Below are 132903 nucleotides of genomic sequence, written 5' to 3'. Positions count from 1 at the left end.
GTATCATTAACAATTGAATTGTGATAAAGATCTTAGGTATATATATGCTGAAACTGAAACATGTTTTACACTTTCTCTTCTGAATGCAGCTATACTATTTTTGTAAAAGGGTGTTATTGGAAAGACAAATTATGTAACTGCAAAGACAATTCAATACAAATGTGAAAATACCCAATATATCTGGTAGGTCTTTGTTCATCTAGATTTGCTATGCGCTCATATTAGAACCATTAAGTTTACATTTGAAGTAACAACTGATATTTCCTTAACAATTTGTATGTGTCATATATTTCAACAATAGCTGTTACTTAAAGGACTTATGTTGTTACTGCAAAGACAGTTTAATACAAATTATTTATCTGTTTTTCTTTCCTGATTGATTCGGATGAGCATTAATATATGAGATGAAATTATCTTATGTTTAACAAAGAAATCTGTTCTTGAATTTTGAATGCTTATGTCCATTTCAAAGACTGTTATTTGAAAGACAGCATGCGACTGACGATACTAAATATGACAGCGTAATAATCAGTCTGCAAAACCCCCAAAGTGTTCAACATCTAGTTTCCTAGATAAAGTTAATGGATGATAATCTAATACAAAACATCTGTGAAACATGAAGCAGTCGTTTATGTATCTTTTTCAGAACTGGCAAGATGGGTATGACAAATACAGAGATTAAATTTTTCATTTATTTTTTACTTTGACAACTTGAGGAAGATGATCAAAACTTTGATACTTTTGTTAGTAGCAAGCCTGTTTAACAGTTTGAGGCAGATGATCCAAAGTTGGATTCTTACGTTAGTTGTAATCCTATTTGATAGTTTGAGGATGGTAATCCCAACTTGGATACTTTTGTTACTTGTAAACCTGTTTGACAGTTTGAGGATGGTAATCCCAACTTGGATACTTTTGTTAGTTGTACACCTGTTTGACAGTTTGATAAATTTGACTTTTACTGTCACTTCTGGTTATTTTTTTCTGAGATCCTAAACGAAACAAATTTCAAAATGGTAACTGCAACTTTAATTGTTGTGTATTTAAAGCGCAATGTCTATCATTGTATTTAAATCAGAAATAAATTCTTCTTTGTCTTCCATCAGCTTCTTCTGAAATGTCTTTCCAGTAACGCTGACATGCCTTTATTATAACAAATCGGCAAAGTTCTAAAATATAGACTATATATTAAACACTTCACTACTTTGGAAATTGATTGATATGAACCTAGCTTATCATCAATGCCACTGGCGCATGCTTGTCCTAATTCAAATATAAGACTGAATTGTCTTCTCTGTAACAGAGTCATTGTCAGTCACCTTATTTGGACATAAGGATACAACATGTAACACTTACTATACTTCTGAGGGTATCAGGCAAAGAACCCTTTCTGTCATTAAAGATAGATCAAAGATTTTTGTTACAATCACATAGTTTTTCAAATTTATTTGATATATTTTCTTTCCAATAACATATAGTGTCTTTGGCATAACGATACTGTCTTTCGTATAACAGGACTAGAAAGTAAATGGTTTATGGTCTAAAGAGTAAGACATTGGCAGAAATCAATCAGAAATATCAAAATATTCTTTAAGTATCAATGTATTTTTAAGGAAAATACAAATATTACTGTTGTTACAGGAAAGACATTGTGATTTCGACCTACTTAGTTTAATTAGTCTTCATAACAATATTGAAAATAATTAAGTCTCAAATATTATTGATATGTGAACCTTAACAATGTAGCTTGCCATTTGTGAAAACAGAGACTGATTATTTTGTATCTGAATTACGTTGTTTTTTGTACACCAAATAGCTGCAACTTTCGAGAATGACTCAGCTACGTTTAAAATAAACCATGGTCTTGTAGTGGTGATAATAGAATATATAAAATTGGGTCACAATCACACGACACGTGCTTAAACTCCTAACCTCCGGACTCTAATATATGATTAGAAATCTGCCAGGTGTTCATGTCATTTTAATAACTGCATTTAAATGAAAATCTAGTTTATGACTGACGTCGTTTGAAGTAAATTATGCTTAATGGAGTTTTTAGCTGAATACAGCTACTTTACAATGTTTATAAAATGAGGGTTTCATGCAATTCAAAACCCAGACACGTTTGAGACATGCGATGGGTTAAATAAACAACCCTGTCACCATGACACGTCAGCTCCAAGGTCACCGAAGGTGATTGCTTGACATCTACCCTGAACAGTGTTCATACTCATCAGCGTGCTTAATGAGTCCATCGCGTCTAGGTGGTTGATTGGTTGTCGTCATACCCAAACCAGGTGTTCATACTATTAATTACAGGATTGCTTTATCTTACGATGCTCTTGCTGTTGATCACTTGATTCTCTGGTCTCGATTCTCAATTATTTCTCCGTCGAATCTCCGTCGAATATACATCCCTTCAACAGTTTAGACACACTCAAAATACTCACTATATGCAATGTATATGGTTACATCGAAGATGGATTCTCCACAAACTTGAGCGAACCAACTGGTGAATACAGATGAATTGCACGGGGATCATGCATCCACTTGCTAAGGAGCATGTGCAAATATCGTGTACGTGAGCCGATGCGTTTTGGTGTAGATTTTGGTTAAGATTTCACCAATTTTCACTGATTCATATTCATATGCAGACAGCACCTTAACAGTGTGGAACTTTTCACGAAATATTGTTTAGACCATTTGCATGAAGTAAGCAGATATATATACACTGGTGTGTCTAACCTTTTGATGGGAACTGCACATGGAATATGAGTGCGACCTAAGACAACAAACAAAAGGAAAACACTCTGCCATGATTACTGACAGGAAAAGTTTAACGTTAAATGAAATGAAACTGTGTCTTAAGTGGGACTTTCAATAAGGTTCCGATAGAGAAGTATATGAGACACCATCAGCGATACATTTAAACAACACTAGGTTCAAGTGGGTATGCTGATCACATGAATAAGGTTAATGTAGATTGAAGATTTGGGGATTTCTGCAGCGAGATATGAAAACAATACTTTGCATTTTTTTATTTAATCAGAACAAAGAGAAACAAATACAAAACCACAGGCGCTCGACTCTGTTGCATTTATAAGTATAACCTATATACATAACAAGTGGGAAGGTGTGACAGTAAATCGAAACAAAATTGCGGCCCGGCTCGCCTCGGCTAGGGTTCGGACAACGGGCAAACGGACCAAACAAAACTGCAAGATTTTTACCCTGTTGACCTTTGTAAAGATCACTAACCTGTCTTTTTATTTCCATTAAAAGCTTTCAATAATTTTACCAGCCACTCTCGTATGAAGTCAGGACATATGCCTGGAAGTAAATAAATCTTAGGCAACAGCCCCGCACCGATTAGTAGAGTGAGTCTCTGATTGGATAATATATTTGCACGTTGAAACCAGTGGGAATAATAGAAGACCGAGTCGATCGTCTGTGTATAAAACGTCAAGACCAGAGAGCGATCAGGTTCTATTACACACCGTAATAGATTTCATCGGACTAAAAAGGCAAAACAGTGGTGAATATATATATCAGATGCTAATATATGCAGAGAAATAACAAATGATGCAGTGCTAGTCTTGATGCTGGTGTCTATATCCTTAAGTTTGTGAATCTGAAATATTGACTCTATCTCAACTGATGTAGTATATTTACTTTGTTACTTACCTTCAACATGGTAATTCTTTCTCAAGTTACACCAAATTTATTGTTTTTGTATGGCATTCAACCGCAAGTTGACTCCGATCAATTCTCACATCGAGTTTCATCCAAATACAAGGAAAACCTACATCCTCTACATCACCAATGTACCGTTAGGTAAACCTACTCGAACCTTGAAAACATTCCCGTGGTTCTTGCAATGACAAATTTCCATTGGCCTGTTTCATTGGTTGCTCTACAAGGTCTTAAAGACCAATGAAAATAAGGGTTACAAACCAGCTTTAATGTTCAGTTTGATGTGTCATACAAAATCATGCCCTAAAATTCCTTTGAATATAAAGGGTGTTTAGTTGAGCATTAATAATGGCTGGTATATATACACTTAAATATTATGCCTATCACGACGAAGGGTTGTTTTGTTTTAAACATGTTATATTCATGAGAAAAGGATTGGGTACAAGTTATACAACTTAGACCACCTTCTGCCACGTAGCAAACCAAACATACTAGTAACATTGGTAATACTGCGTAAATTAGCCATCATGGTAGATCTCTGTATATAGTTAACAGTCCAATAGGTAATGATAAGAATTTTCACAAACATATCCAGAAGAACATTTTGGATTATCTATTATACCAGCACAGAACAGATCGTAATTCAGTTGACTACACATGTAACGTAGTTTTGTAAAGGTGATATTAGTGATTCTCGGTCCAAAATCAAAGTATTTGGGAGCTGTGTAAATATTTGATATAAATGAATTCAGGGACACGCTTCTTCTCACTTCAACTGAAAATTCATTCCACATTCTAATTGTCGATGGAAAATACGAGTTATACAAAAACTTTAATCGGGAGAAGGGAAGCGAGATATCGTCAGAGTTACGGAGATTATAGTTACGTTTAGACGCTACCTTCCCAGGAACAAGATCATTAAGGTACGATGGTGCCATATTATGATGTATTTTGTGAAAAAGACAAAGTTTTCGCTTTCTCCTACGCTCTGCTAAAGATTCCCAACCAGTTTCATAATACAGATGTTCATGATGAGTATATTTGGGTAAACCTGTTACAATTCTTGCCGCTTCTAATTGCAGTTGTTCTAATCTATGTGCTCGGTATTGAGCACATACTTCACACGCATATTCGGAATGGGGTCTTATGTACATTGTATAAATTCTATTCAATACACAGCCCGGTAATATAAATTTGAGTTTACGTAGAGAAGACATCTTCTCTACACCGAAGGGTTCGACTCCGCTGGAGGCACCTAGGTTCGGGTTCCCAGCACATCTGCGTAATATTCGAGGACAAGATGCTAAGATCCACATTGTCTCCGTTCACCCAGCTTTAATATAGGTACAGGTGAGGATGTGCTGGTAGTTACTTCACTGCGCCTAACAGGCAGCTTGGCTGTATGATCCCCATGGAGTTGAAAAAGTATCATAAAATACGATAGTATCCTATGATAGGGGACAGTGATGCATGTAGCGCCATGAGCAGGTACTATGACATGTAAGCGGACTATTACTATCATTGATATTATTAACTGTGCTGATATCCATTATGTGACGAAATCACCGTTTTTCATATTTTTACTGCTATGCGATTATACCCTCCACATCCTGAATTTGGTACCCAGCACCTCCATAGTAAATGAGTAAATGTGCGCAAAAGCCTATTGCAGTTACCTCCCTTATGCGTTCACGCATACTGTTCGAACCACGTGGCATAAGTAAGATAGACAGTTTAGTGTGTCTATATCATCATTGGCACACATCTGAATATTATAGAAGTTTATGGGTTTTGTCAAGTTATAACTGAAGAACTAACAACATAATGGTAACTTGAAAATTGCCCTTCTAAAACTGAATTGCCACAGACCACGGTGATCAGGTTTGAAATGCATGAATTTCCTTTACAGTTACAAATAAACCCCATGTTCTAAACCCCTTTTTCAGGACTATCATAAATACACCAAGGTGACACTACTGACGGGGAAAGTAACGATGAAGATTTTTATGAGCGCTTCCTAATCATTATACATGAAGTCGAATGAATACTTAACATTTCTCTCCACCATTACAGTGGTCCGTACATAATCCAGTCTGGACCAGACAATCCAGGGATCAACAGCATGAGCATCGATCTACGCAACTGTGTTACGACGATATTTGTTTAGCAAGTCAGCGATCCTGACCGCCTGATCCCATTAGTCGCCTCTTACGACAAAACATGGGTTGCTTAAGACCAATTCTAATCCGGATCTTCACGGGTCCCCATTACACTACTGTATATATATACTAACAGAAAAATTATCTCTGCATAATATAGAGGGCGGTCACGATGTCTCGTGTCAACTCATACAGATTTCGATACAATCCCGTCAAACAGTTAAACAGTGATTAAAACCAACACACCGCAAATCATGAATGTTAGTTTCGGTTTGGCATTAAAACACGGTACAACACTAAACAATGCACATTTACATCATTCCAGAAGTATTCATCGTTTGGCAAAGACCTGTGCGGCCCACAAAGGCATATCAAATACCAACCATATTTTATTTTTAATTAACAATTGGAATGAGCCTCGATTGGTGCCCCTAATTATCTTTTTCAGCCAAAGTATTTGCTACTTAGAAATTATTCCTCGTCTGCTTATGGTTATCAAACTGACAGGAACAAACATAAGGATCAGAGTGAATGAGTTTAGTTTTACACCGCTTTTAGCAATATTCCGAGAATATCACGGCGAGGGACATGATTAATGGACTTCACACACTGTAGCCATGTGGGATATTGAGCCTGGGTCTTCGGCGTGATGAGCGAACGCTTTCACCCCACCACCCCTGGAGGACAATGACAAGTACATACATATGTATGCACCACAATAGGAAACACAAACTCACCTCTCTCTGCTTGCTCGTCACTATACTGATGACACACACTGTAAGGCATAACAAACACAATTACTTACATTCGCTTACAAATGGGGATGCATATTGCAGAATGCGCATAAATAATGTGACTCGGGTTATTCCATAAAGAAACATTGCTACAAACTGCTTTCCATGCTGAAACTAAATGCTATACAGAAATTAATGAGCAAACAAATTCGGCGTGAAACCAACAAACAACAAAGGCATGTGATATAATTAACAACTGTATTCTAAAATTCACCCATTTACAAATTTGTACCAATAAATAGCGTGATGATACACATTCAATATGGATCTGTGGGTGGCGCAGTGGATCAAAGAGTTCGCTCGTCATGTCGAAGACCTGACTTCGATTCCCCACATGGATGCAATGTGCAAGGCCACTTTCTGGAATTTGTCTGAAAGTGGTGTAAAACCCAACATTTTTATTATTATGGGTTGCTGAAGTCCAGTTCTAACCCGGATCATACGAGTGATTGAGTATAGTTTTAAGCCGCTTTTAGCAATATTCCAGAAACATCACGGCGGGAGACACCAGAAATGGGCTTCACACATTGTACCCCTACCTCTCCCGGATCATTTGAAAATAACATAAAATTTGGCAAATGCATAAGGTGTAAGCATACTCACATGTGCACGCCAAAGCTGTTCGTGATCACAGACGTCTGGTAAATATTAGCTGTTGCAGCTATTTCCGCTGCTGGTTACAATCGTAACCAATGACGTCATCATAAAAACAGATACACGTTTGTCAGCAAGTCTGTAAATTCTACGCATTGTCATATCACGTTATCAGCTTAAAATGGGTGGCATAGAATATAATGTAACATTTTCATGAGAAATTCCAAATTTCAAAACTGTCATCTTTACAAGCGGATTCACCTAGTGCAGATCCGAAGGCAGTTTTACAACCTTTTGAAATGTCTTCTTTTAAGACCGTTCACGTTGAAACCTTTATCAAACAACAATGAAAGGGTTAAATGATTTTACAAATATTATGTTATCATCGGTTTTGCACGTTTGTTGCATGTCTACGCTATTATGTCCATATATTCCCAAAGAACTTAATACAACTGACCTATCTGACGATAGAATGAACCTCGATCTTAACAATTTAGAGCATTAATATTATGGGCACATCATTGGTCGTTGTGTGCCACAAAGGGATCCTCAGTTGTGTTCAACAAAGGGATCCTCAGTTATGTGCAACAAAGGGATCCTCAGTTGTGTTCAACAAAGGGATCCTCAGTTGTGTTCAACAAAGGAATCCTCAGTTGTGTTCAACAAAGGGATCCTCAGTTGTGTTCAACAAAGGAATCCTCAGTTGTGTTCAACAAAGCGATCCTCAGCTATGTCCAACAAAGAGATCATAAGCTGTGTGCAGCAAAGGAATCCTCAGTTGTGTGCAACAAAGGGATCCTCTTGAACAGAAGCTGGCCCAAAAGTAAGCTGCTTCGCGTGAGAAATGGCCGTAAAGGGGTAATCCCGTGAAGTAGAATTTTGTTGTTACAGTATCATTTGTCATCATCACCAATGATAATTGTATCTCACGTGTTGTCATCAAAATTAATAATGCATGTGGAGCGATAAATATATGATCACAACATCTGTAAAATGTAGGACATGTGTTTCTTGTAAATACTGACTCGCCTCAAAGATTCATACTTACCCAGAGAGCAATACTGTTATATATTTTTGAGACGTTACTAAACAAGCACGGTGGCGATTAAAGGTATTTCAGCTGCTGGACAAGTAGGAAGTGACCACAATGATGTTGTGCCGGTGTTGTTATCAGGGATTTAGTTACTGAGTGCTGTAAAATTCTGAACTTGTGAAATAGGATTTGAATTTACTGAGTTGTACTGACTTTAACTGCAGAGGACTGACAGGAGTATCATGGGGAGAGTGTCATGCAGTCACACGGGGGTAATACTTGGTTTTGACCTTGAATAGTGTAGGACACTCAAAATGACATTTTAAATATTCACACTTACCAATAAATTCATAAAGAATAAATCCAGGGCCTTACAGACGTGGAATTGTTTGAAAATGTTCATTGTTTAAAAAAGGAATTGCTATTGTTATAATAAATCAACATGGAGTCAAAGGATCAGAAAAAACATGGATTTCCACCGTGGTCACCACATTTTATATACGCGATGAAAGCCTATCATTGCAAAACTATAGGGGATGCTTAATCACGTTTTTTGCGTATATTTGGACCAGACGAACCAGTGATTGACGTCATGAGCATCGATCTATGCAAGTGGGATACGAATAATACGATGACATATGTATGACATGTCACATGTGTCAACCAAGTCAGCGAGTCTGACCACCCGATTCCGTTAGTCGCCTCTTACGACAAGCATGGGTTATTGCAGACCGTTCCTAACTAGATCTTCACTGGTCAATATCAGACTGTATGTCCATTCAAACGTCGTCAAGACAACGGGTAATCACGATGACTTCTAAGGGAGACAACTCATTTGACAGTCATTTGAGCCAAACTTATACCGGTGCGTGGAGTATGTGGCACTCAGTGGTCTCATGAAAAGCCTTTTTTTTGCGAATCCAGGTCGAAATAATACCAAAACAATACTTTTTTTTCGTACATCTACATGAATGAATATAGACTGACAAAACTGTTGTACGGAATTGCGTGCATTGCGTAGTACAAGTTACGACCATGGCTCAATGAAACGTTTATCATAGTCAAAACATCAGACTCAACTCAGTTAGGACTGTGTAGAATTTACTTCCGAAAATTATAAAAACTTGTTTAACAAACTATCATTTAAATACTGACACAGTTCACTATATGTTACGTGGAAGGAGTGCAGAGAAAGGGACAGGAAGGTGTTAGAGCAGCATGTGCACACTTGCCTACAGAGGTGTTGATTTATGAACCTGTGCTGTGCAGTTTCCATTCCTTCTCACACATCTCGCTGTCTCTTTCGCTTCTCCGTCGTTACAATTAATGAACCGAGTCAGTATGATGGTTTGTTGAACAAGGGGATTTTTCTTCATTTTTAGGGCTTAAATCCTGTAAAAAATCACAGAGCTGGTCTGATGTTTTGATTACGATCAATTTTTCATTGAGCATTTATTTTCAGAATTTCATTCACAGTGCAATACATACGTGGTGAAGAAACATGGAAAACATAAAGGAGCACTTGTACTTTCATTCGTTTCCTTATTTGTTTCCATGAGTATATATGTTTATTAGCTTTCGAGTTAAATTGCAATTCATAGTTAAATGGAGTATATGTACAGCTGGTGGAAGAAGAAACCTGAAACTGAGTTCTATATTCCCAGATACATCCATTACGACGACCAGAATATTCATTTTACCGCCTATAATATGCATGGTCGCTTATGTATATAAGGGATGTATTATCATTTCTGAGCGTCACAGAAAAATTACGCAATAATTAAATAACATTTTTACTCGAACATCGTCATAGTAACGCTGTGGAACAGACTTGGCATCCAAGAAAAATCAATATTCCAGTGCTAAATTATTCGGTGAGAGTGAGGACAATAGATTTCTACAGGCTATTCAAACGAGCGCATGACACGTAATGTTATTATGGTGTGGCAGTTGTTGCGCGTATTACATGTTCGCATATTATTTTAAGCCGTTGTCACACGAATAATAGGTCGGCGGACTCAGTCTAGTGTTTCGGTTTCCCATATGGGCACAATGTGTCAATCCCAATTCTGGTGTTCCCTGCCCTGGTATTGTTTGAATATTGCTGAACGCGGTATAAAACTGTACTCATTTAGTAATGATAATATCTGAAGATGGAAACGAAAATTGACAAATAAAGCTGGATCTGTGGAAAATTTAGATTTTAAATAAATAAAATACATGTCTGGTACCGTAACCATGAGACGAAAGGGTGTAAAGTTAAACTGTTTAATTAAAAATATTGATCAAATGCATTTTAAGGTGAGCTTACCCTACCTCACAAGTGTCTAAGTCACATGTCGATAACGTCATTAGCGTAAAACTGATGGGGCACATAAACATCGAGCGTACATCAACCAATGGTCCCCGAGGGACCAGTGAAGAACGTATTTATCTTACCGTACACCTTAATGTTAATTTTGCATTATTTGAAGCACGGGTCAATTTTTCTTTTCGGTAGCCATCGTTGGATGACAAGAAGAAACAGATTTAGAGTTATCTCCTTCCCACCGATTTGCATTCGGAAAACATCTGCAATTATACACTGAAAATAGTAGAAGGGCACTCAGCCAATCAGAAAAAGGTATTTATGTGTAACGTAAAACAAGTAGATATGTTTGTTTGATCTTAAACGCGCAATTATGTGTCAGCATTGAAATTATTGAGGGCCTTTGTGTGCTCGAGGTGTCCACAGGTAAGGAATCACAGGATATCTTGAATGTGACCGTTGTAACATTTGGCTTAAGGGTCCATTTTCATGCTTTATTTTGAATACTGCTCATGAACTATGTTTAGTTTAGTTCGGTTGTCTTTCTTAACGCAGAAACAAACTTGCTAAGTAACAATTAAACGTATATCCAGGTCAAGATGAATCAAAGCTCTGGTAACAAATGCAACATATCTCATATTTGGGATTACACCCTTTTAGTGAAATTCTAGTACTTTTTGAGTTGAGTCCCGTCCGGGATTCGAACTATGTGTAATCAGTCACGGTGGCTGAACGGGTTAGGCGGTTGACTTTGTTAGCTGGCGAATGGCTGCCTGAGTCTGAATGGGACTCAACTCAAAAAGTACTGGAATTTGTACTTCACTAAGAAAGTGTGATCCCAAACATAACATATATGAACACATTCTAAATTGCATTGTGTAGTCAGGTAAAAATATATTGAAGTTAAGCAGCGTTGGACGAGGAGAATCCTTAACTGGGTGACCATGTTTGGCAGTTTGACTCATGAGAGTTTCTACAACTTCAGTCCTGCCCCAAAAGTGACACACTGGTGGGTTTCTTGAAAATTACCTCAGTCCACCATGCAGAAAATGGGTACCCGGTGGGATAATGGTATGTGGCTTTTCACCATCTAGCGCCAAACAGGCGTCTTCTGTCTCCGGTGTAGCAGTAAACAGATCATATTTGTGCACTTTTCTACGCTTTGAGCATTGCCCATGTATGGTAAAGTCAGCGCTATAGAAATACCCTTATCATTATTATTATTAAAGGTACATTTTACTCCCGAAAGCGCACATCTGATGAGAGTTCTGTGCACTTCCCATAAAACCAAGCATATACATACATGAGTTTAAAACCAAGTATTCAATTTGGCTAAACCTACTGGAGTTGTCAGTCCAGACTTGAAGAACTTCTTATGCGATGATGTCGTATTGGTCATTCTAGATGTTCTCACGAATAACTGTTGAAAGGCGGGGATTCTCCAATCTGTATCTTCGTCAAGGGTGTACTGCTGGAGTTTCCTATCACAAATGTTTCAGTGCAAAAATGTAAAGGATCCTTTGGATCAGGTCAGTTAGAAGTTCATATTAAAGAAAAGTAATTACAGAACATTATTAAAGAAATTGTTTAAAAAGTTGTTTTATAAATAGATAGATATTCCAATCGCTTATGTCTGTTTGTGATAATGTAAATACAACTAGGGTCCATGCAGGAGAAATCGTACCGTGAGATCCCATGGTACTCAGTATGATGTCTGACTTACATGTTGCATTGTCTATAATTTTAGATCTGCATACTCATTTACATCTGTATCTGTGATTTTCTGTTTTTAAGTAGGTTGTCAACATGTTTTTTTTAATATTCTCGGCTTATGTGTCATTAATGTTTGACTTGATTTGCTCACTATATGTTTGAAATACTGCGGACGTGACTAACAATCCCCACTCACTCAATCACACGCTTCACCAGCAGGGAAACAGAATAGACCCAGTGTGTTAAAATTACATTATTTATCGAATACATATCTGCCACAATATCTCCATACATATTCTAATATGAATAAATTCAGTTTGATAATGAATACGGAAAAAGTAATATTTGTGAACTGCCCGTACTGTCACAATGCCTTCGTGTGCAGGGAAAACCTTTGTCAACATAATGATTAGAAGTCGAAGGTAATTCTGTATATGCTAATCATGTTTTAACACGTAGTTCTTTTATTTCAATATGTTGCAAGTAACGTCTTTCGATACTTCAGATAAAGTCGTAACTGTTATTATCTATGGTATTAATTTCATACTTATATAGCATTCGTCTTCATCATCTTTATTCTTGCTACCATAACAGAACCTCTCATTTCAGTCTATGATTTTAAATCGTTATACTGTGAGACGAACTTAACGTGTCGTGTATAGCGGTGTCGTCCATTTTACCATTAACGGGTGGAACGTTTGTAAGCGATAAACTGCTGTGAAACGTGTCAGTCGACTCTCGCCCTACTGGAACGGGTTCTATTTGCTATTTTGAGGTTGACGATTTCCTTACACAACCCAATACAACACTCTAAGGTTTTTCGTGTTTAAAGATAAAAAAAAATACCAAAAGGTTAATTTCTGTGATAGCCTAGGTTCTGTGTGTGTGCATATATAGAGAATATTTTGTTAATGTTGTCAAATAACATGGAAATTTCATCGAGTGGTCTGACAAAGGTGATATGTTCTATTTATCATATTTTCATCATTGTTTGTAAATGATCGAGAAATCGAGTAACTCTGCATTTTGTTACGCAACCTAACTACATTCTAACCCTTGAGCAATGTTGCACCCACACCAAACAGTTCGCTGAAATAAAATTATGATAGAATAATTAATGTCATGTTTCTACTTTTTGTAGTCATATTTTGTGAAATGCAAAGTCACATAAACCTTAAATGTATTACTCTTTCATCAGAAAGTAGTTCCAAGCAAATGTGATATTCTACTCAGTGAAAATATCATTTTATTTTCATCAGTATCTACAGCATTTCACTCTTAAAAACATAATAGATTATGGATATTACGTTTGTGCTGCTCTCGAGGGGAATGGAATAATCTTATGTGAATGCAAAACGGGGAACTAATAAATAAGACAAATAAAACTTAGTAATTTGATTGCTCGGGTATATTTTCTGCTGTTCGCTACATGTAAGTCTCTTGAATCTGCTACTCGTCATCAATATCACAGATATCACTGCTATCAGTATCGACGCCAAGTTCGATGACAAGTTTTTCGATTTCATCCTCAAGAGCAATTTAACGATCCTAAATTTCCGCCACATGTCTGCAACAGTCTGATCATTCCGTCTGTCCAAGAGGTGACAATCGTTCCTCTGTAAAGAAGCCATTGTGAAATCTGAATTCTGGGAACCAATCCAATGTTTCAAATTCACTCAAATCAATTCACCCAAATTAATTCGTACATTGAAATCTGCATGATAAGGAGGTAATAGGAAAATGCCATATTTTTCAGAATTTCATCGACATGATATACGGAGACACGCGGACGTGACTTCACAAGTGCAAACAATTCAGCCTTCAACATTGAATGTGTCTTTGTAGCCACGATTTGATTTAATCTTTCCAACTGGCAGTTGTTAGAGCTTTGTCTATTTGTTTACTATGGTAAGGAGCATTGTCCATCAAAACTACTGAGTTCGGGGGCAGATGAGGAATACGTTTTTCTTGCAACCACCTAGAGACTCTGTTGAAATTCATTTCCTTGTGGTAATCGCTGCTCTTTGTTTGCTCTAAATATCAAAGAAGCATTAGGAATGAACCATACCCATGTACCAGCATTGACTATAAATATTCTTGGATCTGTTCCCGATGGTACCCGAATACCGCTAACTGCTCCCTCCTGATCCACTTGCGAGCATTTTATACCGTGTGATGGGCGTGTACCCATGTACACTATTGGACGCTTTTTTTACGGTGCTAGCGTATCATTCAGAGATATCTCAAACGCCATGCAACAATGTCTCTTCGCGTCGCTATGACCTGTCTCTCTGAACGAGTTTCCCCCATTTGATATCAATTTTCTTAAACATTTACGCACTGTTTCTTTACTCCCTGCATATCCCAAATCACCAGTGGCCATTTTCATAATGCCAGTCAGTGTTGGCATTGTCTTGGTTACTGTGCAGCAGTGTTGAATATACTGGCGAATTGCGCATTTATCAGACTTATAAAATTCGGTTTTCACTTCGGTACGAGTACGTACCTTCCCTGGGGTTGTAAATTTACTGGTACCCATAGCGAGAACACATGTACCTTCGTCGTTTATGACAGATATACCACTAGGATCGCTGGCGTTTTAGTGCACATGTACTGAATGACATCGTAGGCAACCTCACGTATTTATGAATGAACGACTTGACCCCGTTTACCCAATTTAGAGTGCGACATGATAAGTTTCAAATACCTGCAGAGTTTAATACTCTTTTAACAGTCCACTTGACAAGGTACTAGTATACAAATGCCCGAGCAGAAACACGACGCTTCCGAATTAATCGCTTAGAAAGTGATTACTGCAAGATCACAAAAATCATGTGTCACGAAGTCAAAAATCACGAAGTTTTCAAATTTGTTCCCCCTTACTGTAGGTAGTCATCAGTTCACGGCATGGCAATTCAACCCCTCTCCTTTCGCAAACGCGTCTTCCGCTCACCTCATTTTAATGTTGGTTGGCCAGCAAGGGAAGTAACTGTGTCTCCTTCTCGTCGGACCAGTCCACTTCAGTGTAGGGTATGTCGGTAAGCACTGGTTATCAGTCTTAGTAAATAACCTTGACATGTTCATGATTGGCTTGTTTTGAATTGGTGTACATGTCCTACTCCTGAACCTTGTTTTCACCTCTGTTTTTTCTCACAAAACTCTGCAATGGGACAGGGAGACTGGATCGGGAAGTTAAAGGCTGCCAAGGTAACCACGTTGTTATAGCAACAGGAAAACCTCATTGAGATTCATGGGGAGCTGATTTTGCTACAGGTTGTAAATAAACAGGTATTGAGCCCTAGCGCGTGTCATTGAGCTCACGTGGTCAGCAAACGTCATACCGAAACATAGATATTCTTGAGTGAAAGTGGAAATAGACACCACAAACAACTCTGGTTACACTGAATTCCTATTCCTTGTTTCATAAGAAAATGGTGTTTACACATGAAGTTTAATTTCGAAGTTTAAAAAGATCGTGTTTCTATATTTTATGGCGCGGTATAGGCAGCTTCTAATTAGATGTCGTCCCCTGTTTGATGAGGTCGTAAAATTATACACAGTACATCTGGCTCACTGTTATGTGTTTGCTATTTCACGCGCTTATTCAGTGTAGTTCTGTAACGCACAAGGAGGCTGATGTAATATGAGTTCCGTACCAGGCCGTCAAAGTTTTATATCATCCGAGCCTCGTTTTGAGATTTCCACAATTTCCATGGTTTCGTTTGTCAGAGCACGCTGTACGACGTGTGCGCAATGATTAGACGGAGTGTAGTGTTGCAATATACAAGTGTTTAGTTGTACCAAATCATGGTGATTAATGTTTATGTATCCAGGTAAATGAATTAGTCTAAATCTTCTGGACTGGTTATACCACTAGGTTGCGCAATAGCACGGAACCCAGTCAACAGGAAACGAATCAAAAATCAAGATTTTGATTTGCATGACTGTTACAACTGTAGGTCATTATTGTTACCTGTCTTTAAGGACCTCCTTTCACAAAGCACTAAGGTGATCGTAAGTCACTAAGGTCGCCTTAGTGCAATGTTACAGAATGAGAGTTAAGGTTAAGTTTAGTAAAGGTTGCTTCGTGAAAGGAGCCCAAGGTCTTTTGTAATGTAATACAACATATTCATTGATCAAACAAAATCACCAATGTTTGTTTGCTTGATTATTGTTTAACGCCCAATCAATCAATCAATCAATCAATCAATCAATCAATCAATCAATCAACCAATCAACCAATCAACCAATCAACCAATCACATCACATCACATCACATCACATCACATCACATCACATCACATCAATCAATCAATCAATCAATCAATCAATCAATCAATCAATCAATCAATCACTTGTGTTGAGAATTTAACTTAACTTCAGACACAGCCTGTCAGCTGTATTTCAAGTTCAATCCACATAACTTTCTGTTTGGGCTTAGGAGTGAGACTGGTTACTCTGGAGCATTTACGTTTAAACAAATAAAACAAATAGATTAGAATCCATAACCACACCATATTTATTCTGTGAACGATGGAACGGGTCAGATAACGCAACTCCATAGTGAACGAAATGGCAAGCAAGTAATAAAAAGGGGAAGAAAATACAATGAACTTGAAATGAGTTGAATAATTGGGCTCTTAAAGTAGTTCACAGTTTGTTTCAATGGTAATCATTAATGTTTCAGAACATCATAGTTGGAAAACATTAGAAAGTTCTTAATGGAGAGGTATTCTTATTACAGAGTAGATTTAAGAACGAGGATGAAAAGGACTTGAATTAAAATCAATTGCAATTGTATTGGAATTGTTCACCCAGCATTATTTAGAGTTGGGAAATCTATTGTCTTCGTCAATCGTTGTAGAGGTTGACACGTTTGAGAAACAAACACCTATTTTGTTATAATTTTCACGTTTACACGAGTGCTGACGAATCGAAGGCTTGAAATATTGACCGCGATTCGTTTAAAGACATTCTAATTCAACAGCTGTGAAATCAGAAGCGTCATGAGGACGTCAGTATTTGAAAATGCGTCGTATGTGTTCCCTTGTTCAGAGGTCCCAGCGTTTATCCAGCTGCTATGGGACGAAGTGGTAGGACGAGCAAGGAACAGACGTTGAGGAGATTGCACGGAAGATCTTGATGGATGGACGTTGTACATTTGTCTGTCAACCGTATTTGTCCACATCTCCAACCGTCTTGACGAGAACTGGGGTGATACATTTGGGGCAGCATACGGGTAATTTGGTTGACTCTGATGCAAGATGAATGGATGTTGCTTCATTTGATGTGCAGGATGCCGTGCTGTTGTAGAATGCTGTTCCTTCTGGTATTTTGGTATATTGTGTTGCCCTATCTGGTGTTCAGTAACACGGAACGGGGGGTTTGATATTCTGGAAAGCTCTTCTGTCGCTGGGTATTGCCTTGTCAATTGACCAGGTCGGTTCTGGACATTGAGTACATATTGTTTCCTCGTTGTGACCGGGTATTGTCTGGGTTCCGGGTACAGCTGAAGAGGAATGTTTTTCATCTGAGGCTGATTCTGTGTCCTGACTGGATATTGCACGTTCGGTGGGATTTTGATTTGATGAACGACTTGTGCCTGAGGGGCACGTTGAGGTGAATTTGTGTCATCAACGATTGGTCTTCTTGCAGGATAGTTTGGCCTCGACTGTAGTCTTGCAGGGGCATTAGGTCTTGGTTGCTGAATTGGAGGGGACTTTTGACTTAGCTGCTGGCTCGGGAGGTAATTTGGTCTTGGTTGCTGATTTGGAGATGATATTTGTCTTGGGTTGTCCTCTGGTGGAATCTTCATTATGTACTGTTTAGGGATAATATTTGGCGATTGTGGTCTGCCCGGAAATTTGGAGACTTGCGAATTTGTTATGTCAAATCTGTCATTGCTTGCTGGCACCACTGGAACAAGTATCGGTTGTCTTGTCGTCCGTGTGTACGAAGGGGTTTTGGTTGACGTTGGTGGTGATACAGTGCGTACGGTGGTGACTTTTGCCGTTGTTGTGAGTGTCGTTGTGTCTGATGAAGGAGCAGTAGGTCCCGGAGCAATATCATTGGGAACACCTTCAGCTTGTATCTTAAAAGAGGCCGCTTGAGGTTCTGCAGGGGCACCGTGTGAAGATGTACCGGACAAATCAACACCCAGACTTATTTTAAGATTCTGTCCTGTCTGTTCAACCCAAGTAGATGCAAGTTCTACTGGTGGTGGTGGTGTTGTTGCCGTTGTAGTCGTAGATGCAACGATGGAGGTAGTGGCAGGTGTTGTGATGAAAGGGGTCGATGTAGTAGTTGTTGGGATGGAGATTGTTGTAGTAGTAGTATCAGGGGCAGATGTAGTTGTAGTGGTTGCATCTGCAACGAGTGTTGTAGTACCTGCAGCAGCCTCTGTTATTTTAGTTACGTCCGTGACTGCTGTAGTCGTTGTGATAGTTTCACTAGTCGGCGAGGATGTTGCTGTTGAAGGTGGAGGTTCATTTGCTTTGGTCTTCCCAATTGTCGAAGGGATACCTTCATTTGGTACTGACTGGCTGTCAGTCTGCAGTCTGTTAGAACTATCTGCTGTAACATCAGTATATGGGTCATGCACGGGGTACGAGGGATAAGACTGCTGCCATTGGTTGTAGCCTTGACCAAACTTGTTTTCAGGATACTGATACGGATTTGGGTGAATACTGGGATCTGCAAATGCCCCAGGGTAATGGTTGGCATGGTGCGATATGATCGGTACGTCAGATGAGGCCATTGGGACTGACGGAAGGTCAACTTTGACGTCTAGAGGTACAGATGGGTTGTTTAAGTCAGGAGGCGGGTATGAATAAGAATATGGTGATGGAGAGTTATTTGGAGACGGGTTGTACTCGGGTGAAACAGACATACTTGACAGTGGCTGGCCAACAGGAATAGGCTCAGGTGGAGTGCCTGCGTTAAAGGTAGGAACGTTCATAACTGGAAATTGCTGCGAAGGATTCGAGTTCCAGAGGACAGGGTTAGGGCCAGAGCCAGGGGAACCCATTGCATCATTTGGAGCAAGACCTTGTTCGACGCTCATTTGAGGAACCTGTTGATGAAACTGACCTGAAGGGTCGTGTGTCTGATGAGGTGGTCGTGTTATTGGTTGATCCAGGAAGGCTGGCCTTTCGGGTCCGAGAGATTCGACCCAAGAACCTTGATTTTGAGCTTGGTTTCCATATGAAGGAACGTAACTTGGAAAAGGCAGAAGAGCCTGAGATTCCGGCAGTGTCGGTGCTGGTGGATGGTAAACCTGATTTGAAGGTGAGGGTGAACTTTTAGGAGTATTCAGTTCAGCAGGGGTTTGGTCCAAGAACGCGGGTCTCTTGGGTCCATATGGATCTTCCCACATCATCTGCAGGTTTTGATCTATTATTTGGTTTTCCAAAGAAAATTGTGTGTTTTGCGTTGGTATCTCGGGAGGAGCTGGGGGAGCCTCATTAGGCTCCACGTCCACTGGCAGTGGCGTCGTCGTAGATGTTTGAGAATTGCTATGGCTTCGGTAGGTCCAGTGATTGTATTGGCTTGGATTTTGCTGTGGGTCGTATTGGACGGCACTTGGTTGCTGGTACTGGATTGTGTTTAGTGATGGGTTGTACTGATTTTGGCTCTGGTGGACGTCAAATGGTTGAGGATATGCATGGTTCTGTGGCGCGTGGTTGTCTGAAACTTGAGGTACGTGGATTTCTGGAACTTGCGTATGTTGTTGGGGTATCAAAGGTGGTGGTGCCAAGTACATATCTGGATTCTTGTATCCAATCGACCTCAAGAAATCCCTAAATCCATGGGTGTTAGTAAATGGAGCCTTGGTATCATCTGGAAATTAAACAATTACAGTGAGAACAATGGTACAGTGGGACAAATCTGGGAATTGTTCGTGTGCGTGTGCGTGTGCGTGTGCGTGTGCGTGTGCGTGTGCATGTGAGTGAGTGTGCGTGTACTTGTGAGCGAATGCGTACGCATGTGTGTGTGCACTGCGTGAGTGTTTCGGTATGTAAGTGTGTATTTATGCATTTATTTATGTTTTTGTTTATGAGTGCGTGCGTGCATGTTCATGTATGCATGGTTGTGCCTGTGTGTGTTTTTATTTGTGTCCAGGTGCGTACTTGAGTGCGTGTTTGTGTACACAGTACTCCAGTTTGGGTTACCTTTGTCTGAGACATTATTTTGCATTTTTTGTATTTTGTGAATAAGTAAATACAGTATCAATATATATAGAACTCTCAAACTCTTCAAACTACTAAAATACCCGTCTCCTCGGAGACAATACTACATGAATAGCGATATGGACTGCTGGGTCAAACGTTTTTATTGAAACGTTGAATTTGACCCCAAAAATATCAATAAACGTTTTCGAAACAGTTGCCGAAACATTGCCACCTTACGATCTCAACAAAAAGAAGGACAACACCAAAACATCAACAACAAAAAAACAACAAATTATCAACAAGTACAACACATCAACACAGATGTAGATTTGTTTGTGTTTGTTTCACCATACCATCAAACATTTTTGTACACTTTCCTTCACAGCCAGCAAACATAATACAGAAGTATTCAGTAGAACTAAGATGGGTTTTTTGCGTTTATTTCGCAATTTTGAACACAACTAAAAGGTTGATTGTTAGATATTCCATGTGATTTTCCGAGCTATTTTTTTTTTAAAATATACCATTCATCCGGGTTTTTTTTCTTTTATCCTAATGCTATATATAAACTAATTGATTTGGGGATTTTCTCAATGCATGTTTTATGTCTGTACTCTTGTTGAAAATGAATACATATCCAGTACTCACGTGTACACCCTTTCCTATCAGGCGTCTGTTTGAATCCATAATTACATTTACACTCGTACGACCCATCATAGTTGATACACCAGCCATCTGGACATATTCTGTTCACCCTGCATTCATCGTAGTCTGCAACAAGAAATGCGAGTGGATTTAGTTTTATGCCGTTTAGCTCTATTCCATCAACATCAGCGAGGAAGGACACCAGAAATGGCCTTCACACAATGTACCAATATGGGAAATCAAACCCTGGTCTTTGGCGTGACGAGCAAACGCTTTAACCACTGTACTGCCCCATTGCCCCTCAAGTATACAGGAATATTGACAGAAAAACATTATTATTATTATTATTAAATATTATTTCTTTGACGAAGTTCTGTGTCTTTACTACATACGGATCCGGCGTATTTTTGTCCATCAGAAATATGAGCGCACTACCAGCATAATTTACTGTGCAGAGTTACACCCCTTAGATGCGACAGAATCGTAGGCTCCCACTGTGGGTCATAAAATCTATCAGCTATCCAACCTCCCTAGTACATAATAGGAGGGCTGGATAATAAACCAGGAATTAGTTTATCGATATCTGACCCGCAGTGGAGGAATGTGGACAGATGTGAGTGTTACCCACATATCGCCAGTACGTCAATGTTCTCCCACATATCGCCAGTACGTCAATGTTCTCCCACATATCGCCAGTACGTCAATGTTCTCCCACATATCGCCAGTACGTCAATGTTCTCCCACCCATCGCCATATCGCCAGTACGTCAAAGTTCTCCATCAATCCCGTCGTGAAACTAACCTACTGTTCAAACTGACATTCAAACATACACATACATACAATACCACTGCCGTGACGGAAACAAGCTGTTCCTGGTTCGAATCCAAACCACAGGGCTGCCTATCAGTAGTTCAAATGTCTTCATTTAGAAGGAAGAGGAGCATATTTAACCAGGATATTAAATTTGTGGTTGAAATGTCACTGATACCAAACCCGAAGCACCTCACTATTCCAAGATCTATTTACACAAAGAAATCTTAGTCCTAATGGTGGTAACTCCCAGATTCTACCCAGACTGGATTTAGTCGAATCTCTAGGCTACATTCTAATACAGATTGCAGTAGTTCTTAAACCACTCTTAGCAATTTCACGAAGGGAATTCCAACGTGAATTTCATACAAACACAAGCACACAATTGAATTTATGACATAAATGTCCCACTACGAGACATACCTCTGTATGGTGTACTCATTCAGTGAATTCAAATTAACATGCAGTGGGTTTTTGCGGGGGAAAATATAACTTTCGTTAATTACACATTTTGATATCATAAAAAAAATATCATGATGATTAAAGAGTTAACTTTTATTGCCGTTTGTTCACGGTTGAGCTGTATATGAGCTATTATGATTATCCTGGCTGGCATGTCACTATCATAAATTAATACCTGTTTCTGCTTCAAGTTCCATGTATAATTGGTCGCATATTTCCAAAGACGTAAGGCTTTCGAAGTTACTCACCAACGCAGACAGACTGATTGCCGTAGAGGTTTTGGTAGCCGACGTTGCACACGCAAACGTAGCCTGTGTATCCCCACTTGCATATCCCGTTCTCGCATACCCCGGATGTACACTGGGCTGACGCTGGAAAAATATTCGGGTGAATGAGTTTAGTTTTACGCCGCTTTAAACAATATTCCAGCAATATCACAGCGAGTGTCATCAGAAATGGGCTTCACATATTGCAACCATGCTGGGAATCGAACCCGTGTCTTCGGTCCGCTGAAGGTTTTTGTTTTTCTTTTTGTTTGTTTGTTTGTCTAACACCACACTTACCAATTTTTGATATATAATGACAACCTGTGAATGATTCAATCTGGACCAGATACATCCGCCATTGATATTATGAGCATGATTGAAGTCATGTATCGACCAAGTCGAAACAGAAAACGTCAACGCCAGGATAGGAAATTTGCCATTTACATAGTGATGGCACCAGATGAGGGAATATGGCCCCACCATGTTATCTCTGGTCATGTTTACAAAGCGTCTGACTGTCAAGAGGTGAGTCCGTCGTTCGATGCTCGTAAGTGGCATACGAAAAGACGTCACTTTCTTACTAATTGTTACCATACCAGGTGTTATATATTACTGGTGAGCATAAGGGCCCGGCCATGTTGAGTGAGTGAGTGTGTTAATCTTACAAAGCTGTTTGCAATATGCCATCAATATCACGGCGGGGGACACCAGAAATGAGCTTCAGACATTGTTCCCATATTGGGAATCAAACCCGGGTCCACGGCGTGACTCTTTAACCACAGGGCTACCTGACCGATCCTTGGGCATGTTGGACTGCGGCGGGGTATCTCAACAGACTCGCACTTTCAAACAGGCTTGTTCCTGGCTGGCCAAAGCATTCATGCATACAGACACATATATCGCTATATAAGTGTAATATGTCTAGGGGCAGTGGAGTAGTCTAGTGGCTGGGACAATGTGGGCTGAGTGAGTAAAAATCATTTCCCCAGCGTGTTATCGTTGTACTACATGGTACAAAGGCGACATGACACCATTCATGAAAGGTAACCTCACTACATTCGTATAGTCATTGAATACAAGATCGTTCGGAAACAGATATGTCCGGATACACAATGTCCGCATTATCGAGGTTGCATTACACTTCATTCCCGAGAGATATTTGATAAAATTCCAAGCAGATAAGTATACTGAACAGCAAAAGAAACGAAATTTTCGAAAACTAAGCGTTCCTGTTTATGTCTGCTACACATGAACTTGACAAAAAGCCAGTTGCGTTTCTTTTGCTGTTCAATATATTTCAAAACAGAGTAAATAACAACACAGTATCCTCACCTCGCACTATCGCCACTATTCCAAAGATTAAACCAACTGTCCAGCCAGCATCTCCTCTGGTCATTGTAGTGGCGACACCAACCCAGCAACTGGCGTCAACTGCCCCTCTCCGTTATATTTAACTATTATTCTGCCTCTGATTAATCTTATTTGATTTCCTTGACGCAGTAAAGAATCTGACCCCTATATACAAGTTCAGATAATCCTATTATTAATTAGACAGTCTTAGTCTTGATGACAGGACATGGTAATGGTGAGAGACGATGATACAGTACCTGACACATATTGCATAACCCAATGTCCGCTGACGTGGATCTGTTACTCAGCCAGCCATCCTTCGTGTCCAAACACTCATAAGTCACCGATTTTATTTTATATTCCACGTGGTAGTTTATCAGCTTGACAAAGACAGAGGAAACAGGTGCGAGGTAAATCAAAATCATCGTGGAGTCTATGGGGAGAGGGGGAAAGTATGACGCCAAAAGTATGCATTTGGTATAAATGTGAAACTTGCTGTACGTTAAATTCACGCAGAAACAATGATAATAGCGATGAAGATTGTTCATCTTTGCATCTTCATTTGTCTAATGGTTTTCCTGTAAAGTATGTCAGATTGCATGGCATTACACACAATTCGTAAGCGGGCCATGATGTTGAACAGTCTCAGTGTCAATCGACATTTTGTTCATGGGGCTGAAATGTTGGGCGGTACAGAGATGAATGTCAACCAAACGAAGAACCATATCAAATTAGACTCAGATTATCAACGGACGGGGGCGATAAGGTAGCCTAGTGGTTAAGGCGTTCGCTCGTCACACCAAAGACACAGGTTCGATTCCCACACGGGTACAGTGTGTGATGCCCATTTCTGGAGTACGCGCCCGTGATCTTGCTAAAATATTGCTAGATGCGGCGTAAAATTAAACTCACTCACACACTTTACTTGAATACCAGGGTTTAATTCCCCACATGGGTTCAATGTGTGAAGACCATGTCTTGTGTTCCCCACAGTGATGCTACTAGAAATTTGTTCAAAGCGGCGTAGTTAACAAAGGAACCCGTCAAAACCGGCATCTGTCCAATCCGGCAAGTTGTTATCAGCGGCATAAAATCGCGGTTCCATCCATGACTTGTACATTTTATGTTTTAACACTTTAGGTATTCTGCTTCTTTTTATTTTCATTGTGTTCGGGTTTTTTTTTTTGGTTTTTTTTTTTTGTTGTATGGAAAAATGTATATTAGGTAATACTTTATGAAATCAAGTGTAGGCCTAATATTACAAGTCATCTCTTCACGAAATAGCAGTATCACAAGAGCAGCCTTTAGCAATCATTCACCAACATCACGGCAGGGGACACCAGAAATATTCTTCACATAACATACACAGGAATCGAAGGAATAAGGAATCGAACACGGTCCATCAGCGTGACGATCGAACGTTATAACCGCCCTACTATCAATGAAGGATGGCCAGGCTCTTTCTCATATGGCCTGCGGCCTCAGTCAGCTGGTTCGGTTGATCGGACGAGATTATATATTAACAAGCGATGCAGGTCAGGCATATGCTGTTATTCATGTAACTGTATAATATGACCTAAAGGTCAACTGGTTCATTCGTCACGGACAACGTTGGCGCTACGATGACCAGTGATAGTTGCAGCACGTGCTTGCACAGGTTTGTAATAAACACCGTGGTGGGAACGCTAATTCAGAAATACTTTTAGTGTCATTATTTGTCATGATTACAGACATTACAGATCACCCCCACCCCCACCCCCACCCCCACCCCCTCCAAAGAAAGAAGAAAGAAAGAAGAGGGAAAAGACATTCATCAACCCTAACTTCATACCCGTTTCACTATCATTAGGCTACATCACCAACCTTATTAAATTGATTATAGGGTTAGCACTATTCAAATTCAGGATATTCTGAACTTTCGATTACCCAAAGGGGCACAATGTTTGAAGCTCATTTCTTGATACTGATAGGATATTGATAAAAGCGGCATAAAACTAAATTCGCTCCTTTAAGAAAACGGTTGTGTAGGTTGAAGCGTTGATTGCTAACAAATGCAATACTGGTTTCGTGTCAGTGCCCCAGTGCGTCAACTGTCACTGCGTTCTGTAACATGCCCCGAGGACCATGTGTACAAACAGCATTATGCTAAATCTCAAGTCGGCTAACCTGTTCACCTTTTTAAAATGTTGTCAATATGAAGGACTGGGGTAATCCTTATAACTAATTTATACGATGTAGCTGACCGGAGTGTGACTCAAGTTCAATTAGTCATGGTGGATGCAAATCAGCTATCGTTTGTGCATATATTTAATGACTGATACATGAGGTGTTACAAAGTCCAAAACTAAGAAAGAGAGTGCACTTAGGTAGAAGCATTAATTACACTAAAATATCATATATGCATAAAAATTAAATCTAAATTAAATGTAAATCAGTTCTGCATCTCCCGCTAGAGGAACTTTTAATTGTCTTAAGGGCATTGTTCTCACAAAAAAAATGTTTTTCCATTTTTGATGTAAACAAAAACAGAGATTGTTTGTCTGTCAGATGATCATAAACATACTTTTGTAAACATGGGAACGGTTGGGGTAGCCTAGTAGATAAAGTTCTTTAACTCACCACACCGAAGACCCAGGGTCGATTCCCCACATCGGTACAATGTGTAAAAACCATTTCTGGGCTTATTCCAGCAATATTCAAGGCGGAGGACACCAGAAAATGGGCTTCAAACGGTGAACTGTATAAGCTATATAGGGTTATGTTACAAGTCTGCAACCTCGGAAACTCTGAAGTCCATGGTTGTGTACGCGTGAGAGTATGTGTCTCTCTATGTCAGCATTAATAGACAAGTTAATAAACGAAAGAGCTGGGCACACGGCAGTGTGAGATAACTGATAATTTGACCCACTGGATTTGACACATGGGACTTCTGATAAAATGGTGGCACTGTCTAGTCAGTTTGATAGAACATTGTTCTGCTGTATATGAAATGTTGCTTGTATCTTCTGTGGTAAACCTGGCTGTCAGGGAACTCTGTGGTACTGAGATTCAAACGACTTTTTGTTTTTCATAAAACAAATACTCCTATTTCGAGCATTTCACTGTTTTATACAAATAATCTAGAATTGCGTTGGTTTCACTTCCAAGGTTTTTGTCTTTTGTTTCTAGTAGGAATGTAAGAACCTATATGGTGTTTCGTGCTAACCTACTAAGAATATCATTAAACCAGGCAGGCACAAGGCACTCATTTTTCTGTTTCATGTTTTCAAAACAAGGATCATGGCTAATGTGTTACGAATGGGTTTAAGAAGTTCGCAGGGCTTCGAACGTTTCGTGAATGGCTAGCCAGGTCACCTACCTATATTTTTAAAATGTTCACGAAGCAAAGCAATTTGATCTACATCATAAATATATTTGAAAAGTAATACCAAGCAGATCCAAATTAAAAATTTAGAAAGGATTTTCCCTGTTTCCATTTTTGACCGCCCGCTCCTTTGCATGCTTGTCTGCTTGTCTGCTTTTGCTGTTGTTTGTGGACGCAAAATTTTCAGCTATTTTTTCTGTCAAAAAACTCCACACAGTCTGGTGTTTGACGTCATGAGAATAGATCTACGTAATGTGTCGACCAAGTAAGGAAGCCTGACCACCCAATCCCGTTAGTTGCCTTTTACAAGCATGGGTTTCTGAAGATCTTTTCTAACCCGGATCTTCACGCGTGTCGTTGAAGTTGAGAAACAGATGCAAGGTCACAGGTAACAAAACAACAGCAATCATGTGCCTTTGTTTCATGTCATTGTATTATAAAGACTTACAAAATTGAGTACGTCATTATTCAGAATACCACAGTGACACAGTCTTCGAAACTGAAATGTATAACACATTATTCCAAGCACACTCTAATCATCAAATGACGGGCGCTGTCATGTTCCATCATCGCCTGATAGGACTTCGTGAAACTATCTTGTAAGAGCTGGTCGAGAACTGTGAAACTTGTAAATTCATCATCAGTTGATACGAAAATGTGGAGCTGTCTTAAAACGTCAACGTAACTGGCAGGGAACTGTGGAACTTGTATATTAATCATCAGCTGTCTTGTACCTTCACCCGTACCTTATTACTTCTTATTCGCCACTGACAGAAGAAGGCGACAGGAGATGAGGTCATTGATGGACGGGAACTGTGAGGAAGGCGATGATCCTGTTGCAGACAAAATATAACAGAAATACCCATGAAATACTTACATTCATGTTATACCCCGGGCGGGGGTAGCCTGGTTAAAGCGTTCGCTCATCACACCGAAGACCCGGGTTCGATTAATCGTATGGCTACAATGTGTGAAGCTCACTTCCGGTGTCCCCCGCGTTGATTCTGCTGGAAAATTGCTAAAAGCGGCGGAACCACTGGTAGGGAACTTGGTTACAGTGAGGGTGGAGTGTTTGTGATTTTTGCGTCGAAAACTTTGCAATATCTCATTTTATGAATAATCGTTTTATCGTGACAAATAATCTCATAAAAAGAGTAAAAGTAATACAAGGTGTAAAGGTGAGGGTTTATACAGTTTCAGCATATAGCAGGTGTATCAATTTCCACGAATTTGTCAAATGTCACAGAAATATTTTGATTACAAAATTGATGTAACGGAATATTCATTCATTGCCACAGATAATTCTCAATCCCCAAATATAACTGACGGGGTGTTATTCGTCCAATCCGTCAATGAATCGGATTTGAACCTAATGTTAATAAATTGTAATTCAACTCCCTTGTAATATTGAATTTCTATGTATTCAGGCCAGTCATTGCCTTACCCTTCCCTTGCTGATACTAAAATCACAAAGACTCTGGGACATATCGCGAAGTGTCTGTCGCAAAAATTCCAAAGAAATCTTGGTAGTGAGTGCAATTTTATGCCACTTTTAGCAATATTCCAGCAATATCAAGACGGGGGCACCAGAAATGGACTTCACTCATTATACCCATGTGTGGAATCGAACATGGTCTTCTGCATGATAACGAACTCCCTGAAAATTTTTGGATATGTCCATATCTTTACACCTATGACAACCATCCCTAATAACAGAATTCGCTGTGACGAGTTGTGTCCCTTAGTCGTGTAAGGATTCGTTCTTCTTGGGCTCAATGACTCAAAATTAATTCAAGCTATAAGTCTGCGGCAGTTTTGTTTTGCTTACTCTTCAAAGATAAGCCAAATATAGAGTATTCCTAGACAGTATTGAGGATGTATCTAATACATCTATATAAACTATAGACGGTTTTCATGAATGTTTATCTCGAGGTATGATTCTCATACAGTCTAAGTGGGTTTTCAGTGCTTTGTGAGATCTCCTTGCCCTGCAATACACGAAAGAATGCGTCTGGGTACTCCACCGATCCAAAATCATAGGCAGGGGTGATCGTAGGTCACTAAGGCAGCCTTAGTGCAGTGTTAAAGAATGGGAGTTAAGGTTAACCTTAGTCAAGGTTGCTTCGCGGAAAGACTCCCTGGCTGTGGCTGGGCAAGTCTAAAACAACACATGTTCTGTGTAGCCCATAGTGTGTTTGGGGGACATCATTGTGATGGGAAATCCAAATTTCTTCCTGCACAGTTCAGACCGTGCGGAGCAGGTGATCATTTAAGAAGTCAACATACGGTTCCTTCGTCAAATTGTCATTGAAAATAGACACCGAAATCTGAAATGCATTTCAAAGATGAAAGAATTCCTCACACATAAATATGAAAACGCACGTACCTGAAGGTCCGTAGTAAGGTGTACCGTACGGGTCTCCATACACAGCAAGCAAGGCTTGGTCAGGAACCACTACAACATAAATCCGTATACAGATTATTCTCCTTAATACGGACAATAAAACACACAGTTTATATACTGATGGGCAAAGGAAACTTTTTGTTGCTATTTTTTCATAATTTCTACCTGCGAAAATATAATCAAATGCAAATTGCCACATAGTGATTGCCAGTAACAAGAGTTCGACTCTGACCAACGGCAGCGCTCAAACGCGACTAAACTTTGCATCGAAAACAGCAAAATGCGCGTGTTTTGCATGGCAAAACCGCATCACAGCAAAGAGCAGATCGTACTTAAACAGAAAACCACTTTACAATGCCGAGGTTCAGCTGAGAGAGAGAGAGGGAGAGAGAGAGAGAGAGAGAGGTGGAGGGAGGTCGGGGGGGGGGGGGGGGGGTGGGGGGGCGGGACTTTCACCGGAAGGCTGTATGCGGGCGCTACAACGGGTCACGTTGCAAAAACATTCAATTGCTGTGTCGTGACCGTCAAGAAGCTATGTCGGCGTTACCAACAGAGTGGTCAGACCTCGGACAGGCAGATCCTGGGGAAACCTGCGCAGGAGGACCACCACATAAACCGCTTCACCAATGTCAACTGCACTCGGTCACCCAGTGAGTCGAGGGACAGTGATCATGACGAGGAGACTATGGCGTCAGGTCCTACAGGCAGTACCGAGGAACTCTGCTCACAGACAAACATCGTCGCTCGAGTCGTCCTGAACGTCTTTCACGCCGAGAACGTCATCGTCCTGCCATGGCCTGACACGTGTTCGGAATATCTTTATGAGATCATTTTGGTTATTGTTTGATGTTGTGCAACCAGCTGAAAGTTATCCAACGAGTGTTGTGTAACCAAACTAGGAAATTCAAGTGACGTCATAATGGCAAACTTTGTCTTGCCACCTCGACATTTTAAATTAATATTCTAATTCCATTCAAGCAGCTTTTTAACGAACACAATCCAAAACATTAGCTTTGTGAATAATTAAGATTCAATTTTAGCTTCCTGAGGATACTATTTTTCAACTGAATGAAAGTAATCGTGATAAAGTTTTCTCCCTTTCGTTTTGTTTACATACGGCATCGTCTGCCTGAATCTACCTGGCAATGCCAGCAGTTCTAACGAATGCCTCGTTATTTTGCCAGCTTAAATATATCTTTTTAAAAACAAAATGTCTCGAAATTTAGAAACATAAATGAATAATGATAATTCGATTTAAGAAATGACTATGGAGAAAAATCTGAATTCTTAAACAATGCACACAAAAAGACAGAAATAACAAGGAATTTCAATTACAACAGCATCAGTGTCTTCATGCTACCAGCACGGAACCAACTGGTTTTCATAGATTCGTGCTAAGTCAATCCTTCAATTCCCTGGTCCGAAACCAGGTTCTCCTCTACGACCCATTGTTGTCATCTTGTCAAGCAACGTAACGTATTCTGGAAAATTATTATAAATGCTGATTTTGTTGTAAAGTTCTTACCTTGTTGAGCATCTGAAAACGTGGCAACGAGGCACCCAAACACTAGCAGCATCTGAGAGAAAGTCATTATGAACGTGCAACCTTGGAAGAAGAACTGTCGATCCTACGGAACATCTAAAACTATTTATACATGTCTCGAAGAATATTGCCTTTATTCACAAAGCATGGGTCATTTATGGTTCGTTGACCTTTGTCAGTTTCGTGGAAGTTATTCACCCTCTGTGGTTCCATGATACGACAATGGCCATAAATCATAGATAGTGTTTTAACCATGACGACATTTGGTATTTATTGATGTCATTTGTACATTATATTGCTTTGTGTTGTATTTTTCTCTACACAATAAAGACGGTGACGTGGCCTAGTGGTTGAAGCTTTGGCTTGGCACAAAGAAGACACGGGTTCGATTCTCCACAACGGGGTTTGGCTATTTCTGGTGTCCCCGGGATATTGCTGGAATATTTCATATTCTATATTTCACATTCACCTGTTTACATGGGCTATTTACCACACATAAATACCCTTGGATCCGCTTATGATCCGTTACCTATCAAACAACTGACTCAGAAACTCAACAGCGTATAGGAAATACGTTGCAATGCCCACCAGCTATGACAATTAAACTGTATTCAAGTAAGGTAAATCGAGGGTTTTTTAACCTACAGTTGAGAAGTCCATTTTTCACGGCTACAAAAATAAATTTCGCACGTCTTCCGTATATTTTCATGTTCCCTCATATTTTGTCGGGGGGGGGGGGGGGGGGGGGGGGGGTCCCTCGGTGTGTAAAAGGCACTTTCTCGTTCAGTTCTTCAGGACACACCACCTCCTAACTACCATTTGAGTGGATAACAATGTTGTCGTTAGTTCAACCCGACCAATACAGTAACAGCTGTTTTATGTCCGAAGCGGGGATAAGTTCAGAACTTGCAGCTGTTGAGTGAGTGAGTGAGTTTAGTTTTATGCCGCACTCAGCAATGTATTCTAGTTATATGGCGGCTGTCTGTAAACAATCGAGTCTGAACCAGACAATCCAGTGACCAACAACATGAACATCGATCTGTGCAATTGTGAACCGATGCCATGTGTCAACCAAGTCAGCGAGCCTGACCACCCGATCCCGTTAGTCGCCTCTTACGACAATCATAGTCGCATTTCATGGCAAGCGTGGGTTGCCGGGACCTTCACGGGTCTGCAGCTGTTGAAAAGGACAAAGTAACTCGGTTTTCATCATCTCTTAAATTTTTACTCGTTATTTATTTTTTCTCTCTCTCTGCTAATGTTGTAACAAAATACAAATATTCGACGAGTGAGTGAGTGAATTAGTGAATTACTGTCTGGGAGAGTGCATGGGTGAGTGAATGATGTTTTACACCGTATTCATCATTATCGCAGCAACAATTACCACGCAACACCAGGAAGTGTATACATATTTAATCAAACCCGTATACTGGCGTGCGTGATCATGCCTTCGGTTATCCAATCAATCGTGTCTCCAGATAAAAGTGTACCCTATACAGTTTGTTGTGGTCACCGAGTGACTGATAGTGTGACCAATGTCTCACGCCGTCGGAGTACGGTCACACGTTGTCTGGCAGGCCACTGAGTCTAACCACCCGAACCATTTAGACATATCCCGATGAGGAACTGAGCCCGGAATCTCCTAATGTTGGTTGGTGTTTAACGCCGCACTCAGCAATAATCCAGCTATACGGCGGCGGCCTGTGTTATATAGTAGTGATCAACAGCATGAACATCGACCTATGCAAATGGACTACGATGACATGTGTCAAGCAAGTCAGGTTCCTGACCACCCGATCCCGTTAGTCGCCTCTTACGACAAGCATGGGTTACTGCAGATCAATTTTAACCGGGATCTTCACGGGTTGAATAATTCTGGGACCTCAACTAACATCGGGAGGATGACATATGAACTTTTCTATACTAACCCGCAGCGTGGTATTGCTGTTACCGTTTAGTGAAGTCTAACTTGTGAAGTAGTAACATGTCATACTTGGGGTAACACGTTTTAGTAAAGTACAAATTCTAGTACAGGGGTACTCGAACCAACACCATCACAGTCAGGCACCCAATCGCCAGCACCCATAGTCAACTCCCCCTACCGCTCAGCCACTGCGACTACAAAGTCAGCCCCTTAGCCCACTATCCGCGATTCGAACCAGCACCCTCACAGTTAGGCACCTAATCACCAGCACACAGTCAACTGCCTAACCCGCTCAGTCACCGTGGCTTTCACCAAGAAATGTATTCTTGTTTCCTATTAACAGATTGAGTTAGGTTTGGGGCTGAATATTCCAGCAATATCGCGGAAAAGGGCTTTACATATTGTACCCATGTGAGAAATCGGACCCGGACCTTCTGTGTGACGAGCGAACGCTTCTACCGTAAGGCTACCCCCAGCGCCCCCTCGACAGCTTTCAAAGTTATTAGAACTGTTAGTGAGTGAGTGAGTGAGTATGGTTTTACGTCGCTCTTAGCAATAGTCCACTATCACGGCGGGGGACACCAGAAATGGCCTTCACACACTGTACCCATGTAGGGAATCGAACCCGGGTCTTCGGCGTGACGACCGAACGCTTTACCCACAAGGCTATGCCAGAGTTCATTAGGATTATTAGGGGGAGACACCTTAAAGCAGATATAGATGTATGATATAGATCGTACAATGATTTGTTTCAGTGTTTAACGCCGCACTCAGCAATATTCCAGCTATACGGCTGCGGTCTGTAAATGAATACTTTCAAATTTATCGGATCATCGGTTAGACCATGTTATTTTCGGTTACTAGACAGATCCCCTGGATCTTAATTCAATTCCCGTCACAATGACATTCGCCTCTACCGGGTACCCATTAACTGCTTTTGAGACATGTTCACCCATCCACTTTGTCTCCGCAGCCGACGATGCTTAACTATGCGGATGAAACAATGGTGATGCGACGTTAAAATTAACTTACTAACACCACCTGCCTTGTGATTGTGGTTTCATAATATAACCGCGAACTATCACACGTATGGACTTCAGACAAATTCTGAGAACACTGACCCTCTTGTCACACAAGCAACAAAGGTCACGGCGCTCCGACATGTACGTGTTAGAGATGCTGTGACCGACGTGTGACCTTCTTGTTGTTTCTGATTTGAAATATACACGCATAACTGTCACTTTCCGCGTCACAAACCTTCCGTCAGCTGTGACGGGGACTCATTTCCATGTAGAAGGGTATAAGAGAGTGCATCTTCCGTGACATCAACGATCAACGAGAGCAAAGAAATTTCATCTAAGTCATAAATTAATTCCGAAACTATTACCAAGTGATTGTTTTAAAAAGAATCACAAAATATAGCACATGTATTCCTAGAAATTGTTAAGAACTTTTTTCGACAAATATGAATTATACGTATATAAACTGTACAAGTTTTCTTGAATGTATCTATTGAGATATGATTCTCTTATAGTCTAAGTGTTTTCCAGTACTTCTGTGAGACCTCTTTACCCTGCAATGATCCTCGGTTCTCTAAATCGTGTGACGGCGTTTCCCAATATTCAACCACACCTTTCCTCATATCCTCTGTATGTAAAAGTCCTTTTTGTCTTATTATGTCCATCATCAGTATGCACACATTCTCAATATAGTTAGGATCTGGCCTGTAGATGGGCTAGTCTTAAATGTGACCATTTTCGTCCATTAGACTGTAACAGAATCATGCCTCAGCATATTCAATGACGTAAAACTTCTATTGTTTTTATTCATGAATTAGAGATTTGCCGAAACAACTTTCTTAATACTTTCTGGAAATACTATAATACGTTCTAATCATTTAACACAAGCATCATCCATGACGTGTTAAACGAGCCATTTTAGTTTTAAGAAGCACGTTCGGCGCAAAGAGGCTTGATCTAAATCACAAGTTAATTCTTGAACTAGTGCCAGTGATTTAAATGTTTGTAAATGTTCATAAAATATCTTGCACAATGGTTGAAAATCAGTTTTACATTTATCATTTTTTATGCATTTTTATCGCTTACTGGTTGATACTGGAGACGAGAGACACATACAATAACACGGGAGTTCTAAGTCAGAGTCGGTTTTACGTTGCTTTTTTGTAATATCCCAGCAATATCATGACGGGAAACACCAGAAATCCACTTGATGTGGAGGATAGAAACTGGGTCATCGACGTGACTAGGGGACCCTCTAACTACTATGTTACCTCACCATCCTTGGCGTCCGTAGAGTGCCAAAGAGATGCCATAATCCATTGTTCCAGCCTGTGGACGTTGGCTGTTCAAGGTAATCCAGTGGTCAATAGTGTGAGTAAAGGTCCATGCTGACGTCAATGCTGATGAAGTCGAACGTTTGACCATCTGATTCTTCTATCCAGTCAATTCCAACGACTAGACACAGGTAAGAGGTGAATGTTATATCACATGACTCAAATCTCCTCTAAAGCTCTTGTATAAATTCCTAGTAAGTGCATGTGGTATTAAACATAGACTGTTATATTTTCCTTGTCTCGAATCTCTACTTAAAGCTCTTGTATAAATACCTTGGAAATGTTTGTAGGATTACACAGACTGTTATATTTTGCCCTGCCTCGAATCTCCACTTAAAGCTCTTGTATAAATACCTTGTAAGTGTATGTGTCATTACACATGAACTGTTATATTTTCTTGTCTTGAATCTACACTTAAAGCTCTTGTATAAATAACTTGTAAGTGTATGTGTCATTACACATGGACTGTTATATACTCCTTGGCTCGAATCTCCTCTTAAAGCTCTTGTATAAATACCTTGTAAGTGTATGTGTCATTACACATGGACTGTTATATTCTCCTTGTCTCGAATCTCCACTTAAAGCTCTTGTATAAATACCTTAGATGTGTATGTGTCAGTACACATGGACTGTTATATTTTCCTTGTCTCGAATCTCCACTTAAAGCTCTTGTATAATTACCTTAGATGTGTATGTGTCAGTACACATGGACTGTTATATTTTCCTTGGCTCCAATCTCCACTTAAAGCTCTTGTATAAATACCTTAGATGTGTATGTGTCATTACACATGGACTGTTATATTTTCCTTGGCTCGAGTCTCCTCTTAAAGCTCTTGTATAAATACCTTAGATGTGTATGTGTCAGTACACATGAACTGTTATATTTTCCTTGTCTCGAATCTCTTCTTAAAGCTCTTGTATAAATAACTTGTAAGTGTATGTGTCATTACACATGGACTGTTATATTTGCCTTGGCTCGAATCTCCACTTAAAGCTCTTGCATAAATACCTTAGATGTGTATGTGTCAGTACACATGGACTGTTATATTTTCCTTGTCTCGAGTCTCCACTTAAAGCTCTTGTATAAATACCTTAGATGTGTATGTGTCAGTACACATGAACTGTTATATTTTCCTTGTCTCGAGTCTCCTCTTAAAGCTCTTGTATAAATAACTTGTAAGTGTATGTGTGATTACACATGGACTGTTATATTTTCCTTGTCTCGAATCTCCACTTAAAGCTCTTGTATAAATACCTTAGATGTGTATGTGTCAGTACACATGGACTGTTATATTTTCCTTGTCTCGAATCTCCACTTAAAGCTCTTGTATAAATACCTTAGATGTGTATGTGTCAGTACACATGGACTGTTATATTTTCCTTGCCTCGAATCTCTTCTTAAAGCTCTTGTATAAATAAATTGTAAGTGTATGTGTCAGTACACATGGACTGTTATGTTTTCCTTGTCTCGAATCTCCTCTTAAAGCTCTTGTATAAATACCTTAGATGTGTATGTGTGATTACACATGGACTGTTATATTTTCCTTGTCTCGAATCTCCACTTAAAGCTCTTGTATAAATACCTTAGATGTGTATGTGTCATTACACATGGACTGTTGTATTTTCCTTGTCTCGAATCTCCACTTAAAGCTATTGTATCAATGCCTTAGATGTGTATGTGTCATTACACATGGACTGTTATATTTTCCTTGGCTCGAGTCTCCTCTTAAAGCTCTTGCATAAATACCTTAGATGTATATGTGTCATTACACATGAACTGTTATATTTTCCTTGTCTCGAATCTCTTCTTAAAGCTCTTGTATAAATACCTTGTAAGTGTATGTGTCATTACACATGGACTGTTTTATTTTCCTTGTCTCGAATCTCTTCTTAAAGCTCTTGCATAAATACCTTAGATGTGTATGTGTGATTACACATGGACTGTTTTATTTTCCTTGTCTCGAATCTCTTCTTAAAGCTCTTGTATAAATACCTTAGATGTGTATGTGTCAGTACACATGGACTGTTATATTCTCCTTGTCTCGAATCTCCACTTAAAGCTCTTGCATAAAAACCTTAGATGTGTATGTGTCATTACACATGGACTGTTGTATTTTCCTTGTCTCGAATCTCCACTTAAAGCTCTTGTATAAATACCTTAGATGTGTATGTGTCATTACACATGGGCTGTTATATTTTCCTTGTCTCAAGTCTCCTCTTAAAGCTCTTGTATAAATACCTTAGATGTGTATGTGTCAGTACACATGGACTGTTATATTTTCCTTGGCTCCAATCTCCACTTAAAGCTCTTGTATAAATACCTTAGATGTGTATGTGTCATTACACATGGACTGTTATATTTTCCTTGTCTCGAATCTCCACTTAAAGCTATTGTATCAATGCCTTAGATGTGTATGTGTCATTACACATGGACTGTTATATTTTCCTTGGCTCGAGTCTCCTCTTAAAGCTCTTGTATAAATACCTTAGATGTATATGTGTCATTACACATGAACTGTTATATTTTCCTTGTCTCGAATCTCTTCTTAAAGCTCTTGTATAAATACCTTGTAAGTGTATGTGTCAGTACACATGGACTGTTATATTTTCCTTGTCTCGAATCTCTTCTTAAAGCTCTTGTATAAATACCTTAGATGTGTATGTGTCAGTACACATGGACTGTTATATTTTCCTTGTCTCGAATCTCCACTTAAAGCTCTTGTATAAATACCTTAGATGTGTATGTGTCATTACACATGGACTGTTATATTTTCCTTGTCTCGAATCTCCTCTTAAAGCTCTTGCATAAATACCTTGTAAGTGTATGTGTCATTACACATGGACTGTTATATTTTCCTTGTCTCGAATCTCCACTTAAAGCTCTTGTATAAATACCTTGTAAGTGTATGTCATTACACATGGACTGTTATATTTTCCTTGTCTCGAATCTCCACTTAAAGCTCTTGTATCAATACCTTGTAAGTGTATGTCATTACACATGGACTGTTATATTTTCTTTGTCTCGAGTCTCCTCTTAAAGCTCTTGTATAAATACCTTAGATGTGTATGTGTCAGAACACATGAACTGTTATATTTTCCTTGTCTCGAATCTCTTCTTAAAGCTCTTGTATAAATACCTTGTAAGTGTATGTGTCATTACACATGGACTGTTATATTTTCCTTGTCTCGAATCTCTTCTTAAAGCTCTTGCATAAATACCTTAGATGTGTATGTGTGATTACACATGGACTGTTTTATTTTCCTTGTCTCGAATCTCCACTTAAAGCTCTTGTATAAATACCTTAGATGTGTATGTGTGATTACACATGGACTGTTATATTTTCGTTGTCTCGAATCTCCACTTAAAGCTCTTGCATAAAAACCTTAGATGTGTATGTGTCATTACACATGGACTGTTTTATTTTCCTTGTCTCGAATCTCCACTTAAAGCTCTTGTATAAATACCTTAGATGTGTATGTGTCATTACACATGGGCTGTTATATTTTCCTTGTCTCGAGTCTCCTCTTAAAGCTCTTGTATAAATACCTTAGATGTGTATGTGTCAGTACACATGAACTGTTATATTTTCCTTGTCTCGAATCTCTTCTTAAAGCTCTTGTATAAATAACTTGTAAGTGTATGTGTCATTACACATGGACTGTTATATTTTCCTTGTCTCGAATCTCCACTTAAAGCTCTTGTATAAATACCTTAGATGTGTATGTGTCAGTACACATGGACTGTTATATTTTCCTTGGCTCGAATCTCCACTTAAAGCTCTTGTATAAATACCTTAGATGTGTATGTGTCATTACACATGGACTGTTATATTTTCCTTATCTCGAATCTCTTCTTAAAGCTCTTGTATAAATACCTTAGATGTGTATGTGTCAGTACACATGGACTGTTATATTTTCCTTGTCTCGAATCTCCACTTAAAGCTCTTGTATAAATACCTTAGATGTGTATGTGTCAGTACACATGGACTGTTATATTTTCCTTGTCTCGAATCTCCACTTAAAGCTCTTGTATAAATACCTTAGATGTGTATGTGTCAGTACACATGAACTGTTATATTTTCCTTGTCTCGAATCTCCACTTAAAGCTCTTGTATCAATGCCTTAGATGTGTATGTGTCATTACACATGGACTGTTATATTTTCCTTGGCTCGAGTCTCCTCTTAAAGCTCTTGTATAAATACCTTAGATGTATATGTGTCAGTACACATGAACTGTTATATTTTCCTTGTCTCGAATCTCTTCTTAAAGCTCTTGTATAAATACCTTGTAAGTGTATGTGTCATTACACATGGACTGTTATATTTTCCTTGGCTCGAATCTCTTCTTAAAGCTCTTGCATAAATACCTTAGATGTGTATGTGTGATTACACATGGACTGTTTTATTTTCCTTGTCTCGAATCTCCACTTAAAGCTCTTGTATAAATACCTTAGATGTGTATGTGTCATTACACATGGACTGTTATATTTTCCTTGTCTCGAATCTCCACTTAAAGCTCTTGTATAAATACCTTAGATGTGTATGTGTCAGTACACATGGACTGTTATATTTTCCTTGTCTCGAATCTCCACTTAAAGCTCTTGCATAAAAACCTTAGATGTGTATGTGTCAGTACACATGGACTGTTATATTTTCCTTGTCTTGAATCTCCACTTAAAGCTCTTGTATAAATACCTTAGATGTGTATGTGTCATTACACATGGACTGTTATATTTTCCTTGTCTCGAATCTCCACTTAAAGCTCTTGTATAAATAACTTAGATGTGTATATGTCTTCCATACCTTGATGTAGTTGTACAGGTATCATGTAGGAACTAAATGTCACTGAATATGGACTTTCGTATCACCAATGGGTCAAATCTTCACCTAGTTGTACTTGTATGAATACTTTGTAATGCATCACTGTATATAGACTATGTTGCACACAGGACTGATGGCCAACCATACTGTATCAAAATAAAGAAATGACAGGATCAGGTGGTCAGGCACGTCATCATATCGGACCCTGGACACCAGATTGTCTGGTCCAGACTCGATTATTTATACCACCTCCACAATACAGTTGGAATACTGGTTAGCACTGTCACAACAGAAATAAAACATTAAAAAAAAACCAAAACCTGCAACAAGCAGGCAGGCAGAAATAGAAATAAAAATGATCTTCACTAATTGAGTAACATATTTCATAAAATTTTAATTCTTAGATCACTTGTTGTAGTTTTTAACTTGTGTTTATGATGTAGGTCAAGTTGCTTCATTTCGTGAACATTTTAGACTTGATTATTTACAGACCGCCCCCATACAGCTGGCGAACTGACATATAAATCAATGGGTGTCTGGTTAAACAAAATACAAAACAGGACAAGTATAATCTGTTAATGGTAAAGGCCTCCAACACTACTGTAAATACATTTATTACTTGTCAACAGTATTTTTGTCAAGGTATACCCAGTCTTCTGTATCTTTGTCCAAGTAATCTGTGAAACAATGGGCCTGTCTCCCTTAGAAACAGCCCTAGAAAGACATAAAGGTTGGGTTCTATATCCCTATATGTCTTTTTAACGTTTTTTTTAAGCGAGACATGCTGCTATTATCTTCAAGGCACAACCAGAATGCCTCAGAAAACAGAACAAGAGACTGGTCGATATATACAGTTATGTTTTATTTGCTTAAAACAAATAACAATGTAAATAACCGAAAAAACAACACCTGTCTCTATTTTTGTGATATCAACACTTCAGATTTTTTGAGGATCATTGTACAAAAATTACAAAAATATTGTTGCATGAATCAACATTATGGTCAAGATAAATACACACTTCTACTTAAGGACAATGATTTTGAACCTTATTCAACAATTATGACTTATTTGTGCAGGTCAGGCTCAACAAATGGACGTGGAAATGGTCACGGAGGAATAAGTTACAAAGAGAGAAAAAATATAAAAGCAACTGTATTACCAGTGTATAAAATAAGCCCAAAACCCAACCAGACATCAGGGCTGGTAACTTCAAAATGTTACCAGCCCAAAATGGATTTAGACAGAGTAGACACTACGGTATGGGGAAATACAAGATGAATGGAACATCAAAACAATTTTACTAGACCATTGGGCTGGCTAGCTGTAAACCTTCAGACTTTCTGTCAGAAATCTATCTAGTCTCGGTCGGTCGGGCCTTATTTCATACACTAATATTATTCATTTTCAAAGTTGAGCATTCCTCATGACAAAAAGATTTTTATGGGAAAAAACATAAGTAACTGTTATTTAGGATTGTTTCAGCAAATCATTGTCAACAACAAAAAAAAAAAAAGAAAATGGATTTCGGACTCTGGGTTTCTTATCACTGATATAAGGATAATAGAGAAATGAATTCACACACCTTTGCTGGCTAAATGTTATAAATTTGACAAGACTGTAAATACACATTTCTGGGTTGACACAAAAAATTGTCAATAGTAAATGAACATCACTTAAACCCGCAGTGTCCACAAAAACCATCTTACTTTAAACAAGCATTGTAGAAAAGTGTCCTGATTTGCACATAAGTATTGTGAGATAAGTCATCACTGGCAAACATTGGCACATGAGAACTATCTGTGCCAAGATACGTCATCACTGGTAAGCATATCTGTAGGTGACACCAGATCTGGGTCCGAACAGATACCTCATCACCGGCAAACATATCTGTACATGACAACATATCTGTGCCCAAACAGAAACGTCATAACTGGCAAATAATGTCCGAGATTCTTCTGCACATAATCTCACTTAAGTATTTTAACAAATGCAAAACTCTTGATTTGTCACAAAAACATTTCTGTTACAGATTTTACACAGGACTTAGTAACTGATGGGACTGTACACCGGTTTACTATCAACTGCTTCTATATACACTATTGGATAGAGGTCAAAGAACGCATGATTCTTTCTCAATACTAAAGAGATGAGAAAACATATATACTGATGTATGAAGGCATCGTGTTGCAATAAATTTGAGAGCGCACTCTTTCACACCCCTTAGTCAATGCATAGATCAGCTTTCAATTTTCCAAACAATTCCTCTACTTTGAAAACTCAAAGTAAACTTCAAAGACTTGTACATGTCCTTCATGACATTAACGAAAGACGTCATTCACTTTCAGAGCAATGTTAATAAAAACTGATGGTCCATAACTCCTGCTTTTTGTGCATGATGGCGCCATCTCCTGAACCACTATGTGGTAAGTCTTAAAATATACCAATGATGGGTTGGATTTACAATCATGTTTTAGTAAATCAGTGATGGATCAGTTTATGGTCATCATGTTTTAGTAAATCAGTGATGGATCAGTTTATGGTCATCATGTTTTAGTAAATCAGTGATGGATCAGTTTATGGTCATCATGTTTTAGTAAATCAGTGATGGATCAGTTTATGGTCATCATGTTTTAAAGCAGATATGCAATGCATTGATTTTGGGTTATCCTCTTTTAAAGTTAATCAGTGATGGGTCCATTAACTACCATTATGTTTTAGTAAATCGGCGATAGGTCGATTTATGGTCATCACATTTTTAAGTAGATCAGTGATAGGTATACTCAGGTCAAAATATTTTAGTAAATCAGAAATGAGTCAATTTAAGCCATTAAGTTTTAAAGCAATATGTGATATGTTACTTCAAGTGACACTATCCTGAATTTACTATTATAACTACTCTTTTAATCAAAGATATTTTGTTCATTTAAACAATGGCTCAGATATTGACAACAGGTCTTTATGTGGTACAAAAAAGAAGTTGTGTCTCAATAAACCTTTTTCGGGTGAAATATATTCTGTCTTGATGTGAAAGAATGAGGTTCTCATGACTTAAATCACATTCAAAATTTATGCCGTTAAAAATCGGCAGATTCAAAAACAAAAGAATGAAGAAACAATACAAAACATCTGTACATGCATATTTAAAGAGTTAAGTCCTGACCAATGTTTGTTATTGTCTTCCAGTTTTTTTAATCAATGTTCATCTGCAGAAAACATTTTGTTCAATAATACACAGATTTCAAAATATCCTTGATAGTGGAGTAGGAAAAATATGTGAGTCAGGCTCACTAATAACCCTAACATTGACTCCTCACTGAATAACAATTAATAATACATATTTCTGACAATAACAGAAGATTTGTACTAAACTTTGAAGAACATACCTCCCATAAACAAAGAAGCAATTACACACAGCTGAAAAAATATCCTTTAAATGATTGTAAATTATTGGTTGAACAAATTTGATGTGGGATGTTTTCCCTGAGATCAAGAGATTTATTTTGAGCTAATTTTCAATTAACTAAAAATATCAACATATCTGTGTATAGTGTATCTCTTTCACAAAAAGAAAGTGGTACCAATACTTGGAAAGAATCTAACGAATAGTTTTCCTGGTATTCAGTGAACAAACCTCTTTGATCCAAACCTTTTTAAATATCTTAAAATATCATAATCAAAATTTGTAAACTACAAAGGTAGTCCCTAAATGTGAAGACTTGTCAAGTTGTTGTTTCGAATAAAATATTTTAAACATAAATGTTCTCCAAAATATTGAAATGACACTAGGTCAGACCAATTTTATTTCTTGTTTTACACATTTTTGTCCTCTGAAAACAATAAAGGCAGGTGGGATATTTTATTTCTTGTTTTACACATTTTTGTCCTCTGAAAACAATAAAGGCAGGTGGGAAAAAAATAAAATTTCCCATCAAAGTAATATTCCTTCTAAATACCCAAAGTATTTTACCTTTTGCAATTTATGAAGTGAATATGGGTAAAAAAACACACCTAAAAAGTATTTTCTTGTTAGTTTAGATTTCCAGCCAATAAAAATATCTGGCCCCGATTTCTCGAAAGAAACCTAAGTGTAAGAGTTTTGACTTCAAGTTCAAGGTTTTTGCTCAAATCTGAGAAAACGCAGGAACATGCATTTTCCGGAATGAACGAAAATTGGCATGAAACTCAAACTTAGTAGACAATCTGAGTTTGGTGGACAAATTTCTTCAGCTGTTTGGACTTTTTTTTATGTAAAAACATAGTTAAAAATTCAGCTGTTTCAAATTGTCAAACTCAGTTTGAGATTTGAGTAAAAAGTTTGTTATTTTGTGAGCAGGGAAAATTATATTTTCTTTCTTATTCTTGAAAAAATATGGCAGGTGGATCCGAAACAGTAGAAATAAAATTGGTCTGGCCTTATCAAAATATACAACTAAATAGTTTTCAGTTTATTAGTTGAATAAAAATGTCTTTGTACAGACAGGTGAACTTGCCTCGCATAACTATTTATGGAAAATAAACAATAATCTGATAACAATTGAAGTTACAAAATGTCTCAATCTGCAATGTATTATTCCCTTGGCCTATTTTGATTGTCACCATAAGACTTTAAATGCCCTGTACCAAACACTAAGCAACACATATTAGTTTATTTACTATTTAACGCTGCACTCACTACTATTCTCACCATATGGCGGCAGTTTGGAAATAACTGAGCCCAGACCACACAATCCAGTAATCAACAGCATGAGCATCGATCATTGCCACACTCAACAATGTTCCAGCTATATGGCAGCAGTCTCTAAATAATCAAATCCGGACCAGACAATCCAGTGGTCAACAGCATGAGCATAGACCTACTAAGCTGGGCAACACATATTACATATGTAAAATGAACTAGGAGGTATTCAGTAACCAATGCAAGTGTTGCAGAAACTATTTTATCTTATTCATAGAATATGTTTATTTATGAAAAAAAATGATATGTGAATACTATGTACATTTATTGATATATCAAAACATGGCTATCACCATGGTTATACCTGCATGTGGAAACTGATTAAAAGTACTTAGAGAATGTCCAAGTAATATACACTAAAAAGTGATAATTTTGTTAGACATGACAAAATACATTTGAGCACATAAGAAAATATCTTATGTCTGTATCCGGTGTCTAAATAAAAGAACAATGTTGCCTTCCACTCATCCAAACTTGTATTGTTTCAGGTACATGTATATTCATTTTTAGCAACACAGACAGACTGTCTTTCATACTGTCACAAAATAGCATTCAAATTGGGTCCTACTGCAATTTATAGATGGCAAATTCACCAAAGTTGCAAAGTAAGTGACTACATAAGTGGGTTCTGATTAGGTGAGTGTGTGAGTTTAGTTTTTTGCTACTTTTAACAATATTCTAGCAATATCACAAATTTCAGGGGACACCAGAAATGGGCTTCACACACTGTACCCATGTGGGGCATAGAACCCCGGTCTTTGGTGTGACGAGCAAATGCTTTAAGCACTAGGCTCCTGTGATAGAAGTAGGCATTACAACAAAGGTGATGCTTGGCTTGACAAGGGATACAACTCCGCTCAGTTCACAGCTAAGAATTGGGACTAAACAGACTAAGTGTTCACTTTCAGCTGTCTAAACAGGTTGTGTAGCCAATGAACACGACACAACATGACAATATGATCTGGTTGAAACTGGTTTTTGTATCAGCAGATCCTGGTCCTAAGGGGATATAACTTGTTGCAAAATCTGCATTATGCCATAGGGATTTTATCCTGTTTTATTAAGAACAAATCCCATATTTATTGTGGTCCCTTCAGGCAGAGGAACAAATGCATTACATGTAATTATAAGATAAAAAAATTATGCTTAAGTAAGTTTACATAATGTTAAGTTCAAAACAGAAAAAGGTATAAAAAACACTTAAAGATCACATGTACACTAGGGGGATGCAAATACATAAATCATTTATTGACATTGCTATAAATGAAACCCTGTCACTATAACTACTAATTTCAATATAATCTTGTTCATAGGTTTGTGTAAACCTGCAATTGTGACAAGTGTTTGAAAATTAAAGCTCTATGTTTTCACACTCTACTGCCATTTAATTTTGTCACCTGCTTTGCTCATTTTCCAAGACAAAAAACTTGTTTTCATAGACGATTCTGTTTAAATGGCCTGTTGTCATAATGGTCATAAGTCGTTCTGATACAAGTGGTGTCATGGAAAATCTTTTTGGTCATGATTAAACATATTTAACTACAAGTAGGAGGTAGTTATGATCTTTTAACTAGATGAAAACAAACAATAATCTAATTGACCCTTGAACTGACTTTAGATGTGATGCCATGATTTTAAAAATGGTGGCGCCCTGTCGCAAACATACGCCAGTCTGAGAATAAATGCTATTTAGGATTGTTTTCAACGAGTTACAAAATCTAAACTACTTTCTACAGGTAGTAAAATATGTCTCTGATTGATAGACAATAGGATTTTGCATGACACTGCTTATAGCACAACAATTTCACTCTTGGAAGTGAAGTGGATGTCAATATAATACTACTGACAATATTAAAGTCACTTTGACTATAACCTCAATTGCTTCCGAGAAAGAAATCCTGATGTTACAAGTTGTGTCATACAAAATCCTTTCGGTTATCAATCATTTACTAGTAAGTAGTTGTGACTTCTAAACTTGATGAAAACAAATCGTAATAGCATCTTCTATCTTGGAAGTGAGGTAGGTGTCCAACCACCCAATTTAATACAGTTAGGCATGTCTTTTTTGACGTTGGGAATTCAGCAAATTGACGAGTTTGTTACACATTTTATATATAACTAACTGAAAATCCTTCCTCACATGACGTCACTGCATGGCTATTTATCAAGGTTTGTGAATAATTTTGAACAAGTATTTGAAGTAGTGTGTGCCAGAGAGACACAACAAGAAGGGTCAAAATCTCATTTTCTCAAAATTGACATACTTACTAAATAACAATTAACAAAATCAATGCGCAAAAAAACACACCTGACAACAATTCTGAAATACCCATGGCTTGTCTGGCTAGAGAGGTTCAGTGACTAATTCATGCACAAATCTTTACAATCAAAACCAAAAATGTTGAGATGACCTTGAGCAACAGCCATTTTGAATCATTTCCTCTGACCTTCTCAATCATGACTGCCAATTTTGGTTCACTTTGACACCTTCATAGAATCAAATTTCTGCCCTGAAGACCATTTCTTGACTGGTTGTCAGCATCAAAAAGAGAGTTTGTCACTTCTGAAAATTATAAATGCTGAAATATTGACTTACTGACCATGGTAACAATGTAAACAGATCCTAAAGGACATCATCCTTAATAAGCTATCCTTACAAATCCAGATCTTCCAGTGGCAAAGGAAGCTTGGAATTTCAAGAGGTAACATTTAAAACCAACAAGAGACTTTTCATTCTATTCACTGATCAGAGCACAAAGATAAATGCACAGATAAGATTGTCATACGATTCTACAGATTCACTAGAATACATCCTTAGTAAAAATGAACTCATTGTTTGCACTTGATTAAATGGTGGCAGTGCTAGTATTTTAGTTATCGCTATCAGTGATAAATATATTCTGAAAAATGATCACGTTGTATATGATCAAGCTGTAAATTACAACAAACATGTCATCCCTTAAAACATTAAGCCATGTTCCACATAGAAACTTCACAAGTAAACTGGATGTGATGCCCTTACTTAAACAAAGAACAATGACCTTTGGTAGCAGAGAACTAAAAATTCCACAACACTGTTTTAAAGATGGAATTTCACACTGGTATACCAGAATCAGAAAAACATGACATCTCTACTAGATAATGATATTACACGCAGAAAAATACACCAACTTCAGCTGAAGTCCTAATGCTTAATATTTTCAATTTTACAACATATCATACAAGACCAGAAAATATCATTTCTTAATTCACCAAAGATGTGCTCTTTAGGTTGACATATTAATTGAATATATGAAAAAATATATTTCCACCTTGGATAGATAACAGGAACAACAGCTTGACAAAAGCACTCATGAAGGCAATATGGCACACCATTGCAAAGGCATACCTCTAACACAGAACTTCAAAACACTCAGTTCAATCTTCAATAGCAGTTACCTCCCTTCTCAAGCAGACTCCATCTTGGAGAGTTTTGTTCAAGTCAATACAGGCTTCAGTGTACGAGTCCATTATGGCTATCTTTGGTACAATGGTCTACTTCTGTTTTGTTTGGGCCATGTTCAGCTTGTAGTAAAAGCCTTGTTTGGCCATTAGATCACTGTGACGACCCAACTCGGCCACCTTGCCATGTCGGATAACGGCGATCTTGTCTGCATTCTGTATTGTTGATAGTCTGTGTGCTATGACAATGCTGGTACGACCCTCCTGAGCTTTGTCCAGGGCTTCTTGCACAACCTGGAACATGTGTGAGACCATTAACAGCTTGAGCGAGACAATGAGCTGGGTTCAATCATGGTTTTTGAGTGAGTTTAGTTTTACATCACCCTGAGCAATATTTCAACTGTATGGCGGCAGACAATAAATAATCAAGTCTGGACTAGACAATCCAGTGATCAATAGTACGAGCATCAATCCATGCAATTAGGATACAATGACGTGTGTCAACCAGGTAAGCAAGCCTGACAAACTGATCCTGTTCGTCGCCTATAACAACAATCATGATTCGCTGTTGACCAATTCCAACCATGACCTACATGGGTCAATGGATTTAGAAGCAATGTAAGCAATAAAGTTACATTACAGATAAATACTGGAGTCCCTATATAAAACTAAGCTGACTACAACTTCTGTGAAACCAATTGGTATATGCTGCTGTCAAGTCTACTAACATATCTGGGGCAAACCAGGATTTTTGAATCAACTGTTTCTGAGAACAATGAGTGAGCGAGTACGGTTTAAAAGTGTTTTTTAGCAATTTTCCTGAAATATAACAACGGTGTCCTGAAGCAATGGGCGTCGCACATTGTACCCATGTTATGGAATCGATCTCGGGCCTTTGGCGTGACAAGGAAACACTTTAGTCCCTGGACTTCCCCTTTAAGAGCAAGGATTTGTGGTGCAAAGTGAAGCACTGTGGACCTTAACATTGCTTTGAACAGATGATAATAATGTTATGTGCTCAATATGGGGTTAAGCCTATACAGATGATGGTTGTCGACATCTACATAGGTTATGTGTGTGAAGTAAGAATTACGCCAGGTTCATCTTGCGGTATTCAGGTGACAATCACTCAAGATATATCTTGAGGCATAACAAAATGCTGACTATTGAGAAGAACCTTAGAATTCTAAACCTTACAAAAAAGATCCTGACCCAGGTATGGGACATAACTCTGTAAAGACGAAACACTGGTCAACAGCATGAGCAAGCCTACATGCTAGACAAACTGAAAATTTACATTCACAAAAAGGTATCACATTTTAGTTAAATCCAATGAAGCTGCTGTAAAATCATGACAGGAAACAAGAATAGGTTTGTTTCATTATTGGTAAATGTTACCCTGGGCAACTAAAGTAGCCCTATTTAGGCAGCCAGTACATGAGTAAGACTGCACTAGATGATTCAGAAAATGATTCTGTGATAAACAATCCACACCATCACTGTAAAAGGAAATGACATCAGGAAGTCACTTGGTCCAATCACCTGATCAAGAGTGAAGTACCGTAACAGACTGCCACTGACCGGTTCTAACCATGAACACACAGGGAAACAAAGTAAGGTATCGTGTTTATCCATGTACAAAAATATAAACCTCACAATTTCTATGCTTGAAAACTCACAAGGGCCTGATTCTTACCTTTTCACTCTCAGTGTCCAGGGCAGACGTTGCCTCATCCAGGAGGAGAATCTTGGGGTTCCGGACTAAGGCACGGGCGATGGCCACCCTCTGTTTCTGTCCCCCACTCAGCTGTGCTCCCTTATCTCCAACATTTGTCTCATAGCCCTGTTAACATGAGGTACAAATGTCAAAGCAGGAGGGCATTAGAACCATGGGTTAAACACAAACTTATCATTGAAGATTCTGCTAGCTCAAGAAATTAACTTAGAGCAGCGGTCTAAATATCTGCCAGTCCGACAACGCAGGACGTGTTACTTTCAACACAGACTGACAGATTCTCAAAATCATCAGCCTGACAGTTGGGTTAAATTAAGATCATCATTATTTTCAAGTTTTAATTTCAAAATTATACTAAGTAAATTATTACTTTTTGTGGGCATGTAAGCTTTGCTCAAAGTTTTACATCTAACTAGCAATGTGGTCTGGCTGGTTGAAGAACAAATTTAATATAGGGTCATAAGATAACGTTCCAGATGTAAGAAATGTACTGTAAAAATATTGACTCTATTTGTAGATGGTGATTGACAGCTTGAGACACGACCAGTGTCATCAACTCCAGAAAAAAAAGCAGTCACTTGATCATGCTTACTGACAATCCAAAACAGAATTTGGAATGTTTGACCTCGACCGTAAATACCTTGGGACAATGATTACCCCTGGCTGTTGTTTTTGTTTAAGATATCACATTATATGATTCATACGGTAATTACTAATTTGCGGTTCATATTGCTCAAACTATGTCTCACACTAGGTCTACAAAGTGTACCCCCTTAACTTCATATGGGTAAAGTTTAGTGCAATGACATTTTGATACGCGTAAGTAATGACACAACTGTGTATATCCTGCAATCCCACATCTAGACACAACGCTGTATACAGAGATGATTACATCAATATAATCCCAACCAAATAGAATTCACAATGAATTGAAAGCGAGCAAGTTTTGCAGTGGGAAGATATTTAGAGATGCCAACCCCAAATTGCAGCCGTTAGGAATGTGAGCGTCCGAACATAAGAAATCGTTGTAATCTTCCCTGATGAAATAGGGATCCCAATAAACTGTTGCACTCAAGAGACGAAATATTTAAATGCTGCTGTACATAACAATCCATATACAACTGAAATTGGTTTTCAGAAGTAGGCAGCAATGTCCGAGAAGGTTAAGAGAATAAAATAAAGAGTGTGTGAATTTATCAGGCAGCCCACTCTACTTCCGGATTATTTTCTTAGGTAAACAATAAGGGAACTTTTGTAATTAAGGTTTTGTATCTTTTCAATGATCAATATTTACAGTAGAAGATAATCCCAGCCCTCCAGTATGTAAGACTATATCTTTGGTCTATTTTGAAAAAAAACTAGAAGGAATTTGGCCTTGTTGGAATGGCGTAATCAACATCCATATTCAAGGATGATTCTGCTCTATTCAGGAGGGTTGGCACCTTAATATCTTTTGGTGCTAAAATCACAATTCATGAGATGAAAAACAAAATCCAACTGACCGCTGGCAGTGAGCTGATGAATGAGTGGATGTTGGCAGATCTTGCAGCTTCAATAATTTCTGCCATGGTTACCTCCCTTGAGTTATCACCGTACGCTATATTTTCCGCAATGCTGGAGTCGAAGAGAATTGGTTCTTGAGACACAATTCCAATCTGAGATCTGAGCCACTGGAGATTCAGTTTTCTGATGTCATACCTGTCCAAGCTCTGAAACAAAGACACCACACCCCTTGAGAAGGTCGTTAGCAGTCCTAACAACAAGTACCTCTGCACAGGAGGAAAGTGAACGAGTGAGTGAAAGTGGTATCACCTCGCTTTTAGCAATATTCCAGTAATATTACACAGGGGAACTGCAGAAATGAGTGTACCCATTGTACATTGTGAATGAATCTCGTTTCCTCAGCACGACGAGCAAATGCTTTAATCATTAGGCTATCCCTAGGAGAAAAGGGAATATGTCTCATTTGGAAGTATTCTTCTTCCGAAAATATCACCCTAGCTCTTTATCCAAAGCACAGCGAGCAATCACTTGGTATTTGGCTAATGTGAGTTATAAAAGACGACTCATTATTATTTATTACTTCACACAGGAATGATACATCAAATTTCCAAACTGTATTTACTGCAACACCTGAGGCTCAGTGAAATGTATGCAAATGACATGGCTCTCCACCATACTGACCACGACACCTGATTCAGGATCGTAGAAGCGCTCAATAAGCTGCACAGAAGTACTCTTGCCACATCCACTGCTGCCAACAAACGCCAGGGTTTGACCAGGGTCGATGTCCACCGTCAGACCCTGTAGAACTGTCACGTCTGGGCGGGTAGGGTAGCGGAACCTAACGTCAGTCAAACTGATCTTACTTGTATAGTTGTCCTGAAATTGAAGTCAAGGTTCAATGAATGAAGTCAAATCTGCAAACACAGCAAAAGTAATATCATCATTTAGCAGTTTGTTGAAAGCAGCAACAGGGTTCTGGTGCTTATGGATCAAGTTTCATAACCGGACAAATTCAAACCATAAACCCCAAATACTGTCCAGCTAACGGGGGCAACCGCCCATCACTTACCCCAAGTTTCTCTCCAGCTGTGGACGCACTGTCGATAGAGGGTTCACTGTTGAGAAGGTACAAAATCCTCTGAGCAGACACAGTTGCCTTGGCAGCATCTGGGGCAAAGGCACTGGCCTGTCCAATAGCCATGGCACCAAATACAATAGCACCAAATACTCTGTAAGAAACACAAGAAGGATTCTTTGAGAAATCATAGGTCAGTAACCACATCTATCTAAATGATTTTCGAATTATCGCATATGGCAGTAAGCCTTTTAATAACCACATCACATTCATTATGGCAGCCATTATGGAAATTGTATTTATACAGCTTTTAACAATTGTTTGGTGGGCAACAAGGAGCTCTAATATTGCCAATGCAGCATATACCATATATTACTGCAGATAAGCTGAATTCTGAGGACATCAAAAAAGCTGAAGACAACATTGTAAGTAAAGGAGACAGATTGCCAACATTACCAGACAATATCATTTACCTTGCTAGGCATTGCATTTTATACAGGGATTAGGATTACTGCGTGTATTTGTCTCATATACAGAATCGGAAAAAGCTATCAGCTGTGCACTGTGGCTTATGTACAAACCATTTCATATAGATACTGACTCAAGTTATGGGGTCAGCTTACCTATGAGATAGGGTAAAATACAGTAATATTCAGTAGCAATGATAGCTCATCCTTGTTGGTGGGAATAAGATAACAATATTCCATCCATATCAAAGTAAGGGACACCAGAAATGGGCTTCACACATTGGAGGAATCAAACCTAGGTCTTCAGTATGATGATCAAATACTGTAACCACTAGACCAGACAGCCAAGTGATCAACAGTATGAGCATGGGTTACTGAAGACTAATTCTAACCTGCATCTTTAGAGGTAGAAGAGGAAAAGGACCTACTTGAAGACATCCACATAATCTGCTTCTCCGTTCTTGATGAGGTAGGCACCAAAGTAAAAGGCAGCTGCATGTGCAAAGAACACAATAGCTTGAGACACCCCAAAGGATATTCCAACCATGTGAGCCTTCCGGAGGGCAGCGTTGTATGGGATAACCAGTTTGTCCTGATACAATTTGTAGAACGTGGGTTCACGACTCAGGGATGCAACAGTGCGAATGTTCTCGATACCTTCAATGGCCACCTGTAAAGGAAACATTATCACAAAATGTTTGTCAGCTATGTATGATGCCACTTTTAGCAGTATGACTGCAATCCATAAATTTCGGTCTGGATCACAGGCACATGTATTTGACATCATGAGAATCAATATGGAATATGGTCACATGCATCAGCCAAGTGAATAAGATGGGCCACTCAATCCTGTAACATGACTCTTACAATTAGCATTGGTTCTGAACGCCCATTTCAGTGAACGCCCATCACACGAGTCTAATCAGTAAGTGTGTTTTTGTAACAAAAACACTTGTGATGTATTACACTGATGTAAGGTGAACGTCTATTGGTCAGTGTTAGAGAGTGAGCCAAACGTAGTGAGGCTTGGAAGGTGAATGTGACAGCTAACTTATGAGTGATTTACAGTAACACATTCTTGCTATGACGGTATTATACTGATAACTCTAGGTTTAAGACAACTGTTTAGCTGTCTCTGTGATGAAACTTTCTCTTTTGTTGGGCATTTCAATACATATGATTGCTGAGCTGAAACGTGAAATTAAAATTGGTCAAGCAAATTTGGGAAGGGCTGGTAAGTTTCCAGAGTTAACCATTCTGCTGTCTGTTAGAATTTTCTGTCAAGTTTCTAACACTGCCAATTTTAAGCCAAATCCTAATGGGTTTGTGTCAGTATGCACAAAAAGAATTACTGGTGTATGCAGGTCAGCTGTCCAAAAGACAACACAAACGTCCTTTCATGGCTGTACCCATCATTTTGAGTAGGAATTACTATTGTAGATATGCTTACTGGAACAAAACTTTTCTAACTTCAGACTTGTAGCCAAAGCAGCAGACAGCACCCGAGCTATCTTTTCAGAAACAGGACCTCACCTTTCCTGCATCCTCTAGTGCTTCTTTGTTCTTGCCAGCAACTCCAGCCAGAACCTTCATCTCGATGAAGCCAGACGCCATGATAAAAGGTACAAAGGCCAGGATGACCAAGGTCAGTTTCCAGCTGAAGATGAAGGCGATGACAATAGCGCTGCCCATGTTTGCCACGTTCATGACGACCATACCTAATCGGACACCTGTAGCCTGCAGCAGAGATCAGTGGATATCAGACACGTACAGATAGCTGTGTTTGTACTGCTGGTGATCACAATATTCAATTTGATAATTCTATTGGCAAACATGGATAAGTTGAGCAATGATCTTTTCAAACAAACATTTACCACAACTCTTGTGTGTAAAACCAGACACAATCACAGCATTGTGCAAACTAATCAGGCACTGATTAACTGTTAACAGTACAATTAAGACCATTGAGGATACTTCCTGTTCAATGAGATAAGTTGGGTTTTATGCTATTTTTAGCAACATGAACCAACGATTAGCTGATCATACACAGGTACCAAGGGTCAAAATTAGACCCAATGTGAGATCGGAACCTAAGATCAGGGCAAATGTGAGATGTGAATCCACGATTAGCTGATCACACCCAGGTCAAAATCAGGGCAAACGTGAGATTGGTACCATTAGGGCAAACGTGAGATTGGAACCTGCGACTAACAGATCATTCACAGGTACCAAGGGTCCAAATCAGACCCAATGTGAGATCGGAACCTAAGATTAGGGCAAGTGTGAGATAGGAACCTGCGACTAACAGATCATTCACAGGTACCAAGGGTCCAAATCAGACCCAATGTGAGATCGGAACCTATGATTAGGTCAAGTGTGAGATAGGAACCTGCGACTAACAGATCATTCACAGGTACCAAGGGTCCAAATCAGACCCAATGTGAGATCGGAACCTAAGATTAGGGCAAGTGTGAGATAGGAACCTGCGACTTACAGATCATTCACAGGTACCAAGGGTCCAAATCAGACCCAATGTGAGATCGGAATCTAAGATTAGGGCAAGTGTGAGATAGGAACCTGCGACTAACAGATCATTCACAGGTACCAAGGGTCCAAATCAGACCCAATGTGAGATCGGAACCTAAGATCAGGGCAAGCGTGAGATAGGAAGCCCAAAACAGATGATCCTGTCTGGGCTCTGTGTTAACAGATGATGGATCATAATTGGGGTAAATCAGAGATCAGAACCCATGCTTAAGAACATGCTACATGACACAAGGCTAACCAATACACTAAGGAGGAACATCAACCTACCCCCTGTACTTGTGAAGCATCTGTGGCCAGTCTGGTGGTCAAGGCCCCCAAGTTATTCTTGTGATCGTCAAACCAGGAGATTTCCTACAAGGCATCAATGCACAAGAAGTGAGGTAAGGTGAGGTGAAATAGAGTTTAACGTCGCACTTAGGAATATTTCACTCATTTAACGTGTGCTCGTGTGTCTGAGTGGCTGCTTGTACTACCCCAGACTTAAGCTGATACTCACTGAGATACCATGCTGCAATTAAGCATAAATACCCCACTCAGACACAAGATACTGTCTCCGAGCCAAACAATCCTTGCTGTACACATTAAAGCCGAGCACCAGGCAGGGACCTGTCTTTCGGAATAAGGCAGCTAGGGACGGAACCCGCGACATTCCACTCTCCACTACACTATGGGGGTGGCTCACTGTATAAGAGCAGTTTTATCTGGTACTTAAATAGATACTAAACAATTCAGTGAAATTCTGAAGTTTGACAGTCCAAGAGACACAGATGTGGGTACTTGACGTTGATATGCGGAACATCAACCTACTAAATATTTTCTCCCCAGATTTAGACGAATCCCAAGATTTATTGACTTGCATTTAAATATGCAGGTTTCTGTAATTAGCGGTAAATTGCCATCGCTGACAGTAACAGAGTTAGAAATTCCATTTTTACACCAAGACATAGTGTTAACTTCATCAAACACAATAGTACCATATTGTGGTACGTAACATTCCTATTCCTCAGGATTTACTTCACATAACTTTTAACAACCGAAAAATAAAATGAAAATTGAATTAAAATTGAAAGTTACAAACAAAAATGTAATTCCAACTTTGTACTTTTTACGTGTATACTAATATTATTTAGTCCCAATATAACACAAAATTGGGTAGGCTCACAAGTAACACTCACTCACTCTATATACATTTTCAAATTATCCACCAATGGAAAAGACAGATATCACTTCATTAATACATTTTTCGATGTAAGGAAAAATTTACAAACAGACTGACCCTCTTCACATAGTTAGTATACACTCACCTGTCTCAGCATGGCTCTGAAGACATTCTTCCGAATTCTCACAGTCATGTTCTCACCAGAAATGCCAAAGAAAGCGGACTGAAAATAAGACAAACATATTCCTCTTCAATGACACCTCTTCATATATTGTCTTTGAAGGTTTAGACATAATTGATGTCACTGCTTTTGAACATAATACAAGCTTAAGGTACTGAACAAGAGTCATCAGAAGATGACATATCCCCCCCAGCCCCCACATATTTGAAAGGACAAATTATCCGACAGTTACTTCATGTTTTCTTAGATAATATTTGCATCGTGCCATAGAAGTCATGAAAAATATAAATGCCATATATCTGTAAACAGCAAAAGGCACCACTTCAAGACCTGTCTCATATGTTTACCAAGATCTGATGAAAGATATCAAATGGTTTTCGATTTGTCCTCTGGAAATGAGGCCTATCTCTCCATTTTGAGACTAAGTCAGAATTGTTTCCACGGAAACCAGGAAAAATAAAAATGTCAAAACATTGTAAATAGCAAAGCCACCGCTCTGTGGTCTGCCTCTAATATCTGCCAAGTTTTGCTATAAGATCTTGAATAGTTTTTGAGTTCTGCTCCGGAAACGAAGCCCATCTCTCCACTTTCTCAAAGTCAGAATTGTTTCCATAGAAACTGGGAAAATGATAAATCAAGAAAGTCTGTAAACAGCAAAAGGCACCACTTTAGGGTCTCAACTACATATCTGCCAAGTTTTGCAGAAAAATACTGAATGGTTTTTAAGCTCTGCTCCGGGAACTAAGCCCACCACACCATTAGACTAATACCAAAATGTTCCATGGAAAAACAAAAAAATGAAAATGCCAAAACTCTCTAAGTAGCAAAAGGCACAACTATAGTTTGAGATTATTATATCTAAGAAGTTTGGTCTAAAAATATAGAACGGTTTCTATGTTATGCTCCGGAAACAAAATGATTATGGACGGACGGACAGACAAGGCGTTGATTATATCCATCCACATTACATGCCGGGAGGATAAAAACTCAAATTTAGTCTCCAAGCTGAACAATATGTTGCCATTTTCTACAAATTTGATGTCAGAACTTAAGATAATGGGTATCCGTTGAGGTAATAAGGGGCGGGGTACCTTGGTGAAAAATTTGGACCAGTCCCAGTCTAGGAGAGAACAAGACTACTTTCCTGTGGCAGAAGGATCTCTAAGATTTTGCCTGTCCCCATTTCCATCCCAGAATGCTTGCAGGGAAATGGAGTATGTGCGCAGGGCAGTTTTTACCTGTGCAAAGTTGGTAATCAAAGACAGCACTCCAAGACCTACGAGGATCAGGGCATACATTCTCACATCCCGATCTTGCTCCTCTATGGATTTCTGGTAGACCTGCAAAAGTAAAATAGCATCCATGCTGAATTGTCATCCATGGTTGGTTGTTGTTTTAAGGCTGCACTCAGCAATATTCCACATACATGGTGGCCTGTTAATAATTGAATCTGGACTTGAAAATCGAGTGATTCACATCTTGAGCATTGATCCACTGTGATACAATGACCTGTGTGAACCAAGTCGGTGAGCCTGACCACCTAATCACATTAGTTGACTCTCATGACAAGCATGGCCATGTTTAATCATATCCTCTAACCATTGTTAATTTGCTCACTGAGAACTATGAAGTGAACCCGTTGCCAAAGCATGTGTGTGAGAATAGTTTTTTCCCAATAAAATTGTGAAAAAAAGTTTATAACTCTATTCCTATATGGGCATTTGAAGTGTAATAAGTGTTGACAGGTATTACGAAGAGTGATAGTTTTGATAAATGAATCATATGTTAGTTACAGGTTCCAAAACTTAAATATCATTTTGATGCGACTACTCCCTGGCTCATTTTTCGGCCAATGGTGTCTGGGGACTGGGGATGCCTTGGCCAATATTTTTCGACCTACTGTGTTGAATAGGTTAAAACCAGATCAACCCAAATCACAGACTTAGTTTACAAACCTGATTTATCATATCAGTTGCAGGAGGATCTGTCATGGCATTTCACTTCTATAGTTTGACAAATAGTTTCGGTCACCACACTCAACATATACAAGCTATACGACTTAATGTAAACAATCCGATTGGGGTGTGACAATCCTGTGATTGACATCATGAGCTACTGATCTATGCAATTGTGATACAATAATTTCTCAACAAAGTCAGTGAACCTTACCACCCAATAACGTTGGTCGCCGCTTATGACAAGCATGGGATGCTGAGGACCATTTTTAACCAAACTCTACATGGGTGCTTACCCCAAGAATATCTGCAAATATGACAGAGAATGCAGGCTGAACACCGCCATTAATGACAGCAGCGAAACAGCCGAACAGGATGTAGAGAGCCTCAGGGGCATTCAGCTTCAGGATCGTTACGAAGGACACTTTGGGCAAAGACTCATCTTCTGTTTCCTTGAAAAAAATAAATATATTGGTAGAACAATCTCCAAAGTTTAATATCTGACAAACTATGGGCTTTATTATTTCAATCCTCAACTTCTAAAATATATGTTAGGGTCATGAGGACAACAGTTTACTTCCCCTCTTAATTTCAGCCTCATGTTCTTTGGCTGTGGGAAGACAAGGAACACTTCCATGGCAATGAACTTCAATGTAAAATTTCTGTTGAAGATTTTTGTGTGCAAACATGTAGCTATTGAGAAAGCTACTTTGACACATCTTACAAAATTTCCAATTCAAACAAAACATTCATAATATACCATGGAACATTCTCTTCCCACAGTGGTAACTGGTCACATCTTCCTACATCACCTCTGTTCTAATACGACCTTTTCATGGTGCGAGTGTTCAAGACTCGTGATTGGAGGCAATCAGATTTAGGAGTGCAATCAGCAACCTTGTTTCTAAAGTGACTGTTCGAAAAATCTTGGTAATTTCTGGATACATCATGAAAACTAGAACCTCTTCCCGAGCGCGATACTCAAATGTTTCTTCTAGACACAACTCAGTCATGTCATTTTTGTTTCTCCACATTGATTGCACTTGTCAAGTTGAATCTATGTCGATGTAACACGTGTTCTGATTGGATAGAAAAAAAGGGAGATAAATCTGCTGCCATTTTTTGCCGCTAGGGGATTTTATGAGAACCAGGAAATATGGCCGTATTAGAACAGAGGTTCGTAGGAAGATATGACAAGTAACCTCTTTCGGAAGAGAATGACCATGGTAATGTCCATATAAATTTCAATTGAACCAACGAAAACCCTGTTGGTTGGCGCTGGTTGGTTTGCACTTCAGTGCTGCAATAAGCAGTATTTCAGCTTTATTGCATCAGTCTCTAAACAATCGAGTTCGGACCTAGTGATCAACAACAGGGACATGTACATGAAAACATTTGAGACTTATAGATTCATATGTTGTAACAGAAGTATACCTCGTCTTTCTTGTCCTTGGACTCTGATGTCAGTCTCTGACGTGACTTTTTCGGCGTCTCTTCCACAGACACTGCATGTTTCAGATCAACCTTTTGGCCTCGTGCTGATCCCACTCGAACCATCATCGCTATCTCCTCATCCTCATCTGAAACAACAACCTATGTATTGGTTCTCTGAATAGTAGCTTAGTGATTAAAGTGTCTGCTCATCATGCCAAACACCCTGAGTTTGATTCCCACATGGGTACAATGTATGAAGTCCATTTCTGCTGTTCCCCACTGTGATACTGAAATACTGCTGAATACTGTACATAAAAACTCACTCATTGGAGAAACCTAAGGGAGATAACTGGTATCGAACACATGCAAGATTGAATTGATTCGCTACTACACTGTGACAATCTGTGGGTGGGTAAGGGAAGACACTTTCCTGGCTGTTCTATACTGATAACATCACCATGCTCTGACAAAGGTCAACTGAACCTGTGTCAAAAGTTTCAGGTTGTAGAAAGACAATAAATATTCCTTGGTTTTATCTTGTTTTCTTTGCCATCACTGTCTTGATAATCCACAGGTGTAACGGAAACTTTGGTGTGAAGGGTCACACAAGTTCGGATTAGTACAGAGGACACTTAACAATCAACTACATTATCATGAAATGATTCTGGAAAATGAAAACTTTTTTATTTTACTTTTTTGTTTTTTGAGCAGCATATGTTCATTCGGTCAAAAAAAAACCCCAGAGAACTGTGTAACAAGGTTTTGTCGAACAACGTGAAAAGTCTGAATTCCACTACTCTTTGAGATCTCAATGAAGATTCTTACCTGGAGTTGCAGCCTCTTCAGAAAGCATGACAAACATAAATATGGGACATAAATTCGACAGAATTACTTAAATCTTAAAACTTTAAATGCAGCATTATCAGATTGTATATTTTTGGATAGCAGAGATTACATGTGAATCAACAGGAAGCTTTCTGTCACACAGATATTGAAACCCTCCCATTAAGCTAAATTGTTCTTTAGTTATGGAGACAATATAGAACTCAGTTTTTTAAACAACACGCAAATAGGCATTCAGTATGCACAAATGTACAAATGTAGAGAATGGATGCAGAAAAATAATTGAGGCCATCCAAGGCCTTTGGACACACAATATTATTCCCTGAACCCTATGACTGTTTTTGGTTGTTTCTTTCAGAGCAGTAACATGCATCATTTCATCCATCAGACCACATGATCAACAATTCATTCAAGGCTCTAAAGAAATCATCACAAGATACAGTTCTCTACACTGTTATTTCACAGGATCCCCATATTAACTGCAAGGAACCTTAAATAATCAGACGTCATGAGATCCCCCCATGTATGTGTGTCAAGGTAAACACAGGGGTTCAAAAATATGTTGAAGGGCTACTTGCCACAGGGCAAGTGACTGCAAGAAAATAACTTGTCCTGACTAATTTTCCACTTGCCCTGATTTTATGATGCAATGCTTGATTTACTTAACGAAGAGTCATAATTTCACTCTCTGTTGGCTCTACTTTATTATTATCATTGCGAACTTTAATAACTTTATTGTGAGCAGATATGAAATTAAATCCATGATTATTTCCAGTTTGAAACCATAAGTGGAAATAATCTAGTATTAAACAGACAAGTAAGACAACTTTATTTGATTCTCTGAAATGAAATGTCCCAGGCATCAGGCCATGGGATTTTTTAACCCCTGAAACAACTTCTGAAGCATCACAAAACCTCTTGCTTTCCAGCAAATACAATGAGGAATCTGGATGCAGGAAAAACCAAACTATTTTAAGAAAATGTTCAAACTTAATCACAGTCGATATAAATATTGATTTAGCAGGTTGATGCCAGTTATGTTAAAGAATCCTTTTTTTTAAAAAAAACTAGTTGCAAAATCAAAATAACAAGCAATATCACTGTAGAGACTGGACTTGTTTTTTAAGTCAACATTTGAAAGTTGTGACAGGGGACACGGTATAAATATGAGAACTGACAAATATGTTTAGCTAATCAGTGTGGAAACTGATTTTGTTTCCATAAGAAGTATGAAAAAGCATCCAGGGACTTGAAGGTGTCTATTTCAAACTATAAACCTGAAGTGTGCTTTTCACTATATATTAGGTCATCTCTTGTTTTCCCAGAATAACCACATCTGAGGTTTTTCTTTTGGAGGGACAGGTTTTACTTTTCGCTAGAAAGACCTCTTCCCAGGTTTTACGTTTCATTTGTAAGACAGCTTCCCAGGTTTAACTTTTCCTAACTTTATATGAACATAAACATTCAAATGATACATGAGTGTTTGAAGTCAATTGAAAACTATCGTTCCAGATTAAGCTCAAAGTACAAATGTTTTCCAAACCGCACATCTACCGCACATCCTTTGGGCCGACAAAGGTGGTGGGTTAAATCATCTACTTTAGTTCCTGTCATATAAAATTGATTTTATGCGCACTACAGTTACTGCCCTTGAATCAATAGTAACCTTTGAAATTTTAATGGGTAATTTTTCATTCTAATGATGGTCCTGTTTTTCCCAATCCCTGTGTTACTTTTGTAATCTGACAATACATACAGACAATGACCAAAAATGGAATACATACCATCGTCTGGTTTCTTTTCTTTGGTCTGAAAGTGAGAGAGTAAATTATCAGTTTAAATCTTCAAAAAAGATCAATTTCGAGGAACTTTGTTACAAGCATTCCTCAATGACATTAAAATGTTAAAATGATGCTGATGAAGTTAACAGGAAAGAGTTAAATTAATATTAAAGAAAAGCAGAGAAATATCAATTTATGAGAAAGGTGAATTGAAAGATCAAATTAAAAGGCGAAAAATGATAATGGTCAATGTATTAATTTACTACAGTGAACAAGCACTAGTTGCATGGATATGAGCGCCAGATAAATATCCTGTAATAATCCTATAATACTGTGGCTGAAATTATTAGGATGAATTTATTTGACCTTTTCAGGCTTCTGTTGTCATATGGGGTTGGTTGTTAAGGGGTTGAAAGGGTGAGTTACCAGTGAATTTACCCATCGTGCTTATGATAAAATGTGAAGGGGTTACAGAACGATAAAAGACCCGGAGCAAATGTTCACGTAACACCAGATTCAAGCAGAAGCAGTAAGCGAGTTTAAACTGAAGGGTAAAAGCCAAACAGCAGAAGTGATCCCAAAACAAACATTTCAAATTTCTTTAAACTATTCAACTGAGGGTTTAATCAACATATCATAAAATTCTCTAAAAAATGAGCATTTGAATCAGTCAAATTTCAATGACTTGCACAAAAATAAATTCCATTACATAACAACTGTTTTCAAGCAATACAGAATATTTTGGAAACAAAAGTAAAAAAACAGTGAAATCCTCGAAATAGGAGTAGTAACCAAGGACAAACATGGACAGTTTGAAATATTTGTTTTAAGAAAACCAGAATGTCAGCTGAATGTCAGTGCCAAACTGTTCCCTGACAGCCTGGTTTACCAGAGAAGATACAAGCAACATTTCATATACAGCAGAACAATGTTCTATCAAACTGACTGCACAGTGCCACCATTTTATAAAAAGTCCCATGTGTCAAATCCAATGGGTCAAATTATCAGTTATCTTACACTGAATTGTGCCCAGCTCTTAAAAACATTCATTAACTTGACTTGGTTGAACATGTCCTTGGTTTCCAACTGTGCAGATTGATGCTCATGCCATTGATCACTAAACTGTCTTGTCCAGACTTGACAAGCAGACTGGAAAAATCAAGTCTGGACCAGGTACTCCAGTGATCAACAGTATGACACATTGATCCACAGGGAACCAACCAATGATGTGTAAAACAAGTCAGTGAGCCTGACCACCTGATCTTCTAAGTCACATGTTATATTAAGCATCAGGTGGTGAAGACCAATTCAAACCTGCATCTTCATTGGGATGATTTCTCGACAAAAGCTACACCAGTCTTTTTAGTGTTTCATAAAAGTATGTGGAAAAAAAATTGATTGAGACCACATGTTTATTTCAGAAGAAAGAAGAATGATCATTTCACTGTGCACAAATAATCTTTATGAATAGAATAGAAAATAAGGAAACATGGGCAATGAAAAAGTTGAATAGTAAACCAAATGTAAATACTGTGACCATGCTGGAAGAACATTGTTGAACCAAAGCAAAAGCAGAATATATAGAAGTAACTTCATTGAACATTCAGAAGAAAGCTGAAACAAGGAGCATGATGAAGTGATGAGTAAGAATGCAACTAATAAGAACAAACAGAAAATATAATTCTTCCTCATTCTAAATGAATACAAACCCTGCACAAATTCACTGTCATAGATTCATTCAGGAAGTGACGTCACCAGTTCAAACTTAATTATAACTAAATTAAGACTGAATTTATTTCTCTTTTAACTATGAAATCAACAGACAGTCAAAAGGTTTCTCTTCACTGACATGAATCTGCATTTGAAAGTTTAGCATTCTCCGGAGACACAGACAATTTTGTTATAAAACCAGAAGTCTGTGATAACCGATCTTCCGAAAAAAAATTTCAAAATCATGTTACAGCAAATATATTATGATGAACGATGAGGGAAGAAGAGGTCAGGTGGTCATCATCAGAGGGGGAGGGGGGGGGAACATTTTAGGGTGATTGACTTTGGAGGCTATTTACATAAACTGTATATATGTTTTTTATAGAAATTGTACAGCAAGTCTTCACTACCATAAAACATCCCCCACCCTCCCCAAATTTTAGTCCAGTATAATCTGACACACCTTTTTCCTGTGAATAGGGTTTACCACAAAATTTATCACTGATGAAATCACAAATGAGAGGGTGTATTTTGAAATTCTAACGATGAAACAAAGATTGGGAAATTATGGCAATGATATTATAGAAGTACACTATTCAGAGGAATTATATCTTTGAAGGGCATTTAAAAGTGGAATGCATAAGAAAGCAAGATTAATGTATGTCAACTTCTTTGTAGTGATTCTTGAAAGGCATTTAGAAGTTGGCATTGTAATACAGGACAAATGAAGGAGCAAGCATACGATCCGAAACTTTGCATTAAAGAATACAGGACAAATTTTATGGAAAACAACTTCTTCTCATCAGGTTAACAGTTAAGCCTTACTGTTCAGTTCAGCTCAACCTGACGAGGGGGCCAGGATAAGCCTCGAAACATCGTTAAAATAAACTCAAGAAGTTGCTATCCATAAAATTTGTCCTGTATTCGTTGTAGTGAATAACATGAAGTTTCGGATTGTATGCTTGCTCCTTCATTGTGTTATTCATAATCAGGCGGACATCCATGAATCTTGCTTCTTAAAGGAACTATTGCTGTGTGGCATGCAGGGTATTCATTTCTCAATAATAACTCAATAATCCTACAGAATACTAGGGATGGCACATTCTCTTCCCACAGTGGTTACTTGTCACATCTTCCTACGTAACCTCTGTTCTAATACGACCCTTTCATGGTGCGAGTGTTCAAGACTTGTGATTGGAGGCAATCAGATTTAGTAGTGCAATCAGCGACCTTGTTTCAAAAGTGATCGTTCGAAAGATCTCGGTAATTTCTGGATGCATCGTGAAAACTAGAACCTCTTCCCGAGTGCGATACTCAAATGTTTCTTCTGGACAGAACTCAGTCATGTCAATTTTTTTTCTCCACGTTGCTTGCATTTGTCAAGTTGAATTTAAGTCGATGTAACACATGTTCTGATTGGACAGAAAAAAGGGAGATAAATCTGCTGCCATTTTTGCTGCTAGGGGATTTTATAAGAACCGTGAAATATGGCCGTATTAGAACAGAGGTTTGTAGGAAGATATGACAAGTAACCTCTGTGGGAAGAGAATGGGGATGGCAATAAATTTTGATCATTGAGATCAATAATCATTAAGTACACTGACAAGCAGGGTAATCATTTCTCAATAATAATAATAATTAAAAAATTCTACAGACACAAGGGATGGCTGTTTTGATCGAGATCAATAATCGTTCATTAAGTATCGATTGATATTGAGATTATTGATAAATATTGACATAACTTGGAGCAACAATGTCAGATATAAATGAATAAATTTCACACCACTGGTGACTGTCGACATGTTTTGAAAGCAGACCATGACTAGTCTTATTAGGGAAAACTAAAATTATTTCCATCACAAAAGTTCATGTACAATACTATCAATAATTTTAATATCAATGATCTCTACTAACTTTACTATCCATGATAATACTGATTATCGATCAATTTAGCCAGCCCTACAGACTATCAAACATAATAGGACTAAACCTCTTGCTGTGTTCTGTAACCATTGTTCACTCGTAGCATATACAACAAACATGTATTTGTGGATATAGAATGCTTACATCTGCTTTGGTCTGAAAACAAAGATAGTTGAACATTAGCAGTTGGGCAGAGTGGTCTACCATGTTACAGAACTATGTAATAGAGAGTGAGTATGTTTTAACGCCGCTTTTAGCAATATTCCATCAATAGCATGGCTTGGACACCAGAAATGGGCTTCACATATTGTACCAATGTGGGGAATTGAACCCAGGCCTTTGGTGTGACCAACAAAGATACTTCACACTTGTATACTTCCACCCCGATCCCTAGACAAGATGGATGAATGGTTTAACAACTAGGCTATCTCATTGCTCCAGGGAGAGCGAATGAGGTGAATGAGAGCAGTTAGTTTTGCACACTTTCAACAGTATTTCAGTTCTACCACTAGCTTTTATGACCAGTATAGTTTCAGAAAGTACCATCTTATGTCTGTAAGTGTGAATGGTGAGGACTTATTCAGTTTTCTTAGAACACATTTGTGAAACATTTGCGAAAGGGGTTAGTGCAAATTCGTATCTCGTATTCATTGTCCTTTGGTTGTGAAACCAAACATTTGTACCATGCTGATAAACCAAGGATCATTATCTCAACCGATTTAACAAGCATCAGAATCCTGCTGGATAAGGGAACAGAAATCTGGCAAGTGAGTGAGTTTAGTTTTATGCAACTCTCAATAAGATTCCGGCTACATGGTGGCGGTGGTTTGTAAATAATCGAGTCTGGACCAGACAATCCAGTGGTCAACAGCATGAGCATCGATCTGCGTGGTTGGGACCCGATGACATGAGTCAATCAAGTCGAGCCTGACCATATGATCCCTTTAGTCGCCTCCGACGACAAGCATAGACGCTTTTTATGGCAAACATGGGTTGATGAAGGCCTTTTCTACCCCGGATCTTCACGGGTTACTCTGGTAAGTGAAATCATGTAACTAAGATGGCTGAGCTTTTCTACTTCAGAATATGTTAATAACGACTAAATCTGTAATGCTGACCTGGTTTGTAACAAGTTGGTAGTAGATGCCCTGTTTGGCCATCAGTTCATCGTGAGTGCCCTGCTCGGTGATAACACCACCCTCAAACCCAGCAATAATGTCTGCTGTCCTGACAGTGGAGAGACGGTGAGCGATAACAATGGTTGTTCTTCCTTCTCGTGCCTAAAATCAATCAGAAAACAGACTTAGAACAAACAATGAAAAACTTGTGCTTCCAATAACACTGACCAACAGTTTGTTTATTGCTTAATGCCGCACTCAGCAATGTTCCGGCTATACAGCAAAGCACTGGTCAGTCTGAAAATAATCCAGTGTGGACCAGACAATACGATGAATCACTGACCAACACGATTTTTTATTTTTACGATTACAGCATACTAAGGAAGTCAGTATTCTTAAACTGTGTAAACTTCATCATAATTCTAAACAATGCTTTGATAATGTTTACATTGTTTGCTGTTTAACACTGCATTCCAGCTATATGGTAGCAGTGCGTATATAATCAAGACTGAATCAGACAATGTAGTTATCAACTACATGAGCGTCGATCTATGATCTATACCATGACAGGGTCAAACAAGTCAGCAAGTCTGACCTCTCAATAGTTTAGGCACCTAGCTTTACCAGCTTAGGTAACGAATTCTTGCTCAATATCACATTGATACACACACAGGAAAGTAGACACATAGTCACAACAGTTCTATTGGGATGGGATAAATCGGATGATGCAAGTTTCATCACTCACATGATCCAGTGCATCCTGTACAATAGATTCACTCTCGGTGTCCAGGGCCGACGTTGCTTCATCCAACAAAAGAATGCGGGGATCCCTTACCAGAGCTCGAGCGATAGCGACTCTCTGTTTCTGACCTCCACTCAGTTGGGCACCTCGATCACCAACCAGAGTTTCGTACCTCTGAAAACAAAAATATGGTTATCTATCTTTGGATGGAACAAAATGAACCAAGAAATCTGTTCGGCAACACAGGAAATTGACAACTGCAGAAAAGGTACCAGAGCAGGACATTTGATAATAGTATTAGAGTTGTGACGATTAATCGATACGCAAGTTATCGCGAATCAAGAGCTGCACGATACGATACATCGATACGATTGTCGAGTATCGATTCAACACGTTACTTACATATTTTGCAGTCTACGAAAACACCGTCTCCCCTTCTATTTAGATTTTCGTGGAAAATATTGCCATGGACATGCTCTGACTGAGATAATTTTCACAAATTTATTTTGTTATCTGTGCTAAAAAGCCAGTTGTGACAATGTTGATCCCTGCTGTTCCATTTTTTGGGAAAACACTACTTTACTGACACATGCTAAACATTTTTAATAAAATGTCTTTCATGATGACATGTTTTATTTTCCTTGGGGGAAAAATACCTTCCCTGAAATGATACCATAACAGCGCATTATTTTCCAGTACTTTTATTTTTCTGTATGCAAAGACAAAATATCGTGATACGTATCGTATCGTATGTATCGGACTACTAGTATCATGATACGCATCGTGTCGTGGCATGGGTGTATCGTCAAAACTCTAAATAGTATCATTGAATATCTAAACTCAAGATGCATTAAACACACAAAAAAAGACAAGTACAATTCTGTCACCATGCATAACCTATTTTATGAAGGAATGAGTGCTAGAGCTACACAGACAAGTCAGTAAATCTCTGTGATACAATGCTGCACAAGACATTTTCTGAGGAATTTCATAAATGTTTACATACCATTCAGTAGCTTGTCACATAATAAGTTCACATTATTTTCGCATGAACTTACCTCTGGAAGTCCCATGATGAAGTCGTGAGCATTGGCATTTTTGGCAGCAGCTTCTATCTCACTCTGCGAGACACCTTCATGTCCATAGCGGATGTTCTCAGCAATGGTTGTGCCGAACAAAATAGGTTCTTGGCTGACAATGCCAATGTGTTCACGCAGCCAACGGATATTGAGATCTTTAATGTCATTGCCATCCAACATGACCTGAAAGTCAACAAAACAACTAATTAACCAGGTTAACAATCTAGTTATCAATATTCTTCTCTCTACAGAAATACCCTTACTTGAACAGAGACCAGTTTCACAAAGTCATCGTAGCACCAAGACTACCGGTAAATCTGCTATTAAAGATGTGATGTCTGACATTCATGCTATGATCAATCTATGGAATAGGGAGAGAAAATATACTGAATATTTGGTTCTAGGTGATCTTCTTTCCACGCATGCTTTGTAAAAGTCATAAATTATGAAATTATCGTGAAATATAATGAACTGATAAAATATGGGAAAGGAAAACAGCATGATATAATGGAATTGGTCATTTCAAAGCTTGAAAAGCAAATAATATATTTACTGGAAGAAACTTGTACAGAATGGGCCATTTAGCACATAAGAATGAAAAATGGACCATTAAAATTTGAAAGTTTACTATTGATACAAGAGCAGTGGCCCATTCTAAATTCAGAAAATGGATAATAATTCTAAAAATGGCCCATTGTCAACATTCTCTTTCCCAATCCCTGCTTGTGAACCAGCGTGACACATTAATTGAAGTGTGATCCCCTCTATGACTTGGTCACAAAACTTTTGAATTATGGTGCTTTAAGCCAGGGGAGTTCAATTTGCAAGCCGAACTTTTACAACCCTTATTGTTTCACTGTCCTTGAACTGGACTAAAGTTTCCTTTCAGTCAGTCCTTTTGCATTGATAAAGAGCTGAATGAAGCAGTTCTCAATTTAAAAGAAATAATTTGTTTCTAAAAAGTCACATATATTCAGAGACTAAGTGTTAGTCTCACCTGAGTCATGAAAGTAAAGTGCTAGTGTTTATCCTGAGCAGTTTTAGCAGGGCGCAGCTCCCTGCTTTATTGTTTCATGCCCTGTTCTTCTTGTGAAATAAATAATGATATTAACTTTGGTTGTTTTCAGTTTCTCTTTCGTGCAGAAGTTAGGTGAACTAACTCTGCCTCTTAAGAATCACATGCATGAAAAACATAACATAATGCTTAGAAATTTATCACAGAAAGCCCTTTTCTGGGATAGGGTGCCCTTTTTGAAATTCTGTCACCCTGCCCTTTTTGGATCTTCAGGATAGAAGCCAAATGCCAAGCAAGCCTGACTACCTGATCCAGTGAGACGCTTCTTATAAGAAACATAGTGAAGATCAATTCAAACTTGGATCTTCAGTAGTCAAACACCCCTGCTCAGTCACTGACGACTGCAGCTAAAGTATTTACTTACAGATCCACTGGCTGGGTCGTAGAATCTCTGGATGAGCTGGACAGTGGTGCTCTTCCCACAACCACTTGCTCCAACGAGGGCCACGGTCTGACCCTGACGGACCTCCAGATTGAGGCCATTCAGGATCTGGAATAGAGAACGGTATCGTCATCACAATAACCTGGAACCCGGTGTTTCCATACTCCACTATATACCTGAAAATCGCCAGCAAAATTTGTTGGGGGCTGGTAAAAAGTGAAAGCTAGTCCGACACTGTGTCTGATAAATCATCATGTAATCAAATTAATAAATCATAGGTAAGCAAAATAACAAAATTAGTCTCGGCTCTGCTTTCATTATCACCATAAATTGTTATGATTTGGAAATACCCTGGCTAAAAATAACTTTAAAATGACAGTTGATCGTGCACCTTGTGATTGATCAACGTAATTAGTCATTTGGAATTTTCATTTCAGTTAATATTACCTCGCAATATAGCTCAGAATTTAATGAACCACAGAAAACTGAAGTTTTTCCAATTGTCTAAGCATATGTCAAAATGGCTCGAAGGCAGACAACGCTTTCACATTTCAAATAATTGGATATGACCAGCACATTTAAATCATGACTGGTGAAACTTTGGTCAGTGGACAGTGTCTGATATATAATTAAGTCAGTCAAAACACTGGGAACATACTCTCTTAAACCTAAAATGTATTTGTATATAAAAATAATAATAACAATTCATATACATAGCACCTAGTATCCATCTAATTAGTTGCTAACCATGTAATCAGAATCTGATTATCAGCCTGGATAACCAAAGCTGCCTCGCAGGTGCTAGAGGGTTATAGTCACATGACTTCATCCAACAGGGTGTCTATTTTCTGCTGGGTGAACAGTGGCAATTTTGAACAATTTTTGCCAAAATTGAGACCACATGTATCACATGTGTTCTTTTGTAGGCAAACTGAAGTCCTAGTCAAATGAGTAAAGCTGCCAAACTTGCCCCTCCAAGGACTGTCCAAGCTCGACATTGCATTAACATAATTTGTGTCTTTGGAATGTCACACTGGAAGTGTGTTTTGAAAGAAAGCAATTATGATATAAAGACATGCTGTTCAGGCACTCACTGGTTCTGCTTTGTATTACACAATGTCACTTCAAGACAGAAAATGAATAAAACATCAACCCTTACAAGAATGAGCCTGGTTTAAGCCGCTTTCAGCAATAATCCAGCAACATCACAGCAGTGGACACCAGAAAGGGCTTTACACACTGTACTGAAGTAGGGAATGGAACCCAGACCTTTGGCATGCCAAATGAACACTTTAACCACTGGGCTACCCCACCCCCAACTTCATGAGTGCTACATACCTTCACATCTGGCCGGGAGGGATAGCTGAAATGGACGTTATTGAATCGTATTGTTCCACTCAAAGACTCTGGTTTCTTCCCCGCTGTGGAGCTGCTGTCTATTGCTGGTTCCTGAAAAGAAGTACATGTTCTTTAATGGCGCAGTCAGCACAAACCAAGGGCTTAAAGCATGAACATTGATAGTTTGTGAGTGAGAGAAGTTTACTTTTATGCCGCACTCAGCAATATTACAGCAATATGGTGGCATTCTGTAAATAATTGAGTCTGAATCAGACAATCCAGTTATGAGCATCTATCTACTTAAGTGGGGACTGAAGACGTGTCGACAGCTAGCCTGACCACCCGATCTTGTTGGGTGCATACGATGATCAGCATGAACATCCATCTGAGTCATCGTTAATAATGACAAACAACCAGCCTACTCAAAAAGTAGTTCAGATGTTGGGAAATACATTATTTAACAAAGTCTATGGATTAAAACTTCTCTCTTGGTGAGTGTGGCATTCCAGTACAGATTCCTGCACCTTCTTCAAAGAGCCCAACCTGATGACCATGTTATTATTTCGAGCAACTTCGTTATGGAGGCAGATATAGAAACATGCTCCTTATGTCATACTTTGTCTTGTATGATAAGCAAAAGGCCAGAACAGGGAATAATTGACAGACAGTGAAAGGACACATTACTGGATCCTGCTTCTTAATGTTTGAGTACAATCATTTGTGTGAAACTGAACTCGACATTCAACAAAATTCCTGTCATAAGCCAGCATTCCATAAATAATCAAGTCTTGACAAGACAAGTCAGTGATCAACAGCATGCACATCGATCTGCACAATTGGGGACCAATGACCTGTGTGAACCAAGTCAGCGAGTCTAAGCACGCTATCCCCTTCACGGCAAGCATTGGTTGCTGAAGGCCTATTCTACCATGAATTTTATGACATAATCATGATGGTGAAATTATGAATGAGTATATTAACATGGTATTTACAGTTAATGTGATAAATAGCAAAAAAAGATAACGGTATTCTATTATCAAAGCAAAATGTAATAGCTACCTTTTGAACAGATATGAAATCTAAGTCACACACTGTGGGGAATTGAACCCGAGCCTTTGGCATGACAAGCAAACGCTTTCACTACCAGGCTATCCCACCACCCAGAATAGATTCAAACACTGTAGGCCATCTCACAAAAACAAGTGAAACATGTCTTGCCACAAAGAACGCTATGACAATGAGTGTGAACACTGAGTATGCTACTCATTATACATACCAGATCAATGAGCCTGAAGATTGTGTATGCTGCTCCTCGTGCTGTGGCTAGAGCCTGTAGACTTGGTGCTGCATTTCCCAGGGAGAATGCACCAATCAACACGGAAAAGAACACCTGCAAGAACACATCTTTTTTGCTACAATCATCTTGTACCAATATCTCAAAGAACTTACAATCATATGTAATTTTGTCATTATGAACTTACAATCATGTGTCTGTGTGGTTTCAAGAACTTACAATCAAAACAATCTCATGTCATCTTGTCACTAGGAACTTATAATCATCATATACCCTATCATGAAGAACAATGATTATGAAATTATGCTGGTTACATATTTACTAGACTATCTTCCCCCACAAACCCGTGTTCTGGAGAACATAAAATGACCATGTACCCTCCTCGTCTTGTAGTACTCACAATAATCATCTTTCCAGCCTGGTAGTTTTGCGGCTCTTCCCTCACCAGCTTAGTGCCGTACCAGAACCCGAGAGCGTAAGCCGAGAACATTACCAACCATACCACACCCATTGACAGTCCGTTGGTGAAGCCCTTCCGAATCCCAAATGCCTTAGCTTCTTGTAGATTAGATGAATATCTGAAGAAATAAGTATCATTTCCAGTGTATAATCATCAGCTTTGTCCTACTACACGGTTTATCTTTTGGCTTCATTCTCACATAATTATATTGGTATTTCTGTTCATGATTCTCCCTCATTACACTGTGATTGAATGTTCATGATTGATGGATTATCTAATGATTAACAGATTACCCAATGATTCACTGATTTCCCAATGATTGATGGATTACCCAATGGTTGACTGATTCCCCAATGATTGACAGATTATGTCATGATGGACGTATTACATGATGATTAACTGATTTCCCAATGATTGACAGATTACCTAATGGTTGACTGATTTCCCAATGATTGATAGATTACCTAATGGTTGACTGATTTCCTCGTGATTGATAGATAGATTACTAATGATTGACAGATCAGCTTATGATTGATGGATTCCCAATGATTGACAGACTGCCTAATGATTGACCGATTTCCCAATGATTGACGAATTACTTAATGGTTGACTGATTTCCCAATGACTGACGGATAAACTAATGGTTGATGGATTTCCCAATGATTGACGGACTACCTAATGATTGACAAATTACCTAATGATTGACAGATTTCCTAATGATTGACAAATTACCTAATGATTGACAGATTTCCCAATGGCTGACGGATTACCCAATGACTAACTTACCGGATACATTCTTTCTCCTCCCCACCGAATGCGACGACTGTCCTGATGGCACCGAGAACCTCCTCTGCTATGGCTCCTGCCTTTGCATATGCTGCCAGCTCCTTGCTGGTCATGGATGCCATCAGCTGCATCACAAAACAAGGGAGTGTGCTGGAGTTCATGTTAATTTTATTGTGCTTATACAATGAGATGCTACCATATTTCTGTCTTTGTGTTTTTCCATCTGAAATTCCCTTCTATCCATAAATTTGTAAGTCTCTTATGTACATCTCAGGAGAATATAATCAAATGTGGTCAGTATTATATTCACCATGCATATATAAAAAGAAACATGTATTTAGAAACACCCTAGACTTCACCTGCATACTCTTGTCAACTACATATATGGTATATCTCATATATGGACCCTTGGCCTTGTTATAGATAAACTCCTTTGACTTTGAGTCCATTTGTCAGTCAGTGTGCATGTCCTTTCATTTTCCATCTAAATACTGTCTGTCCAACTGTCTGTCCATCCATTATCCTGTGAGTCAGTTCGTTGAACTGAACCACTGACCCTCCACTCTCCCACACAGTCTAACTTTACTTCGAACACTGTTCAAATGGAGTATGGTATAACAGCTTCGAAGCTTTACTTCCAATTCACGGTTTATTGTATGAAAACCTGAGAAAGGGTGATTCAACATATCAAACTGCATCAGCTAAAATGGATCCATCGCATTAAGTTTGTTTTGACTAAACCACACTTGGAGGATCGAACCCTGGTCAAACGCTTTAACCCACTGGCTATCCAACGGCCTGACAAAGCTTAGCACATGTGGACACAGTGCCAAATGTCAGTGAATGAGAGAGTTTTATGCTGCTTTTAGCAACCTTCCATCACTATCATGGTGGCGTACGCCAAACATGGGTTTTACACATTGTACCCTTGTAGGAATGTAACCCATGTCTTTGATGTGACAAGCAGGTGCCTTAATAATTAAGGTACTCCACCACCTGACACATCGCATCAAATGTGGAAACAGTTCCAAATGTCAGTGAGTGAGTTTTAGTTTTATGCCTCTCTTAGCAACTCTCCATCAATATCACAATGGGGAGCACCAGAAATGGGCTGTACCCATGTGGGGTATCAAACCCGGGTCTTCGGGGCAATGAGCAAGTACAATAACCTCTAACCTACCTCACTACCCCTAGAATATGAGAGAAATAGCATTCACTGGTGCGTAAAAGGGTCAAATCACTTCCATCCACTCACCCTGCTCATCAGTGCTGCAGAGACGACGAGGGCAGGGCTGATGGCAAGGATTACCAGAGTGAGTTTCCACCCATAGTAGAAACCAATGATGAACCCTGCGAGACAGCATGAGAACCATTGCAGGAAGTTACCCACTTTGTCACCTATACCGTCATGGATCTTGTTGATGTCACTGAAAAGATATACCAAACTTCAACAACATATAACATCATGTTGTTTGTTTTCCAATGTTCACTCACCTATAATATTCCGACAACCTGTAAATAATCAAGTCTTCACTCATAGACTGAAGGAGGGAGGATGGTTTTACACCACTTTTAGCAATATTCCAGCAATATCATGACAGGACACCAGAAATGGGCTTCACACATTGTACTCATATGGGGAATCGAACCAGAACCTTCAGTTGACAAGTGAACACTTATATCACTTGGCTACCCAACCTCCCTACCATCTATTGGAATATCCACATGAAAATAAGACTCACTCTGACAATCGGGTGTTCAGTTCTCCAACTTCATTCACATCATACCAGCTGATGTCTTGACGCAGGATGTTCTTGATGAATGCCAGTCTAATCCGATGTGACTGTCTTTCAGCGGCACTCATCCAGAATGCAACTTGGCCGTAGCCCAACACCATGACTCCCAGAGCAATATCTAAAGAAATAGCATTATAGAAATACATGTTCATCTTATACAAGAGCCATAATATTTGAGCCAGATTGAGGCATTTTTCCATTTAAGATGACAACTCACAAGTGTTGAAGTCCTGAATTAAAGACAATTTCAGACTGACAGCTGCCATTTAGATCATTAAGTGTGTGAGTGAGTTTAGCTTTACACAGCACTCAGCAATATTCCAGCTGACGGCAGTCTGTAAATAATTGAGTCAGGACCAGATAATCCAGTGATCAACTGCATCAGCATGGTACCATTTAACTGGAATATTATGACATGAATCAACCAAACCAGCGACCCTGACCACTTAATCGGGTTAGTTGCCTATTACAACAAGCATGGGTTACTGAAAATCAATTCTAACACAGATCCTACAATGAGTGACAATATATGAATAATAATTCACCTCGAAAGAGCTAAACTTAAATTTTACATTACAGAATGAACTGTTTTTCAGGTCAACCTGAGAAGTTTACATTGACATTTGCTACAAACATGGGACAGATTACTGCCCTCAAGTGACTGAGTTGAATTTTATACCACTTTCAGCAACATAAATGCAGGGGGCCCAAGAAATGGGCTTTACACATGGTGCCTATGTGGAGAATAGAACCCGGACCTTCAGCTTGACAAGTGAACACTTTAAGCACTAGGCTACCCCTTCTTCCCTAAATTAGCATTAAAGAAGGTCAATAAACAACTAGTATCAGTCACATACATTCTTTTAAGTCGGTTAGAGCTGAACTACTCACAGACATAGTAGAGAGAATATTCCTCCATCTTGTCCATAAACACAGAGCTCAAGTCACCCTGAAGGGAGGTACAGGTCAGATTGTTGGCATAGTATGTTGCCAACTCGTCACATTTACTCCTGAAACAGGTATGAGTGAGTGAGTGAGCATCGGCTTTCTGCCATTTTAAGCAATATTCCAACAATATCAGAGGGGAACAACACAAATGGGCCTCATGCATTGTATCCAAGTGGGGGATCAAACTCTGGCGTGATGAGAGAACTCTTTAACCACAAGGCTACCGCAAGGCACCAGTAGAGGCATGAAGCACTAGTAGAGGCATGAAGCACCAGTAGAGGTATGAATTAGTGTTGGTTGGTTGGTTTGTTGTTTAACGCCACTCTCAGCAGTATGCCAGACATATGGAGGCAATTTGTAAATCATCGAGTCTGGACCAGAAAAGTTAGAGATCAACAGCATGAGCATTGGTCTATGAAATTGGGATACAATGACATGTCAACAAGTCAGTGAGACTGACCAGCTAATCCTGTTAGTCGCCTCTCTTGACAAGCATGGATTACTGAAGACAAATTGTATCCCGGATCTTCACTGGTCAGCAGGTAGGAACTAATGTTGGAAATTCGGTAAAATGTCAAAATTGATGAGTGGTTCATTACATAAGCAATCAATACACCCAAAATTGGTTTGTGTCATTTTTCAGATCTTCCTGTTCAGTTGTTATTGCAGATAAGTGTAACATGTTTCTTTGTTGTTATTTGTTTCAGCTAGATAATGCAAGAATTGCATTTGCAAACGTCACATCCAATGTAAACAGATGCAAACGTCACATCCAATGTAAAAAGATGCAAACGTCACATCCAACGTAAAAAGATGCAGCCTCATGACCATAGAGTTTCCAGAGTCTACATGAAACATTCAGTCATGACTTTTCAGGAAGTGAAGTGAGCTTCCTAAGAACTGAACACTATTCAGTCGCTGACAACTTCTAAGATAAGCTCCATAATCAAGTATTTTAACAGTAGTTCCAACATTGCCTGTGTTCAATAATTAAAAATGTGATCAGTTGCTTGGTTGTTTGGTCACTACAAAGATTATTTGATTATTTCAAAAAACTGAACACCACTTGTATGATGGACAGTTGGCTCTTCACTTCCAGGGAAGCTGACAGTGGCAAATATGGCTCTGAGGTATGTTAACGAGTCAAACTAAAGGTTTAAAGGAGAAAACTGTCATCGACAATGCCAAATATTCTTACCCCTTCAAAGTGGAAACAGTGATCAAAGTAGTTTTACTAAACACACATTTATGAGTTTAAGGCCTTAAGAAGAACAATGTACAGTTAAACGTAACGATTTTTTCTGGATTTCACTTTCTTTTTATCCTTTGATACAAGGTTTCGGAGCACGCTATGACCCCATCATCAGGTAAAACTCATTACCTGTTTTACCTAATGATGGGTCCAAAACAGATCCCCAAAAGATATCAAAATATGAAAAGAAGAAGAAATTCAGAAAAGTTTGTATATTGATCAAAAAGCATTTTCTAAAATGTCAATCAACCACATAACAATGCACATTATCATTTAGAGTGAGTGAGTGTGGTTTTAAGCTGCTTTTAGCAATATTCCATCATTACTATGGCAGGGTGGCCATTTTGATAATATTCCTGGTACATGTCAGTTGAGATAGAGGCAGGTTTTTGTCACTTATACATGGCTTCTTAAATGCTTGTGTTTTCATGGAAAACAGAACAAAAAAATTCTTGACACTGTGATGTCTCATTAAATAATAAAAACTTATTTTAAACCAGATCAAAAACAGTTTATGGAAATTGTTTGGATGACAATATAGCTGATATGCATCATATGGTGACCACAGCTCATAACCAACTTGATTAGAACAAAACATAAGAGGTCACTCAGTGTTTGCCCTGATGCAGAAAACCTGTGTATTTGACGCACAAATTATCCAGAATTCACAGTGAATTTAAAAGCTTGCATCGTTAACTTGTAATTTGCTGTTGTTTAAAACTACTCAAGTTACTATTTGCCAGTTAACAGCTCAGAGCTGATTTAATACCTGACCTGTCTTTTTATTGTCATTCAACAATCACAGTTGATGTTTTGATGACTGTTCCATACTGAAGTTGACTCCCCAAAACATGTCCACGACTCCCTCTCATGACGTCAGAAAGTCATGATGTCTCCTAAATTTTCATGTCATGGGCAAACACTGCATTCAACTGTTGCAACTCTCACTAGAGGTCATATGAAATACAGCCCTTACTGTAATATTGTGGGGTCCGCTATCACAATAGCCGCTGTGAGGTTCACAGAATCGAGGAAGTCTTTTATCAAATCCACTTTGTTGGATATCTGGGCGTTGTTGACAAATATGTCGATCATCTCTCCGAAGATGATTATCATGGCTGGAAGTGCTACTCCATGGATGGCAGACGCCAATGACCCTAAGACCATGAACAGCCGATCAAGGCAGTCAGCAAACCTGAACTGTAAGCAAAGACACAGCATTGAAGAAATGTATCTTTACTTTAAAGTAATAAGCAGTATTCCAATTATACAACAGTTGGTATGCTATCAAGTTTGGGCAGATACTCTCAAAAGCAGCTGTACACAGCTTGTACATTATCAAGCATACTGTACTACTTAGTTTGGGCAGATACACTCAACAGCAGCTATACACAGATTGTACATTATCCAGTGTACTGTACTAATAACACTGGACAGGGCCTCTCAACAGTAGCAGTACACAGCATGTACATTATCGAGTATACTGAACTAATAACTTTGGACAGGGCCATGCAACAGCAGCTGTACACAGCATGTACATTATCGAGTGTACTGAACTAATAACTTTGGACAGGGCCATGCAACAGCACCTGTACACAGCCAGTACCCTATCCAGGTAACCCCCAAACCCAGAAACTCCAGAAGCAAAACTCACGACTTCAAAGACTCCAACTTGCTTCCCAGCATCAGGGTTTTCTTCCTTCCCATCAATCAGCTTACTGCTGTCTCCGCTGTCCTTCCGTGCGCCCTCGGCAACTTTCCCATTCTTCATTTCGGATGCTGGATCAAGGAAAGGAGTAAAAGAGAACTAATGTAACAAACAAAACAATGGCGACAACCTGGGAACCTGAGGTTTCTTTCAGTAACAATACCATTTACCTGACATGGGAGACCCAATCTCACAGGTATATGAAAATGGATGCACAATATGGAGTACATAACTTCAAATGAATGCTTCTGGTTCATAATTCTGATCCATTTGAAATATATATCTGCGAGTAATATTTGAACAAGAATAACTTGAACATGACAAATTCCACAAATCTAAAATCAGATCACTGGATAATGACAGAATATCAGATAACTGTCACATGACCAGTTTTATGCAAGTAAAATAGGTAGCAAAATCCCTGGTATCAGCAGACCCATTGCTGTCTTAGGTTTCCTGACCCTCTCTCCACTCCCCCACCACCTGTTCACTTATGGTTTATATGATCAATTCTCTAAAAGTGACTGTGGGTCTGCAAGTTTGATTTTCAACAAATCTGTCCGCAGTCTACATCTCAAGTCAGTTCTATCCTTTGAAACTGATTTAAGAATGTGCGGTTTCACTACAAAATACCACGTAGCAAGTTGCTGCTACTCAGTGTAGAGTTGTGACAATTAATCGATACGCAAGTTATCGCAATTCAAGAGCTGCACGATACGATACATCGATACCATTGTTGTGTATCGATTCAACACGATACTTTCATACTTAGCAGTCTACGAAAACACCGTCTCCCCTTCTATTTAGATTTTCGTAGAAAATATTGCCATGGACATGCTCCGACTGAGATAATTTTCACAAATTTATTTTGTTATCTCAGTGCAATAAAGCCAGTTGTGCCAATCTTGATCCCTGCTGTTCCTTTTTTTGGGAAAACACTACTTTACTGACACATGCTAAACATTTTTAATAAAATGTCTTTCATGATGACGTGTTTTATTTTTCTTGGGAGAAGAATACCTTCCCTGAAATGATAACATAACAGCACATTATTTCTAAGACTTTTATTTTTCTGTACACAAGGACAAAATATCGTGATACGTATCGCATCGTATGTATCGGACTACCAGTATCGTGATACATATCGTATCGTGGCATGGGCGTATCGTCACAACTCTACTAGTGTGTTTTCATTTCAGGTAGCAAAACAAGATCTTCAATAGCAATTTTGCTACCTCAAAGCATTAATTTCGAACAATGGAATACTTCTACATATCAATAATACTGTCCACACAAACACACCGCAGTTTATATTTTTAACAAATAATTTTACATGATTTAAATGTGTATTATTATATGGTGAGTCAGAGAGAGTGATTTGACATGTCAAAGTGATAAACAGGAAAATTCACAAACCAGTCAGGCAAATGACTCGTGATTTCCTAGCCCAGAGGGATTTTTACCAACTACAAGCCAATGGGCCAGTGGCTATTTTGCATACTGGTACCAGTTACTATATTTAGACTGGGGCATGTTTGGAAGGGACATTTCTAGGCACATTCCACAATATTGCAGTGTTGTCTGACCCAGAGAATTAGAGCCAGTTCCAGAAGCTTCCTTTGTGAATATGTAATGTGATACCAATCTTGCATCAGCTATCTGCCATTAGAGTGAGTGTGAGTTCAGTTTTATGCTGCACTCATCAATATACCAGCTATATGACAGCGGTCTATAAATAATCGAGTCTGGAACAAACAAATCTGTGATCAACAGAATGAGCATCGATCTACGCAATCGGGATATGATCACATGTTAAGCCAGTAACTGAGTCAGACCACCAGATACAGTTGGTCGCTTTCAAAAATAAGGGTTCATAATCTATGGAAACAACAGTTATGTAAAGATGAGTTTTTACTATTGATTCCACGCCCACGCTGGAAGCTTGATTATCTTACCCAAGGCTGCTTATCGAATATCACCATTATCTTTTTCTACAGTCGCTGCATCTATATTATCCTGGCACTATTTGCACAGTCATTCTGCTTCATACTGCTGTAACTCGTGAAGGTCCCGGGGTAGAATAGGCCTTCAGCAACCCATGCTTGCCATTAAAGGCGACTGTGCTTGTCGTAAGAGGCGACTAACGGGTGGTCAGGCTTGCTGACTTGGTTGACACATGTCATCTGTTCCCAACTGCGCAGATCGATGCTCACGTTGTTGATCACTGGATTGTCTGGTCCAGACTCGATTATTTACAGACCACCGCCATATGGCTGGAATACTGCTGAGTGCGGCGTAAAACTAAACTCACTCATTCACTCATACTGCCGTTGTAAACCCTGTGTGTACATTAAGACTGATGTAAACTTACTTAATATTAGAACAGAATAGTTCATAATTCTACATCTAAGTGACTCAAACTCACTATTTGTTTTCTTCTATTTAACAAAGACAATAACTCTAGATCAGAGAATGAACAATTTTAACATAAAATACATTCAGAAATGAAAATTATTCAAGAATAGGGAATGAGTTTGGTTTCACCCCTCTTTTAGCAATATTTCAACGATATCACAGTGGTGTACAATAGCAATGGGCTTCACACATTGTACCCATGTGGGGTAGTGAACCCGGACCTTCAGTGAGAGTGACCACACTTGGTCCTTTTAATCATAACTAAAAACAGGAAAGCATAAATAAATACACTAACAAATGACAATAGAGTACATGAAAATATGTAGGCTGGTTATTCCTTGTGAACTGTCTTGCATTTTACTTAGTATCATGTAAATGATGAAAATATCAGAAATGTAAAACAGTTAAAGGGACAACGAAAACTAACACTTCCATTTCAAAACCCTGTAGTTTTAAAACATCAATGCCAATCAACTTCCCCATCCCTCTCCATCCACTAGAAATCAGAGGAAGTGGTCCCACTTACCATAGTATTGCCGATGTTGTGACTTGCTCGCCATAGCGATACTGGTTTAATATTAATTTCCTCTTGATAACAGATGCTACCAAATCCTTTAATGTCAAGGCAATCTGTTCCTTCCCAGTGGTAAAACAGCTATTTAACTATCCACTTGTAACACAAACATCGGGGCATATGCACCCAGATGACATGTGACAATATCACTGCATTAGAATCACCATGGAATAACACATCCTGTTGCTATGACACATGGTCAGGCAAGTAATTGACAAGCTTTTGACATCTGGCAAATGCATTTCACCTACACAGAAAGTGATGATGTCATCACTTTGCGAGCACAGGTATGACAAAGCCTGACCTCATGGGAAGAAAAGTACATCAGTTACTTAGGGTTAACGAGATTATTGATTGGTGAGCTTGTCACGAATGCCATGAGCAAAACTATTGATTGATTCCTGCAGTATATTTAACTTATAAAGATTTCATTGATCATACACTGAACAATTGGCTTTATGTTGATTATTACAACATGTAATATCTGTATTGTAGTTAAACAAAAGAAAGTGCAAGACTAATTGATGTGATAGATTTGGAGCTTAAATTTTTCATTCCCACCTATTACATCAATATATTATGTATTGTCTCATGTTCATATTGAGATAAAACGTCTACAAAGTTAAACCAGACTTGTTTGTTAAATCTTTTTAAATTTCTACAATCATGAATATAACCAAAATTTCATACGAAACTTTTGGTCATACAAAAGCTTTGTGACACTTTCACAAAATGTTTCTTTTTCCAGTCTGAACATAAATTCTCAAAAAAAAGATAAACTCAATTAAAGATTTTCATATACAAACACCACATACCTCTGCAAAGTTTTTATCATGCTAAAACTTTAATTTATCTTTTCAATAGAGACAAACAAAATTAAATTTTCCATGAATTACTTGCCTAAAAATTCTCCGAATTGATGAGATCTCTACACTTTCCATGAAATATTATGAAATCATCACATGCAATTTATTGAAATATATCCTCATTCACAAGGCTCCGTTGCTGGTGCTAGGCTGCAGTTGTAGCCTGGTTAACATGAAAAGGCTGCAGTCTTGTTTCCACTTCAAGTTACCATTGTTACTTCGGGGTTTCGACACTGACACAAAACTGAAGTGTCTGTCATCATACTGTACAAATAAGTTAAGGAAATATCCCAAATCTCAATTTTCTCCTATTTTTATTTTCCATAGGAGGGGAGGTAACTCTAATCTTGAAGTGCTGGGGCCTTTCACTGGCCCATGTCACCCTAAAACTGTAAAACCAACCTGCAGGGGCCTAATTTTTTTTAAAGTTCTCAAAGATGCCATTAATTTTATCTTAAAATAAACATGATAAAAAAATGAGCAAATCTTCTTACATGTTGTCCTGCGTGGTCTCATTATACCATATTTAGTTTGTAGAAATAGATAATATATACAATTTAGTTAAGCTATTCATACGCTATTGGGATTTTATTGAACTTTTTAAAGAGCCAAAAGCAATTTCACATGTATTTTAGAATGTATCTGAAACATAGCCCATTCCATGTCACAGATTCTAAACTAAACCATCTTGGCAGACAAATTCGAAGAAGAATACTTCTCAAAGGTGTAATTTTCCTCAAAATAGGGTTTGTCTGAAAAGCCTAATAATTGGAATCCTCATCAATGGGAACAATTATAATGATTACAGCTGTGGGGATAGAGCAACTGATAATATCTTATATCAACTAGTTAGCTTACCTCCTCCCACCCCAGTAAAACACAAAGCTATGTCTATATTTATAAGGGCTGTGTATTAGCAAATGTGTTGAATTGCAACATACTATGATTCAAGTACACATATTGTGATATATTGTGAACTTACGTGTTTGCCGGTATGAGACATTAATTGTGCATGTCTATTCTACTTTTCACACATTAAGTCCTTAAACAATGTGTTATCATAACATAACAGCAACCTCAAAATTATGTTGCACAGTCAGGGTTTCTACTTTCTTTGTTACGCAATTCATAGTAATAAAGTAATAACACTTGCTGTGAATGAAAGATTTGGATCAAAACCATAAAGATAACCGCAGAAACTTCATCCAATATACCAGTTCTCATAAAAATACTGCAGCACATATCTTGAAAAGCGGTATACTGGTATACCGGTAATGCCCTGCAGTCCTATGTTTATGGACTGCTTTTAAGTTTTGTTCATGACTCTGTTTTGTAGAAAATTAAGGCAGAAACATGACTCAAAATGACTCAAACTAACACCAAGTAAATAGGAAAAACACACCAACTCTGCAGGACTTTGTCAACAAAATATAAAAGTTGTTTGACACACCATCATTATTTTCATTGGATACTGCAAGATCTGTGACATGGGTGAACAGGTCAGGTAACAGCCAGGTAAGCAAGTCATTTATGATTATTTGTTTTTGAGTTAGAATGCAATTCATTGGGGAGATTTTGACTGAAACGGACTGTACTCTCAGGGGTATGTTCATATTTCCTTAAAGGCAGGAAAGATAAGCCAAGCAGCAGATTCAAGGTTATTTGCTATAATTTCAATCAAGGAAGAAAATGTAAAACTATTAACTCATTTTGTGCTATTGGTCCTGTAATCACTTATCAGTCAATTCAAGTAATCAAGATAAAGATCCAGCATGAAAGAGCTCTAATTCTGAAATGACTACAGTTATCGACTTGGTGACAAAATAAGTGAAATGAACCATGAAGTGGATAAGACATGGAAGTCAGTATGTCAACTGGTGTTTATGGTTATAATTTCACAAAGGCTAAAGTTCTTATAAACAGACATGTCAAACATCACTACCTCCATATTTAATCAATACAAATGTTGGTTGGTTGTTAAACTCCACACTCTGCCATATATACCAGCTATATGGTGGCAATCACTAAATCATCATGTCTGGTCTTGACAATCCAGTGATCAACAGCATGAGCATCGCTTTACACAACTGGGAACGGAAGACATTTGTCAACCAAGTCAGCAAGCCTGACCACCTGATAATGTTAGTCGCCTCTTACAATTCATATATACTTATTGTACTTAAACACACAGTAGATAATGTTCTGCTTTAAATAAAATATGTATTATAATTTATGGACAACAACTTCTATATTTCATTATTGTGATGTTTGGATACAGATTCTTGTATCAGAAATCAGTGTTCACGAATTGTTTTTCAAAGTTTTGTGAGTTTCAGATGTCTGTTTGACCCATAGAATATAAATTAACCACATATTTCACATTAAACATATCTTATATATTGACAAACGTGAAATTATAAACACCAAACAAGTCATTCTCCTCCCACAGAGGTTACCTGTCATACCTTCCTATGGATCTCTCATACGACCATATATCTTGGCTCTTCAAAAAAAGAAAAAAAAAAGAAAAAGCTCACAACTCAAACTATTTCCCTTTTTTGCATCCAATCAAGAAACATTCTACATCGACTTGTATCCAAGCTGACAGATACAAGCAAATGTTGGGCCACAAATATCCCTCCTCTGCTGGGGACTTGTGCAGATGTGACACACAAGACAAAACTTGTGAGAGGGTGATGGAGATGCCATTGATCTGCCTTTACATGACAGAGTTCTGTCTAGAAGAAACATTTGCAGACTGCGTTCTAGTTTTGGAAATTACAGAAATTACCAACGCCTTAAGAATGATCATTTTTTAAACAGCCTCGCTGATTGAACAACTAATTCTGATTGCATCCAATCACAAATCCTGAACGTATTAAAACACAGCTTTGTAGGTAGATATGACAAGAAACCTCTGTGGGAAGAGAATGTAAGACAAGGGTGACATGTCACATACAACAACCTCAGTCAAAGTCTTTGAGAAATACACAGTCAGACACTGGGTCCGTCGAGCTGTAGACTTCCATCAGACCATCAGCAAATCTGTCATGCTATTCGTGAACACTGGGTAATCTTCATCACTGATACTATGAATCACTTTTCCTAATGCGTCTGTTGCCTGGAAACGTTATAAGTTGTTTGCTTCCCTCCTGGGTAATATGTCCTGATGTACACCACTTTCAATTAGAGCTACCCGAGCGATATGCAAAGGATGACACTGCTACACACAGGAATACATCAGACCACATTACCTGAGGTATCTTACCGCCACGGTAAATGTATACAATATCACTTTTATTATTTTGAAGATCGATAAGCTTGCTACTGCCTGTAGGAAATGTAAACAAAATGGCGTCTAATCTCTGGACTGATTTTTTTATCTGTGAAACATATTCTGACAAGCTCATAAAATGATTCATTATGTTTGAGTAGAGTATGCAAACAACACAATGTACGAAACAGTTTAAATAAGGTAGTGAAACATATAAAATATATGCTATATAAATGTGTACACAGTGAACTAAACAACTGATAACTGAACGGTTTTCGAACTCCATGCACTGCATGTGTCATGTTATGATGTAAAACAGTTGTTTGCAATACAACTTCTCACCACAGAGTTTGGTGGTTATCATGGCAGCAGGTAATAAGTTTTTCAGACTCATGACACTGAAACTTATTACAACATCACTGACCAATGAAATCAAAGTAATTTACATGAAAGTAAGATAAAAAGCATTATAACACGCTGAGTAACAATCACACACTGATGCACTGTTTTGTCACTCATTATTTGTAAGTTGACCCCCTCACACTGATGTCACAAAACATCCTCTGATATGTTCATAATGTCTAACTTAATTTAAATTTTTGCATCAACTTCCGACATGAAGTCCCATACAAGGTCCTTCTAACCCTACTTTGGCAAAGGAAATGAGATGCAATCTGCCTGCAGTATGATTTCCACGAACTGCATAAAAATAAGTCTACTTCACAATCATGTTTAAATTAACATAGTCATATATGTCAGCTGTCCATGTTTCGATTTTGTCATGCAGTCACAGGGTTTTGTTTCAAGCTCGAAAATCCCATCCATCATTTGCATAGTTTTTAATCCATTCACAAATGCACAAATTTACAGAAAGGACGCAGAAAACCCTGAGAGTGTACCTACAGTGTATTAAGAGTAGTTATTTCTGCTATTTCTCTGTCCATACAATCAACAATTCATTCCACTCTCCAAGGTAAGTATGAGAACATACACTACACAATTTCATTGCTTAACAGTACCGTCATATTACCAACAAGGACTCGTAAATCTTACTGATTGAGGACTCTCACTGTTCCAGTCAACACAAACCCGGCAATCAGTGTCACAAAGAGGTGGTACAATAAACGCTCAAAACAAAAACTGAGAACATCCCAGTTTCAGGTATCTTTCAATACCAGGAAACAAATAGGTAAATATGTAAAATGGTGTTTTTGAAAAGAAGGTGAACCTATCCTGATGATACTGAGGCATAACATTTTGATGAAGAATACAAATGTCATACTGGTACATGACTGACCTTCTTCAACCTGTGCATTCACTGAACACAACAGAAAAAAGGGTGTTCTCCAAGAAGAAATCGAGAAAGCATTATTGATCAGACTGATAACAATATTGATCAGGTTTGCAAGATTTACTGCTTGACAGATTTAAAGTTTTACAGCTATTCATAGTTTGACTAATTCAGCAAAATTAAGGAAATGGGTGTGATTAACCTGACAGAAATTCTGTATGTACAGATTGTGGGTAGGTTGAAACAAGTGATAGAAATTCTGAATGTAGAGTTCATGGGTACAATTTCAGGGTCGATTTAGTGCTTTGTTGCTTCCACTGGTGCAACTCAGTATTACAATATGCAGCCTAGTTACTACTCTAACCTGCACCAAGGTGCATGTCATTTTTTAGTGGATAAACGTCTGAACAGAACATCTAAATAATTCAAAAGCATATTTCTTTCATTACACATTGCAATAACATCAGTGCAAATGGAAATTGTTGGGTGCAACTAGGTTCTTATCCCAGGTTGCACCTTGTCTAAGTAGGTTAACATCTATTACATCATACCCTGAATTTATATTTGGTCGTCAGTCCGCATGTCATGGCAATGGGAAATAGGACTACAGTCATGGGAAACGGTGTTACATTTAATCATTACTATAATGTAAAGCTCATGGGCACAGATGTCATATTTGATCTTAAATCTTTATGTAAAACCCTCATTGGGTAAGATGTCATATTTAGCCGATTTCCAGCAATATCTCTGCGGAGGACACCCGAAATAGGCTTCACACATTGCACAAATGTTGGGAATTGAACCCGTGTCTTCAGCATGACAATCTCTATCTGACATTCTTGATCCAACCTGTCAATCCAACCTGCACAATCAGAACAATGCTGTGACCAATCACACAAGATTACGCAATCCATACACAAAACATGTAGATCCGCAGCTGAAAAATTGCTCTTGCATTTGTCACGTTGTTTCGTTTTCTCAATAAATTATGATTTGATTTACCCATGATGAACAATCAAGTTCTGTGTCTACCTGCGAGAACAGCACATGTCCACACGGTGTCACAACAATAAAGAGAATGAATCTGACAGTTATGAGATGTCATGTGATCAACTGAGCCATCTGCATGCTTATTGCGGTAATTGATGGGTCCTTCGATCAGAATGGGGGCAGAGGTCAGGGGATGTACATGCCAAAAGTTTGATTAAACATAGCCTACAGCATGTTTTCACACATGGTCCTGGAAGAAGAGCTAGGTGTGTAACATGAGATAAGGTAAGTTTTAAAATTTCAGGATTATAATGATGTGCTTATTGTAGAAAAAAATGGAAAATATGTAACTTCCCCTTAAAATAGGGATTTTGGTGAATTAATGGCTTCCTAATTCAAGGCTTTGAGAAATAATAGCAATAAATTTCTGATCCTCATGCACTGAAATTTGTGTCTGAGTATGACTACTGTACCAAAGATGTAGGCATATAAACAACTACAATCTTTGATCAACACCCTTTGCTTCTTTCAGAGAAAAGATATCCATTATCCATTTGAAAATCGCGGATTTAGAACTTAGAATAACTGTCTCAAATTGACAATTTCATATGAAAAATAACAAACAAACCACACTTACATTCTTTTTAAAGGAAATATGTAACATCTGGTAAAAGAGTGATGTCATTGCAATGACCTATTTCCTTGGTCTCATAGAAACAATAGTTATTTGTAACTAAAACTGGCATGTCACTATAGTGGGGCAGTTAAGGTAAAATTGTACAATTTAGGTTAACTATCTAAAGCCAAAAGTTAATAACTTACAAATTGATATCAACATATCAGTGTTCACGAATGGAGTTTCAAAGTAACAGGACATTGGGTCCTGTAAGTTTCAGATGTCTGTCTGACCCACTGAAAATTCACAGGACCCACAGAATAAAGTTAAACAGACATTTCAGATAAACATTTCTCATAACTGGCATTGAAATTATTCACATTATATAATGACAAACATTATAAACATAATTTCATAAACAGTGAACAAGTGTCACATGCCAGAAATAACAACTTTAGACAAAGTTATTGTGCTATATTCAGTCAGACACTGGGGCCAGCAGGTTGGGGACTTTGGTCTGGTCTGACCGCTGGCAAATCTGCCAGATTTGTCAGAGGGTAAGACAATATTCATGAACACTGACAAGGCAAATTCTGAAAATTCAACTATTTTAGCAACCATCTTGGATTTTATTACCACCAGGTGGCACTGCATATTAGCTTAGGAATATATAGAGCCCTGCTAAGTATAATCCTGAAAGAAAAAGTGATTATGACAAGATAATGTATGAACTATTGAGCATAGACTGACATCATTGGAGATTTCAGTCAAATTGGTGGCCATCTTTGATTTTCTGCCACCAGGGGGCGCTGCTGAGGTGGATCCATATCCAGATATGTTCAGAATGGTTCAACATGTAAGTGTGTCAAGTTTGGTGCTTTTAACACAAAGTGCAAAATTTTGACAAAATCCTGGCCTCAACTGCCCTACTACTATGTCCAGTACTAAGAAAGTGAAATCCCAAATATGACATATGTTACTATGTCCAGCATGATCAATTATATATATTACATAGGAATATTACATAAGAATGTAATATCGTACATTTTATTTGTCACCTTAAAATTTACACATGCAATAATGCCTAACAAAGTGAAACTGGCAAAGTACTCGTTAGTGTGACAAGCAAAATACCTTTATTCTGTAAAGGTAATTACATATGTAGTGTTACCTTGATCACTTTCAAAATATATGTTTTTAAAGACTGGTGCAGTGGGGAAGTGGTTTGAACTTTCATTCATCCCATCGAACATGTGGGTTTGATGCCCCTAAAGGGTACAACGTGTGAAGACCATTTCTGCTGTGATATTGCAGGAAGACTCATAATATTAAACGTAAAACTAAACACTCACATACATAAGACTGGTATTAATAAGTCAGGTCTTCACAACAGATTTAGACAATTCACAAAATTGATATGTTTGAAATAAAATCAGCAGAAATCCGTGGATAAGTGGAAACTTGCAATCACTGCGAATTTCTATCAGATGTTATAACTTACCGGTACCCACTACCTGCACATACAGAATTTTACCAGGCATCACACCTGTAGCCTTTATTTCAGTGAATTAGTCAGACTCAAGTAGAAGTCTGTCAGCAGTAAATCTTGCACAGTCTGATCAATATCGCTATCTGTCTGATTAACCCTGTTATCAGAATTTCCTTGCAGAGAACCACCCATGGAGAGCCAGGTTAAAATTGATCTTCAGTAATAGTTGACTAACGGGACTGGTGGTCAGGATCGCTAAAGTTATAACTTTATAACACAACTTCTGTTTGGTATTTAAGAACATCATTGTAACAATATTATTCTGAGTCTGACAAGATCGTCTCATCTTGCTTGTGAAACTTTGATGACATGAGTGAGTGAGTGAGGGAGTGAGCATTTGGTGCGAGTTGGTATAAATATGAGGTTGCATTCTGCACTTTCAGGTTGCACAAATGCCTGTCCTATAGGCTTAGAGTGAGTCCTGACATGCATTAAGGCATTCTTAATGCCAGTTCGGGTATATGTACTGTCACTATCTGGAGGCTTGGGCAGAATGACATCTTCTGGTGGGATTCAGATAATCCCAGTTTTTCAACAGGTTTCATAAAATAAAGCTGGTTCTAAGATTCAATGCAACATGCATGACCCCAAGAAGTAACTAAAGCAACTGGTGCATCAGCGTGTAATTGCAACTCCATCACCATTACTGAAGCATAAGCCAGCTATTACCTGGAAGGGTATACGAGTTGGTTATTTTTTCGACAGGAGTTAAGCCAATCTCACCTGTCTTCTCATCAACATCCACCTCGCTGATATTTGTTGGAGTCGTTTTACCTGTGAACAAGGAACATACGTGTAACTATCACAGTAACTGTTTGTACCTGTTAAAGCATGGGTTGTAAAAGTGAGAAATAGTGGAAATGCCACAATCACTGTTAATGTCACCATCACTGGCTGTAAACACACAGGCTGTGATTGTAAATGTAAGAGACACTGTATTTGTTACCAGCATTGGTTGTAAATAACAGAACGATTGGAAATGTCACAAGCACTGATTGTTAATGTGAGAAACACTGTAAATGTCATACGCACTGCTGAACAACACTGTAAATGTCACAAGCACTGGTTGTAAATCTGAGAACGATTGGAAATGTCACAAGCACTGATTGTTAATGTGAGAAACACTGTAAATGTCAATAGCATTGGTTGTAAATATGAGAACGATTGGAAATGTCACAAGCACTGATTATTAATGTGAGAAACACTGTAAATGTCACAAGCACTGCTGAACAACACTGTAAATGTCACAAGCATTGGTTGTAAACCTGAACATTGTAAATCTCTCAAGCACTGGTTGTAAACATGAACATTGTAAATCTCTCAAGCACTGGTTGTAAACATGAACATTGTAAATCTCTCAAGCACTGGTTGTAAATGCGAGAAACATTGTAAATGTCAGAGATACAGAATTCTACAGATTTATTCATGCCGAGTGTCAATGTGTGATACATGCCATAACAAGTCCACAGACTTCCTAATGGTATATATTTCAGCGTGACGATCCCATAATGAATACCACAAAATTCCTTGTACCCACACAGAACCAGTGTTCAGGAATGGTGTTTCAGAGTAACAGGACATTGGGTTCTGTAATGTGCGGAGTCTCTGTGACTCACTGAAAATTCACCCAGAGAATAAAAAATAAAATGCACATTTCAGATTTGACCTTTCTTACAATTGGCACTGAAATTAACAAACTTACAATTAAAAACAGCAAAGAAATTTCTCATGTCACATTTCTAACAATTGGCACTGAAATTAACAAACTTACAATTAAAAACAGCTAAGAAATTTCTCATGTCAAAGCCATTGTGAAATTTACAGTCAGGCACTGAGGATTGTGGGTTGTAGGGTTCCCTTGGACCATCAGCAAATCTGCCGGATTTGTCTGCATGTCCAATACTATTTGTGAACACTGCATAACTCTCATCCCTGATGATTACAACTGGCGGTGTGATGATACAGACGATTCACGATACGATATGCATCGCGATATTTTGGAACGGTATGATACGATTCAATGCAAATCACGATATGCCATCCTCAGTTATTTTCTTTTAAAAACACATATTTGCATATGAAGTAACAGCATAAATTTTGACAACCATCAATTTCTAATGAAAATTAACAATTCTAAAGACAATGATACGTATCACGATATGAAGAAAACATCGATATATTTATCGTCCAGTGAAATATTGCGATTATCGAAACTACGAAATATCGTCACAGTTCTAATTACCACACTCTTTTAATGATGTAAACAACCATAAACATTTTAATCATTCTATTAATTAATAACATATTTACATGTGTAAAAATGTTCCTTGACACTTAGGGAAACTTATAATCTTACCTTGCAGTTTTACACGCAACGAAACAAGAAACTTATCTTGGCACTACCCTACTGAATCACCATCTCAGGTCTTCATACCAGGTACTTCCTGACCCAGGGACAGTATCTGGGTGGTGATATGGTCTGCATAAAAGCAGATATATTGATTGGCTGATGGTTGCCTAGGAACCAGACTGGCACTTGCGTTTGTTCTGGTTAAGCACATGGATACCCAGGACAAGGATGGTACACCTCAACAGCAGGGTAAATACACACATGCACTTTATTGACAATGCTGATTGTTCAAATTTCCGCAACACGTTCAAATTCATTGAATGTAGTTAACGTCAATGAAACTAGAATTTACTTTATTATGAGAGACTTAGTTTTCTCATATATTCCTGGATTCAGAATTGCTACCAACCTCTTAGACCAAATACCATCCCAATTAATGGCACTGAATTTCGATCATTTACTGTAATAGATCTACAGACACCATCGACATGATCGAAGATCGTAAAGAGCTAAATCTGACAGCCCGATATAAATGAATGATGAGCTGGTCCTTGATAAACTCTGACATCTCTCTTGAGTATATGTTTACTTTCATTGCTTTAATGACTAGCTTCATTATTTCACCACCTCAAATTTCTGTAAGCACAAACAAAAATGCTAACAGGTCACTTTTATCATACAAATAATCCTTGATGTCACTCCAGTTTCAGTGGAGAAGAATTCACTTTCCAAAGAGCACAACAGACTATGATAATTCAAATAATTTTTTGCTATTAGAACATGTAATTCTAGTTTGTTTTCGAAATACTGATATCAGACACTTGGTTTTAAGTCATGCAGGATGTGCTTCCTGTATGCAGATACAGGCACAGGGAACACAGAAAAAAATGAAGCTTTCATCCCAAACAATGCACAATAATATTCAGCATACCACATTTTTGACAAGAAATGTAAAGAATGAATGAGCGAGTTGGTGTAGTTTTATGGCACTTTCAGCAATATTCCAGAAAATGTCATAGTAAGGGACACCAACACATTGTACCCATGTAAGGAATCGAACCCGGGTCTTCCGCATGACAAGCTAATATACTAATCACTTGGCCACTCCACCGTCCCACAAATGTAAAAATTTATAAACATAATTATCAAATCTACAATACAGTACAACTGCACCATTTTAGCACTTTGAATCACTCTCTGGACCAGATAGATAAATGAGAATCTCACCCAAGTGTCTACTGATATGAAACATATGCTCACAAATTAATAAAGTAACATATATCCGAGGCTTACCAAGGATTTTTTGCCTTTACCAACAAGTGCTGACATAATTAATATCAGTAGACACGTGGGTGAGAATCTATTTAGCATCCAAAATCTTTCTTCATTAGTCTTCAAAGAAAAATGTACATCTCTGAACACAGTACTGACATTAGACTTGCGACCTGTGAAGGTCCCGGGGTAGAATAGGTCTGCAGCAACCCATGCCTGCTACAAAAGGCGACTATGCTTGTCGTAAGAGGCGACTAATGGGATCGGGTGGTCAGACTCGCTGACTTGGTTGACACATGTCATCGGTTCCCTATTGCGCAGATGGATGCTCATGTTGTTGATCACTGGATTGTCTGGTCCAGACTCAATTATTTACAGACTGCTGCCATATAGCTGGAATATTGCTGAGTGCGACGTAAAACTAAACTCACTCACTCACATTAGACTTGCAGTGCAACGAATCAATGTCATCAACTTTATGACATCATAGTATTGTCAGGGTATTGGACAAAATCTACAGTCCAAACGGTATCTCCTGCAGACAACAATTTTGGATGACAAATTCGACAAACATACTTGTTAGAATGTACATCTCAGCTAAGGTCTACTGATAAACTTCAAGATTATAAGCAGGGAGAAATCACAACCTTAAGTTAGGGATACAAGTCGCTTATGGTCTCTTCAACTGAACTTGCTGTCCACACAAAGTATACCGGTACCATTAAAAAAAGTAGGGAATATTTGATTTACAAGATTGATAAAATGCAAATGATGAAACCAAGGAGGAAACAGATACTGAACAGAAATGAAGGGAATATGCGACAATTTATTCCATTCCTTTGGAAATGTTTCATCTGTATGGATCTATGTTACTTTTTCTCATATGCTTTGGCATTGGCTAGTGGTATGCTCGCAAAATGGAATATCCCCTTCGTTTTGTGAAATATTTTCGTGAGAAAAAAAACATTGTGATCATTAGTGTCCATAAAACTTATTTTAATTTAATATAAAAAAATAATGAAAAAAAAGAAAGAAAAAATCAAATCCCCAGAAATTCCAAAACAAACTTAGGGAATGTATTCAGTGTAAATATTAGGGCTGTTATGATCCACTCCTGTTTCAGTGAATCCAAATTCCATCACGAATTTCATTCTTTCCGATCTTTTCTTTAAAATTAATAAAAAACAAATGCCATTTATTAAAAAAAACAGACTTTCATAGACACAGCTATTTATCAGAGTGTGATAACTACTGAACAAGTCGAAGCCTGACAGGAAAATTGGTTGGTTGGCCTATTATTTCATGCTACACACAGCAATATTCCACCTAAGTGACGATAGTTTGTAAATAACCAAGTCTGGACCAGACAATCCAGTGATCAACTGCATGATCATGGATCAACATAGTTGGCATACAACAACGTGTCAGACAAGACAGCAAGCCTGACCACCTAGTAAAGCTAACCACTCCAACAACAAGCATGGGTTTCTGAACATGCTGAAGATCAGTTCTAACCCTGAGCTTCACAGGTGTCACCTCACAGTGCATTTGTCACAATCCTGTATATCACAACAGAACGCACAATATCCCCTGGATTTTCGAGGATGAAACCGTGAAGATCCAGGTTTGAACTGATCTTCAATAACCCATGCTTACTTTAAGAGAATGGAACGGTCAAGCTCAGTGAGTTGGCTGACATATGCCATCGTATAACAACTGTGTCGATCGATGCTTGTGTTGTTGATCAATGGACTGTCTGGTCCAGACTTGATTGTTTACAGACTGCCACCATATAGCTGGAATATTGCTGAGTGCGGCATTAAACAACAATCAAACAAAACAAAACCAATGGAGAATTAGATAACTCAGACAACCTACCTGATACAACTCCATTTTGATTTTCATTGACTTCTTTTGGTGTGTAGGACTTCAGTTCTGCCATTTTGTTTTCGTTGTCTCACGTTACCATAAATATCTGAAATAAAATCACACAAACTTATTAGGCATGATTATTGGTCCAGTTATGATTCACTCACTTAATTTGGTGAATCGAACCATACAAATTCACGAATTCAATTCACTTTTCATGCAAATGGATATTTATGCCTATTGTAACAGAAATATTTTTACATGGGATGAGTGACTGAAGTTTTACCCCACATTTTGCAATATTCCAGCAATATCACAGCAGGGGACACCAGAAATAATCTTCACACATACCCATTTGGGGAATCGAACCAAGGCCTTCCATGTGACAAGCGAACACTTTAACCACTAGGCTACCCTTACACTTACTTGGAACTAGAAAGGCAAGTCTGAACTATAATGACTTGCAACGAGCTGGTCTGGACCAGTTGAAACAATCATGGATGGCCAGCATAACTGGCCTTATAGATATTTAATATACACTGTTTCAAATCACCACATTTGTATTTTCCTTTACCGGTAATCTTGCATATCATCCCTTAAAATCAGTATTAAAGAGACTGTTAATAACAGTGCGCACAATACCTGCCTGCCCAATCTCCCAGGACAGGTTATTTTCAACACGGACTGCCAGATTCTCAAATTCACCTACTTAATAGACGGGTTAAAATTTAGACATGTATATGAAGATATTCATCATATGTCAGTAAAATACATCATCATCAATTCAGTCCCTTCAGTGCCTCAGTCATTAGGCTGTAAGTGGCATTGATCACAAAGAATTGTTACTTTTTCTTGAGAGAAAATACAATTTATATGTTTCGACTAAAGTAATTAATTATATGACAAATTGGTTACTTTATCAGTGTTCACGTTAACACAGAAACCTGCATTTATCACGGCAAAAAAATTAAAACCACGCAAAAATATTTTGCGTCCATGTTTTTGAATGCATAGATTCTGATCTACTTAATTTTAAAAAGTACCTGAAAACTGCAATACATTTTAACATGATTCAGATTTTAATGAAAATTTCATGCCCAAAAGATTTGGACAGCATGTTAATAATTCTATTTCTGCACACACTCATACAAAACCTACTACGAACACTGTTTACTCTTTTTCACATTAATCAAAAATTATTCAGAAATATATATTCATGTTTGCTATTACATTTTCATTAAACATATCATATTCACTTTATTGTGCACTCATTCAAGCCCTTAGTGAATGATTATTAGGGATGTCATGATTCAATTGAATTTTCAGTGATGCAAACTGTATCCCTTCATGACACAGATTCACTATTCAAGTTCAACTGAATCCAGTATCTAAAACTTGTTACAAATTTGTTACAACATGTTTTGAAAAGTGTTTCAAATACTTGAACTTCATGGTTACTTATCAATGTCATTTTTACTAGTTCACAAAGGCCACTGACCAAGGTCAAAGGCCAATATGACACAAGAAGATAAAGTCATCAAGATCCCCCAGAATGGTAAAGTATCCTTCATGAATATGTCAATTTGTTATGACAATGGCAAATGTTACATTGTTCTTCACATGAAAACATATTTTTGAAAAGTTTTCATAAACTAGCTTAGTGAGTGAGTTTAGTTGAGTATTATGCAGTACTCAGCAATATTCCAGCTATATGGCAGCGGTCTGTAAATAATGGAATCTGGACCAGACAGACTGGGAACCGATGACATGTGTCAATTAAGTCAACAAGCCTGACCACCCTTTCCCATTAGTCGCCTCTTACCACAAACATTGTCGCCTTTTATGGCAAGCATGGGTTGCTGGAGGCCTACTTTACCCCCTGACCTTCACACGTCTCATATACTAGTTAATGTGTTCAGTTCTAAATGACATTTAGCAGGATTATCTCCTAATTGATAAATGGAAATATCATTGAAGGGAATCATTATTTAAGAAATACAGTTCATTCTACCATCATGATGTATAGTGTAATGAAGCACACTCTCACCCTGAACTATTATATCGTTAAAGCACTTCCATCCGAGTGTGCTTTATTACACTATACATGGTGGTAGAAGGAACAGTATTTCTTTTCTAAGATGCCATATTTAATAATTTCTAAGCCTAATTTAGATTAATCTATGGCCGAAAACAAACAATGATGTCTGTGACCTAACTTAAGAGTCCTTGCACAAGACTAACTGACACGCTGTTGTTTTGACGTGTCAGCCCCCTACGTTAAGACAAACGTTACTGGAGAAAAAAAGGAGAACAATTTGGTGACGATTTATTTTCGGGTTAAATATCTTCTCTACATCATTAGATCATTTCAAATACATCTGTGATTCTCTTAAACCATACAAGGCAATTTGACCGTCTCATTTCTACCACCAACGAAAGTTTAGATCAGTATATTCAGCTGAACTAGTCATGCGACATTCCACAACTGCATTGTGGGAATGTAAACACTGCAAACATACCATCTCTCTGTGAAATGTTGTTTCGAACTATGAGACATTTCATCCTTTGGAGAACATAAATGTAATGTTTCCACCAGCTGTGTGATGCAACTGCAAACCAAGAAACGGGATGCGACGAATCCGTTTACTGTGGGAGGCTGTACGAGGCGATGGCAACTGACATCCATCGTGACATTGGTTACATTTTGAAAAACGTTCGATTACATGGGGGCAGACTGGAATGGTGCAGTGACGTCAACACATTGTGACGAAATGCAAAAAGTGCACATTATCATCTGATACAGTATTGTCGGCACCTTGGATCTTTCACCGAAGCATCTTAGAATAATGATTTTCTATATGAAAATTGTGTAACTGCTAATATTGTAGATGAACTCTTATGATGTAACGACTATACAATACATTTACGAAGAAAATAGACAATGTTATTACTCTATTCATGGGCCATTCCTAAAGTTTGTTCAAGATGTTCTTTATGGTATCAATAATCAGTAGTCACTACTCACAACTGATGTAAAAGGTCATGATTTGTTTCAGATCTTCTGGTCAATTATGCTTTTTATCAATAATTGATCAATTGTACTATATTGATTATAGATCTCTTTGAGCTGTATGCAGTTTTAGTGCAGATCTATGTTGATTCAAGTACTCTTGTACTGAAGGAATAAAAGAAGCTACCAATTATGTGTTTATAGTGCACACTGAAGGTCCCAGTTGTGCTTTGAAACAGAATTTGTGCTTAACATGATACTGATTGCATGAATAGGTTGTGAACATGGGCCATTTTGCGCATCAGAATAAGAAATGGCCCACTAATTTTTTTAAGTTTACTACTGATACAAGGACAGTGGCCCATTCTGTATTCAGAAAATAGCTAATAATCCTGAAAACAGCCCATTGTCAAAGTTCTCTATCCCAATCCCTGCTTATAATATCAGTAACTTCTGATGGCACTAAAGATTGAGACCAGTCTTAGATTGAGTGAGTTTAGTTTTATGTTGCTCTCAGCAATATTCCAGTCATACAGCGGCAACCTGTAAATAATCGAGTCTGGACCAGACAATCCAGTGATCAACAGCATGAGCATCAATCTGCACAACTGGGAACTGGAGACATGTGTCAATTATAGGACCACCTGATCCTATTTGTCGCCTCTTATGACAAGCATAGTCGGGGCAAGTATGGGTTGCTGAAGTCTACCCTGGATTTTCACGGGTCACTAGTCTGCTGAGATGGTAGGAGCAGTAGCCAGAGTTTGCTATTATCATTAGTCACAGAGAATAATCATTGCATCTCTAAATATCAACTGCTTATTAACAAATATGGCAGATGTGGCTTACAGCAATAAAGAGGAGACTGAAGGAATGGGTTTTGTTTTACGGTGCTTTTAGCAGGGTACACCAGAAATGGGTTTCACACACTGTATCTATGTGAGGAATTGAACTCGGTCTCTCAGCATGATGAGCGAATATATAAAACACTTTCCCACCCCACCGCCCAGAAAAGTCAGAAAGAAATCAACATATTTCATGTCAGCCTTTTTTGTCACTGTCAGTGGTATCACTTTTAGACAATGTTTTCTATTAGATTTCTGAATATATAATTTACATGGAGACACAAATGAATAAATATGGGCAAGAGTTTTATCCATCACCTCCACATGAAATGTATAATATTTACTTGGATTTTTTTAGACGGGATTGGGATTAGGGTTAATTTTAAGGTTTTGCTTCTTATTAAACCCACAGGCCTACATTAGTAGCCATAGGATAAAAAGGGATAACAAGCATAAATCTTCCCTGAGTGTGAAGTTATTCATAAAGTTGTAATTTTCTCTATTTCCTCACCAACTTCAAGAACGCAAACTAAAAACTTGGACTGTTTATTTGTGACGGGGTGGCGTACCTTTGGCTGTGCTGGGCCGCACGGCATGACTGGAAAAATGATTTGCAAAAAATATGATACGGTGTCTTGTGCAATCTTACCCTACGACTATTCCACACAGACTTTGTTAATCATAAGCAAGTCCCACAATTTCGGGACACTAACGTGCTTCAAATACTTAATCTCCAGACACATTGGCTCTGCTGTAAAGCGCGAAACGAACCCATCGATGAGTGTATCCATTTTCTTGCCGGTCATCTTCACTGTGTGTACACATTCACGACAGCACGACAAACACGTCGCTCCAGCTCGTTAGATAAATGCCATTAATACATCACACAGCAAACACGACAAACGGCAAAGATATCAGACTGAAACTGATCAAGTGATCAACGACGTGATGTAAGCTGCCACGGCATGAGATGATGAGAGTGCTAAATAGATTGTAGGTGCGAAATTCTTGAAGGAAACAAAGCATTGTTATTGTCAATCGGGAACAATTTCAAGTTGTAGAACTCGTCTATTTCTTACCTTACCACAGTGCTAGCTGAAACTGTTGAATGAACTCGATTTATCAATGGGGTATATCCCAGATCTCAAAGAGAACATTGCACCATTACTTAGATCTGTGACGTCACAAGCACACTATCTCGAGCGCACTAGATTTATAGTTTGTTTCGAAATAGTGAAATACCTCCCGACTGTATTTGTCAACACACGTGACCAATCGGATTTGGTTGAGCCGCTGTGTTGTAGCTGTGTTGCCTAGTTATGTACAAAAAATGTTAACCATTTCTAATGGGCACATGACTGTACATCACAAAGAATTTCTGGATTTTTCAGTTTGCGTTTAACCATGAAGAAATTTCAACCTGAACGACATATATGTGACTAATTCAAGAGTTCAAACGGGTGCGCCCCAGCCTAGTTTCTGAATGACACGTATATAACTTTTTAAAAATCAGTGTATATGCCAAAGAGAATATAAATGCAGGAAATGAAAAGATTTTTTACACTCTGAAAAAACAAAATTTGTTCATTGTTAATGTGATAAAAATTCGTATAAACATGAGTCGAGATACCCTCTTCATTTTCAGATTCCAAACTTCAAAACGAAAAGTGTTCTACAAACGTTAATGGGCTGGGTATATCGATTTCAGTGTCTTAATGACAAACAAACGTACAAAATTTTGGTGCTTTGAAATGATTTATTCTTCTCTTATTGCCTGGTCTAACATGACACGTCGCCATCACTATATTGTACATGGTGCAAAGCAAAACATATTGTCCCCGTTATCGGACAATAAAGATACGAATGGCACATGCGACTTCTTCCCGTTCAGATTCTTACATAAAACTGTCTGTTTGCTTTTAGTACCACTACGGATATCCCCAAAGGTGTTTCTGCTGTGTGTTATATTTTTGTTTGTTTGTTGTTTAATGCCGCATTCTGTACTATGCAGTAAACTCCGTTTGTTATGAACATTCTCAGAGTGAACTCGAATACTCGGATGTATAGAATGGTTTTGGTTTTATTGTCCCTTTCACTTGTTTCATATTTTAATCGAAATGCGTACATTGAAATAAAATCAACCGACCATTTAGTTCGTTATATATTATGTGTATACAACAAGCAAGGTTATGCTTTCATGTACACACAAGACTTAAAGGAGCGGTGGGATAGCCTAGTGATTAAAGCGTTGGCTCGTCCGGGTTCGATTCCCCACATGAGTACAATGTGTTAAGCTCATTTCTGGTGTCCCCGCCCTGATATTGCTGGAATATTGTTAAAGGGGGAGTAATTATGCCAAACTCTCTCACAAGTATTTAAAAGTCTGGAATCGTGTTAGTGGAATTTCGGCAAACCCTTTTAAAAGTGTTTTATTTATCACGATTTCAAAACAATTCAAGAATTAACTGAAGCTGCTGCTGAGATAAAAGCCGCACTCTCAAACCTGAGAGACAACACGAGAGAGAAGAAGGCTGGTCGCAAATGCCTAAATTCTACCCTGACGCGCTCAAGCGAACCGGTATTGATTTCGGTGGGATAAAGCCACAGTGTGTCGGACAGGGCAACCCGATATATACCGCTCAAGGCATGCAGTATCATAGATTCTTTATCAGTACTAAAGAACTTAAATTGGACGCTGTAAACAGGTCACGTTCCGCTTCCGTGAATATATTTATCGGGTGGAATGCGAATTATATGACAGCTTCTGAGTGCACGTGCTTAAACGTGTGAAACGTCACTGAAATGAATGTACGATGATCCTACGAGTGAATTATTGATCGATTACTACACTTAAAAATACATGTATAAAAGTTGTTGGAAAAGGTATTTGAACACGTGATTATTATTATTATTTGTCTTTTGCAAGTTACCTAGGCTGTATCACAGTCCCTAAACCACAGTCCCTGTTCCTGCAATGCTAAAGCGGATAGGGTTCCTTTTCACTTTAAATGAGTATATTTGTTACAATCAAAATTATATCTATTCAGAGACTGAGCGTTAGTTTAGCAAGCAGCCTTGCTTACAGATGTATTTGTTGATCAAACTGAAGGTTACAGGGCGACAGTACTCCAAGGTGGAAATACGCCATGCATCTTGAAGATGTAACTGTAAATTATAAACGAGGTTGGCTGTTTGAGACCGAATATGGCTTCAGATATCACTTTCCAAAGATTTTCATGTTTTTGTTTGGATTGTCAAATGTAACTACTGTGTTAGACTAACATCTACTGTCTGAAATAAAACATAGTTTACAAAAAAAAACGGTTCCAAAATAATTATCATAAAAATACCGAAAAGGAGAAAATCGTGTCGCTGTGAGTGAGTGTAGTTTTACGCCGCACTCAGCACTATTCAAGCTATATGGCGACGGTCTGTGAACAGGCGGGTCTGGACCAGACATTCCTGTCATCAACAGCATGAGCATCTATCTGCACATATTGGCACCCGATGACACGAGTCAACCAAGTCAGCAATCCCGACCACCCGATCCCTCTGAGTAGCCTTTCACAGCAAGCATGGGTTGCTGAAGACCCATTCTACCTCGGGTCATCACGGGTTTTCAGATTCTGTAAGGGCATTCATTAATAATGGGTATTTTACTGTATGAACTATTTTAACGTTTGTGTCAGTAAGGACACAGAGAATACCTTGGCATATTATATCCAAACTTTAACTGATCGTCACCTTATTCGCTGCCCCTTTGGCTTACTCGCTGTCTGAGACGATCATGAGTTGTTCGTGCACAGGTATGAAAAAAAACTCCATGCACGGATCCCAGTACGAACTCCACACATAAGAAGTTTTCAACACTCTGTAAGTCCTTCTAAAACTCCTGTAGCAGACAAATCTGAGGTTTTCTTTCCGAGTCGTGAGAAATATTTGGTATATTAATCAGAGCGGGTCAGTACGTACTCCAACGTAGGTTAACCGGCTCGTGGTGTTTTGCCAGCAATCGCTGCTAAATAGGCTAACGATTTATCTCTTCAACCTTCACTTGTTTTGAATAGACTATAGCCTGTTTCACAAGCATACCCGCTTTACGTAAAAGACACAAACGACCAGTTTTGACCATGGCAGAAACCGGTGTACGATATCTTACACATACATTATTTTCCTTCCAAAGCAATCCTGCAAACTTATGATCGTGCAAATAGTTAACCGTGTAAGGAACAAGTGTACGTAATTTGTTTACTATGTTTAGATTTTTGAACTGACCATATGTTCTAATGCTGAATATGATATAATAGGATTGAACCCCGGTTATCCGGACGGTAAGAATACTAAAGGATCTTGATAGGATCAGCAAATGTCCGGTTAAAGAATCTTTGCATTAGAATAAAATCATAGCCGTTTTGTATCTGAGTCGCGCAGAAAGACCATCAGGATCACATCCACATTGGTTCGAATCACTGTTTTGTTAACAATATTGAAAAAATAATAGACATCTAGACTTTTGCAATCATATATCGTTTTTATATGCTATAATTAATATAGATTTTTATGTGAACGAAATATTTCAATACATAAAGATTTTCAAGATTTACACCCAAGTCCAGATGATTATTTTTTTTAAAATTATTGTCCACTGTATTTTATGTGATGAGTGTCGCCGTAGAATTTTCTGTAATCTTCATGTCTTCACACATTGCGTTCACATTTGAAATATAGGTTATAACATATAAAAACATATGATTGCCATTATTTCTTTTTAAAATGATTGTCCAAACAGAGATTCAACCCCCTGTTTGTCAAATCGGCAAACCTCGCCCATGCATTTCCGTACCCGTTGTTCTCAATGGCCGATCATGTTCAGAGTGACACAAGAACCTAGAACAGAGGTTCCGGTTGTACTGGTGACCTCGAGAGCGTCTTTCTCAAACCAACACATTATACCTCCGGTAATCTCAACTTGGCATGTAAAATGTTTATTCATTTCAATAGGAGGGCGGGAAGTGGAGTTTTGTTGACGTTCACAGCTCTGTAAAAGCAAGATATCCCATAACAAAAGACGGTTAGTCTCACAGTTCCTGAAGTTCTGAACTATATCATTTTGCTTTCCGCCCAGCCCTTAATGTAATGTTGTAACTCTAAATAAAGAAACACTAGAAATCCCAAAGTGACTTTGTAGACTACCGCCAGTAATCTCTGAATATATACAACTTTGACAGAGACAAACTATTTCTTTTGATCTGAAAAGGATTCCCACCGAGAATAGTGATTGAGAACCACAACCTGGCTAAATCTAACCCAGTGGCTAAAGCGATCGCTCGTCACGATGATTACCCGGGTTCGGTTCCCCTCATGGATACAATGTGAAGCCTACTTCTGGTGTCCCCGACGTTATTTCTGGAATATAGCTATAAGTGGCGGAAAACCTAGGCTAACGCTTAGTCCCTGCACATATACATATATAAGTTTGATAGTAACAAACACACCATTTATATTGAAAAGGAGCCAAGGGGAGTTTGGAGATTCACCTGGGACAATATAGACTTGTTTCATTTGGGGCTTTATCATTGCAGGGAGGGTTTGGCAAAAGGGAAAATAATGTGGTTCGGGAACTGTGAGACAGACTGGACTCCTTGTTTCTCATGTTACCTATAAAGCTCTACATTCGGCTTGTGTACGTACTGTGTAGCCTTGGAAACATCAAGAAACAGCTTTCAGATTCTTCAAATTCCTTAACTTTTCTTCATCCCATGAGTCGCCCTGGTCCCTTGCGTCAAGCCTCGGTTGCTGAACACAAATTGTAACCGGATGTTCACGGGTACAGAACCTGATATATAACTTCCACTGTTTAACGCCACATTCAGTAATATTGCAGCTCTATGGCGGTGGTCTGTAAATAATCGCGTCTGGACAAAACAATCCAATGATCAAAAGCATAAATAATCTACACAAGTGAGATACGATGAAAGGTGTAAACCAAGCCAGCCACCCTGACTACCCGATCTCTTTAGTCGACGAGTGTGGGTTATTGAGGGTAAGTTCTTACCCAGTTCAGTACTTTTTCCCACTATGTGTGTTCAAATGGGTAAACACATTCATACTGCGCCACGAACATACAAGACTGTCCATGTTGTTGTACACTTCAGCATTAATAACAGCACCTACCAGCTTGCATTAAAATCTTTACATTTACCGGTACATGAACCGGGCTTTGGCTTTGAGATGCTTGAAAGTTTAAGTATTTGCTAACGATGCTCAAATCTTTGACGTGAAATACATAAGAAATTCGAAATGAAGATTTAATAATGTCAGCTTCTTTGTTGTGAACAACATGACGTAACGTCTTCACGTCATAGATCTTGCTTTTCTTATCAACGTTGCTGTTTTCTGAAAGCATACAATGAAACATATTGTAGTGCTGCTAACGAGAGTAATAAGTAATAATTTGTTGGAGTACTGGAGTATCTCTCTGTCTCAACAGAGGCAGTTAGAGTAGCCTAGTGGACACAGCGTTCGATCGTCAAGCCGAATCCCTGGGTTCGAGTCTTCATATTGCTGGAATACTGGCAAAGTGCCGTAAAACTAAACTCATCCAACTTTAAAATATTTTTACACATGAGTCAGAAAAAATCTGTATTCAGACGCCAGTTATAAAATTGGCGAAATATTCCAAACCGTGTTGCACGGAGCTCTTAAGCAAACGATGTGTAGAGTTTCACATCGTTAGCCCCGAACAATGTTCCCCAAATCATAAAAGTGTAGATACGTGTAGGTATGTGAGATGTAAACTCGGAAATACCAACTTTGCAGGGAATGTTTATAGGCGATCGTACTTGATATAGAGCAGCAGCTCTACACCAGACATAATCTCCGAACACGCTCATCCAGGCCGAGTGTTTGTGTCTGCGGCCGTCAAGCACCAGACTTGAATCCTGTCTATATATGGCTCAGACGATGTGATGGAACTTTATCCTTTCTAACTGTTTGACCGAAAAAGCGTAATCAAGAAACTTCTTTTGTGGCCTTTTGTGCTTAGTTTATGTAATAACTGAAACAGATTCACACAGGTTCGTATTTGAAGAGTCTCATTTGGCTACCAGGTATTTTGTGAGTTGTAGTTTGGGGCCACAGTTTGTATAATGTAAAATTTAGTCTTATATATTTTCTAGATATTTATAGGACCAAGAAAAGATATCGAGTTATACGAACTTCGAGACGCCCGACCAGTTCATATCATGACATATCACTATGAAAGAAAATATATAGTAGACTGCTCTGTATATTTATTTGTATATACAATGTTACTCAGGGATCACAATCACGCCCGATACAACTCAAGTCACAGTGCCAATGAATGTAACAACAGTTGGGTTTATTCAACGAACGAAAGGAAGATTCTGAGAGCCTGGGCCCCGTTTCACAAAACTCTCGTAAGCCTAAGATCTCGTAACTTTTCTCGTAGCATCCGCAGCTCCTGTGTTACAGTATAGGAGGTACATTGGCTACGAGAAAACTTACGAGATCTTAGGCTACGAGAGTTTTGTGAAACGGGGCCCTGGTCATCCATTATGAATACACAAATACACAAGAGTCAGGCACCCAGTCGCCAGCAAGCCGCCTAACCCGCGCAGCCGCAGAAGCTACATAGGCGATCATCCATTAGCTGACTCGTACAGGAAGCATGGGTTACTGATGACCAATTCTAACGTGGATCCCCAAGGGAACTGTCAGAATGAGGTTGTCGGCAACAAATGTGTGTCCAGAGATGCAAATGGCCACAATGATGCTGGGCTGCCAGCAACAACGGCTTTGATCCTTGACGTCTATCTGTGTCCGTGTTAGGGTGCAGTCCCTCAATGTATCCTCTCAGTATACTGAGGGAAATAAATAATGCAACACTTAGGCAGTTTCTAGACGAAGATATGAATACAGAGATTTACAAGATACCATTTGATTCTGAATTGCGTCCTTTGTAGCATTGGTTGGATACGTTGATCATTGGAGACATCCCCAGATCACACCAGTTATGCCCCTTGATCGTGTAGCTCCATGCATACTGTGAGGCACATGTACAGGTATCCGGACACATTCGAGCTTCGTAAATCATCCGGATAACTCAGTTTTCGGATACCTGGATGTTTTCATTTTCATACACCTCAAGGAAAATCCAAAATGTTTATGATGATCAAGCCTTTATCGTACATGCATAGACATTTCAAAAACAGCATCAGAACACAACAATCACACCATTAAAATGATTCAGTTTTGATAACGTCTTTCATTGAGGAGTGCTAAAGCTATGTGTCGCTGCTTTGTAACACGATCGACAACATATTGTCCAGGTTTTCATCGTCGCCCGTATTCTCAAAGTAACTGAGCAGGCCGCTGTAATACTTCTTTGCTTCTTGCGGATACGTGAGCCAGTTTTGTGTTTATTTTGGTGGTTGGTATGTAAAACATACCGTCAGGAAACGGAACCCGAAAATCCGTTACAGTCACTTTTATGACGTAAGAAATTGGGTTATGAGCTTGAAAAGCGTCGCTTTGTCGCCCTCTGCATGAATAGATTAATTTTATTCAAAACGCTACAATGCGACAAAGGGCGAAATGTCGCGTTTTCGCATTGTCGTTTTTTTTTAATTTTGCCTCTTTTGCTTGTTTTTAAGACTTCGACAACGCGACAATGTCCCTTCAAGATTTCCATAGATACCCCTATCAAATACATCCCCATCAAATAACCATATCTTGCTTGATTCAGCCTTAGCCCGGATAAAACATGAGTGTAGTCTCTCGTATGCCCGCAGTAGGGGTATGACCTTGCACTTTTAAACCATACCTGGACTGAAAGAAAGCCGACGACACTAAATCCACATTTTAACACTGTTTCCGCTTGTTGCCGCCATCACGTGATTAATTCTATTTACAGACGGAACGAGGTTTGTTCAGATGGAATGAGGTTGCGTTTGTTAACGGGTGGGACAGGAGTAGGTCGGACTTCCAGAAAACACGTTATTTCTACCTCCACCCGAATCTAGACAGACGCTTAGTCACTTAGTATGTACTATTCTGATCACGACAAATAACCCCTCTTAAGTTGCAAAGGATTCTAGCGAGACGGGAGATTCTGAACTTCAACCTGACGAAATCTTGGTATATTCGTTGCTTTAGCATTTCACAGATTGCAGAGTTGACAAGAAAATAGTGTGGTCAAAGACAGAGATAGGCTAAGCTGAAACATTCACCAAGGATGACTGCTCATTGTACAAAGGGGAAGTGCACGGGAGCCCAGCCTTCCGTTTGTCACGAAATGACGTTATATGCCCATTGAACTCGCCTCCCCCCTCCCACCCCCCAAACACACACACACACACACACACACACAAACACACACACACACACACACACACACGCACGCACGCACACACTTCCCTTCCTGTGTCTAGGGAAGAACCAGTAAAGATCCGTGTTAGAATATCTCTTCAGAAACCCATGCTTTGCTACAACAGGCGACTCTGCTTGTCGTAAGATCGGGTTCAGGTGATCAGACTCACTGACTTGGTTGACACATGTCATCGTATCCCAGTTGTATAGATCAGTGATCATTCTCTTAATTACTGGATTGTTTATTTGAACTTGTATTATTCAGCATTGAGGGGATTGGTCACGCGTTATTCAACTTATTAAAGCCCGCCCCCGAAAAATACATGGACAAAAATACATGTGGTCTGATTTAGAGACCCCTACCACAGCTGGAATACTGCAGGGTGTGGCGTTCAGCAAGAGACCGACAAACAAGGAATCTGTAGTATCATAAATCATAGGGTTAAGCTGCGACAGGTTGAGTGGTATACTCACGCCTTTGTTTCATATGTAAGTACATTTGTAAATAGTGCTGGCACATGTGTAGACATACTCCCGCAGGCTGCCACTGAGTAAATACTAGTATACTGTTGATTCAGTATTCAACGAAGAGTAGGTCACTGTAACAGATGCGCGGTTGATGCAGAAAGCCTTGAATATTCATTTGAGAACAGCTACAGGGTAGAGGGTGTGATGCTTTTGGTGCATACTTAAAACGCAGCACATTTTACTGTGTTCTCCAAAAGAAACGGCGTGGTTCTGATAGTTTTGTCCGTGGAATAATGGCATGCATATGTTCGAAGCGAGACCGAAAGGCTATTGTATACCTACGCCTGTCACACCTTCCCCCTACCCTCAAATCACTAAGGTTGCATTAGGTATTCGAACCCACGTTCTCAGAGAAAGGCACTTGTATTTTCATATAATTGTCCAAGAGCGTCCGTCGTGGTTGCTCTCGGGTGGTAGTTTAGGATGGTGGACAAGAGGCAGGGAAGATAAGAGTCGACGGTAGAGATGAAAACAGCATCAGCCATGTGTTATTACTGTTTGGTTGGTCGAAATGGTATACACAGTGGTAAACATGTGACAGAACGCACATCGGGACTGAGTGGCCAATGATCCCGATGTGGAGACCCGCTCTGTCACTTAAACACGTTCAGAATTCCGAAGGCGATTCTCCATAGTCGACGTAGTCGTAGGTGGGGCGACGGCCTTGACCGACACCCCGACTAGCCACACAATCCGTCCACCCAAGTGTCGATGATCTGGTTTCCCTGCTTGGTTCCCGTGGCCGGTCTCGCTGGTTGGTCACCCTGGTTGGTCTCGCTGGTTGGTCTCCCTGGTTGGTCACCCTGGTTGGTCTCCCTGGTTGGTCTCCCTGGTTGGTCACCCTGGTTGGTCTCCCTGGTTGGTCTCCCGACTGGCCATATATCAGTCAGGTTTTTATACGTATGGCCATTACGCCACATTGTGCAAGGTCACTGGTCCATACACATGTACATACGTAAGATACGGCGACTTAGAGAGGTATTAATTGACATGTATTGATAGCGTTTGAAAATTAAGGGTCCTGCCCGGAGCGGGGTTTATGATAATAGGGGATACACAGAATGTTTGCTGAATACATTACGTAGACAAAGGGGATAGACTTTCGGTTCACATTGGACATATATTGAAGCAAATAGATCCCGTGAATAAATGAAGTTTTAAATAAACGTATTGAAATGATTTAGTCTATGACATAATCTACATTAAAACAACTCGCTTGGCAAGTAAGAGACTGACGATACCAACACCAACCCACAAACAACACAACACAAGATGCTCGCGAAAATTAGTTTCAACAGTTCCAACTGATATTTGGATTTCTTTAGAAAGTCCAAAAACATTACCCTCGTCGGTGCACACTGATACTTGGCAATACGAGATTGACGATACCAACATACCAACCCATGAACAACAGAACACCTGAATATAAACGAAGAGTTAATTATAAAGCAGTCACAGGATCATCTTTACATAATCAGTCAACGAAAGAATGATTTTCAATGATCATTAGAGTATGTTAGCAATGCAGTCAGCTATCAAAGTACATAAACATCACGTGTATATTCATTACACATAGTACATTAAACACGTAACGCAATAGTTCAATACGTCACGCATCACCCGAGTCTACATTCTACGAGGAACGTTTTGTCAGCTTATGGCAGGAGGGGCACGTGTCATAACAAATTCTAGACACAACAATAAGTTAGATATGATGGCTTCATTCACCTAAGGGTTTTCACAATTATTATCACTTTGGGATGCAAAGATAAAGAAATCACTGATCGTATGTGCTGGTGATGGGTAAGGGTGCTCCTGCTTATTTCACAGTTTTCCTTTGGTCTCTACGATTTAAAGAGAGCCCAAAGACGATGGCCCAGGGTCAGACAGGCTTTCAGATGCCACCCAACCGGAACCAAAGCCGCTATAGAAAGACGAATTTTGTCTGACCGACAAAGGAAAGTTTTTGGACTTTCTAAAGAAATGCAAATATCATTTGAAACTGTTGAAACCAATATTCGCGAGCATCTTGGCATGCCGAAGGTATCTGCAAGATGGATACCAAGAAACCTCACAGCTTCTGATTGCCATCAGAGAACTGAAAGTTGTCGACAGTTCCTGGATCTCTATCTACACTGCTTCTTCAATTCTTTCTCGTCTAGTGACAGATGATGAAACATGAATCCACCCGAGTGAACCAGAAACTGAATTGGAATCAATGCAATGTAAGAAATATGATAAAATATCTGTCTGTTTGTCCGTCTGCAATAAAAATAGACCCCTTGTTCGCCTCCGAAGTAGAAGTTTCACACCCAACCTTCGGCTCGCAAGGTAATGGCCACCATATTTTGGGACGCAAGAGGCATATTGCTGATTGATTATGAGCTACCAAAACTGCCATCAATGGGCAGTGTTATGCTTATTTCATGAGAGATTTGCTAAAACCTACACGCTGGAAACTCCGTGGTGTTCTACTTTTGCATGACAACACTCTGGTTCACGAGTTGAAAATAGCACAGGCTGATATCCGTGAAGGTGGATTCGAACAGCCCAGATCTCACCCCTAGTGACATTTCCTGTTGCTATAAAAGAAATCTGCCCTACATGGAAGACGTTTCCATGGTGACATGGACATGAAAGCTGTCACAGAGACTTGGTTAGATGGCCAGTCTGCAGGGTTCTAAAAACAAGTGCCATTAAAAGCTTGAAGCACAAATTGAATAAGTGTATTGAGGTGAACGCAGACCATTTTGAAAAATAAAAGTGTAAAAACATTTCTTTCACTTTGTCTTATATTGAAGTTGCAAAACATATTGAACGCCCCTCGTACAACAGTCCCAAAACAGCACCGTGAGCACAAAACGTAGTGTGATAGTTACCCGATCCTCTATATGGTCTATAATAGTCACAAACAGTGGTAGTGTGGATATTTATTACACAAACAATCCTAAACAATAAATAATCATAAACAGAAATATTCAATTCCACCCAATTCCTTTTTCCAGCATGAAGACCATCAGCACATGTACTCGATTATAGACACAAAATTCAAAATTCACTTCCGCTTTTTCAAACCGATTATGCTTGGCAGTACAAATCATACAGAGGAACTCTGAAGGAGGCAGAGGGAGTTTTTACATACATTGTTTTTTACGTTTCGGTCCTGACAATTTGTCTGTATGATTTCCCCATAATCTGTGTCGCACTGGCAACAAACTGCGACCACTATCTTTGTTGACACTGACGAGCTCACTGGCGGTGGAGAATGAGGAGCCTCGATATATCGACGATGCGAAGGTATGTGTAGCACAGGATTTCACCAGGCGATACATACGTACAATGCAGATAAACGCCCTGCGCCCCGGCTCTGTTAGCTTTAGAGATACTGGTCCCGGTGTATGAACGATGCTCGTTATCAATGTGACCCTTTGCTGTGGGTTGTTAACTTTGTCCGTTTGCTCCATGTTGATATCTCGATAAACATTGAAGGCATTCTTAACATCACATTCCTGAGATTTTGTTATACACTAGTTACAAAAAGAAACTGTGCATTGTCAAGATATTTTCCAAATTGATAAGTACGATGTCAAAGGTATATATAAACTTTAATGGGGGATCATGAGACCATAACAAGTCGGGAGAATTTCAATTACAATGACGTCACGAGTCTACAAGCGGGACAGGGGTCAAACAACCATGTCACAAGCTCAATAACGGGTATGTCTACCATCGACATTGTGAACAGCAGTGCATCGACGACGCATAGAGCCTATCAAACGTGCAAGAAAGGCTTGTACGATGTCACGCCAGATTCTCTCAAGTTCTGTTGCAAGGTCAAGAACGTTATCTGGCGCATGACGTCGAACTATCTCGTCTATCGGGGAGAGATGCGGTGAATTTTCGGGCCAAGGCAGCAAGTTAACGTTGTGGTGTTGCAAGGAATCCATAGCAACCCTTGCCGTATGAGGGCGTGCATTGTCCTGTTGGAATGTGAACCTAGGACCATGACGTTGAAGAACAGGAATTGTCACAGATCGAAGAATCAGATCCCTGCAGCCTTCACCAGTTAAATTGCCCTGAACAATCACCATTAGAGGTCTTTGGCGTGCCGTTATTCTACCCCCAAATCATCACGGAATCACCAACATTCCTCTCCAAGTCACAGAACTGTGCATAACGTTCTCCCGTATACGCGTCTATAGGCACGTTGACGTCCATCACAATGGGAAACGTTGGACTCATCTGTAAAAACAGCATTACTCCACCAAAACAATGGTCTGCGGACATGAATTTGGCACCACATTCGGCGAGCTTGTGGATGACGTTGTGTCAGGATAGGTAGTATGGCGGCACGCCGTGGTCTGACGTAAAAAGTTGTCGAACTGTGTTGGGGTGAATACTTGATGTCCTGGTCCGGGCAGTCATCACTGCAGTCAGAAACCTGTGAGAAAGATGGGTCACCCTTATCCATGTGTCCTGTCTTGACATTGTTATACGTGGACGTCCGGAACGTGGCCGATCGATGACGTCGTTTTGTTCTCGTAGCGTCTCTTTAGTGCAGAAATAATGTTCCGGTGGCAGTGGAAATGTGCAGCTACATGTCGTTGAGACATTCCCCCACGGACCATCCCAATGGCCTCATGACGTTGTAAAGACAGTAGCCTTGGCATGCTATGAGTTTCAATAGCCGTTTAATTTTCTGAACGATCGCAAGGGCAGGGGTTGAGCTTCCCAAAGTGACAGTATTGTGTGGCATTCATTAAATTGCAGGTCACAAGGACGAAACCACTGACGTCACGGAACGTGACACGTGCATGCATGTTGGATACATGTCACTTACTTTAAATCCTTATGCGTCTACATAGGTTTGATAAGTTTCGATTCTAATTTTGATTTTTTGCATGCTAGATTCATGTACCACTTGTTACACCTCTTGTTTACACGCTGATGGTTCACATCGACTAGTTCTTCGCTTCAAGGGCGAGTGGGTTTAGTTTTACGCCGCACACAGCAGTATTCCAGCTATACTATATGGCAGCGGTCTGTAAATAATTGACTCTGGACCAGACAATCCAGAGATCAAAAGCATCAGCTTCGATCAGCGCAACTGGAAACCGATGACATGTGTCAACCAAGTCAGCGGGCCTGACCACCCGATCCCGTTAGTGGCCTCTTAAATTTTAAAGACAAGCACAGTCGCCTTTATGACAAGCATGTGCTGCTGCAGACCTGTTCTTCCCCGAATCTTCATTCCATTCGAATGGTAATATGTTTCAGCATACCGTGTGTCATATAATAGTTATCAAGAACCCAGCTGGCATGATGTGCTTCGGTAACAGCTGCCAGATCAATAATGTTTTGATGATATTTGTACGTATTACCTCAAGTCGAATTTTCAAATGCAATATTTCATCATTCTGGTAGAATGCACAATTTCAGTTATAGTAATAAGGAGAAAGGATGACTGTTCATGGATACTCAAACATCACTCATGTGGGGAATATACAGCCAATTCCCATGTCTTTCACTTGAGATTCGTGCTTTTATTAGTCACGTCACGTTCTCACGGCAAAACGGAAAAATCTCATGCCAAACAGGGTTCACAGCAAATATAACAAAAACGCCCCGTCTCAAGAATCCTGTTTCACTTTTTGACCACTTGAAAGCACACACATACGTCTAAATACTTTTAATTTGTTTTCAGTGACGTTCGGGTTTTCGGAAAATGGATTCTGCACCTCTATGCAACCGGTCAGTTTTTTTTTTCTCTTAGAGCTCCACGAGTATGACACAGGCGGACATAGGAAGAAAAACGGGCCTGACAGTGATTCATGCTGAAGATCCGTGTTGAAATTGGTCCTCAGCAACCCAGGTGGGTGAACAGCCTAGTTGTTAAAGCGTGCACTCGTCACGATGAGGACCCGGGTTCGATTCCCCACATGGATACAATGTGAAGTCCATTTCTGGTGTCCCACACTGTTATTGCTGGAATATTGCTAAAGGCTGGCATTGCAGGGATGGCAAGGAAGAAGGGAAAAGTATGTGGATCTGGAGCTGAGAGACAGACTGCGTAAAAGCATACTCACTCTACAGCAATCCATGCGTGTCCTAAGACAACACTGACATGTTTGACACATGCTCTTGTATCCCGGTTTGGTAGATAGAAGTGTATTTTGTTAATCACTGAGTTATCTGGTCCAGACTCGGCTATTTACATGTCGACGACATGTAACTGGAATATTGTTCAGTGTGGCGATAAAAAAAATGAATAAAATAAAAAAACAAACCAAAAAAAAAACCTAGAAAATAAAAAAGCTCCCATAAACCCCGGGTGTGTAGGTATTTATCTATATATATACTGGACAAAAATAATTATAGCTGTGTGTAAATTTTGAAATTATGAATAGGGATCTATTTATTCACTGACATACTGATAAAATATCAACCATAAAATTACCAATAACCCTAACTTTTTTGCCCAGTATAGATACACTATCCATGTTGGAAAAACGCTTGGAACTTTCAGAACTTCACTGTCCCACACATTGTCGTGGGTGAACAGGTCTATTCGTAACTACTCGCGTCATTCCGGCAAGCCGGATGGCGTGAGACTTCTTGTAGGTCTCGAAAAGAAACGAGTAGTTACGAATGTGAACCGGTCGTCCTTTTCCGTGAACATCACGGAAATTTACGAGGGAACCAAACGTCCCTGACCTCGCATCCATTGCCCAGCTACAGAAGCTAAGTGTTCACCATTGTCCAGATGAAATACCTGATACGCGTTCATCAGAAACCCTCTTATAGTTGACCCATATAAACCAATTTTGTGTGACCCATATATCTTAAGATGCTATGTTACGAGCGGCCCATTTCGCGGCTCATGTTCTTCAGTTCAGAACAAATTTAAGCCCCTTGCGGTATGCGGGATACCTGCGCGTACACATTGGAACTGAAGTCATGAATATGCGCCTCCTGTACATAATCTTGCCATATGTAGTGTACGGTGTCTGGGCACGTTAATGGTGAATGCTTTAGATTTCCCTCAAGAGCACAATTACTCTAACGTCTATAGTCTGGGTCTGGTATTTTCACATTTCTGCAATCTCTTATGTGTTGATTCGACACGTGATATTGCTACCCAGCGGTTTCACACTATGTGTGCGGAGTTGTCCCCATTAGACGTTGCAGGATCAGCTGAGAAATTCATAACATGTTCAGTATAGCAGTATAAGGAATAACACTGTGCTTAAGTTTACTTAGACCGTCAACATGAAAACAGTATTAAACGTACTTAAATTTGAAATGATTCAGTTTGAAAACAAGTTAGTATTTATACGTGTTTGAATTCTGATTAAATTCTATTTCAAGAGATGTTCCCTGTCGCGGTATTAAGTCCAAAATCGTGTTCAGACAGTACATGTCATATAAGATTTGTTATCGCAACTGTTTGCACATCTTGTCTGTGTTTTACGTGCTTAACACAACACATTTTTCACAGTGTAGCGATAAAGTTTTACCTACAAGTCTTTATTTTTTCAAAGGGACGGTGGGGTAGCCCAGTGGTTAAATCGTTCGCCCGTCTCATCGAAGACCCTGGGTTCGATTCCTCACATGGGTACAATGTACAATGATTCCCGGCATTGCTAGAATATTGCTAGATGCGACGTAAAACCATATATTCACTCACTATTACTTTTCAAATATTCAAGACATATCCGAGTGTACATCATCTGCCAGAAGAACGGAAGATCGAAGGTCGGTGGTTCAATCCTTGGCCACGTCAGACCAAAAGACGTTGACAAATGGTACTTGATGTTACCCTGCCTGGTGCTCGACATTAACCCCATAAAGTGGGGTCGTTTTTGCTGGGACGTACTACACTATGTCTCAGTGATTTAACTATGTTTAAACTGTCATGCTATCTCAGCCGCTAGCGTTATAAAACTCTTATTACACCGGACTACACACGTACACCCGTACACAGATACACGTGCTCTCTGTCTCTCTCTGTCTGTCTCTCTCTCTGTCTGTCTGTCTCTCTCACTCTCTCTATCTCTCGCTCTCTCTCTCTCTCTCTCTCCTATCCGGAGTCCATGCAACGTTGATTTCCCAAGGTACACTTCTCGAGTGAGTGAGAGACGATAACGTATTGATTCAACCTTCTTTTATTTTGACTAATCAGTTTCTCTCATTCATGAGCACTCACAGACGCAAGTGCTATTTAAATCAAGACACTTATCCGTCAGATAATAAATAATGACAAAATGACATATCACATGGTGTGGTTTTACACAAAAATACAGGTCATCAAGCTTTATACGACAGTAGTACCTCGACTGATTACCCAAGCATAGCCTGTGACACAGTTCGATAATCACCTGGGAGCTTCACCATGATTAGTTAATGTTATATAGCCATTTTCACTCAATGACTAAGCTATGTTTTGCACAATCACTCATCGATACAACATCTCCATATTAGGAGACACGCAGTCACGTTTTGACCTTATATGGATACAAAAGGACTCGACTGGCTTCGCGACTGCAGCCAAGGCTACTCTAGTCTGGACCAACGCCCGTGCACTTCTATAACACATTCAGGACATGTGGACGGGACAAACTCTCGTTATTAACCGATTAACGTGATGACCTCTGACGGTGTTTGTATAGCGAGGCGATTGTTTGTAATATGTACTTACTTCGCTTTAAATTCAGATTAATGTAATGCTGATTAATATTCTGTATTTATGTATAGATTTTTTATCAACGCTTAGTGAAAGTTGCTTTTATTGACCCGACAGTACTGATGTTATCAGTATTTCCTCGTGACTGTTTACATGTCGATGATTCGGGATATATGTCACCTCTAGGTCATACATACCGAAACATAAGTCTCACTAACCTATTCAGACAATGACCTACTTTTCAGATGATCCGAATTTTCTCGTGTGAAAGCGTAAATTGACACCACAAACATCTCTGGTTAAACTGAATTCCAATTCCTTGTTTCATAAGAAAATGGTATTTACAAATGAATTTCAATTTTAAACTTTAATTGCACCGTCATTCTCTACTTTATGTCGAGGTTGAGGCAGCATACCTTAACTATGGAATCACAGATTGCCCCTGTCTGATGAGGTCGTAAAACGATTTACAATGTATCTGGCACACTGGTTAAACCTGTTATGTGTTGCTTTGCACTTATTGAGCGTAGTTCTGTAACGAACAATGAGGTTGATGTAATATCAGTTCCGTCAGAGACCGCTAAACTTTTCTAGCGGCAGAGCCTCGTTTTGATATTTCCACCATTTCCAGGTTCCTGTTTATCAGAGCTCGCTGTACGACATAGCACGCCATACGACGTATTTACTAGGATTAGAAGGAGCTTAGTGTTGCAATATACAACTGCGTAGACTTATCAAATCACACTGTTTAATATATATGCATTCAGTTAAATGACATGGTCTGAAAATACTGGACTGGTTATCGCATTAAGCTGCGCAATAGGACAGAACCAAGTAAACAGGAAACGAGACTTTTCTGTAATCAATGTTTTGACATGTTTTTCCTTAGGAAGGCATTGACTTTGGTAGAGCATGTAGTTACGCAGGAAATAACAGGTCGTAGTGTGACGCCACCAAGTATCCTGAACTGGTTCGCTGTCTCGGAGCGCCAACGACTCATATCCAGGAAACCTGATAACATGCATATTATAAACATTATACCCATATATAATATAAGCCTGTCCTGAGAAGCTGGAATCTGTGCCCCAGACGTCAGACATGAAGCAGTTTTTAGATCAAATCCAAATTCATCTTGAAAATGATATTCAAAGGCATATGCTTTAAGCCTCTTCAACTGCATTTTTAAAATCTACCTTGTTTGCTTGTGTTTGTTTAAGAAACGGAGACACTATGTGCATTTTCCATAATCAGACGTAGACGTCCAGTTGCATCCGATCCAGGAAATACTAGTACTAGCAGTTTATACTAGCCCGTCTTTGCGGCAACAGACTTGCTTCTACTAATAGTAACAAGGGCGGCCTTTCCTCCCTCGGAGAGTAAAAACTGCTGTAACGACATGAAAAGTATGCTGTACCCCCTGTATTTTATCATGCTTTACACACGATGAGGGTTTGTTCATGAAAGAGTAGGTCGCCTGTGTATGTATAACTGCTGGTGGTCGCATTGTTACGGTATCACTTGCTGGTGCAGATTACTGCAGAATTTAAGTTCAGCTGGTGATGTATTGATATAGGCTTTAGAATTTAGTCCTGAAACTATTTGACGATATTCCCTGCGTGGTTTAAACATCGTTCTACATCTTATTTTTCTCTTTACCGTCTCACAGATGTGTATTTTGTCCAGCTTTGTTCAGCAGGGCATTGCGAATAAGAGTGTTTAAAATATTCTACAGGCGTGTTTACACAGACCGAAGTTGAGAGACGACACCCAGTAATAGTACACGCGGATAGTTCTGGGTAACTATTTCAATTATCCTTTATAGTCTGTTTCTGTTTTTGTTGGATAAAAACGTCTTCAGGTTTGTGTTTAAACTTCGGTAAGAACTTATGTCACGTGACCTTTGGTTTCCGTAATGTACTACATGTAGGCTACCGGCAGGGTGGTGTAGTGGGTGAAGGACTTGAATGCCGCGCCGAAGACCCTGGTTTGATACCCTACGTCGCGTCAAGTTCACTCGGAAATCTCGGGGCTTTTCTTTTGTAACTCAGGGTGTTTCATTTAACACCTTGTAGATCCGGATTGAATCTTCAAGAATTGATCTTCAGTAACCCATGTTTGACTTGGGTTAGAACTGGTCTTAGCAACCAATATGCTTGTCTCTCCCGTGAAGATCCGGGTGAAAATTGGTCTTCACCAACCGATGTTTGTCTCCCCCGTGAAGATCCGGTTAGAATTATTGATCTTCACCAACCCATGCTTGTCGCAAAAGGCCACTAACGGGATCGGGTGGTGAGACTCGCTGACTTGGTTAACACATGTCATTGTATCCCAGTTGCGTAGATCGATACCCATGTTGTTGATCACTGGATGGTCTGGACTAGATATTGCTGAGTGTTGTGTTAAACAACAAGCATAACGTCAGCTTTACTTAACGTGCCAGTTTAGTCAATACCTATTAATGTGTATATCTCATCAACGGGTGACCAAAGTCGATCATGTGTGAACAATCCATTGGCCGGATTCGCCTAAACCTTTAGGTGTGATTTCCAGCGTGGGTATACTGTGTCATGTCTATTTACCTGTCCTCAACCGTATTACTAATGGTATATAGCATCGCGCGGCATGACCACGTGGCCACACCCACTCACTCGCTCACTTGGTTTATGATATGAGTCTGAGTCACATGGCACTCTGAGTCACAAGACCTTTAACATCAGAAAATACTGGAATCGGTTTAGACTTGGTGATTAGTTTATAACTAGTCGTGCTAGTTAACTAATCAATATATGTTTTAGCCAGCGTGGAATCTTATAATATACGCCATTTTATACGCCCTTTATCTTGTAGCTTGTGTGAATGTGGTTATCTATTAACTCCCATGAGCGTGGTTAGTCAATCTTTCAGTGCAGGCCCGATAGGTTTGAACGTTTAATATTCAGATAGTGTTGATGGTTTGTCCAACCTTTCTAGCAGCAACCGTGTGATGTCTGGGTTTGTTTTATAATTGTAGCTACGCCCCGTACTAAAACACATACTTACATACTTATTTTCTTTCAAAGGTTTCAGTAATATCTGTATACATGGGACAAAGGATATCGTAATAATCATGAGAATGCAGATGCTGCATTGTGATGACGACACACGCCTTGTCTTTATCGGCTTATTTGTCCCAGGTGAGTGGAAATCGGGTTCAGAACATGTTAGATCCTCGAGTTTTCGAGAATACCGCAAATGGTATAGTTTTGTTGACATTCTACAGGTAATAATTTCGCACAAAACTTTAAGCATAACTTCTTGTTTATTACGCCGTTATCACGCGTAAAGTTGAAACGTTTCGAATTAGGTTTTTTCTTTCTTTTTTTTCCAGTGTTTAACGCCGCGCGCACTCAGCAATGTTCCCTGTAAATAGAGACCAGGCCAGATAATCCAGTGATCAACAGCATGAGCATCGATCTGCGTAAATGGGATATGATGACCAGTGTCAACCAAATCACCGAGCCTGACCACCAGATCCCGTTAGTCGTGTCTTACGACAAGCATTGTTTACTTAATATCAATTCTAACCCGGATCTTCACGGACCTTCGGCGTTGAAACGGCACCGAAAAGTCGCTCTATGCTAAAAAAAAAAACCAAGAAGTTGTTGTCCATAAAGTCGTATGGACAATAAATCTCATACTCACACATCCCGGTCACAGTCCGATTCCCTAGACATTGGAACAAAACAAAGAGACAGCCTCAGAGGTACTCGAGTGAAAACATGTCTTCCTCGTCTGGCGGGAATATTTATGGGCGCGGCGAAAGCAGACGAAAGGTAAACACTTACTTTTTCGTGAGGATATCACGTGAGCAAGCGTGAGATATAGACTAGCAACTAGTCTCTGAAGTGAACATATTTTACAAACAAAAAAGTCTAAAAAATACAATGAAAAGGAGCCCTGAGACGTTCTTCATTTCCTGAAGCTGTGACAATCTATCCAGACATGCGAGTGCGTGTGGGCATCTGTGTGTGCGCGCTGAAGAGTCTGTGTGAATATTTGCGATGTGAAAACAATACGAGACGCTGCTTGAGAATCGACCTACAAGCGATGATGTTTCATTCTGAAAAGTCGAGGATCATGACAGTTGAAATCAAAGTACACTCTTAAAAATTAGACTTCACAATAAAATTACGAGAGAGCAAATATGATGCCTGCATCAAACCCATTTGTGGCCACAATGAAACACTAACTGTTTTCGGGGGTGTATACCACTAGCTACAATACTTTAATTTTATGGTTTTAAAATGCATATGCTTCAAACTGACAATAAAATGTGGTGATGTCTTGACTTGTGCAAGTCGTATATCACATAGCTTGCGAACAACATAGTTCTATATCTCATAAAGGAGATGTGTAGCCCTGTGGCGTAAATGTTGGTTTGTCACGTTAGAAGTCCGAGTTCGATTCCTCACATGTATATGGACATGACGCGTGAAACAGGCTCTTTTATGGCTACTACACGTAACAAAGAAATAAACATAATCACTCTCTTTCTAATGAAAACTAAATTCGCTGACACACTCTTTTAATATCAAATGTATGCAACCTCGAATCTTGTACTTCGTTTGCTATTCACCACACACGGTTGCTGTTGCATTAGTATATCAACCACATGCAAAGGTTGTATACCATCTTTTCCCGACGTGGTGGGACGTTGCTCATACTATCGATCACTGGATAGCTGTCATGTAGGTCGAATACAGTTAGTACGACCAGAAAGAATAATCAGTGTGTATATATATGTATAGCTTGTAAGCTCACATTCTTACATTGAAGTTAAAGGGGCGAAGGGGTCGGGCTTGCATAGCGGTTAGAGCGTTCGAAGATTGCTAAAAGCGGCATAAAACCATACCCACTCACTCAGTCAATCTAAAACTTCGAACCATACACACGGCTTACAAATTTAGGTTTGAAATTAATACTTCCATGTCTTTTCATTACTTTCTTCCTCTTTCCTTCATCCAAACCAGAGATGAAGACAGCATATGATCCAATAAGCCGCAGACGCCATGTCACGTTGTTAAATAATAGCTAGTGTTTAACTGGACATAATGTTTCCTTTGGAGAGCTTGGGCCCACTGAAACGCGCGGTCAGCCAAAATGTGGGCTACTGCAGAGTTTTGGACACTGTGGACGGACCGGAGAGTTGAGACTGTCAACTAATGTGCAAAAATTTTGGTTGGAGAAACGTAGTTGCCAAGGCAGCCTTAAGACAATCAGGAAATCTGCTCTGTCTTAGAACACACATAAGTGATACATGAAATCTGCTCTATCGGCCAACACCTTTTAGCCAAGGTGGAGATTTTCTCCATCCTACAACACACACGTCATACTGGAGACATTATTTAGCCTATAAAATACACTTCAAACTGGAGATCTAATCTGTACTACAGAATACACGTCATACTAGAAATGTTTTCTATATATCCTATAACACACGTCACACTGGAGATCACTGGTGATCCTTTCCGTCCCACAACTCTCACGTCATAATACTGGAGATCTTCTCTCTCTCTCTCTCTCTCTCTCTTTCTCTCTCTCTCTCTGTACACACACACACACACACACACACACACACACACACACGTACGTCACCAAAGGTATACAGTATACAGCACTGGACCTTCTACAACACACCTCCATGAATTAACTGTTAGTTTCGTACAACGCCCTGTTTGTTCTCACATACTACACGAGATACACTGTATGCAACAAGAGTTTATGCCTCCATTCTCCTTACAGGAACGATTGTGGGTTGAAACCTTTTTAACCGTTAATTTAGTCTTGACGCCTTGCTGAGGATTTTCATATGGATTTGTTGTTTAACACCATATTCAGCTATACTCCAGCTAAATAATTCCGGTCTGTAAATAATCGTGTCTGGATTAGAGAATCCAGTGACCAACAGCATGGCCATCCATACGCATTTGGGATACCACAACAGGTGTCAATCAAGTCAGTGTACCTGACAAACGGATCCCGTTAGTCACCTCTTACGATAAGCATGGGTTTGCTGAAGACCAGCTCTAACCCTGATCATTACGGGGGACTGTACTGGATGCTATTTGACGCCACTAACTGCAGTAACCACGGTATATCATGGCGTCCTGTGAATAGTCGAGTCTGGGCGAGACAATCCAGTAACTAGTCGCATGTGCAATGAATAATGCTGTCGAAATACGAACAGAAGCAGTCACAATTAAACCAACAAGTCTACAAGATATGTGTGTTCGTGGGCTCCGATTCCGTGAAGGTCCGGGTTAAAATTTGTCTTGTAACCTAAGAGGCGACTAACGGGGTTTGCTCAGAGTCGCTGCCTTGGTTAACATATGTGAATGTATCCCAGTTCCGTAGATTGATGCTCATGCTGTTGATCACTGGACCGGTCCAGACTTGATTATTTACAGACCGGCGCCTTATAGCTGGAATATATATCTGAGTGAGGCGTTAAACAGCAGACCAGACAACGCATAGCACACAATGCATATTTCCAAGTCATCAGCGCGTGACTAGTTCTAGCGGTATGTAGTAAGCACCATATGGCATAACTACAAAACAGACATATCCATTTATATATCACACATCTGTTCCATATTTTTTATTTTCCATTCAACTGAACATTCGTTTTGTGTTTTTTTTTTCTGTCAGAGCATCATTTATTTAGCCGCTTCAATAAAACTGCAGTCCTTGATGAGAAAATTGAATAAAACATTATAAAGGTTATTTACTTTATGCATATATTACTGATTAAATGGACATATTCATTACCAATGCGCGTTACGGTTGGACGCAAATGGTAGTCATTTGCACACGAATCGTTTATCACCACTCGGCCTTTTCCGTAACCAACAAGGAGGCGCTTTTCGGCTTTTCCCGGAATAACGCGAGTTGGTCACAATTGGAGACGAACCTTCTAACGCAGGTTCGGAGAGATGCGAGAAATACCGAATCGAATGTGTACAAATGTTGAAATGGACTATAGTGCGACAGGTGTTCCTATTGTTGTCGGGGTATCTAGAGTTGTCAGATGAGAACATAGGGACGAGGTGTAAAGGAAGCGGTATTGTCCGAGAACACGTTTCCGATGTTGCCTCCTCTGTGGTCTTACACGCACTAGCCGTGTACATCGTATAAATGGTTGTCGCTGACGCCGCGAGTAGTTCGTATGTGTACCACGTATATCGGCTTGTGTTGTGTTTAGTGGAGGTCGATATCCTGTCTTTTGTGGACTCACATACAATCTGTACGTGTTAAATGCTGTGTCATAAGTGAGTAGTTTGTGGTTAATGCTGCAGCACCAAGTCTGAAAAAAAATCGACATGACCGCACCAATGGTTAATAGCATGATCACTGTATTCATTATAGTCACAGACCTAACCATACCGATTCATTTAGTCGCCTGGTACACGCATATGTCGCAGGATACCTGCGTGTTAATTTGTTGTTTCTGAAGTTAGTGAGTAATTTGTGGTTCATGCTCTCGGCAGCATCCATGTTGTATCATGGCGGGCCGTACAGATAATTGGTGGGCTGGTGACTGTGTGGGGAATAGTTTCCAAAATATACTCACCACTTGGGCCAGCTATGCCTGAAAGTTACTAGCACTCACCATAATTTGAATGTAGACACGTGTTTCATCATTAAGCTGCTAATGTGAATATTTTATCAGGCCATAATCTTGTGTAAAAGTGTTGGAGGGAGCGATATATTTACAAAATGACACAACGAAAATTCACTACCCAGGCAGGCCAGTGGTTGTGGAGATGTATTAGTCCTTTTGGATTTTTAGTAGCCTTGCGGGCAAGTGGTTATTGTTCACACTGGCTGGTGGCTGATAGCATGAACAATACACTCATTTGAGTCACTGGACGTGCCCACTTGTCCACCACACAAGGGTTTCTTCATTAAGCTGCTTATGATAATGATGAACATTTTATCAGACTACAGTCTTGTATGATTTAAGAGTGTAATATAACTTAACAAGCCGGAGAGAGTGATAATTTACTAACCACTCGGGCCAGTGACTGGAAAGTTACTGGTCCGACTGGCTTTTTACTAGCCACGGGCTTGCGGACCAGCGGCTCTTTCGCACACAGGTTGCAGTAAATCTGTAAGTCTGTCTCACAGTCTGACACAGTGTGTCACCAATTACATAATACACTGTAAATTTCAAATTGGGGGAGTGCACGATACCACGGCAAAAAGAAACTTAGCCAAGGAAACAGCTAACATGTGGGATGTCGATACAGTAGGTGGTACACACCCTTAGTCTGTCTCACAATCCCTGAACCACACTGTCTCCATGCAATGCTGGAGCCCTGAATGATGCAAGTCTAGATTTCATCAGGTTTTATGTCTTCCTATCTCACTGTGGTTCATTATCAGTTGTTACGACCCAAATGGTAGTTAGTCAGAGACTGAGCATTAGTGTTGTCACATCCCCTTCGTGAAATAAATTACCCTCTCTGAACAGTTTTGAAACGTAATGCTACTGTATGTATATGGCAATAGTAACTGGACGCTCTTTGCGCCAGATAGAACAGACGAGCTGTGGTCTAATTAAGGAAATCAGACGGGACTGAACTGTGCAATACTATCCTTGGAGGTTTATCTCGTTGGTGTATTGACGTCTCCAAATATGGAGTTACGCGGTGAGGAAAACAGGGACACTATATTTGGACTGACTAATAGTGAAAAGCAAGTCATTACTTGATACGCATGATAGGGCGGGTCGTGTGTAATCATTCTGAATTAGCTCTACTCATGACAGTATGACAGTAAGGTGACACTGTATTTGTTGACTACATACCCCATCTCCCATCCCATTTTCCTCAAGGTCACACAAGCACCGACAGTGACGTGTTTGTTGTTATTTTAACACCAAAGCTGGGTGGTGGGGTAGCTCGTCACGCATAAGACCCAGCTTCGATTCCCCTCATACGGCGATGATGTGATGCCCATTTTTCTTGTTCCCCTGCCGTGATATTGCTAGGATATTGCAGAGTGCGACGTGAAACCTCACTAACATCAAGACATTCAACCATATGAGTCATTCTCAAAAGATGCAGCATTTCACGTAACAGGATTAAAACTTCAATATTACCCTCAAATTTTATCAATGTGTTAAGAAACTGATTTCTCTCTCTTTGGCAATATCTAATCTAGCTTGGGAAATTGTTTTACTACAAGCAAAAGGACCAAATACTTTTCATTTTATTCCTCTTTATAACAAGGGGCATGCATTTTGTCACGTATCCGGTTCCAAAAAACTCACATCATGCGTTTGCTTAGCACTAAATGTAGAAGATATTGTTTCTGGAGTAGCTGACAAGAATAGACCTTGTTCCCATTCCTGGTAGATGTTTATGATTTTCATGCTTAATTTTATTATTTTTTTTAAAAAAAAAAACAACAACAAAAATAAAACAAAACAAAAAAAAAAACCTCTTTCTCTTGTCTCTTGTTAACAGTTCCATAAAAGTATGAAATAATCAGTGATCTCTCATCCTGTGAAAGTGGAACTCCCTATCATGCTCATTAACAACATCTGGTTGAGAGTGGCAAACATGTGGTGTTAAGTTCGAGACAAACATTTCAAAGAAAATCACGTTGAAAAGGTAAACATCTGTTTAACAAAAAGAGTCTTTCTCTTTGCATTTGGAACCATGAGTACGACACAAGGATATTGTCTGACATGGGACGGGACTAGTCATTACGTTTTTCTGAATTTACTTTTACAATTTGTCTCTCATATAACAGTCTTTTCTGTAACAGCTATTGTGTTATATATGCATGGCGAGTGCAGATGCACTACCAATGCAATTCACTGCAATAACAAGATCATTAACCCAATTCTGCCACGGATACTGGTTATTTTCAGACCCGAATTTCTACCGCTTTGGGAAATGTGAACCGTTTACCTAGAGGAGTGAGATTCCAGTATCATGATGCTGGATTTAATTTTAGATACTTTCGCAAAGAAAAAGTGAAGAGGAAATCGAGATCAAATACACCAGATAATCACCCAGCCAGGTCTGCGTGTGTTATTCCTACATATAGATATGAACCACCCCTTGCTAACATTAATTCATAACTGTCAGCTTATCTGCAGATCCGAATTAGAATTGATCTTCATCGGGCGGTGGGGTGTCCTTGTGGCTAAGGTGCTCGGTCGTCACGCCGACGACCCGGGTTCAGTTCTGCATACCGGTAAACGTAAGCCAACTTCTGCATGGTATCCTTCGCGTGATATTGCTGATAACTGCGTAAACCTTAACTCACTCACTTTCAATCCTCGGGCGGTGAGATAGTACAGTGGTTATAGCGTTAGCTGCGCACGTCGAAGACCCGGGTTCTATTCCCTGCATGCGTACTAGTCCATTTCCGGTGTCCCCTGCCGTGATGTTGCTGGAATATTGCTAAAAGCGACGTAAAACCAAACAAACTCACTTCACCCTCAAATTTGCATATCGTATACAAAACGTCTTAGTATTGTACGAGAATAACCTGACAACTGACCATGTGAACTTTTCAATGTTACCCAGCGTTTATGTCTAATTTAACTAGGAGTCAACGCAGAGTATTTTCACACAGTGTTCAGAAAATAAAATAATCTTGATTCATAAGTGGCGTAAAGACCGATACATATGAAAACAAAATTAATATTCAACGACTATGCGTTTCAGTGAAAAGAAGCTACGCCGGCGATACATCCTGGCATAAACATATGATGCTTTTAGGGTAGAGGTGTGTCATCTGAAGATTCGATGGCGGTATAGTGAAATCGAAACGCAAAACGATGAGTGTTCTTTGTTATTGTTAAAGACACCGTCACCCCTTCGGTCCCAGTCCGTACCTTTGTCTCGCCCAGGAAATATCCCTACCATGACGCCTTCTATTTTTAGGAGTTGTGTAACACTAAAGGCACAATGCAGAGGTGCGCCTCTTGTCAGGGAGCTGTAAGTGCAACACGTGGTGCTGTTTACAAGATACGCTGATAAAGACCTCCCCGGCTTGGTTTTCAAGGACATTTGCCACTCCGAACATATATATATTCTTTAAAAAATAGGGGCTCTTAATTTTTTAAAATTTACGATTAAAAATAATTAGGAAATTTTGACATTTTTGAATGTCTTTAGAGTGCATCATAATTTGCACTTCCTTACAGCCATAGTTATTTGGAATGTAGTCGTTTTGAAAGATGATTGGTGTATGGCATGTACTTTGCATGTATACGATTTTCATTTTAAAACAAACAACTAGAAACAAACACTAACACATGTATGATGCAAGATGAGTGTCAAAATTAATGTTCTTAGTGATTTCTCGACCCTCTTGAAAAAACGTCAAAATCAGGAATGGGACCCAATGCACCTGTGCACGTGCAAATCATAATAGGGTTATAGGGAAATGGTGGTGCGTTCATAAGATGTCTGTCCTAGAAACATTTGTTAAGTTTACACTTCCTATCCAAATTGAAAGTTCATTATACCATATACATATACATATACCAAGTCATCTGTTTGTGGTGTTGCCCAGATAAATCCTGTATGACTTTGATCAGTACTTGGGCCAGACAATCCAGTAACAGACATCATAAGCATCCATCAATCCCAGCCATCAGGATACAATGACAGCAATCAAACTAAGTCAGTCCATGCTCTTGTCTACAACCGTAAGCTGCTATGGACATTAGTCCTTACTGGAATATCAGTTCAAAATGTTTTCAGAACAATCTAAAAAGATTATTTTTGTAACTTTCCAAAAGAATATCCACTAACATGGAACATTATTCATCTACAGCAATCGATATGGAAATGATATGTGTGTATACAATAATTACATAATTATTAATTAATGTAGGATTCAGTGAAAAATTTATCTTATGATTTGTTGATATTGTTTTCGACTTAAAAGCAATAAAAAATTGAGGATGTTCTATAATCGTAAAACAACGTAGTAAATGCAACATGTTCTTTTAATAAACAAAATGTAATTAGCTCTGTTTGTTTCAGAAATAATTAGCTGTTTGTGTTAATATCTTGTCTTGACAGTTGCAAAAATGTCACAAAACATCATTGAGCCTTCAACCAGGTCAGTTTCCAGTAGCGGGAAAGTAGCTTAATACAAAATCCTCCAATGATGAGGAGGCCACACACATACAAAGAGCCAATGACTGCTTGACTATGGCTCCTAACAGTCGATCAAGAGTTACTAGCCTTTGTTGATAATTAAAAGAATCAGTCATAAAATCTCCTGAATCGGCACGAGGCAGCACACTCCCTTGCCAAATTACTTCAGCTTACATTTTAACTGAAAAGTTTAACTTACCAATGCCATCTTTTGGTAGTCTGAGAGGTACATGTTTCATATTTGTTTTGGAGATGTTACATGTACAGCAAAGTGAACAAAATGATGCATAGCAAGACAATTTTTTCATGTAAGCTCAACTAGTTGAAGTGCTTGCA

The 132903-nt window shown here is 39.0% G+C and overlaps 2 protein-coding genes across 5 annotated transcripts; both read right to left on the bottom strand.

Moving 5' to 3' along the window:
* Positions 1 to 17266: 17266 nt before the first annotated feature.
* LOC137255497 (uncharacterized) lies at positions 17267 to 31355 on the bottom strand. Its single transcript, XM_067792933.1, has 4 exons — positions 31289 to 31355; positions 29746 to 29814; positions 21111 to 21233; positions 17267 to 20130 (listed from the first exon to the last, which is right to left on the bottom strand). Exons 1-4 carry the CDS (start codon positions 31353 to 31355, stop codon positions 17267 to 17269), a joined length of 3123 nt encoding a protein of 1040 aa, XP_067649034.1.
* Positions 31356 to 48588: 17233 nt separating this feature from the next.
* Positions 48589 to 105828, bottom strand: LOC137256564 (ATP-dependent translocase ABCB1-like). 4 transcript variants are annotated; one of them, XM_067794425.1, is made up of 30 exons: positions 105541 to 105828; positions 97951 to 98047; positions 93174 to 93224; positions 80822 to 80946; positions 80144 to 80367; positions 77859 to 77977; positions 76914 to 77085; positions 76427 to 76598; positions 75172 to 75296; positions 74326 to 74503; positions 73908 to 74021; positions 72632 to 72742; positions 71276 to 71401; positions 69816 to 70019; positions 68761 to 68931; positions 68016 to 68177; positions 67042 to 67053; positions 63268 to 63292; positions 60641 to 60786; positions 59503 to 59658; positions 58490 to 58591; positions 57216 to 57293; positions 56179 to 56262; positions 54898 to 55101; positions 53793 to 54034; positions 52892 to 53051; positions 52501 to 52698; positions 51819 to 52025; positions 50278 to 50424; positions 48589 to 48875 (listed from the first exon to the last, which is right to left on the bottom strand). In XM_067794425.1, exons 2-30 carry the CDS (start codon positions 98012 to 98014, stop codon positions 48675 to 48677), a joined length of 4080 nt encoding a protein of 1359 aa, XP_067650526.1. In that variant the 5' UTR covers positions 98015 to 98047; positions 105541 to 105828; the 3' UTR covers positions 48589 to 48674. The 4 variants fall into 4 exon arrangements, with proteins under 4 accessions (XP_067650526.1, XP_067650524.1, XP_067650525.1 ...); XM_067794423.1 differs by lacking the exon at positions 105541 to 105828 and adding an exon at positions 102876 to 102993; XM_067794424.1 differs by lacking the exon at positions 105541 to 105828 and adding an exon at positions 102881 to 102993.
* Between the last annotated feature and the right edge of the window lie 27075 nt (positions 105829 to 132903).

The sequence above is a fragment of the Haliotis asinina genome, chromosome 11, assembly GCF_037392515.1.
Source record: "Haliotis asinina isolate JCU_RB_2024 chromosome 11, JCU_Hal_asi_v2, whole genome shotgun sequence".
Lineage (NCBI taxonomy): Eukaryota > Metazoa > Mollusca > Gastropoda > Lepetellida > Haliotidae > Haliotis > Haliotis asinina.
Note: the sequence above shows the minus strand (reverse complement) of the source record. Positions and strands in the feature narration are given on the sequence as shown.

What these genes read in the sequence shown, in the direction of transcription:
- LOC137255497 (XM_067792933.1), bottom strand. Translation starts at nt 31,355, where the DNA reads ATGACTTTCTCTCAGATGCTGCTAGTGTTTGGGTGCCTCGTTGCCACG. An exon ending in GTTTTCAGATGCTCAACAAG is followed by an intron (nt 29,815 to 31,288) that starts GTAAGAACTTTA and finishes TTTATGTTGTAG; the next exon opens with TGGTTCCTGACCAAGCCTTG. An exon ending in TGATAGGAAAGGGTGTACAC is followed by an intron (nt 20,131 to 21,110) that starts GTGAGTACTGGA and finishes TTTAATTTCCAG; the next exon opens with ATGATACCAAGGCTCCATTT.
- LOC137256564 (XM_067794425.1), bottom strand. Translation starts at nt 98,014, where the DNA reads ATGGCAGAACTGAAGTCCTACACACCAAAAGAAGTCAATGAAAATCAA. An exon ending in TACAGGATGCACTGGATCAT is followed by an intron (nt 68,178 to 68,760) that starts GTGAGTGATGAA and finishes GATTGATTTTAG; the next exon opens with GCACGAGAAGGAAGAACAAC. An exon ending in TATTTGCAGATATTCTTGGG is followed by an intron (nt 58,592 to 59,502) that starts GTAAGCACCCAT and finishes TTACTTTTGCAG; the next exon opens with GTCTACCAGAAATCCATAGA.